Source organism: Hyperolius riggenbachi, chromosome 3, assembly GCF_040937935.1.
Source record: "Hyperolius riggenbachi isolate aHypRig1 chromosome 3, aHypRig1.pri, whole genome shotgun sequence".
Taxonomy (NCBI): Eukaryota; Metazoa; Chordata; class Amphibia; order Anura; family Hyperoliidae; genus Hyperolius; species Hyperolius riggenbachi.
The window spans coordinates 218,996,687-219,140,865 of NC_090648.1; the positions used below are offsets into that span (position 1 = coordinate 218,996,687).

Below are 144,179 nucleotides of genomic sequence, written 5' to 3' on the forward strand. Positions count from 1 at the left end.
GCAAAATGTTAATTCATAAAGAATACCGCCAGCGGTGTCAGGTCGGAAAGTCCCGCTCCCTCTGATGTGGCGATACCAATGTAAGTGAATGGAGACACACAGACCTCCCAGGCAGCTGCAGCAGAGCGGAACACGGAGAAATGTATCAACTCGGCAGCTTCCGTGTCTCCGCCTGCCTACCGCCAGCCTACCGCCTGCCTAGTTCGGGGAATCTCCGCACTGCCACCGCACCTACACACTTCTTTATGAATGCCTACGCAGAAGTCTTAATTACCGGTTGCGGAGAAGAACGGTGTTTTCCCGCACTACCGACAGCCTATTTATGAATGATACCCATTGTCTGGGTTTGGAAAGTGGGGCACATTTATATGATGGCTACATCATGTAACCTTTATGGCCCCCATTTCCACTGGAAGTTGAACAGTGTGCTCAGCAAGTAGCTTCCAGGCAGCAGCAAGCAGCGTTGAGAGTTTGAGAGACATTTCACTGCCTGTGCAAATTAGCCCTTAATCACACACTTTTAAGTTTTGACCAGCATACTTTATGCTCAGCACATATTTTCCCATGGCAGTCCATTTTCCCCCCATAGCATGATACAATAGGCCACACCCCTTTATGGAATACCTCCAAATCACTCCCACCATCTGATAGTAAGATTGAAACCTAAGACGACAGTTGCTCTTAACCCTCCTGACGGTCAATTAAAACCGCCAGGGGGCAGCGCAGCACTATTTTTAAAATGTATTTATTTATTTATTTATTTAATCATGTAGCTAGCCTAGCGCTAGCTATATGACAGCTGCTGTGCAGCGGCATCCCCTCACCCTCTTCAATCGCCTCCGGCGATCAAGCCAGTCCGGAAATCCCGTTCTGAACGGGATTTCCATTAGGGCTTCCCATGTCGCCATGGCAACGGGCGGGATGACGTCACCGACGTCGTGACGTCAAAGGGAGTCCCGATCCACCCCTCAACGCTGCCTGGCACTGATTGGCCAGGCAGCGCATGGGGTCTGGGGGGGGGGGGGGGACGCGGCAGGTAGCGGGGAATCGGAGCAGCGGCGATCGGGCAGTACACGCAGCTAGCAAAGTGCTAGCTGCGTGTACCAAAAAAAAAAAATTATGCACATCGCCAAGCAGGGCCTGAGAAATCCTCCTGCACGGCATAGCCCGAGCTCAGCTCGGGCTTACCGCCAGGAAGGTTGAAGGACAACTGACGTGAGAGGGATATGGAGGCTGATATATTTATTTCCTTTTAAGCAATACCAGTTGCCTGGCAGTCCTGCTGATCCTCTGCCTCTAATACTTTTAGCCATAGACCCTGATCAAGAATATGCAGATCAGGTGTTTTACAGGGCTGGATTTAAAGCTCAGGAGCCTATAGGCACAGAAATTATGGTGCCATAATCCCCACCCATCAGTACAGGCCACACCCCCACATCACACCCCCTTTTGCGCAAGGTAACATAGATATTACTAAAGACTGAGGGGGAGATTTATCAAAGCATTACCGACAGTTTTTTCTTCTAAAACTGTTCTAACCAGCAGAAGAGCAGTTCTGTTTGATAGTAAGAACCTTTAAAAAGCCTGTGTAATAGCAGCAGTTTAGCGTGGATTTCTAGAGCTGCACTACAGTTAAGAAAAGTGCAAGTCCATTCTTTAACTGCTGCAGATAAGAAGTGCTCATTAGCAGTTCTACAGATAGTGGAGGCTAGATGTGATTTGTGGAGGGCTCCTCCCCCCTCACTCAGAGCTTGCTGACAGCAGGTGTGTTGGTTACCTCAGCAACAGCAATTCCCCTCACACATTGCACTGCCTGAGAGACCTTCCTAACTCCTATTCCTTACAGTTTAAGAAAGAATCTGCACTAGCTAGTGATTTCTGAGACAGTTCTGGATGTTTGAGACAGTTCTGCACGGATTTCTAAAAACCTACAAATATTTTGTCTTAGACACTCTTGATAAATCTGGCCCAGATAGTAGAAATAGCTGCAGGTGCACTCAGATCTGACTCCATGAGGGGGGGGGGGGGGAGGGGTGCTGTCTAGCACCAGTACCGGTGCAGAAGAGCAGCTGACAGGCAGTCGTTTCACTGCCTATCCGCTGCCAGTCTGAAAGAGGCCTTATTGGAGGAAAGGTCACCATAAACCAAAGATCATTTCAGCTGAGAAAAATTAAAACCACATGTCACATACCTCCAGATAAAAGAATCAAGTAGTTACATGCCATCAGATAATTCATCAAGTAGTCATGTGTCGCCCAATAAAAATAAAGTTGTCACAATTATCCAGATAAAATAATTAAGTAGCCAGGTGCCTCACAATAAAACAAATTAAATAGGCAGGTGCATCAAGATAAAACGAAGTCCACCCTGCATAAAAAAATTAAGTAGCCATGTCCCCCAGATAAAAGAATTAAGTAGCCATGTGCACATATATGTGCAGTATAAGGTAGGAATTTGTAGCTCTTGATAAGAGGTATCCATAACTGTCCCCCAATTGCTGGCTGCAGGGTGCTTGCTGGGGGCTGTGTGCAGGGAGCTGCCTGGGGCATGGTGCAGGCTGGAATAGGGTGCTGCCTGAGGCAGAGTGTTGGCTGACTGGAACCGGGAACTGGTTTGCTGGGAAAGGGTGCTGGCTGGCTAGGGTGCTAGTTTGCTGGAGCAGGGTGCTTGTTTGCTGGGGCAGGCTGCTGCACTGCTGTGTGGCTTGGGCAGGGTGCTCGCTTGCTGGGGCAGGGTGCTCGCTTACTGAGGCACGGTGCTTGCTTGGTGGGGCAGGGTGCTGCACAGCTGTATGGCTTGAGCAGGGTGCTCGCTTACTGAGGCACGGTGCTTGCTTGGTGGGGCAGGGTGCTGCACTGCTGTGTGGCTTGGGCAGGGTGCTCGCTTGCTGGGGCAGGGTGCTGTGTGGCTTTGGACAGAGTGCTCGCTAGGTGCCATTACACAGACCTCGGATCATGGGCGATCAGCACCGCCTCCGCTCCCTTTTCAATGAAGTATCAGGCCTCCAATCAGCATGACAGCAGAGATAGAGGACGCATGCTACTTTCGCCCGTCGTACTCCTAATGCGGAAGTGACTGAGTACGCCAGGCTCGAGTAGCACGTGTACTTCTATGCCTCCGCTGTCCAACTGTTTGGAGAATAATGGCTGTGGTAACAGGCTAAGAGAATTGATTTTTCTGAAAATGCTCTAAAACTGATATAGCTTCTGCGTCTTTTTCTTCTTTCTTAAAAAAACCGCAGCATGTCCTGTCTGATGCTGGGAATACACGGTTCGTTTCTGCCGCAGATAGATGGCTTGATAGATAATTTCCTACATGTTCGATCGTCTTACCACTCGATTTCTCATAGAAGTGAATAGAAAAAGATAAGAGAAAAAAAAAAAGAGAATCGAGCGGCAGAAACGCATCATGTATTCCCAGCATAAGTCCAACCGCACCCAGATATGACTCCACAAGGAAGCTGCCTAAGGCGCTCGTTACCACTGTTGCACCATAGAAGTTCTGTCTTTACAATATTTTGTAGGTTCTCAATGAATGTTATTAAATACAAATTGGGACTGATTTATTCTATATCGGTGCAATGAAAATGGAGGCTACAGTAAAATAGTAAGCTTAAGTGACCCATTAACAATTTATTAAATAAACGATTTTCACAGATTGTTCTGAGAAATTAATTCACTTTTGCTTTTGACTTCTTTGCAGTTGAATTAACAAAGTGCTCATATTGGCCGTGAGTTTTCTCCGTAACAAACCATTTTTAATCTTCTCTGTAAAATAACTTTTCAGCACTTGAAAACTGAAAAGTACCAAAAAGTAGGTGAAGAATTACTATCAAAATGAGTTTTGGAGTCTATTGGAGGCTTACTGTGGCGGTTGTGGTTTGTCCGTGCTTAAAGTAAACCAGAGACGAAGTATCCTCATGTATTTTACCATATACATCAGTGGGAACATTAGAGAAAGCACCTAACCTGCTCTCTGTTTCTTCCTTCACTGCTCAGCCTGCTTGTTTATCAGCCCTGATAAAATCCCCGACTGAGCATTCTGTCTGGCTTTGCTCAGGAATCATTATAGCTGAGTCTGTCTTCTCTGATGGAATGGGGTAGGGGTGTTGCAGCACCCTATAAAGAAAAGCACAGGAGACAAAAAGACGGGAGCCCAGTAGTGCAGTATGTCAAAGAAGGATGTGGATAATAATAAGGTAAAGAATGCTACTCACAAAGGAGGGTTGCAAGGAGAAACCAACCACAGAAAGCAGGTGGATATTATGAACCCAACTCCACTCGGGGTGGTCAGATGTGGTTGCTCTCTTGAAAAAAAAAAAGGAGACAGATGCCCACCGTGGCGGCAACCACGGGAGTTCCGTCACCACCCCTCAGACAGGTTATGTAGGGGGGGGGGGGGTGTACTATGCACATTAGGAGGGAAAAGAGGCGCCCTGGGTGTATAAAAGCATCTAAATACAGGCTCCCTATGCTGACTGATTTATCATTTGGCACTGTTATTGGCCTGAGGAAACGCGTTGCCTGTGCTAAATAAAAATCTTTTGTAATTTACAAAGATTTTGTCATTGAGGTAAGACACCTCGTTATCCTTTACTTTTTCAAACTGTTTTCCCTCCTAATGTCTTTTCTGATGTCTTTTAAAGCCCAAGCCTGCCTCCTTCTGGCTCTGCTAAAATGACTCAGCTATAATGATTCCTGAGCAAAGCCAGACTGAATGCTCAGTCGGGGATTTTATCAGGGCTCATATGCAAGCTGAGTAGTGAAGAATGAAACAGAGAGCTGGGTAGGTGTTTTCTCTAATATTCCCACTGATTTATATGGTAAAATACATGAGGGTGTGTCGTCTCTGGTTCACTTTAAGTATGTACGGATGCACCTATGGTCATCAGCTTAGTGTGGGCAGCACAGTTGTGGGTGTGTGGCTTAGTATTGGAGGCGCTTACTGTAGCAGTTAAGCTGTGCGTGTGCATCTGCGTATACATAAGTATGCATGGATCTTTCCTGTGAGCGATGGTAAAGTGTGGGCCGTTGCTCAGTGCAGCAGAGATCCATTTGCAAATCCAAGGTTTTCCTGATTGTATATAAATAGAGGTTCATATTTGGCATGATTTTTTTTTTTTTTTTATAATCTGTAAACTGTGGTTTACCTTGAGCAAAACGTTACATGGATTTAAAATTAAAATGCGACTTTACCCCACTGTTGCATTGCAATCTTGTTTTTACAAAATGTGCAATGCAACACCCTAGTGTGAGGGCTCAAACCCACTAGCAGCCTTTTCTAAGCGCTAGTGACTTGAAAAAGCTCTTGCTAATGCAATGCTATGGGGGATTTTTATAAAATGACATCACTGTAGTGGGATCACACCCATAGCATTACATTAGCAAGAGCTTTTCAAATTACAAAGCGCTCAGAAAAGCACTCCAAGTGGGTTTCGGGCCTGAAACTAACACAATCTATTTCATTTGCAGGCTTGATATGAGTGAGATTCTTGCCTATGGAGGCTGCTCCTTTGGCGTATGTATTTGTCTGCGATTAAACGAAGGTTTTTTTTTTTCAGTTGGCAGAGAAACTTAATTAGGAATCGCATGAGTTGTGCAGAAAAGTAGTGCTGGCAGTATCTTTATTTAAACGCTATGAAAATGAATCGCAGATGTTTCTTAAAAATTCCCCATAGAAAAGCATTATTTGCATTTTCATATTGCAGCAAAAATACCAGCGATTTCATCAAGTGTGACCCCTGTCATCAGCTTCCCTCTGTGACAGGCTGCAGTTGGGAGGTTTGCGTTATTCCTTGGGAAATCTGGGGCATATTTCACATATATATGTAGACATTCAATAGTGCTTGCTAGCTTATTAGTTTGCAGAAAATACTTATCTGTATAAGCCAAAGGATTTCTGAATATGCATGCAGAGTACATAGTGGTTAATAACATCTAAGGGTACCCAAACAATCAACTTTTTTCATTTAATGGATTAATGTTAATTTCAATAAAAACATTAATTCAAACAATGTCAAGAACTATGCCCTTTTTCTATTGCACATTGAACAGAAAAGCTATTCCTTCCTCACTGGACAGGACCGGCAGAGACGGTACACAAGCAATATATGGAGGCTATTGACTGTGCTCAAGGATCTACCACAAATCTGACGGCTGGATCACACTGCATGAGCTTTTTAACCTCTTGAGGACCGCAGTGCTAAACCCCTCTAGTGACCAGGCCATTTTTAGTCAAATAGGCCACTGCAGCTTTAAGGCCAAGCTGCAGGGCCGCACAACACAGCACACAAGTGATTCCCCCCACCAACAGAGCTTTCGGTTGGTGGGGTCTGATCACCCCCAGTTTATTTTTTAATAAATATTTGTTATATTTTTTTCATTATTTTTGCCTATTTTCTTTTTAACAATCCCTCCCTCCTCCCAGCCGGCCAATCGTGGCGATCGGCTGTCATAGGCTTCTGCCTATGAGAGCCGATCGCTCTCTTGTCCCCCAGGGGGACAGCCGTGTCACAGCCGATCGCAGCGCTGTACATGTAAATAGACGGCGATCACGCCGTCTAACAGTCTCCTGAGTGGCAATTGCCGCTCGGAGACTGAAGGCGGGGCAGAGCTCCGCCCCCCAAGCAGGAGATGCGCGTGCAGCCTGCGTGCAATCTCCTGCATTAGCTGGCCCCAGGACTTTACGCCGATCGGTGCGGTCGGCAGGAGGTTAAGGCCCCGTTCACACTGCACGCGTTTCCAGCCGCGTTTTGGAAACGCGTGCAGGTGGCCGACACGCACGACAGACATTGCATAGAGTGCAATGCCGGATGTTCACACTGCATGCGTTCCCGACCTGTGCGGTCCGGGAACGCATGCTGCACGCATTTTTTGTAAAAACGCGTGGCTGTCCCATTCACTTTTCAGTGATGGGATCAGCCACGCAACGCACACAAACGCGGATGGCGTGCGTTCGCATGCGTTGCGTTCCGCATGCGTGGCCATCCGCGTTTGTGATGTGAACGGGGCCTAAGCACTAGTGATTTTAAAAGCTGTTGCTAATGCAATGCTATGGGGGATTTGTTCAAAATCACATTGCTCCAGTGAGAACACACGCACATAGGATAACATTAACAAGAGCTTTTAAAATCATAAAGTGCTCAGAAAAGCTCTTGCAGTGTGCAGCAGCCCTAATAGTGTACAGCCAAATTAAAACGTTTTGTGCTTTTGGAAGCCAGGGGCTACCAGCGTGCTACACGAAAGAAGCTATTATAGATATTTATGCTCTTCCCGTGTCTGTGTGGGTTTTCTCCCACATCCCAAAAGAATACAGATAAGTTCTTTGACTTCCCCTAAAAAATTGGCCCTAGACCAGGGTGGGCAAACTACAATCCCACACCTGGCCCGTTTGGCCTTTTCTTCAGCTTACTGATGCATTGCATATTTAGTGCCTCCTCTCCTCTTTGGTGGGAGGACCTTAACCCGGACATGTGATTGTGTGCATCTGCAGCCCACTGCTCTTATATGCTTGGTACACACTATACAGTTTCCCGTCAGATCGACAGGTCCAAGCGATTATTTCCGACAGGTCTGATCTTGATTTTGACTCAACGGAAAATTGCCAGGCATTAGCAGCATTGTATGGGCGTCCTGACTAGAGATGGCCCGAACTGTTCCTGGTGAATTTCGGTGGTTCGCGTTCGCGGAGAACTGCAAACTTTTCCGGAAGTTCGGTTCGCCCCCATAGTGCATCATTAGGCTCAACTTTGACCCTCTACACCACAGTCAGCAGGCACATTGTAGCCAATCAGGCTGCACTCCCTCCTGGAGCCCCACCCCCCCTGTAAAAGGCAGACAGCGTCAGGCATTGGACTCACTCGTGTGCCTGGAGTCTGACTCTGCAATGATTTGAGAAAGAAGGGTCGAAACGCCTGTGCGTCATCAACTTGCAGACCTGTTTTTATCATGTTTGTACTATGAGTTATAAAGAAATTTGAAGATTGGATGGTGATTGCTTAAGTTTCCTTGTGACTCCAGGGGTGATCCCTGCACATCAAAATCTGTTGGTGCAACAACATTGGTTAATCTGCAGTAATTAGAGAAGGAAGAGCTGCTGTGCAGAGACCTATAGGGAAAGCTTAGTTAGGCTCTTGTAGGCTTCTTAGCTTGCTCCTTGCTGATTCTTATTGCTAAAAAAGCACCCCTCAACAGCTCTTTTGAGAGCTAATCTTGTTCTTGTGATTTTTTTTTTGTGTGTCCCACAGACACTTGTGTTGCATAGACAGCCTTGGTAATTCCTACTGTGTGCCACTGCCAGGCCCTGCACATTCAGTGACTACCTGTGTGTGTGACAGGTGCACATTGTAATACCCATCACTGCATATACCTACCTGTTCACTTCAGTGCACCCACTGACCTACGTCAGCGCACGCAGTGTCACTGTGCCTGTCCGGTACCTGTCTGTGTGACAGGTGCACATTATAATACCCATCACTGCATATACCTACCTGTTGTTCACAGTGCACCCACTTACCTACGTGAGCGCACGCAGTGTCACTGTGCCTGTCTGGTACTTGTCTGTGTGTGACAGGTGCACTTTGTAACACCTATCACTACATATACCTACGTGTTGTGTTCAGTGCACCCACCTACCTACGTGAGTGCACGCAGTGTGATATACCACTCCGTGCATACCTGTTAACTTCACCTGTGTGACTGCATATTGTATTAGTAAAGTCAGTGCATACCTTTTACTTCATCCCCCGAAATATGGACAAAACAAAAAGGCAGAGGCAGGCCACCTGGCAGGTCTGTTCGAGGTCGCGCTGTCGTTATTTCGTGCGGCCCTTGACCAAAGTACAGTGTTCAGAAGAAGGCACGTGTCACCCCTAAATATTGTCTGTAACCTAAATTAATGTCCAGCGCTGCGTAATATTTTGGCGCTTTATAAATACAACAAATAAATAAATAAAATCAACCTCCAATATTATATATTACACAAATCTGATTCATTATAGTACACACACTTAATGAGACCTTAAAACAAGACCATATAAAATATAACTTTTATTCCATTAGATTAAAAATTTTTTTTATATATATTGCCGTTGTTCATGATCAAATTCAGACATTAACCTAGTTGGGAAGTCTACGTTTGACCCATATATATAGGAAAGGGCTCAACAATATTTTGTAGTAAGCTCTTATCTATCCCAATACTAGGCACTGACAGTATATGTGCTAAGTAACTTTCTAAATAGAAAAAACCTCCCTCCACCTAAACCGACATGTTTCGGCTCCTTAAAAAAGAGCCATCGTCAGGGTTATGAAGAATAAAGTGCTCAGGGTGCAAGATGCATAATAGAAAAGTATACAAAGCTATTTACAAAGATACAATCATGAAAAACAAAAAATAGGAGCTGTGCTCCCTAGCAAGGTCAGCAATCAACTGAGGCTGCCTCCCAGCCTTCCTTATATACCCATAGGAATGGGTGGGGTCCAATAAGTTAGACCTCCCATCGTAAAGTTGCCATCCTATTGGTTACTTTGATTGTCACTCAGTAAATCTCTATAGGTATTGGTCGGTTCAGCTTGTGGCATTACTTTCCATATAATTTCAAAGTGAGTCTTAAGTGGGTTTCTAAGTATTTAAAAACGAATAAATATGCATGTTTATACCTATCTATTCAACCATAGAGAAATAACTCACCCAAGATGCCTATAAAGGGTAGAACGCTTCAAGCGGCGATATTTCCCATAGACTAACATTGTAAGTCAGTGATTGGGCGAGAGGAGAGCATGTGACCTGACGTCACAGGCCCTCTCCGTATGGCCGTCTCTCAGAGTGTATCAGATCTTTTCTTATCAGTCTCCTCATTGGATCGATGGAGACATGTGACCACCTCATCGAACCAGCTCCTCTCTCATACGCGGCGTCATGCCGCTAGTATACGAGGACACATTAAGGGGGTGGGAGCGAGTGGTCTGCCGTAGAGGACGCTGTTGCCATGGCAACACTCCGTTTTGTGTTTACAAATAAAACTGAGATTCAAAGCGGACCAGATGCCCATATTTCTCCATAGTTACATCCCAAGAAACCCGGTACCATGAATTATCTCACAGAAAAAATTCTGCATATTGCGTATAGGGGTAAAGGAGGCCTTAGATATTAATACACAAGAGTTCTTAATTTAGAGGAAATTTGCCACTAAATATTGCTTATAATATAAAAAGATATGGACACTGGTAAGTATTCGGGGGTTATTGCATAGCCCAAAGCTTAGTTAGACAGAAGGTAGGAAGCAACACCCATCCGGAATAATGAAATAATCCACTTTCAGAGGGAAATATGTAAATTATATACACCTAAACCAACATACTATGGTAAATATCAGAAAGGCATTTCGTAGGTCCTACAGTGGCATATCTTAAAATGATTATATAAGGGAGAACTCTAAAGGAAGGGAGGCCAGACAGCTATACTCATCAATATTTAATATATACAATGAGGAGAAACCCCAACTATAAGCATATCAAAAGATATATAACCTGTATTAGGATGTTAAAACTATACAGAGATAGAAAATACATGGTTCAGGGTACCTTTGTTGTGGCCAATAAAATTGAAAAAATCCACATGACCATAGCAGACATAGGTTTATTTACACATATAGATATAAATACATGTCTAATAAGATAGGGTAAATAATGAATACATAAGATAGTACTTTTAAAGCACAAATCGCCAAAATACTGCAAACCTCACAGCTCAAATAAAGGGGGTGTATGTAAACCCCTCATTCAGACCCCTAGGGCTCATGGTTCCTAAGCGATAGATCCACTTTGCCTCCAGTTGACGCAACTTTAAATCCAAATTACCCCCTCTGGGGCCCAGTTTCCACTGTTGCAAGACGAAGAATTTTACACATCTCTCATCCCCACCATGTACCTCTCTAAAGTGTCTTGATACAGGAGTGTCTTTTGGGTTTCTAATATTACCCAGGTGTTCTAAGATTCTCTGCTTTACTTGTCTCGTAGTTTCACCCACATATAGGAGGGGGCATGGGCATTCAATCCCATATATCACCCCTTCAGTCTCACAGTTGAAGAAATCCAAGATCTGGTAAGATCTACCATCCTTAGGGGCTGTGAATTCCTTTTTAAGGAGCCGAAACATGTCGGTTTAGGTGGAGGGAGGTTTTTTCTATTTAGAAAGTTACTTAGCACATATACTGTCAGTGCCTAGTATTGGGATAGATAAGAGCTTACTACAAAATATTGTTGAGCCCTTTCCTATATGTATGGGTCAAACGTAGACTTCCCAACTAGGTTAATGTCTGAATTTGATCATGAACAACGGCAATATATAAAAAAATTTTTAATCTAATGGAATAAAAGTTATATTTTATATGGTCTTGTTTTAAGGTCTCATTAAGTGTGTGTACTAACCTCCAATATTGTCAGGACGTACTTGACTATTTAACACAGAACACCTCATCTTTTTCAGCTTCCACACGGAAGCGTGACATATCGTCCTCCTCCTGCTCTGATTCTGGCACCCCACTTAACACTCAGTCGGCTTCCACCACCAAAGTACCATCACCCCAGGGCTCAGCGGTGTGGAATTTTTTTTGTGTGTCTGCCTCAGATGAGAGCAATGCCATCTGTACTCTCTGCCACCGAAAATTGAGCCGTGGAAAGAACAAGACCCGCGTAGGGACAACTACCTTACGAAGGCACATGATTACAATGCACAAACTGCAATGGGATGACCACCTGAGGAAAAGCAGCACACAAAAGCAAAGTCACACACCGCAGTGGAAGATACCAGGCCACAATTTTTTCTCAAAAAAGGCGATACCTAAACTGTACCGTGATGTTGAAAGGCAAGTGGTGACATCTCTGGCACAGAGCGTTGTGTCAAGGGTCCATCTGACCACGGATGCCTGGTCTGCAAAGCACACTCAGGCCTGCCCGAAGACTAAGTCAGTCCCCACACACAGCATCTCTGCCTGCACGCCGTGTGACTGCCTGCCCCAAGACTAAGTCGCTCCCCACACAGCATCTCTGCCCGCAGGCCGGTTGACTGCCTTCTCTGACACCACCAACAGGGTCCAGGACTCTAGGTGGATTCCTGAATTGCTATAATAATTTTTCTGGTGCATGTACATGCCTGCCTAATTTTTCTGGCTGCACTGCAGCAAGAAAACAAAAGGCACGTACATGTGCCAATTCCCCTTCATGATCATTACCCTGCCGTGGTGAAGGGGCTTGCGTATCACAATGAAGCAATGACCGTTGGCTATTTGAGTCTCGGGGGGAGCCGCCATCACCTGCACTCTCGTCATGGTGCACACCAGGCCGTCACTACACAAACAGCTGTTTGCGGTGCGTTACACAGTGAGTTTGGTGTGTCAGTGTGAAGCAGTACTCTAATTACACTCCCTGATTGATGTATACACATGCAAGATGTTTTAAAGCACTTTAGGCCTGCAATTTAGCATTCAATGTGATTTCTGCCCTTAAAACGCTGCTTTGCAGATTTTTCCCCAGGACTTTTGGCGTCTATGCCACTCATCCATGCAAAAACTCAGATGTTAGCCCCCTTGAAACAACTTTTCCATCACTTTTGTGGCCAGCATAAGTGTTTCTAGTCAAAGTTCACCTCCCCATTGAAGTTTATTTGCTGAAGTTCGTCAACCTAAAATCGGAGATTCGGGCCATCTCTAGTCCTAACAGGCAACATGTGGGGTTTTCAGGAACTGGATTTGGTAGTACACCACATCTGCACTGGAGAGATGACAGTAGAAGAGGATGTTGCAAACTGCAGGGGGCAATCTGTGGCCAAATATGCAGAATGGGCAAAACACTATCAACTGAATTGGCTGCTTGCACTGCCACTTTGAAACTGACTGTACTTCTAGGCCCTGGCTGAAGTTCCAACCCCTGCATATGTGCTTTTTCTCTAAGTGCACTTGTCATATTCTTCCCTGCAGAGACTTTAGTTATTTATTATCCATACTGGATTCATCTTGTCCAGACTGCCTCTCGCGCTTTATAACATCAGCCATATGCTTATGTGGTACAAGGATTGCTATTTGCATTAGTTGCTGGTAGGAAGCAGTACAAATACAGCTTGTAAAAGGTGCTCAAAGTTGTGAAATTTAAAAAAGGGCACCGGACATTTAGACACCACCATAGACTGTAATGTGAATATTCAGAGGGTAATTTGGGCTCTGGCAACATTTATGAAAAAACCAGTGCACTTCAGCCACCAGCAGTAGCAGGCAGCCAAATTGCATCCATGGCGGCCTGAAGAAAAATAGTAATTAACATACCACGGAAATTTACAATAGCAGGGTGAGCAGATTTACAGCTTCACCCTGCACCCAAATTTCTCAGCACTCTTTTTGCATGGATGCTGTGGGATTACTCCCATCATGCTGCCTATGTCCCATGAAATGCCTATAAAACAGGCTGTGCTGTCTTTCAGTTTGCGACACAGCAGTGAAGTCCTGCTTGACAATTAGCTGGAAATATTGCTCTCTGTCTCATACAAGCTTTATTGTCATTGGCCTTTGTAGTAGTTCCTTTTGAATGCATTGGGCTACCTAAACCGGGAAGGGGGCTGTTATACTAGGGCACACCTATCTCTGTAAATTGGGTAGGGGGTTACCAAGTACTAGGGCACATCCAGCAACCTAAACTGAGGAGGGAGGGAAGCTCATTGGCTACCTGAACTGGGGGTAGAACTAAAGTTAGGGGCAGGTTTGGCTTCCAGGGAGGAGCACTTTGGTAACACACTAGTCCAGTCCTACTTATATTTAAGCCTCTGTGGCCCAAAAATCAAAAACGTTGCTTACCCCTGCCCTAGACTATGATGGACATAGGTTTATGGCAGGGATTAGATTTTGAGGCCCTTTGAGGAACACGTAGTGACATGATCATATACTCTGAAGTGCTGCGGAATATGCCAGCCATATATGAATATTAAATTAAAGGTGTCTCTGGATATGCCACCATCTGAAGACTTTTCAGGTGTGTCTGCTCAGTTCCACCAAGCAAGTTACATGGAAAGTAACCAAGTCTCTGGGAACTTTTGCTGTCTTATAATTTAGGGGAAACCAAAATGGACATACCTGCTTGTGTGAAACTAGCACATATTAAAATTGTACCATTACCCAAGATTTTGACTAGTTAGGCATTAACACATTCATAACAAGATTTACCAGAAGCCCGAACAGCAGCTGATTTTGAGTTGTAATCTGAATTATTTAAAAAAAAATATATGAACAGAGAGAACAAATCAGTCCCTAGCTAAACACTAAAATTGATAGAAGGCAATAGAAAATTAGTACCTAAAAGGTTCAAAAGTGTGCCAAATAGTAATTTAATTAGAAAAAGCTGTTTCAAACAACCCATAGCAAAAGTTCAGATTAAAGACCATCCCAACAATGCTCAACTTCCCCTACTCTTAACAAAACATGCAAGAATTTTTTATTAACCTATACCAGGGGTTCTCAACCTGGGTGCTGCGGCACCCTGGTGCACCTCGGCTTCTTCGGTTTTTGTTTTTGCCGAGGAGTGCCTTGAAAAAATTTCAAAGCCACCAAGGGTTCCCTTATCCCAAAAAGTTTGGTAACCACTGCCCTATACACTAAATGCCATTATTGTGCCTCTTCCTGCGGGAGGCAAAATGCTACATCATTCTGTAATTTCTTCTCAACCTTCTCCACAGAAGACCCAAGGTCCAGATTAGCGGAAGAGCATGACCTTCACTCAATTAACTGTACAAGGCCAATAGAAAGATTTGGTTTATTTTGTAACCAGACCATTATTTAAAATGTTTGAGGTGTGGGTGTTATTCTAGTTTAAATCCTACTATATAAAGTGATATGTGCAGAGTTAAACTTGGGATCCAATTATTTGCCAAGTGGAGTATGAATTTACTAAAATTTTAAAAAATACTTGTACAATTTAGTGCTTTTTCTTAATAGATGGAAATCAAAATCTCTTTATGTAACTAAAAAAAAGGAGATATCAGTTTGCACATTATCTTCAGATCTGTGCAAAACTGTACGGGTCATGTTACAACTATCCCCATGCCTGTGGTATCCATCATAGGAGATTTACAAAAGTAGATAGAAATGGGAATAAACTTACTTGGAGGCTGCCTCGTAATCTCCTTGGTACAGATGGACACCAGCCAAATGATGGCTGCTCCATGATCTCCTTACTCTTGTAAGATGGGTAAAGCCTGCAGCAGTCATTAGGCATGAATGAAGTCTACCTATCCATCAATTAGCAAGTCTGTTAAAGTCTGGCCTGAGACAGCCATCTCTCAGCTCCAAGATTGCTTTGAGCATACAGACTGGAATAGATTTATTCATCAAACAGAACTTGAGACATGAACTTCCTCTTTGTTAATTACTGCATGGATAACGTCACTGTCAACAAAAGAATTACCATTTACCCAAATGAGAAACCATGGATGACCAGCAACATTAAACAACTAATTAGGAAAAGAAATACAGCCTTTAAATTAGGAGACACCAGCTTATTTTGTAACAAGAAATAACCTCAAGAAAAGCATAAAATATGCGAAACTTAAGGGACTTACAAGGCGAAGATGGTAAAAAAAAGTTAAATACCTATTCAGTTTTATGACCCTTAGGGGACGCCATCCACATTCCCCCTTCCATTCTGCCGCGTTTGTAATTAATTCCCAGGCTCATGGGGTTCCCGACCCGATCCCTCGGGTCGTCCTCAGCTGCCCCACTGAAGATGGCCGCCAGGTCCGGCCGCTGCAGCACAGTTCACAGCCGCAAGTGCGGCTGCACAGCTCTAAGTCCCCCTCCAGCTCCGACCTTATTACGGCAGTCTCGTGTGCTTTATGTACTCAAGACTGCCGGTAATGAGGTCGGAGCTGAAGGACTTAGAGCTGCGCAACCGCACTTGCAGCTGTGAGAACTGCGCGGCCGGACCTGGCAGCCATCTTCAGTGGGGCAGCTGAGGACGACCCGAGGGATCGAGTCAGGACCTCCACGAGCCTGGGTATTGCTTGACAAGCGCGGCAGAATAAAAGGGGGGATGCGGATGGCGTCCCCTAATGGTCATAAAACTGAATAGGTATTTAACATTTAACTTTTTTTACCATCTTCGCCTCGTAAGTCCTTTAAGTACAATCAAAGGATTGAGGAGGACTTTAACAATGACTCAAACTCAAGGCGGATGTGGCAAAGCATTCAAATATTCACGGATTACAAAAAGAAGAATGGCACACAATACACACTGCCCAATAACAACCATATCCTAGGGGAGGAACTTAAGAACTTCTTTGCTAGATTTGACAAAGACATCAGCCAGCCTCCAGTCAAATTGGGCTCACTACAGACTCACAGCCTTTAGTCCTTCACATACATGAGGTGCCACAGGCACTCACGAATATCAACACCAGGAAAACTGCAGGTCCTGATGGTGTGCAAGGATGGGTGCTCCAGGCCTGCGCTGGTCAACTAGCATAAATAATTACACAAATATTCAATCTGTCTCCTTGGGTGTAGTCCCCTCATACACCTAAAGGAGAAGTAAAGAGACACCAGGGCCCATATGCTGTTTAACCTTTTGCCGACCGCGTCACGCCGGTGGGCGTGGCCGCGGCGGCAGCCCCAGGACCGCCTAACGCCAATTGGCGTTAAGTCCTGGGGCTCTGTTTTGAATGAGATCGCGCGCACGCATCTCATTCTCGGAGGGCGGAGCTCCGCCCCCTCTTCAGTCTCCGAGCGGCTATTGCCGCTCGGGAGACTGTTAGACGGCGTAATCGCCGTTTAATTACCCGTACAGCGCTGCGATCAGCAGCAGCGCTGTACTGGGGACAGCCGTGTGACACGGCTGTCCCCTCCTGAGCCACGAAGGTGATCGGCTGTCATAGGCTGAAGCCTATGACAGCTAATCACAGGGATTGGCCGGCGGGGGGAGGGAGGGGGCTATACAAGAGAGGGGAAAAAAACTGTTTTTGTTTAAAAAAAACAAATAAAAACCAAGCACAAATAAACAAACAAACACTGGGGTGGGCAATCAGACCCCACCAACAGAGAGCTCTGTTGGTGGGGAGAAAAGGGGGGAGGAATCACTTGTGTGCTGTGTTTTGCGGTCCTGCAGCTTGGCCTTAAAGCTGCAGTGGCCAATTTGATGAAAATGTGCCTGGTCTTTAGGGGGGTTTAACACAGCAGTCCTCAAGAGGTTAAGCCACCAGAAAGCAAGAAAATACTCCAAATAATTTTGACAGTACTTTTTCACCTACTTTTTGGTACTTTTTAAGTTAAGTGCTGGAAAGTAATTTTAAATTGAAGATGAAAAATTATCTCCTAGGAGAAAACGTGAATTGCATATGGCCCCAAGAGTCCAATGGTTCAGGTATAGGGGGACAAAAGTATATATGATTATATACTCACAAAGCTGGGTTGCAGTTCCTGCAACCACCGTATAAGCCTGCAGGGATTGCACTGTTCCTGCTTGATGCTCCAGGTCCTGCCAGATACTGGATGATTGCACTCCTGTAGTTCAAAACACTTCCCAGAAAAACTGTAAAGGTATTACCTCCAAAGAGGTCTGACAAATAGAAGGGTGGGGTGGAGGCACCCAAAATATATGGGTGTTAAAACAATGTGTAAATGAGAGGTAATCACTTACATCTCCAGAAGATACAGACACTAGTTCAACAGGGAAAATATTTATTTAAAAAACTGACAATGCGTTTTGCAGATCATGGCCTGCTTCCTCAGGTCAATACAAAAAAAATGCCTTAGCAGCATAAGGAGTGTAGGCGCCCTCAAGCTGTCAGGTTAGGAAAACACAACATCCACAGTTACCCTGAGCACTGGCTTAACACAGCACTGTGTATTAAAGGGAAGGTTCAGGGAGGGGAGTGAAAAAATAAAAATCAATTTCCACTTACCTGGGGCTTCCTCCAGCCCGTGGCAGGCAGGAGGTGCACTCGCCGCCGCTCCGCAGGCTCCCGGTGGCCGACCCGACCTGGCCGGCTGCCAGGTCGGGCTCTTCTGCGCTCCAAGGCCCGGCACTTCTGCGTCCCACGCAGCCGCGCTGACGTCATCGGACGTCCGCCGGGCTGTACTGCGCAGGCGCAGTAGTTCTGCGCCTGCGCAGTAGAGCCTGGCGGACGTCCGATGACGTCAGCGCGGCTGCGTGGGACGCAGAAGTGCCGGGCCTTGGAGCGCAGAAGAGCCCGAACTGGCAGCCGGCCTGGCCAGGTCGAGTCGGCCGCCGGGAGCCTGCGGAGCGGCGGCGAGGGCACCTCCTGCCTGCCACGGGCTGGAGGAAGCCCCAGGTAAGTGGAAATTGATTTTTATTTTTTCACTCCCCTCCCAGAACCTTCCCTTTAAGTCCTCTCCCCTACAGTCTTTTCAGCCATGACTGCCAACCTATCCATAAATCAAACAATTGTTAAATGCAGATGATATAACTAACTGTCATTGGGCTTATATCAGACAATGAGGACGCTGCATACAGGGAAGAAGTTAGAAATCTGATTGCCTGGTGTGACATTAACAACCTGTTATTAAATACAAAAAAAGATCAAAAAAGTTATTCTAGACTTTAGGACCACCAAAAAGACCCATTACATACCTATAATTATCAATGCAAAGGCTGCGGAAAGAGTTTCCAGCTTCAAAGAGAAACTCCGACCAAGAATTGAACTTTATCCCAATCAGTAGCTAATACCCCCTTTTACATGAGAAATTATTCCTTTTCACAAACAGACCATCAGGGGGCGCTGTATGACTGATATTGTGGTAAAACCCCTCCCACAAAGAAGAACGCTAAGGAGGGCTAACCTTCCACAGAAGCTGCTGGTTAATGTATACAGATGCAATATAGAAAGCGTCTTCTCCAACTCCATGATGGCCTGATACAACAGCTGCACCAAGGTAGAGAAGCCTTGCAGTACGTTGAAAAAAACAGCAGGGGTCATTATCAGCACTAAACTACCATCACTTGAGCATGTACCAGTGTTGACAACTCATCCCTTTAAATATGGACACTATGAATTATACGTGTCTTGTGGCTAGTAAGATGCAGTTTTACACTAATTATGTGTGAGTAGCCCCAGAACCTGCATAACTTAGATGTGTCAGTATTTAAAGGGATGATTTGGCAACCCTGGCGTGTACATGTAATTAAGGCGGCAGGAAATTTGGGCACAGGGTAAAGCCATCCGGTTCATACAAAAGTCCCTGCGGCATTAAATGTACACTTATCCAAAAGTAAAATCCTGTGACTAGCAGTAGGTAATGAAAATCTGACAGATTTTGAACTAGCCCATCTCCTCGTAGGGGGAGTTTCAGGTATTTCTTTAGTTACAAAAGACTTTATTTCATTGCAGTTTCTCAGTCCAACTGCCAAAATAGTGTGCAAACGAGTACAGAGGATTGCTAACATTTTTGTATAGATCCATTTCAGGTAGTGCTTTTGTAAACAAAGGTAATACTGAGAATACCCTGAGGAGATGGACTAGTCCAAAACTTCTCAGACATACAAGACATTTTACGACTTACTGTAAGTCACACCAACATAGGAAAAAGTAAAAGCATTTTACGCTGGGAGAAATGTACATTTCATATGTATTTTAAATTTTGCAACTCTATTTGACAGTTCTAGGTTTACTACTATATATCAACATCTAATACACACACTAGATGGTTGTTGGTCTAAGCGTCCATCCCAGGCAACAATCTAGCGTATGTACGGTGGCCTCGATCCACCCTGGTACATCCAGGTGCCAGAATCATCTCAGCTGAGTGCAAGCTAAGAGCATTGTTCTCTTACTTACCCTTCCCCCTCCATAGCAACAGAACGCACAACACTTGATCCCAAACTGTCTCCCCAGGGATAAAGTCTCGATCCCTGCACGCAACAGCAACTAAATGTGTGTAGGCACCTTTACTGTATACACTTTCACTGTAGAGAGCACAACTGCAGGTACAGAGCCAGCAGCTTCCCATATCTATAGATATATACAACTGATAGCGGGTTTAAATTAACTTATGGGTTCTTGCTGGAACAGAGCATTTCTCCTTATGCTGTACCTCGTTAATTGCCCACCCATCAAAAGACTAACTGGTTTGAGCAATCAGCTGCTTTGTTAGGGATGTAAATAGAATTTTTCTGAATACATTAATATGATGTCCAACCATCCCAAGGGATCACCTAACCTACTGGGTCACAAATATAAGAAATGCTTTTGACTGTGAGCTTCTTGTATAGCCAGGGTCATCTCTCTTATGCGCTCTTGGTATTGTTGTATTAGCAGGCAGACCCGTTTACTTACAACAAATGCAATGCTACGCCCCTTTGCTGTGATCCATTATAACCTTGATTGCCTATATAAATACAGTAATCTATATTGCACCACAGAATATGTTGGATTTATATCAATAATCATTGGTATCAAAACATTTAAAAACAATAAAAGTTCAATTATAGATATAGGTTTTGACATTTACTATATTCTGTGACCCCATTCGGTAAGTATATTTTTTCAATAGGTTATATTATGGTTAACCTCGAGGTATTCTATTACTGGTTAATATGTGGAATAACATACCCCAAAATTTAGATGTACATTAAAGAGACACTGTAACATCAAAAAGATCCCCTGGGGGGTACTCACCTCGGGTGGGGGAAGCCTCCGGATCCTAATGAGGCTTCCCACGCCGTCCTCTGTCCCACGGGGGTCTCGCCGCAGCCCTCCGAACAGCCGGCGACTGTGCCGACTGTCAGTTCAATATTTACCTTTGCTGGCTCCAGCGGGGGCGCTGTGGCGACTTTCGGCACGGAAATACCCGATCTCCGTCGGGTCCGCTCTACTGCGCAGGCGCCGGAAACTTGCGCCTGCGCAGTAGAGCAGACCCGACGGAGATCGGGTATTTCCGCCTACTTCGGCGCCGACAGCCGTCAGAGCGCCTGCGCAGGAGCCAGGAAGGTAAATATTACGTCACCGCTGCACGGAGGGCTACAGCGAGACCCCTGACGGATGGAGGACGGCGTGGGAAGCCTCATTAGGATCCAAGGGCTTCCCCCACCCGAGGTGAGTACCCCCCAGGGGCCGTTTTGTCGTTACAGTTCCTCTTTAAAGAGAATTAAAAAGTCCATGGTAAACGTGCTGTGAAGCTGTGTAAGGGGAGAGAGAGTGCACTGCATTCTGTGTATTCTACGCTTTGTGTAGAAGTGCTACTGATTATGTTCGGTTAGATCACATTATTTTCAGAATACTGTATCCCTGCTGTAATAATGTTCAGTATTGCTCTGACTACAATGAACCTAGAGTTCTCATTTTTGTAATTATAAGGATGATAAAGCATTCTTCACAGAATGCGTCAAAGTACCCTATGATCGTTAGTCAATATAGTTTGCATAATTACACCTTTTTAGCAATGTTCTCTGTCTGTTGGGAAATCTGTACCTGTACAAAGTTTCTGGAGTTGTTGGGTTTAGGTCAGACATCCACTATCTTTAAACCTGGTTTGCCTGTACCGGGATAACTTGTATTAAGTGCAAATAGCCCCTTAAAACTCAGCTGCTCCAGTTTCTACAAGGAGAGAACAGCTGCACTGTGAAAGGAGGAAACATGGGTTAGCCGGACTGCCTGTCTTAGCGCATTGGCAGAAAGACTGTGACGGCAGCTTAAATTAGGTCAGGTATATGTTAACCTCCCTGGCGGTTTATTTTTTTTGCCAAATTGGCAAAAATCCTTTTTTTTTTTGTTTCATGTAAAGCTACCAGAGTGGTAGCTACATGAAACACCACTAGAGGGCGCATGTGTCCCTCTAGTGCGATAGTCGCCAGCATCTATAGCAAACAGGGGAACGCGTATATAACGCGTTCCCGTTTGGCTTCTCCTGTCGCCATGGCGACGATCGGGATGATGTCATGGACGTCAGCCGACGTCCTGACGTCAGGCACACCCGATCCAGCCCATAGCGCTGCCCGGAACTCATTGGTCCGGGCAGCGCAGGGCTCTGGCGGGGGGGGCCCTCTTTCGCCGCTGCGTGCGGCCAATCGCCGCAGAGCGGCGGCCATCAAGCTGTGCGCGCGGCTAGCAAAGTGCTGGCTGCGCGCACAGCACTTTACAGCATGGAAATCGCCCCACCAGGGGCTGAGATCTCCCCCTGCGCGGCATAGCCCGAGCTCAGCTCGGGCTTACCGCCAGGGAGGTTAATAAATACCCCACCAGTACCCTGGGAAAACTCTCCAAAGGGGCAAAATAAATTATACAACCTACTAACAATGTTGATCTGGAATTGCTTTTATACAGTAAAATCCAGTGGATTGCTTTAACAGTAGACCTAAGGTACACTACATTTTTTTAAAATAAATTAGATGTCACACAACACACTTGGGTTGGTATGTGATTTTTGGAGCAGTGACACACTTTCTTTACTTCCTGTGCCTGCTATTTGCACTATAAATAATCCTTCATTCCTACCTCATCACCTCCCATTCTCCAACCTTTCAATGCCTAATGGGCACCAATTTGATTAATCATCAACTCAAAGGAAAAGCTATTAAACATTTGCACACTATTTATTGATAATATTGGCCCTGTACTGATAAGACATACCTCCTATTTTCCAGACTGATGTTAGCCAAAGGACTGGACTTTGTTGGGAAAAGAATGGTTCAAGGTAACAGACCAGGTAAACATTTGATATCAGAAAGATTCTAGCTGTTAATCTGATAAACCACTAAATGCACAGTGTATGCCTAGCTTTACACTAAAGCTACACACACAAAAACTAAACGAGTGTTGTCCTTTAGGATCAAGCCTGATGCTTTGAGAGACACTGCAGTGTAGATGTTGCCCCAGAGCTACAGCCAAGGTACACTTCTTTTTCTATGGAGAAGGGAGATGAGGCAACAGAACACAGAGGACTATGGATTGGCTTCTAGCGGGCGTGGTGAGAAAGGGAACAATCGGCTCGAGCGTTGCTGTCACTAAAGATCCAGCATATCTGACCTATAATAGACAATCCTGGGGGACAACTGTATACAATCTAGCTTCTCAACCAAGACCGTTCTGAGCAACGCTCTTGGCTATGTGTCACCTAGCATGTGTACCACAAAAAGCCCGTACACATGTGACTGATGTCACCCAAAGAGGATCAGGCTCCAATCCTTCAGGCAACATGGCTGTGCCAATGATGTACAGATATGTAGTCAGCTGCACAGCTGACAACGCATTCTGTTGCTATGCGGGGAGGCAGAGGATCGGCAGAGTAATGCAGATGTGACATCACAGAGCGGCAAGTAGAAAGGTATCGGCCGTCTCTTTAGCAAGTTGTTCCCAGTAAGTGGATCGCTGGCTGGGCAGTGGTCGTGGGCCATTGTACGCACACCAAATTATTGGCTAAGGGAATTGTTACTGGCCGCCTCAGCTGTCACAAGATGGCAATCTCGATTTTTTTTACATGACGTCACTCTAAGCGTACAATGTACGCTTAGAGGGACACAGCTTCAGAAAGAGCGAAGCTTCCGAGAGAAGCTGTCGCTTTTTCAGCGGGGGAGAGGAATCAATGATCGGGCTCCCTAGCCTGATACATTGATTCCGTGGCTACCGACTCCGCGGCCGGGAGTGCGCGTGCACGCGCGCGATCGGCCGCGGGGGCGCGCCTGTCCTCCTTGACGTTTTTATACGTCAAGGAGGACAAAGTGGTTAAAGAGGAGCCGTCAGCCATACTATCTCAGAAAAAAAACAAAACAAAAACCCATATATAAGTAGATCAGTGATCCGCAAACTTGGCTCTCCAGCTGTTAAGGAACTACAAGTCCCACAATGCATTGCAGGAGTCTGACAGCCACAGTCATGATTCATAAAGGCAAATGCATTGTGGGAATTGTAGTTCCTTAACAGCTGGAGAGCCAAGTTTGCAGATCACTAAAGTAGATAAATACTTGCTCTACTTACATAACCTATGTATTGCACTGTCCACAAGTGACTTTTCTACAGTAAAAAAAGAGAAAATCCTTCTTAGCATTTCCCATTTTAACTGTGGCCATTTTGAAGTCAATCCTGATGTCATTTCCTCCTATACTCTCCTCTGCCTGATTGTGTATGCATTGCCGGCCCTCCACTATAGAAAGTGCATTGTGTCAGCATGAGAAATACTGGCCAATCAGAGAGGAACAGCTGTGTGGAAGGGGAAACAGGAGGGAAAGAGGCTTCAGCCACTCAGGCTGCATAAGTTAAGTCTGAGAGGAAAGTAGAGAAGCAAAAAAGGACAACCCAGCATGCCCTGCAACTTCCTTTGTGCGTACCAAATAAGTTAGGTAAACTGGGGAATGATCATTTATCAACAAGAAAAGTAATAGTGATTTTAACTTTTGGATTGCCTGGTTAGCATCCAAAAAAGAATTGATTTTTGATTTTATGCTTGACAGCTACACTTTAACCTAGCTTGTTCACGGGGCTAAAGAGGTTTAAGATTAGTTACCTAGGTTGAAACAAATGCGTTTGACAAGTTCAACCTCTTCAGCTTCTCTGTACTTTGATATAGATGAAGGAAAAGCCACATCGATGTTTTTTCCCCAACTCAAACTAACACCACCCTACACCTGCCAGTTAAAGCAGTGGATAACCCAATTAAATACCGCTCTCACATTATAACCACTCTTACTGTAAAGAAACCTTACAAACCGGTAGCAGAGTCACCATCTAAGGATAGCTCATTTTATATCTCCCTGGGATGTATTTCTAAATGTAAATGAAAAACCTTCCCTCGTGGACAAAAACATTTCTTTTATATATGTAGTTTTTGAAGTGTGTGTTTGGGTATATAATATATATATATATATATATATATATATATATATATATATATTTATTATGTATACACATGTGTGTACATATATATTTTATACACACATACAGTACATACTGTATGATGAATTATGAGCAAAAATAAAAACAAAACAATTACTCATTGACCCAAAAGTTGGCTAAACAGGAGTGTTTTACCACTGATTTACTGAAAGATTTCACTCATTAATAAAATCCCAACCCAGGAGTGTGTCAGATGTACTGTATTGTCACCATTTTAATGAAATGATTCTCAAATAATTCTGAGTACAAACCTTATCTAAGTCACAGTGCCTCTTAGAGTAGAGCTGCAGGCACACCACAGCAACAAAAAATAAAAAAATACAGATGCAAACTGCAGATAATATATATCAAGGTGAAGCAGCATTCCCTCACACATACTTTTAGCATTCAAAATAGAAGTAAAAATGAACTCCTAATATAGGGTAGGCATCCATCCTCATGTACAGCACCTCCTTTGCGTAGGATTTTCTTTCTGAGTCAGCCTGGTCAGGTTCTTTGCAGCAGCTGCAGCTTGACTTTTCTCCTCAGTAGTTACCGTGGCAAACAGATAGATCGCATTGATAAGACACTTGCTGGGAATGCGAATTAAAGCCAAAAGCATGGGAAGCTCTAAAAGGCTCAGGTCTTCTATATGTGCAGACATGTAAAAATCAAAGTAAAACACCTGATCTTCCATGTAAATTGCACCAGACCACCTTGTAAAGCGCACAGTGGTTTTAGGGAGTAAATACCCATTTAAACCATGCTGTGCCCATCCTACATGAACTTAGGAATAAATACCACAACCAGGACCAGCAATCATCAAGAAAGAATAAATATTTTTTTTCTGTTTGTACTTAAACATGATGCAAACACCGTGCGTCCCACTTCCTCCCTGCTCATGCAGATGCATTATTTACAAGTTTGAAAAATACTGCTGTCTTCTGTTCACTTTAATCTTGTTTTGTTTTTAAAAGTCATGTACAAAGCTATTTTTTTTTTAATTTTTTTCTTCTATTTTTTTTTTCAACTTTTCAAAGCTGTTCAGCTCCAACCCAGGGTAAGAAAAGGTGCCAGGGATAGTCTGAAGACAAAAGGTAAAAGAATGATGGCTAAACACTGGCAAGACGAGAGACCTGTATAATGGAGGACAGAGGAAGGCGAAGGCAAAGAGGGGGAGAGCTGCAAGGGGGTGAGGAAGGGAGAATTGCCTTCCTAGAGGGCAGTGGCAGGGAAATCAGCCTGATTATGGCAAGCCAGTTTAGAGAAAGCATTAGCAAATAGCTGAGGGGCTGCACACACTTTAACACCTTGGGAGCCAGAGGGACCAGCATTATTTTGTCAGACATTTCCCATGGAGAGCAAGGTTTTGCCAGTCACTGTGTGCCAAGGCATTAAATACTGCCTACAATACTGTCAAACCATTGCCTCTGCTAACTGCTTTCCTTTTATTATTACAATATAATTTACTTAAACTTTCAAAAAACAAAGGAGGAATAAAAATAAACCAAAAAAAAAAGTCTGGCAGGATCGCAGGAGATAAGAGCAAGAGAGGGAAAGGAAGGATGGCAGAATGTGCAGGGGCTGGCCTTAGGGCACAGATTTGCATTTTAATGGTAGTTGAAATCTAGTGTCAAGTGGCAACAGAGGTTAATCTGTGGGGACGGCTCAGTCCTCAATATATTCCCACAAGTCCTTTTCATAACCTTCGTGCACATGAAGTAGCAGAACCCGCCTCCTGCTCTCACAGTATCTAAGAAAAGAAGCAGAACAGAGTCATTAATAATAATATAAATACTAACTACATTTTTTGTAGCAATATAATAGGAACTCCCACAATGTAACATTCCCTTATCCTACTGGTTATAGCACACTTAGGGCCGGTTTCCACTAGAGCGAATCTGCATGCGTTTCCTGCATGCAGATTTGCATAGACAATACAAGTGGATGGGCCTGTTCCCACTTGTCAGGATTTCCGAGTGATTTTCTGTGCAGAAAAAATCTGCACGGCAGAGCCATCAGAATTCGCATACCGCTATGCGATTCGCATACAATGTATGTAATAGGAAATTCGCATGCGGTTTTACTATGCAAATTTTCATGTGATGTAATCACAACTCGCGCTAATTCTGTATTCTATAGAATAAATTTTATTAAAATATAATGTATAAAATTCCAAAATTCCACACTCCACACTCATACACATCACAACCACTCAATATTGTTATAGGGCCCTTTAAATCAGCAGTGCTTTAATTGCCAACTAACTATAATAAGTTCGATAGGAATCACTTATCAATGCACAGAAGGGATCCAATTTGTGCTTAAACTTGTGAATAGATAGTTCTTATGTTTATAGATAACACATTTATTATGCAGAAGCGCTCATATCTGTGCATGAAGGGGATCCAATTTAAATTGTCCCGTTTTCATTGAGGAAAATTACAAACAGATCCTACTTATGTTGTCTCAGAGTGACAGGGTTCAGGTCTCTTATATAGGAGCTCTGTTAGTAATCACTTAGTATCCAGTCCTTCTGAGGAGGACCGACGTTAATCGGTCGAAACGCGTTAAGGTTAATTTGATTTACTATTACGATCAGTTAAGGGCAAGGATCTGGCTGACCTACAGCGCGCAGCAGCCGTTCTGAATAACAAAGATCCAATACGCTGCAGTGGTGACGTCACCCAACTAGCGCACACCGGTACCAGCTGGGCGAAAGTAGTACAGCGAGGGGACTCTGGACAACCAGAGCGGCCCCGCCTGAACACCGCCGACAGTGGAAGGCAGCGCGGAGATCGTAGAGGATAAACACTTGCATCAGAGAGGTTTTCAGAAAAGAATCCATGGTGAGTGCAGCTGGCTATGAGAGACTGACATATAAGAATTAAACATACAAGGAATCGTTGTACTGGATTCTAAGTGATTACTAACAGAGCTCCTATATAAGAGACCTGAACCCTGTCACTCTGAGACAACATAAGTAGGATCTGTTTGTAATTTTCCTCAATGAAAACAAGACAATTTAAATTGGATCCCCTTCATGCACAGATATGAGCGCTTCTGCATAATAAATGTGTTATCTATAAACATAAGAACTATCTATTCACAAGTTTAAGCACAAATTGGATCCCTTCTGTGCATTGATAAGTGATTCCTATCGAACTACTTATAGTTAGTTGGCAATTAAAGCACTGCTGATTAAAAGGGCCCTATAACAATATTGAGTGGTTGTGATGTGTAGGAGTGTGGAGTGTGGAATTTTGGAATTTTATACATTATATTTTAATAAAATTTATTCTATAGAATACAGAATTAGCGCGAGTTGTGATTACATTATATTTTGTGGTATTACATTGAGAGAGGGTTGAAGGTATCCCTCTACAACACGCAGCTTGTGTAGGGTTACTTACCAGCGCCATAAAAATTGTAAATTTTCATGTGAATTCGCATACGATTTCGCATAGAAACAATGGAAAAGCACACAGGCACTGCCATGGTTAAATTCGCATACATAGTCATTAATGCGAAATCGTATGCAAATTCGCATGAAAATTCGCATACAACTGCATGCAAATTTTTGGGAAACAGTGGAAACGGGCCCTTACAGTGGACCTGAACTCTTGCACAGGACAGAAGGAAAACAGAGAAATGCACTCTGTATGTATTTAGAAAGTTTAGCATGTCTAATTCACCCTCCTCACTGTAATTTGATCTCTCAGTTGTGTCAGCTCAGGAATCTCCTCTGCCATGGCAGAGCAGTAAATTTGTAAACACAGAATGTTAATATGTCTGCTTCCATGAATCAGGAAGTAGACACACTGCAAATTTATTGCAGGATTTGTATCAGCTGTAACAAAGAAATAGTTTTCTTTAACCGCTTCCAGACCTTGATGATGGAAATCTACGCCCTATTTTGAAGAAGCAGGTGGTTTTGGCACACATAGCTCATCGCCAGGCGCCTGAACCATGCACACCATAGCAGCAATGTTATGCTGCACGGAGTGCGTAATGGTAATTCGGGACTTTGGCGGCTGTCGGACCCGAATTACTTCTCCCTCCAAGTTGCAACACCTCAGTGGGGGAAAATAGTATTTACCGCCGCCGGGGAGTTTTGCGGCACCAGGGAGGACAGTCATTCGGCTCTCCTGGCGCCCGACTCACCAACGACGCAATGACACATACGATGTTATGATCCTCTTCTACGCCAGGGGGTAGATTTCAATCTCCTCGTCGCATGTTCCCACAGTTTGGGTCACTCTCTCCTCACCACAGATCACCTACACTGCCATCCATATGATGGCAGAGCTGCGTGAGCTGGTCAGGAGCTGATTTCATTGGCTCCTGAGCCTGTCATCACCGTGAGCCAATCCCATTGGCTTACATTAATGGACAGGGTCAGGAGCCAATGAAAGTGGTTCCTGACCTGCTCGCACAGCTCTACCGAGATAGCGATGGCAGAGAGAGGGACCTGCGCCGATGGGAAAGCTGCATGACCGGCGGGTATGTACGGTAATTTGTTGGGAGGTGCCGTTCTTTGGTACCAGCAGTCACTGGTCCTTAAAGGGCCAGAGACTGCTGGTACAGAAGTGGTTTAAAGAGAACCTGAACTGAAAATAAAAAGTCAAAGTAGTCTACACCTCAATCTCTTTCTCCTCTCCTGCATCCCATATGTCCACTGTGATCGATGGAATTCTCTGTCCTCCATTTTAAAAATGGCCATCACTCCATAATAGCTTCTTGGTCAGCACACTGTTAAACTGTAATATCACCCACTTGAGCCATAGGGAAACATGGACATGGACCTTGCACATTCAGTTGTAACTGACAGCTGCTGATGTATAACTGACAGCAACTGGTATATTTCAGTTCTGACAAAATATTGTCAGAATTGGAAGGGATCACTGTAAGAAGAAAATGGTGAGCTTCTGAGAGTAACTGATGGTGATGTTAGTATGTAATATTCATTTGCAGCTACGTCATGTGTTTATTTTAAATAATTTTAGTTGCTTCGGGTTCCCTTTAAGGTTATTATACTGTTGCGTATCATTTAGAGCAGAGAGGAAGTTCTGAGTTAAGGTCCTCTTTAATGCGGATCAACCTCTCCTACAAGTCATGCTAATGCGGATCAACCTCTCCTACAAGTCATGCTAATAATGATTAATATCAGTCCTCATCTTTGCATATTAATTACACATACCCACCTGTTCAGTCACAATTTATTAAATTTAATATCAGAAGCAACATTGTACCAACCAGGGCAGTGGAGTCGGTACAAAAATCATCCAACTCTGACTCCTTAATTTATGAAACCACCGACTCCAGGTACCCAAAATTGCTCCAACTCAGACTCCTTAGTCTAATACTTACCAGGGCTGTGGATTTGGTACAAAAATCATCTGACACCCGACTTCTCAGTTTATGAAACCACTGACTCCAACTCCGAGTCCAGGTTCACAAAATTTCTCTGACTCCTCAACTCCGACTTCAACTTTGACTCCACAGCCCTGGTACCAACCATGCAGCTCAAATCTTTAAAGCATTAGTGTGCTTATACTACTGAATATATATACCTACATTACTAATCTGAGACCCATTTTATAATTCTAGCATGCCACCTCCAGTGTGTATAGTATAAGTTGCTAATCTATGCTTATAATTATCACAATCTAGCTAGTGTGTTTATTCCAGTTTGGAAATACAGTATTGCATTTTCTGTTTGTTTGTACTGCTCATCATCCATGTGTAGAACTTATCACTAATATACGCTCTAATGTATCAACATTACGTGTTAAAGGGATACTGTAGGGAGGGTCGGGGGAAAAGGAGTTGAACTTACCAGGGGCTTCTAAAGGTCCCCCGCAGACATCCTGTGCCCACGCAGTCACTCACCGATGCTCTGGCCCCGCCTCCAGTTCACTTCTGGAATTCCAGACTTTAAAGTCTGAAAACCACTGCGCCTGCGTTGCCATGTCCTCACTCCCGCTGATGTCACCAGGAGTGTACTGCGCAGACACAGACCATACTGGGCCTGCGCTGTGCGCTCTTGGTGACATCAGCGGGATCGAGGACACTGCAACGCAGGCGCAGTGGTTTTCAGACTTAAAAGTCTGAAATTCCAAAAGTGAACCGGAGGCGGGGCCAGAGCTTCGGTGGGTGGCTGCACAGGCACAGGATGTCTGCAGGGGACCGTTAGAAGCCCCTGGTAAGTTCAACTCATTTTCCCCCGACCCCCCTACAGTATCCCTTTAAAGCTAAGTACACAAATTACACTGTAACAAAGGATAAAGGTAGCACATATCAATTCAATTTATTTGCATGCATACAGACACTCCTAGCAACAAGCAGCTATATAAGAATAAAAACTGAGAAGCATTATGCATGCTATGAAATATCTCCCCATCCAAACGTAATGCTTTGGTCAGAGGCAAAATCACTATCCCCCCAGAAGATGGCTACCTTTTTTCCAGGCAGGTACAAATGATCGCATACAGAGGAAATTATACTGCTGTAATAATGCATCAAAGCATCATGTTTTAAGTGTTTTTATAAACTGTTTAATGTAATGCTATATGACACATGGGAAAACATTACATTGGAAACAAGAATATAACCTGAATGAAAAACATACCTGTACTTATCTTGTACTTTCTGCTTAATGTCTTGTAGAGAATCCTGGGAAATATCCCTTTCCAGATATCCAGACAGAACTTCCGTCGCATTCTCTAAATCTGCCTGATTATTCTTTAAAAAAAAAAAAAAAAATCTTAAATCTTACAAAAATGCCAAAGCATCTTACTAACATGAAATGATAATGAGGTTAGGCCTGAACGATTTTAGGAAAGGATTGAATTGCACGATTTCTGCCAGAAATTGCGATTTCGATTCAATACACGATTTTCTACTCACAACGATGGATCAGATCGCTCTGACCATCCATGACACAAAACCTCAATGTTTGTGAACCCAGGCTTAACCCAGGTGTAGAATTTAGTAATAGGTTCCCCTTTTATGCAGCTTATTACTCCTGGAAGAAAAAAAAAAATATATATAAGGCAGCACAGTGGCGTAGTGGTTAGTGCTCTTGCCTTGCAGCACTGGGTCCCTGGTTCAAATTCTAGCCCGGTCCTAGCCCTGCGAGGAGTTTTTATGTTATCTCCATGTCTGTGTGGGTTTCCTCCGGACACTTTGGTTTCCCCCCACATCCAAAAAAACCTACAGATAAGTTAATTGGCTACTGAAAATTGGCCCTATACTATGGTACATATATAGACATATGACTATGGTAGGGATTAGATTGTGAGCTCCTCTGAGGGACAGTTAAGTGACAAGACCATATACTCTGTACAGCGCTGCGTAAGAGATAGTGATATCTATATCTATCCATCCATCCATCCATATATATATCTATATCTATCTATATATATCTATATATCTATATATATATCTATATATATATATATCTATATATATATATCTATATATATATATCTATATATATATATCTATATATATATCTATATATATATATATATATATATATATATATATATATATCTATATCTATATCTATACACACACATATATATATCTATATATTTGTATTATATATTACTATACATATCTCAGTACTGTGTGACATGACAGCAGTGACTCTCCATGTAGCCTATCAGGGTGACATTTTCAGTGTCAGTCACTGTCACCCAGGCACGCAGCAGCACACACCACAGGGCATGCAGAGAGGGGACCACAGTAATAGTAGTTTGCTGACTGTCCCCTGCCAGGTAGGGAGCAGACAGAAGTGAACGGCTCGCTCGGCTCCCCGGGCAGCGCGCATCTCTCAGGCTCTTCTCATTTTCTGGGCGAAGGGGGCGGGACAAGCCATCCTTCCTGTGTATGCCTGTCTGCCCCATTCACCAGCCTGGCTGTCACCCGGAGAGGGAGGGAGAATGATCCGACTCATTAACCCCTCACTGGCCTCCTCTCCAGCACCTACAGGGAACATTTCTGCTTTTGCTATACGCGACTGAGGAGGAGGGAGCTGGAAGCAGAGCAGGAATCAGCAGCTGCAAAAACCGCAGCTCTGACGATCTCAAGATCGTCACACTGCTGATCGCGATTTTCGGTTTAAAACCGAAAATTGTTCAGCCCTAAATGAGGTTATACAAAGGACAACAAAATCCTGCACTAACAACCCATGCTAGTAAGTGGACTACCTTACAGAACAGTAGCAAAACTAAATACAAAGTTTATTAAGAAGAAAATACATCAAATTAAGATTAAAGAGATACTGTAGGGGGGTCGGGGGGAAATGAGCTGAACTTACCCGGGGCTTCTAATGGTCCTCCGCAGACATCCTGTGTTGGCGCAGCCACTCACCGATGCTCCGGCCCCGCCTCCAGTTCACTTCTGGAATTTCTGACTTTAAAGTCAGAAAACCACTGCGCCTTCGTTGCCGTGTCCTCGCTCCCGCTGTCACCAGGAGTGTACTGCGCAGACACAGACCATACTGGGCCTGCGCTGTGCGCTCTTGATGACATCAGCGGGATCGAGGACACGGCAAAGCAGGCGCAGTGGTTTTCTGACTTTAAAGTCTGAAATTCCAGAAGTGAACCGGAGGCGGGGCCGGAGCATCGGTGAGTGGCTGTGCGGGCACAGGATGTCTGCGGGGGACCATTAGAAGCCTCGGGTAAGTTCATCTAATTTTCCCCCGACCCACCTACAGTATCCCTTTAAATAAAATTCTAAAATGTACACAAAATTATACGTGCATGACTCTGCTGATTATATGCAGTAAGGGCTGGTTCACACTATAAGCATTTTTTTTTTTTTTTTTAAATCGCTAGCAATTCTAAAATTGATGTAAAAGCGCTTGTGTAATGAAATCCTGTTTATTAAGAGGTTCAATATATAAACAGGTTTTACAGGAATTCAAAGAATATATCTTCTAAGAAAATGTAGCAGATAAATAAACATACCAAAGGTAACATATTATTCCATGAAACCTAAGAAGGAGGATAAAGAGGAGTGAACCTCTTTTCTTTTTCCTTATCTAGTGTAGAGTCATAAAAGACGCATGTAATAATTAAGGTAAGAGTGAGAACAATCACATGACTGATATAGAGCTATGTCATATCCTAGCATTCGTCTCAATCAAAGTAAATCAGGATTAAGGGGCAAACATCATATTCAGAGAAAAGGGAGGGGAATGGAGAGATTAGGGTTCAGAAGCTAAATCGAAGTTGATATCCCAGAAGTCCCAGGTTTTACAAAATTGTCCTGCGGATTCATTGACCAAGGAGGACAGATATTCCATTATCCTGATCCTGCGTATGCGGATGATAACCTCCTCTCAAGTGGGAGGATGATTGTTTTACCAATTGGCCGAAATCTGTAGTCTCGCGGCAGTAAGGATGTGATTTACCATTTTCCGAGCATGAGAACGGAGCCCTGGTGGGGATTTGCCCAAAACATAAACCCATGGATTCAGCTGAATCTTTTTCCTAATGACTTTAAAAATCAAGTCAGCTATAGACTGCCAGAACGCCAGGATTCTGGGGCAGGACCAAAATATATGGGCCAAAGTCCGTCTATTACCACATCCCCTCCAACACTGAACTGAGGTAGTTGGAAATAGTCTGTGTAAAAGTACAGGGGTATAATACCACTTAAACATTAATTTATAAATGTTTTCTTTTAGAGTAGTGCATATGGAGGATTTTCTGGCATTATCCCATATATTTTCCCAGTCAGTATAGTCTAAAGATTCGTTAAATTCCTCTTCCGAATATATCATGTAGTTATGGCTTGCGGGTTGTTGGGAGCCCTTCAGTGAGAGGATACCATACAATTTAGAAATAGATTGAGATGGCCTCTGGGTTTCTAAAGTCATTTTCTCAAATTCAGTAAGAGGAGGTAAGTTATTACTAGCTATCCTGGAGGCAGTGCAAGAACGGAGTTGTAAATATGGACCGATTTACGATTTTGGACGCAATTTTACATGCAAATCCGATTTGTGATTTTTAACCGGTACTGCATGCTGTATTTTTCTTCTCATTTTGATACCATCCAGGGAAAAATCGGAATCGCAAATCAGATTTGCAGTGGGCCTAAAAGCGCTTTGAACAGCGATTTTGTGAACATTTTTCAAGCAATTTTGTTTTAAAAGATCTTCAGTTACAGGTCGGAGTGCACTTCCTGTTTTTCTGCACACACAAAATTGCAAATCACAAAAAACGCTTACAAAATCGCTTGCAAAAACCCCCAAATCTCTAAAATTGCCAGCAAAAAGCTTAACAAAATCGTTCACAAAGGCAGTTAGCGCTTGCGATTTCTAGTGTGAACTTGGCCTAAAAGTGTAGGCATAAAAAAACCCACAGCACTATCTCTTTGGTACACTAGTACTCCATACATTGCCAAAGTGCCAGTGCTCGATGCAGTCAAGTGTTTGGGCAGAGGAGGGGTTTTCTTGGGCATTGGCATTTAGCTACAACCAGCGATACTTGGGCCTCAATTTTGGTAGCTACAGGGAGTGCAGAATTATTAGGCAAGTTGTATTTTTGAGGAATAATTTTATTATTGAACAACAACCATATTCTCAATGAACCCAAAAAACTCATTAATATCAAAGCTGAGTATCTTTGAAAGTAGTTTTTAGTTTGTTTTTAGTTTTAGCTATTTTAGGGAGATATCTGTGTGTGCAGGTGACTACTACTGTGCATAATTATTAGGCAACTTAACAAAAAACAAATATATACCCATTTCAATTATTTATTTTTACCAGTGAAACCAATAGAACATCTCAACATTCACAAATATACATTTCTGACATTCAAAAACAAAACAAAAACAAATCAGTGACCAATATAGCCACCTTTCTTTGCAAGGACACTCAAAAGCCTGCCATCCATGGATTCTGTCAGTGTTTTGATCTGTTCACCATAAACATTGCGTGCAGCAGCAACCACAGCCTCCCAGACACTGTTCAGAGAGGTGTACTGTTTTCCAACCTTGTAAATCTCACATTTTATGATGGACCACAGGTTCTCAATGGGGTTCAGATCAGGTGAACAAGGAGGCCATGTCATTAGTTTTTCTTCTTTTATACCCTTTCTTGCAAGCCACGCTGTGGAGTACTTGGACGCGTGTGATGGAGCATTGTCCTGCATGAAAATCATGTTTTTCTTGAAGGATGCAGACTTCTTCCTGTACCACTGCTTGAAGAAGGTGTCTTCCAGAAACTGGCAGTAGGACTGGGAGTTGAGCTTGACTCCATCCTCAACCCAAAAAGGCCCCACAAGCTCATCTTTGATAATACCAGCCCAAACCAGTACTCCACCTCCACCTTGCTGGCGTCTGAGTCGGACTGGAGCTCTCTGCCCTTTACCAATCCAGTCACGGGCCCATCAACACTCACTCTCATTTCATCAGTCCATAAAACCTTAGAAAAATCAGTCTTGAGATATTTCTTGGCCCAGTCTTGATGTTTCAGCTTGTGTGTCTTGTTCAGTGGTGGTCGACGTTTCAGCTTGTGTGTCTTGTTCAGTGGTGGTCGTCTTTCAGCCTTTCTTACCTTGGCCATGTCTCTGAGTATTGCACATCTTGTGCTTTTGGGCACTCCAGTGATGTTGCAGCTCTGAAATATGGCCAAACTGGTGGCAAGTGGCATCTTGGCAGCTGCACGCTTGACTTTTCTCAGTTCATGGGCAGTTATTTTGCGCCTTGGTTTTTCCACACGCTTCTTGTGACCCTGTTGACTATTTTGAATGAAACGCTTGATTGTTCGATGATCACGCTTCAGAAGCTATGCAAGATATCTCACTATTTTTGACTTTTCTAAGCCTGTCAAGTCCTTCTTTTGACCCATTTTGCCAAAGGAAAGGAAGTTGCCTAACAATTATGCACACCTGATATAGGGTGTTGATGTCATTAGACTACACCCCTTCTCATTACAGAGATGCACATCACGTAATGTGCTTAATTGGTAGTAGGCTTTCGAGCCTATACAGCTTGGAGTAAGACAACATGCATAAAGAGGATGATGTGGTCAAAATACTCATTTGCCTAATAATTCTGCACTCCCTGTATGTGAGGTAAATATTTTTTGTAGGTAAAATACCTCATGAAGTATTTTCCTTTTTTTCTTTTTCTTTTTTTTTTTTTTTTTTAGCAATTCTGAAAGATTTTTCTCCATTTCCGAACATGAGGTAAAACATGAGGGAAATGCATAAAGTGAGGTAAAACATGAGGTAGTTTTTGTTTGATAACCCTACCAGAATTAAGGTCTTGGTGTTTTATGCCACACTGCATAAGTGCACAAGTGTAGGATAGATGAGAAGTGGTTGGGAATCAGGAGTGGTGATGGGGAGGGGGACTAACAATATGCAGGTACAGATGAAGGTACAGAAAAGTCTCCAGGACAAGCACTTTTGTCCTATCAGCTTTTGGTCCCTCTCACAATGTGAATGGCTTGAAAGCTACACAAACCTACTAGATATTGCACTGTGTCCATACAGCTGAACTGTCCAATCTACCTATTCCATGTGCTGTGCCTGCTGCATGAGCTCCCAACCCTGGTTGGCAGTGGATGTTCATTACAGGGACAGTAAGCAAGGGGAGGAAACAGGTAGCAGTAGAAAAAAAAGAGCTGTGCCAACTGAATTGACCAGATCCTGTGGTTTACACTTCCAGTCTGTATACCAGATAGAAGTTGGGGCATGACGACATTACATATATTAAATAAGGCCACAGGGAAAAAAAAAAAAAAAAAAAAAAAAAAGAGCGCGGGGTGAAACCATAATAGTAAAATCGTATAGAACAATTTTTTTTTAAATCATTTCTGCAACTTAATCGGAGTTAGAATAATAAATATGTAAAAATAACAGTAATAAGGGCTCGGGTTGAAACCAAAATTGCAAAATATCATCAGACAATGAAAACGAAGAATTATTTACAGACATAATGAAGATAGTAAAACACTGGTAAATATTACTGATATTTTACTACAACAACTTAACCCCCCCCCCCCCTGTGGTGCCTAACCCTAAAATCCCCCCTTTCTGACGCCTAACCCCAAGACCCCACCCCCTTCCTGATGCCTAGCCCTAAAACCCTGCTTCCTGATGTCTAACCCTAAGACCCCCCCCCCCCCCCCTTCCTGATGCCTAGCCCTAAAACCCTTCTTTCCTGATGCCTAAACATAAAGTCCTCCCTCCTGACACAACCCTAAGACCCCCCCCCCCTTCCTCATGCCTAGCCCTAAAAACCCCCTTCCTGATGCCTAACCCTAAAACCCCCCTTCCTGATGCCTAACCCTAAAACCTCCCTTCCTGACACCCAACCTTAAAATTCCCTCTCTCCTTCGCAAATGATTCTCAAAACGAATTTCAAAATAATAATTCTCAAAAGGAAAAACTTCAGTTGGACGGGCCCCGCACCAGCTATTTATCGGGATCCCAAATTTCTGCTTTTGGCACCCAATAGCCAATATTTTGCATTAGCACCTATGGGGCGCCAAATAGTCCATTAGCCACAAGTGCCCACATTTCCTGCTTCTGACATCACACAGTGTTCTATTGTAACAGAATTGTTCAGAATAGTCACACTTGAAGGTTAAGGTACATTGTATTTGTATATAGTGCAGTTCTGTGTACACAGAGACTTTAGTTTGTTTACTACTTACTTCAAAGATAATTGACTGGTTGTTCTTCTTGAGGTAGAACGCGAAGACATAAGTGTACATGAGTGTGGAGCGGCACTGGCACAATACATCCACTGCCTTTTTTAGAAACTGTACTTCAATCCATGACATGTTGTGTTGCTGCATCTCCTCCATTTTCTGCTTGACTTGGGCATACAGCTTGTGCTCAAATCGTAGACTCTGCATGTGGTTCATATAGCGATTGCAGTAGAATAAGTATCTCTGTAAGGCTGCTCTGGATCGCTGCATTAAAAAATAAAAAAAGAAAGAAGAAAAGTAATCACTTCACAAGACAAGGAATCAGCACAGAAACTGAGCAATACAGTACAAACATGCCTCTATCCATATATCCACTACAGGACAAAGCACTAGGTACCTTCGTGTGAGCCCGAGGTGAGAGTTATATGGAGGCTGCCATATTTATTTCCTTTTAAGCAATACCAGTTGCCTGGCTATCCTAATACTTTCAGCCCTACACCCTGAACCAACATGCAGCAGATCAGGTGTTTCTGACAATATTGTCAGAACTGACAAGATTAGCTGCATGCTTTTTTTCTGGTGTACTTCAAACACTACTGCAGCCAAATAGATCAGCAGGGCTGCCATGCAACTGGCATGGTTTAAAAGGAAACCAATATGGCAGCCTCCATATCACTCACCTCGGGTTCACCTTTTTTCTTGGGCCGTGTTCCCACTTAAGCAAAGACTGGACATTTTTTTGCCTGTTCTCCGCTCATTGCCAAGCTGACAGTGAACGATTCCTATTTTATATATAAGAACCATTAACACACGTCAGCCTGCAACATATCCATTAGATCCTTTGCAGTAAGCAGACCGCACTTCTTTGCCGTCTGCAACAATACCAGAAGAGCAAATACGTTTCCACATATAGCATATGGGCTCCAGGCAGACCACAGTGGACCATCAGAGCGGACTGTCCGCTCCTGCTGGCCGCACGCGATACGGCACAAGTGGGAACCGAGCCTGAAGCTGCACTACTGCTGTATCCCAGCTATAAAATGACCCTAGGAAAGGTTAAAAACTCTGCAATAAGTATGCAAATTGTTAAAGTGGAATTACAGTCTAGAATGATAAAAACCATTTCCATACTGCATTACCTACTTTTATTCAGGTAATACCTTTAATGACTAAGGTTGTGTTCACACATAAAAGGTGTACATTTCTGGTCCAGTCCTGTCAGCTTTTTGTATGCGTTTCTAAGGCTGTGTTCACACATAAAAGGAGTACATGTGCAGATTTATGTGTGAACCAGGCCTAACTATCTAGCCAGTTATTAATGGTATTACTTGAATCATAGTTTGTTGGTTTGTCATCGGCATATCTGCTCCATGACAAAGGCTGGGTTCCTATTTGAGAGTTAAAACTGACTTTTTTTGTCCGTTTTACCTCACGGCAAAACTGACAGTGAACGGCTCCTATTTTATTTATAGAAATCGTTCACACTTGTTAGTCTGCAATGGATCTGTTGGATCAATTGCAGTAAGTGGACCACACTTCTGTGTAGTCCCCGATAATCCCGGACAGGTGGATGCGTTCCCCATATAGCCTATGGTGGTAACACATTTCCCCCAGGCTCCAGCCAGACCATCAGAGCGGACACTACACTGTCCGCTTCTGGTGGCCGCACCTAGTCCAGCAGCAGATGGGAACTGAGCCCAACACCAGCATACTACACTTGCTCCTCCCAGCTCACAGAACAGCATTGCTAGAAGCTATCATTGCATGAAAATTGTACATAATTATTTCATTTGTAATAGATTTTGGTAAAAAAAAAAAAAAAGTTCTTCTGTAGTTTTGAAGAGCTGTTATGGTACTAAACAGAGCAATTATAGAGGTCAATGAATATGCTGTTAAAGAGAAACCGTGACCAAGAATTGAACTTCATCCCAAACAGTAGCTAATACCCCTTTTACATGAGAAATCTTTTCCTTTTCACAAACCATCATCAGGGGGCTCTGTATTGCTGATATTGTGGTGAAACCCCTCCCACAAGAAACTCTGAGGACCATGGTTCTGGCAGTTTTCTGTCTGTGAACCTCATTGCATTGTGGGAAATAGCCGTTTACAGCAGTTTCCAACTTTTAAAAAAAGCAAGCAGCAGCTACATCACCAGCCAGCAGTAAAAATGTCACCATGTAATAAATGTCAGAATGTAAATCGGGGATTTAAAATATTTTACAATGGGCAAACACTGATTAAATCATTTATACATAATTATTGTAAAAATGAAGCACTTTATTACATCATTTTCACTTGAGTTCCTCTTTAAAGAACAAGTGAAACCTATGCTAACCTAAAAATAAAAAAACACGTGTATATAAGTAAATAAATACTAGTTCTACTTACATAACAGATGTATTGCACTGCCACATTATGATTCCTGTGAATTTAATAAAGGAAAAGCAAAGAATCCTATTCTAGATAGTTTCCATCTTGGTTACCTTTGACCTCCTGACATTTACATAGTTACATAGTTATTTTGGTTGAAAAAAGACATACGTCCATCGAGTTCAACCAGTATAAAGTACAACACCAGCCTGCTCCCTCACATATCCCTGTTGATCCAGAGGAAGGCGAAAAAACCCTTACAAGGCATGGTCCAATTAGCCCCTAAAGGGAAAAATTCCTTCCCGACTCCAGATGGCAATCAGATAAAATCCCTGGATCAACATCATTAGGCATTACCTAGCAATTGTAGCCATGGATGTCTTTCAAACGGAAGGAAAGCATCTAAGCCCCCTTTAAATGCAGGTATAGAGTTTGCCATAACGACTTCCTGTGGCAATGCATTCCACATCTTAATCACTCTAACTGTAAAGAACCCTTTCCTAAATAAATGGCTAAAACGTTTTTCCTCCATGCGCAGATCATGTCCTCTAGTCCTTTGAGAAGGCCTAGGGACAAAAAGCTCATCCACCAAGGTATTATATTGCCCTCTGATGTATTTATACATGTTAATTAGATCCCCTCTAAGGCGTCTTTTCTCTAGACTAAATAAACCCAGTTTATCTAACCTTTCTCGATAAGTGAGACCTTCCATCCCACGCATCAATTTTGTTGCTCGTCTCTGCACCTGCTCTTTTTCTCCTCTTGTTAACCTGCTCTTTTTCTCCTCTTGTTAATTGCTTATTCGTTACCAGCCCTCCTCCCAGTGTCTTCAGACACTCCCACTGAGGTCTATACTAGGAAGTGCACTGTCTTATTTCATTAGAAAGAGGGGGAACATGGGAAGAGGAGGAATATATTATAGATAAAAAGACCCCCCAGCATGCAACTGTTTGGCAATGGCAATTAAAGGGCCAGTGCTCCTAAGGTATGTGATAACTCCAAACCATAAAAGCAGAAAAAAAGTTTTGAATGCAGGATTAGCATCTTTATCACTGAAAATCACTGATTTTTATGGTGACAATTCCGCTTTAAGGTGCATACACTTGCTCTAAGATTGTTGCCCACAGGGAGACAGTTGGGGCTGATGGCTGTACAGATGTGTCACTGGGCTACAGCCTTGCAACATGATCTGTTGCTATGGAGGGGGTTGGAACGATAATGGCACCGCACATGACAAAGTGGGAGGGGTGATGCAATGAAGCAGCTATACACATGCATGATTATTGCCACAGATGGCTCCAGCCGTCTGCCTGGCCTTTAGGCCAGTTGCAGCAACCTGATAAGGCCCTGCATTGGAAAAAAAAACCTAAACAAAAAACAAACCCTGGCTTTTAACCCCTTAGTAACTTTTCAGGAATAAATATGACTAATTTTGAATATAGTTCCCCTTCAAATTATGTTCTAGTGAGCATTGCTTTTTATGGTGTATGAGTGGCCTTGAAGTGGAGAAAAAAAAAAAAAAGTGAATGGTTAGTATGTCAGTAAGTTTCATATAGTTACCTCTTGTGCATCTCTGGCAGCCTTTGCATCATCTTCATTGTAGCGATTACAATTATACCTGTAACAATAAGCAATACTTAGCATTTCAGTTTCAGCGTCAGGTAGGGTGGGGGACTGGCATACTTAGCATTTTGTAAATGCAGTTAATGTTTAATCAGTTAGTGGCACCAAACCACACCAATTACTGTCAGCTCCATGCTACTGCTGTACCTCCCCCTCTTATCAGGACTCAGTCCCTGAGGCAACATTGCATGCAGGGCCAACACTGTACAGATGTATTGCTAGCTTAAAGGTTAGACACGAGTCATGTAGCTACATGGAGAAGAGGGGAGGGGTTCGACGTCACACAGGAGCCGGGTGAGCGGGAAGAGCAATCCCCGCAGCCAACAATCAGCAAATGTGCTGTGTTTGGTTCAGTTCCGTGCTGCATATATTTGCATAAAATTTGCATCAACTCAGAATTAGCATCTCATTGACCATCCCTACTCTACCCTGACATTAAATTTAATAAAGTTTGGGGTAGATTTTTCACTTTAACTTTTTCTGGACTGTAGGGAAGAAAGTACACTGCATGTTTTAAAATCGTACAGCATCTTGATTTATACCGCATGCAAGTTGCCTGCGATTCCCATACAATGCTTTTCTATGGAGCATCAAATCTTAATGCATTATGTATGTGCTTTTATAATAAGAATAATTAAAAAAAAATAGGACTATTTTCCTTTTGTTGAAACGTCAGATTATTAAAAACAAGAAAAACATACAAAAACACAAATCCAAAAATCACAAACAGAGATAAATGCAGATATGCACATGGTTTTCTACACAGACAAGTGTGCTACCAGCCTAAGGTTTTGGCCCCTTAAAGAGAACCCGAGGTGTGTTTAAAGAATGTTATCTGCATACAGAGGCTGGATCTGCCTATACAGCCCAGCCTCTGTTGCTATCCCAAACCCCACTAAGGTCCCCCTGCACTCTGCAATCCCTCATAAATCACAGCCATGCTATTAGGCTGTGTTTACATCTGTAGTGTCAGTCTCAGCTGCTCCCCCGCCTCCTGCATAGCTTCGGTCCCTGCCCCCGTCCCTTCCCTCCAATCAGCAGGGAGGGAAGGGATGCAGGCGGGGACTGGAGTTCTGCAGGAGGCGGGGAGAGCAGCAGACTGACACTATAGAGATAAACACAGCCAGCTCTGACAAGCTGTTTGTCAGCAGCGTGGCTGTGATTTATGAGGGATTGCAGAGTGCAGGGGGACCTTAGGGGGGTTTGGGATAGCAACAGAGGCTGGGCTGTATAGGCAGATCCAGCCTCTGTATGCAGATAATATTCTTCAAACCCACCTCGGGTTCTCTTTAAGGACTAGAGACATTTTTTTTCTCTTTTCGATTGTGATCACTGTGATTGGCTCACTGTGTTCACAGGGTCAGGCACCAATACAATTGGTTCCTGACCAGCGCACAGAGATCAATTGTCATTACAATGCTGAGTGCAGCAGCTACAGAGGGGCGATATCGGTGGGAGAACGTGCAAATGGGAGACTGAAATCTACAGCCTGGCAGAAGTAAAAGGCTCCAAACGGTGAAGATTACGATCAGTTGCATCCAGAAGAGATCAATCAATGATGGCAGACACGAGTAAATGGCTGTTTAGGACTAACCAGGCACTTCAAAAATCTCTTCCCACAGTCCATGCATGCACACAGACTCCTGTAAACAGTGGAAGCGTGCTTCATTGACTTTTCCAGATCCAGGTCCTATATTTGCATACCTGAACAAAACTTTTTAATTTTAATCGTGAAACTATCTCGACGGCCTCAGTTACCATAAAACGCATGTAAAAATATGTCAGCTCTTCCTCACATCTGCTTCAGATTATATAACCATACTATGTAACTTGCCAAATATGCTTGTAAATGAACTATTTTGCACTCCAAGTTCTTTGAAAACGTTCTCTTACCCAACTACTCAAATAGCTAACATTTCTTTTTTCTGCCACCTACTTTGGTCGGGCATGCACTTGGCAGCACTAATTTTCATCCAATTCGATTATAATCGACCACTAAGCCACCTGAAGTATGGCCAACTTTAGTCAATCCGCAGGATTAAAGAATCCAGTTTACAATAAGAACTAAATAAGTTACAATCGAATCTATGAAAACATTCATCAGGCCTATCAGCCATTTATTTAAAGTGTAACTGTCGGGCATGAAATAAAAAATCAATTATTTCGTTTTATCTGGTAAACAAGTAATAAGGATGATAACCAGGCAATCCAAAAGTTAAAATCTCTATTACTTTTCTTGTTTATAAATGATCATTCCCCAGTTTACCTGACTCCTATTTGGCACTCACAAAATTTGGTACACAAAAAGGAAGTTGCAGGGCATGCTGGGTTGTCACGTTTTTGCTTCTGTACATTTAGTTAACTCTGATGGGAAATAAAGAAGCAAAAAAGACAACCCAGCATGCCTTGCAACTTCCTTTCTGTGTACCAAATTTTGTGTGTACCAAATAAGAGTCTCTCTCCCCTTGCCCTGGCTCCTTCTCTTCTCTCTTCCTTCCTCAGTCTTTTTAGCTATTCCTTCTCCTTTCTCTCTTTTCGCTGTCCACTTTTCTCTCTTTCGCTCCCTTCGCTGTCCACTTTTCTCCAGGACACACGGCGGGGCGTCTGGAGCTGCTGCGGAGCTGAGCGAGCGCCACCGGCAGACGGCCACCGGCTGCTCCCCTCACACAGCTCTCCAGACTTCCCCACTCGTCCGTCAGTATAGCTAGTGTGCTGTATATATAAGTGCTGTGTATATAAGTATATGCTACTTGTTCTACTGTACCTGACTGTATATGTTGGACTGCATGCACGTGTTTGTACCATCTCCGACCCTGTCTGTGCCAAAAATAATTCCGGGTACAACCCCCGTTGTACTTGCCGAAATAAACGTGATTCTGATTCTGATAAGAGTCAGGTAAACTGGGGAATGATCATTTATAAACAAGAAAAGTAATAGAGATTTTAACTTTTGGATTGCCTGGTTATCATCCTTATTACTTTGTTTACCAGATAAAACTAAATAATAGATTTTTGATTTTATGCCCGACAGTTACACTTTAAGGAAACAATCATTTCCACCAACTTCTCTGTTTTCATACAATGTGACCTTAATAATCTGATTGAAAATACAATTGTTCACTAAACACTGTGCCGTTTATAGGCACCTTAACCTCCCTGGCGGTTAATTTTTTTTGCCAAATTGGCAAAAAAAACTTTTTTTAAAATTTTTTTTTTTTTGTTTCATGTAAAGCTACCAGAGTGGTAGCTACATGAAACACCACTAGAGGGCGCATGTGTCCCTCTAGTGCGATCGTCGCCGGCATCTATAGCAAACAGGGGAACGCGTATACAACGCGTTCCCCTGTTTGGCTTCTCCTGTCGCCATGGCGACGATCGGGATGACGTCATGGACGTCAGCCGACGTCCTGACGTCAGACACCTCCGATCCAGCCCATAGCGCTGCCCGGAACTCATTGGTCCGGGCAGCGCAGGGCTCTGGCGGGGGGCCCTCTTTCGCCGCTGCGTGCGGCCGATCGCCGCAGAGCGGCGGCGATCAAGCTGTGCGCGCGGCTAGCAAAGTGCTGGCTGCGCGCACAGCAATTTACAGATTAAAAATCGCCCCACCAGGGGCTGAGATCTCCCCCTGCGCGGCATAGCCCGAGCTCAGCTCGGGCTTACCGCCAGGGAGGTTAAAGAGAACCCGAGGTGGGTTCTAAGAATCCTAATAGCAGACAGAGGCTAGGTCTGCATATCCTGCCCAGCCTCTGTTGCTATACAGCTTCCCCGCAGCCCCACTCTGCACTCTGCTATGCCCCCGTAAATCATCAGCCGAGCTAGCGATACATGGCGTGTCGACAGCCGGCTGTTTACCTTTGTAATGCCAGTCTCGCCGGTCCCCCGCCTCCTCCATAGCGCCGGTCCCCACCCGCGTCCCTTCCCTCCAATCAACAGGAAGGGACGCGGGTGGGGACAGGTGCTATGGAGGAGGCAAGGGAGCGGCGAGACTGGCATTTCAAAGGTAAACAGCTGGCTGTCGACACGCTGTCGCTTGCTCGGCTGATTTATGGGGGCATAGCAGAACGCAGAGGGGGGCTGCGGGGAAGCTGTATAGCAACAGAGGCTGGGCAGGATATGCAGACCCAGCCTCTGTCTGCTATTAGGATTCTTAGAACCCACCTCAGGTTCTCTTTAAAATGGGCTTGTAAGTGACAAGTGTGCCATATATTTTTTGTGCTCTTTGATCTTACCATGCTGAACCGTGAGGTTCCCAAGGACCCAGGCACACCCAACAGAATTCTGCCTTGCAGTTTTGGTTCCGGCATACCATGTGATTGCATCCTCCATCTTTCTCTATGGTTACATGACACTTGGGACATTCCTGAATGCATGTTGACCGAAGAGATGAAGAGAATAAAATGTAAATATTAAACATTTAAAATAATGTTTAAACATTTAATCTTAATTCCAGACTGAATGGGATGGGAATAAAATGTGAGAAGCCTACCTTTGTATTAGCTGCAATCCAGTTCGACGTCTCACTGTCATCATCACACTTTTTGATCCATTTTTTAAGCCACTGCAAGAAAAAAAATTGTTTTATTCAGGTAATTATATTTTACATTTATCAGCTCAAACTGTCCCAATAATATTATCTGCAGTGAATAGTTCAAACAAATAATTCCCCGTTCCTGTTCTGTACTCCCCGCCATTACTAATGGGAAAATAAAATATCTAAAAATCAAGTCAGTCTTTCTCAAAAAGTATATTTATGGTAATTGGTCATATGGTGCCATAACTAGGGCCCTGATAAAGCAGACTCACCACTGAAACATGTTGGCAACCATGGCTATATGTCTGTCACTGGAAGTGGACCTTGCATGAGAAATCTGAGACAACAGTGTTCTTTTACTACTACCTGCAAACCACCTTACACAGTCACTGGAGAATGCCCAATACAGTATATCAGTGTCAGTTGGATGCGCTTTTTAAATGGTACCTTTTTTTTTTTTTTTTTTTTTTTTTTTTTTTAGGGTGGAAAAAACTAAATTTACCAGAATGCGGAATTTTCTACATTGACTGACAGGACTACTACATTTCACGAGTCAATGGCCTCAATTCACTAAGATCATGCTAGAGATAATAAAGCAAGAGAAAACGTACCTCCACACGTGAGAGAGTTATCTTACCTCTTCATTCCTTAAGTTACCTCCTCTGTAGTTAATTTATCTCCTCTGTAGTTATTTTCACATGCAGTTAATTAACAGCCTGTCTTTAACGCTGGAGTTATTTTAAGGATTGGAGAGTTAATTTAAAGACAGAAGAGTTAACTTTAGGCTTGCCTGAGGTAAAATGTTTCCTGAATACTACATGCCTTATCACCATGGTAACAACTCTAGAAGAGTTATTAAAGACAGGAGATAAGCTTAGTGAATTGAGGCCAATATCTTTTCACATCTCCTGATCATATTCATCGCTCTCCTCACAGGATTGTCCCATTCCATCCGACTTGCACATGAATTTGATCACCAACTGCATTAAATGAGTATCCAATTAAGCCCTAAAATAAGCGCTCCCCAAAACGTCACTACTCAGATAGTCAAAGCGAGATATGGCTTGCTGCATGTAGATAATGGCCTCAATTCATAAAAAGCAGTGCGATGAAAAAATCTTGTCGGGAAAATACCGCACTCGGTATTTTCCCGGTCTCTGTGCTAATTCATAAAGATTTCCCCAGCTGCCCTTGGAGGTCGGTAAATTACCGCAGCCCATTGAGCGGTAGAGTAGAGCAGTGTCTCGAATCTCTCTTTGCCCTGCAGAAATGAATCACACAGACGGCTCTCTCCACTGATGACCCAGACAGATGAGTCACACAGTCTTTCCCTGCTTGCTCAAATGATTCACACAGAGGGCTCTCTGGCTCTCTCCACTGATGACTCAAACAGACTTCAGCTCTCTGCACTTTTGCATTCATCAGAGCTGTCCGTAACTTGTTATCGCCTCACTAGAGGTGTCGGTAACTACCGCCAGGCTTACCGCTTGCTTACTGCTTTATGAATTGGCATTTGCTGACAATTTACTGACGTGTTGTCGGTAACTGCAGCCAAGTCGGTAATTTATCTCCCTGGTCGGTAATGTCAGCTTTTCATGCGGTAACAGCCTTTATGAATTGACATTTTGCTAAGTGGTTGGTAAAGTCTGCGGTTTTCAGCATTACCGCATGAGGTAATGCTTTATGAATCGAGGCCAATGTCACATTAAACATCCATATTAATTAAATCCTTCAAAAGACATGCGCTTCCAATCCCACCATAAATACAGTTCAATATTGCACACAGTCCAAGTACGGTATATGCCTTCTATCAGTCACCAGATCCCAGAACCATACACGAGTCACTGTCCAACTGCTGTAAGGATGGCTTCCATCAATCAGTGCCTCACGGTGTAGATAGGATAAAAACAAAAACAAGATATCATAGCATAGTCTGCAGTAACAACTTTGTATCAGTGTTTAGATCCCCATCCACTAAGCAGAAGAGTCCATGCGAGTCACCCAGGGCACGCTCGGTGTGAACCCACCACCTCTTGGTAGTTCGCTCACCTGGAGTGGTAGCTGCCCAGACCCACAGACAGCACCACTGATAGAAGGCATATACTTGGACTGTGTGCAATATAGAACTGTATTTATGGTGGGATTGAAAGTGCATGTCTTTTGAAGGATTGAATAAGTATTGCCTGTGTCTGTCGCATTTCATCTGCCTTGCACATGAATTTGACCAGCAACTGCATCTGAATATTGCCGTTGTATGCAACATTCCATCTGTTGCAATCTGCCTTTGGCCCAGTGCACACCAAAAACCTCTATCAGATCCGCAAAACGCTAGAGGTTTTGAAGCAGATTTCAGAGCGATTTCAGAGCGATTCTAAGCAACATGCCTAGCGTATTTTCGAGCGTTTGTGTAGCAGATTTCAAATATTGGTACAGTACAGCTGTTACTGAACAACCTCATTTGTTTCACACCTATTAAGATGGCCACTTCCATAGCTTTCCACCCAACGTATGTTAATGTCATAGCTGTATGTTAATCCAAGTTTCATAGATTTGCACTTAATAGATATAAGGTGACACTAGTGTTTAAATTAGGACAATGTAATACAAATGAACAGAGTTACCCTTTAACATTGGCCTCAGATTCTTCTATTGCTGAAAATGAGTAGTCAAGAGCAAAATACTGTGTGTGAATTTTATCTTTCAGGAAATTCCACAGATATGCTGTGCCTGGCAGTGTGTAGGATGTCTCCTTTCTCACGAACTGAAATCTAAGGAGCATCCTTGAGAAATTGGACTACGTGCAAGAAATAACACCAGGTGCTAAGCCATGAGAAAACTCCTCCCTGCTGTGCAATAAAGAAAAAACTCTTGGTGTCATGCATTCATTATTGGACTACTAAAGCTCATCATGACTACGTAATTTGTAGTATAAGAATCAGTACACAGCGGAAGTGCCTTCAGAAGCCTTACCTGCCTGAATCTTTTTTTACTAGGCTAACCAGGTTTCTCCATGTATACATGTGAAGCTTCTGAATAAAGCCATACATTGCTTTCCTTATCTCCTGACGTATTTTTGAAATCTTGGTGTATTGATAAGTAAGTGATTTCCACACGTCCCAATCAATTCCTTTCTGAAAAGAATCAATTCAAAAGGAATCGATTCCTACCATACACTGCACATCAATTTCCAATCGATTCCAGCAGGGAATCTATTGAAAATTGATTAAACTACAGAGTTACACTGTTCGATGCAGTGCAAAGCTATAGGCCATCGATCTGCCAATGCTCTTGCCCCGCCCCCGACTGTGATAGGGATTACATTCTGAGCTCCTAGAGGAGCTACTGTACGTACACTGTGAAGCACTGCAGAAGATATTGGCGCTATACAAATCCTAAATACTAGTAATCTTACCTAAATCAACATTTCTTGGTTTAGAGTGGAAACTTATACATGGTTCACAATTTTTCACATGCCTTACAAGGAATTTATATAATCATTATGCTGGATCCACACGGTGCGTTCGCGCACTCGATTTCCCGCTCGATTCCCGTCGATTCGTTTATTTCCAACATGTCCGATTTGGATTTCGATGGATCGTTAGGTCGATTCGCATACAAAGTATGCCAAATCGACCTAAAGATCCATCGAAATCCAAATCTGACATGTTGGAAATAAACGAATCGACGGGAATCGAGCGGGAAATCGAGTGCGCGAACGCACCGTGTGGATCCAGCATAACACATTAACTGAGATCGAGTGCCCTTACTGAAAATGTGTTCACATTACATTCTGGGGACTCTCACACTATACAGTTATTGGTACATAAAGAGCATACGGTCAGATCATAAGATGTTCCCAGCCATAGAGAAGATTCATTTCCTGACGCCCACATTCACTCACCTTACATTTAACTGGATCGTGCCAATTTTCTCCACAATTGAAGCTGTAATAAAATAAAGATGAACATACTTGAAACTATATTAAAATACAAATAGAACCAAAGTAGTATGCTATAATGATAATTAGCTTAAAGTGGACCTGAACTCTTGCACAGGACAGAAGGAAAACGTAGAGAAATGCATCCTGAATGTATTTAGAGAGTTTAGCCTGTTTAATTCCCCCTCATTTGTGTCTAATCACTAGTTGTAATTTGATCCCTCCCCTGTTTCACATGACTGCCTATGGCAGATAAGCCCATTTGCAGGCACAGGCTGTAAACAATAGGTCTGCTTCCATGAATCAGGAAGTAGAAACTGTGCAAATTTATTTTAGGATGTGTATCAGCTGTAACAAATACATGTTTTTTGTTTAAAGATTATTATGCTGTTGTGTATCTTTTAGAATGGAGAGGAGTTTATTTATTTATTTAAGTATTTATATAGCGCCGACATATTACGCAGCGCTGTACAGAGTATATTGTCTTGTCACTAACTGTCCCTCAGAGGGGCTCACAATCTAGTCCCTACCATAGTCATATGTATGTATTGTGTGTAGTGCATGTATGGTCTAGGGCCAATTTTCTTGGGGGAGCCAATTAACTTATCTGTATGTTTTTGGGATGTGGGAGGAAACCGGAGTGCCCAGAGGAAACCCACACAGACACGGGGAGAACATACAAACTCCTTGCAGATGTTGACCTGGCTGGGATACGAACCGGGGACCCAGCGCTTGCAAGGCGAGAGCACTAACCACTACGCCACCGTGCTGCCCCCAGTTCTGAGTTCAGGTCCACTTTAAATACATGAATTCATTTTCTGGACCTTTAAATACTGTACAAGTGAAAATGTACTGTAAATGTCCTCCAAAAATGTACATTTTAATTTGTAGCCAGTGACATACTAAAACTACCTCAAGTTCAAATCTCACTTCATCTGTAACTAGACATGGACAATGAGATGCAAATAATTTTGAGTTATGCAAACTAAAGCAATTTGGAACTGGACCAAATTCTTCAGCTACTTCATTCCACTGATTCACTTCCAAGCTGCATACATTTGTACAAAATTATAAGAAAATTTGCATTATCTCAATATAAATGAGCTTTTCTGTATCCACAGCTACCAAGAATTTCAAGAAAGTGCGACATAGCTTTCACCCATCCAACCAAAATAATAGTAACAAGACACCAAAGCCATATCATTGAAAACTTTTTGCATTAACAGTTCCTGTGGTAACAACTGCGACGGGTGGAAGCTGCTGCATCTCATCGAAATCCCTTTCCAAAGACGTTTAAGGCAACATTTCACTCTAAAATGTGCACACTTGGCCTCTGAGGAAGCAGGTTAATGTTTCATGTCCGTTTCGGACATTAGGCCACGCACCCCTGGCACACACCACTATGCCAATTAAGCATCCTCTAATCCTGGTATGTCACATGTGCTTTGTTTGCCAATTGTCACTTTGTCTTAATACACTTATTAATTTTGTCTCTACCTATGAAACCAGCACATGATATTGTGGCGATAAATAAAGATTGCACTTTTCAGTGCCAGACATCCTCCTGATTTACTATGCATGCTTACTTTCTACTGGTCTAGAGCACTTCAAATGACAACTGCTCAAGAGGTCATCAGCTTGTCAAGACCCATTGAAACAGCTCCACTGCAAGTTTCTGAGTGCCTGTCCCATATACTATTTTGTTCACACTTATGCTAGCTGTAGATAACTGGGGAGGAAGCAATAATCAGGATATTGGGGTTTATTTTTGTTTCCCCTCCTAAACTAAAGATGCACTCCACATCCCCCCTTATCTTAATCTTTAAGGATCAAGTCTTTGTTAAATGGACTGTTGGGATCCTTATCCAAGTCACAAATACAAGCTGAACACTACCATCCCTTAGGGCCCGTTCTCACCTGAGCGGGAATCGCGCGATTCCCGCTCACGGCAAACCGCTAGCGGTTCTGCAAGAACCGCTACACAATGTAGCGAGTGGCAGTGTTGTCACTGCCGCGGTTGCGGTTAGCGATAACCGCAACCGCGCTGCATGCAGCGGTTTGCCGGCGACGAGCGTTCCGCGATCGTGATTAGCGTGCATAGCACGCTAATCGCGATCGCTCCAAAACCACCGCAGTGTCCAGTGATTTTTCCGCGCTAATCGCGGGAAAATCACTCCCGCAAAACACCGCCGGCGTTCTGCGATTTTAAGGGTGAACGGGCCCTTAGGGCTCTTTCACATCTGAGATGGCATTGGTGAAAGGTCAACCCATACGTTTTGATGAATGTGTTTTCGTGCATGTTTTGTGTGTACAGCAGGAGGATGATGAGGCGAGCCCATGACAGCCAGGTGCTCACCAAATTAGCCAGGTGAAGTACCTGGCTAAAAGAGCCTCAGGAAAACACTGGCATGACTTTGGGGACTCTCAAGCAATGCAGGCACTATATTTTTCCCTGTGCATGTGAATTGGACTATTGATTTCAATAGGCTTGAACTCCACTTCTAAATTTGCATGCGGGAAAACGCACATTTGCTCAAGTGGCAACATAAACCATGCTTCTCTGCCACAGTGACAAACTGGGGGAGGCAAGCCAAAGTCCTCTTCAATGTCTCGCTTGATGTACATCCACATCGATAAACGTGTGTGTAAACATAAACACACATTCTTTATTATCACAGCAGAGACTTCTTATCCCCACCCATATCTGGGGAGAAAACTGAAGGGGTGCCATCATTTCTGACCAACTCTATGTGGAAATGTGAAACCAAACCCAGCAAAAAGATTTTGGCATGGTAACGCATCATTTTTGATTAAATATTACATTTCAATGATTGCACCTACTCACCAAAATTGACGACCACATTTACAGCGCACAGGTTTGGCGTCAGGATACTGAACTTTAACAACGTGATGGCAGTCTGGAGCAGGACACCACTTCAGAAGTCTGTTACACTGCACAAGACAAATAATTAGTAGATGTTGAGCAATGATTAGGAACCACATTCACATAGCGCCATAGAACGCCAAAAATGTACCTACATGCTAAAACTGGAAACCAGGGGCCATATGCAATTCACTTTTACCAGAGTTTTCTACTAGGTGATATTTTTACAGCTTGTAAATAAAATGCCTTTTAAAACCACCAGCATGCAAATAAATCCTCCTAATAATTTTGACAGTACTTTTTCACTTACGTTTTGGTACTTTTCCATAGCAAAGTGCTAAAAAGTTATTTTAAATCGAAGATGAAAAATTATCTCCTAGGAGAAAACTGAGGAGAAAAAGTTAATTGCATATGGGCCCAGATGTGAACACTATTAGTAATTCATGATTATTGATAAGTTTAATGTACATTTGAAGTTCTGCATATTCATGTACTGAAAATTTACATGTTAATCAAAGTCTTTGGGCATCGTTTCCATTAATACAAATTTTGTCCGAATCGTGTCTAATGATTCTCGATGGTCCCACATGTGAAATGCAAAATTTGCATACGTTTTACAAAGGAAGCAAAGGAGGAAGAAGTTCTTGTATGTGCAATCCAAATTCAGAATTCTCACATGTAAAACGCAAGCCTAACATGGAAATAGGCCCTTAAGGTTTGGCATACTCACAATAAAGGCATCCCATCCAGATTTATTCTAGTTACCTTCACTTACACTACAAATTGGGCGTTTGTGAACCCTACCATTTTGTAGTTTCAAGGAAAATCTGAGGTGACTTGATTGTGGCTGAACTAATTCTGATGCAACAGCCTTAAAAGTAAAAAGTGAGTGTGAGAGTGTGTGTGAGAGAGTGTGAGAGAGTGTGAGAGAGTGTGTGAGAGTGTGTGAGAGTGTGTGTGAGAGTGTGTGTGAGAGTGTGTGTGAGAGTGTGTGTGAGAGTGTGTGTGAGAGTGTGTTATATGTACTCTCAATAACGTGGAGATGTCCATCCTAGCAGTAATTGCCACTAGCAGCAGCAAAACTCATTGGTATCACTGCATACCTGATAGCAAGAAAAAAAAAAAAAAGGTATATAGTTAAAAATGTTCTTCTTGGAGGTTACTTAAAATTGTTTTATCTACATAAGATAAACAGTTCTGGGGTAAAAGAAACAGTATGCAACTAACTAGTAACTGAGAAAAGGGTGGTTAAGTGCCCTTTCAGCATTGCATTTTATCCTGCTGAAACAGCCTTTGCTGTGGTACTTCTCAGTTTCCTATGACTGTCAGCTTTTTATCTTAGCTGTAGTGGAACTGCGAGGTTCTACATTGATGAGGAGGATGAACATCCCACTATACAGTACCGATATGTTGACAATCACATACAGTGCCTTGCAAAAGTTCTTACCCCCTTGGCATTTTTCAAATGTTGTTGCTTCACAACCTGCAAGTTAAACTGCAGTGTTCTCCCTAGGGCTAATTAGGTGGGCGGGCCGCCCGGCTGATTTGAAGCCCCGCCCGCCTGTTAAGTGCTTGCCTGGTGCTTCTAAAATCCAGCGCTGTAAACGTTATTAAACTTCACATAGGAGCGCTCCGTTGCCTGCTTTCAATCAGCGCCAGCCTCGCACAATAGCAAAGGCTGACGCTGTAAACTGCAGGAGCGCTCCTCTGCCTGTCAGCTCAAGTGTTCTGGTGAGACAGGGATTGGCTGGGCGGGTTGTAAGAGGCGGGAATCCTGCTCCGGTTCTCCCTCCTGCCCTCCAGTAATGATGGAGCCTCTCTTGTATCTTGTAATAAAAAGAGAGAGCAGGGAATGGGATGCTGGAGCCTAATCAAGCAAGGGACGGACTGGGAAGGGGGAGATTTCCCCTGTCCGCATCCCCTGGTATGTAAATGCCTTTCTACAGCTGCTCGTTTTTTGCCCGGCACCTCACTTAATAACCCCGCCCCCGGCACAGTACTAATTATGATGTGCGGGAAGATCTTGGGTGTAACTGCCCAATCATTATTAGCTTCTGCCGAAGGTGATTCTTCCCCTGCAGATATGCAGGCTAGACACAGCCAGGCAGTGAATCGAGCAGGGGGTGGAGAAGCAGCCAGCAGGACAGCACAGGCATCACTCAGTGAGTCCGTTCTCAATGACCTGTGCGCTTCCTGCTGGTTTATGGCCAGCCACAGTCCTCCCTCAACTTTCAGTCTCCCTTCTGGACAGGAGATCTGACAAAAGTCACTCTTTCCCCTGTAATAAAGGTGGCTGAGAAGAGCCAGGCTGAGGAGCTGTTGTTTAATTGCCTTCAGCCTAGTCAGGGATGAGATCAGGTTACATGTCTTTTACACAAACAGCTTGTGCAAATCTTGCAAGGAAGAAGCAGGATGGCTTCCAGATTTGTTTAGAACTCTTCATGTAAATGTCAGTGAATAAACTACCGGTATGTGCATTGGTGGTGTGAAATATCTGCTCATAATTATTGCAATTCACATGGCTGTAAATTCACCTGGGTGTTATGCCTGCAGCTGGTATTCTCATAATCATATCTATAGCCCCAGCACACTATCTGCAATACCCTAGGACAGGCCCCCTCCCCCTGCAGGAATAACATCCATGTGAGTTAGCAGCCATTAGAATTGCAATAATTATGAGTAGTGTTGTCCGGATCATGAACGATTCGGATCTTTGATCCGAATCTATTTTGTGAGTCGAATCATCCGAATCATCAAAATGAGTGATCGTGACAGAGGCGCTGAGCTACACTTGCACAACTTCTAAGCTACTCCTTTCTTGTATTTTGCCTGAGGAGGCGGGCTTGAGACCCGTGAAACGCGTTGCAATTGTGTATCTCTGAGTACAGATTAAATTTTTTTTGCATATTGACCACAGTGGTTGTGTCTGATAATTGGGGAGGTAAGTCCACCCTTACCCCCTTGTTTTATTGTTTTTAAACACGGTTCTTTTTTTATCCTGCTGGCGCCTCTGTTGTTATTATCCTCTATTGGATATAAGTCTGGACTTTGACTAGGCCCTTTTAACACATTCAAATAACCAATCGAGAGTCGATTTAGCAGTATATTTCGGGTCATTGTCCTGCTGGAAGGTGAACCTCTATTACAGTCTCAAACCTCTGGCAGACACAGATTTTGCTCAAGAATATATCCGTATTTAGCAACATCCATCTTTCCCTCGACTCATTACAGTTTCCCAGCCCCCTCTGCTGAAAAACATCCCCAACAGCATGATGATGCCAACACATCTCACTGTGGGGATGGTGTTCTTGAGGTGATGGGGTGTGCTGGGTTTGTGCCAAACAGCATTTTCCTTGGTGGCAGAAAAGTTAAATTTTAGCCTCCTCTGAACAGAACACATTTCCTCCACACATTTGGGGAGTCCCCAACATGCCTTTTGACAAACTCAAAACATGCTTTCTTATTTCTGGCCACTCTATAAAAAGACCAGCTCTAAGAAGCGTACAACTTATTGTGGTCCAATGGACAAATAGTCCAGTCTCCGGTGTGGAACTCTGCAACTCCTGCAGGGTTACCTTTGGTCTATGTGCTGCCTCTTTGATTAATGGCCTCCTTGCACAGTGAGTTTTGGTGGGCAGCCCTCTCTTGCAGGTTCAATTAGGCAACATGTTCCTTCAATTTGAAGATGACTGATTTGATGGAGTTGAGAGAGTGTGCACCCAGTTTTACAAACCACAAGGCATGAACTGCATCAGGCAAAACATCCAGATGTAGATGTAATAAAGAGCTTCAGTGTAACATCAAGCTTTCAAAAAACAAGATACAACATTCCTATTGTTTAGACTTCAAAAGAATTATCAATTTTTTTTTAAACCACACACCTACCTAGCTGAGGTAATGTGCACTGAACAGTGGAAAAACACTTACCTCTACAAAGCTATTCGTTATTAAATGCTGATACTTTAATTTCACTTTAGAATCTGTGATCAGGCGCCTGTTAAAGGGGAAAAAAAAGTCAGTAAGCCCATTAAAATCCTGTGCTTTATGTCTTCATGCCCATCTCCAGGCACAATTCTTAATATGTAATCTAAAAGCTCAGCAGTCAGAAAGCCCAAATTTACGGTACCTTTTTGTGTGAAAAGGTGTCTATAGCCAAAAATATGTCTTGAAAATTTGATCATATAACTGGAATCCACAAAGTACAGAGGACTGAATTTGAGTCACTAAGTGGAGCTGCTGTTCAGATTGTAAGAAGGATGGCACAGATTAAAGCTAATCACCCACTTGTAGATTGTTCAGCAAAAATTGATCAAAATATCGACTGAATATGCTGCAACATAGATTCTATGAGCATGATCGAATCTGCTGGTAATCTAACTGCAAAATCGTGCAACTTTTTGCCAGGTATTTTAAAAGTGATATAACAGCAGATTAAGGGGGTTTTACATAGACATAGACAAGTTCTGCAACTGACTGCTACAAATATTTAGGGAAAAAAATTGTGCCTGGAGTGGGGTGTAAATTGACGGAACAAACTGTTTAAGTATCAACACTAAATTTACCATATAAACCTTTGGCATATTGGCTGCTACTTTAATATGCACAGACAAGGATTGCATACTTGCTCAAATCCAGCCAAATTATTTTTAATATTTGATACTGTAAAAAAAAAAAGTTAATATCCGACTTGCTGTACCGACATGAAGTAGGACCATCTTACAATCAAGTTTTCATACCACTAGTTTATAGATAGATAGCGCTCCGCTTCTAGTTGTACATCACACTCCTCAATAGTAGATGAATAGAAGGAATCCCCTTACGGAATACACTCGCCCCTCAGGTGTGACCACTGCTAGATTGGTCAATTAGCGCCTGTTGTTCCCCTCGGCCGACTGCCCGATCTTTGGTTGTAGTATCCTCACTGCATGGAGTCCCCAGTTCCGCTGCTCTTTATGTCAATATTCCTCAGATAAAATAAAGCCTCACATAGCGTGACTCCGTAAATTAAAATCTTCAATTTATTATAAATGGGTACTCACAAACATGTAAATGGTACAGGGCTTAGAGTATTGACGGGCTCTCCCCCGTGCCTCTTCGGATAGGCTCGCCGGTGAGTTCCGTCAACGCCGCTGTGGTCCTTCCTGATCGTCCTGTTAGCTCCTTCCTACGCGTTTCGTCACATACGCGTGACTCATCAGGGGTGTGTCAAGCCCCCTGGACGTCAGGAGTATTTATATATTTCCAGGGGTTTTCCCCTTCTCCGTGCGCTGTTTGTGCGCAGTTCTCCGGTGACGCGCATTTCCTGATACACGGGAAGACGTCCTGCGTTCCATCCACAGTGGATGGAACGCAGGACGTCTTCCTGTGTATCAGGAAATGTGCGTCACTGGAGAACTGCGCACAAACAGCGCACGGAGAAGGGGAAAACCCCTGGAAATATATAAATACTCCTGACGTCCTGGGGGGTTGACACGCCCCTGATGAGTCACGCGTATGCGACGAAACGCATAGGGAAGAGCTAACAGGATGACGTCCTGCGTTCCATCCACAGGAAGTGGATGGAACGCAGGACGTCTTCCTGGGTATCAGGAAATGCGCGTCACCGGAGAACAGCGCACAGAGAAGGGGAAAACCCCTGGAAATATATAAATACTCCTGACGCCCTGGGGGCTTGACACGTCCCTGATAAGTCACGCGTATGTGACGAAACGCGTAGGGAGGAACAAACAGGACAATCAGGAAGGACCACAGCGGCGTTGACGGAACTCACCGGCGAGCCTATCCGGAGAGGCACGGGGAGAGCCCGTCAATACTCTAAGCCCTGTACCATTTACATGTTTGTGAGTACCCATTTATAATAAATTGAAGATTTTAATTTTCGGAGTCACGCTATGTGAGGCTTTATTTTATCTGAGGAATATTGACATAAAGAGCAGTGGAACTGGGGACTCCATGCAGTGAGGATACTACAACCAAAGATCGGGCAGTCGGCCGAGGGGAACAACAGGCGCTAATTGACCAATCTAGCAGTGGTCACACCTGAGGGGTGAGTGTATTCTCTAAGGGGATTCCTTCTATTCATCTACTATTGAGGAGTGTGATGTACAACTAGAAGCGGAGCGCTATCTATCTATAAACTAGAGACTGACTTTGGGTAACGCTGGACCCAGAATAGAGCGCATACTCACAAAAGGATTGCGTCATTTTGAGCGGTTAGATCCATTTGGACTTGTGAAGAGTCTGACTTTTTAACTGTATTTTAACATATTATAACTTATTAGTTTGCTCAAGTAGCTTACTTTTAAGTTGTAGCGCTGTACACTATACATAGAATTGTCCAACACCACTAAACTTCACATTAAAGGAATACTGTAGGGGGGGGGTCGGGGGAAAATGAGTTTCTAATGGTCCCCCGCAGACATCCTGTGCCCACGCAGCCACTCACCGATGCTCCGGCCCCACCTCCGGTTCACTTCTGGAATTTCAGACTTTAAAGTCCGAAAACCACTGCGCCTGCGTTGCCGTGTCCTCGCTCCCGCTGATGTCACCAGGAGCGTACTGCACAGGCCCAGTATGGTCTGTGTCTACGCAGTACGCTCCTGGTGACATCAGCGGGAGTGAGGACACAGCAACGCCGGTAGAGTGGTTTTCAGACTTTAAAGTCTGAAATTCCAGAAGTGAACCGGAGGCGGGGCTGGAACATTGGTGAGTGGCTGCATGGGCACAGGATGTCTGTGGGGGACCATTAGAAGCCATGGGTAAGTTCAACTCATTTTCCCCCGACCCCCCTACAGTATCCCTTTAAAGTAATGAGTGTGCAAGGTAGTAACTACACGTCATACAGAGATCAGTAGAGGAGAGAGAAGCCTGCTGCTGGAGGGGACATAGTGGAAAGCCAGCGATTGGGTGTGTTAATTACACACCGACCACTGCACTCCAGCCTTACAGGGGCGGCCCATGTAGAGGGAGGGTGATGTCAGCCCACTTCCACGCAGTGGCCCCTATACCTGCTATCTATACTGGGGGCTCTTATACCTACTACCTATGCTAGGGCAACTGTAACTGCTGCCTATACCCGCTACTAATATGGGGGCACCTATACCTACTACCTATGCTGGGGCACCTATACCTAATACCTATTTTGGAGCACTTATTCCTGGCTACCTATACTGGTTGCACCTATATGTGGCGGCACCAATACCTGGCTACCTATACTGGCTGCATCTATACCGGGCTACCTGTATTGGCTGCACCTATACCTGGCCACCTATACTGGCGCACCTATTCCGGGATTAGAAAAGTGGGATACCAATACATATCTGGTATCGTTGGATCCAGCAGAATCAGGACTTTTACAAACGGTAACATTTTTGTTAGTGAAAGTAATTCTTTGAAAAAAAAAAAAAAACAGAATAATTTTTTTATTTGACTTTAACACATTTCACTCCAAAATTTTGTTATTTCTCCAGAAAAAGTACAACATTTTGTTTCAGTGTTCAAGCCCAATTGATTACGGAAAAAAACCCAATATATAATGTCAATATTTCATGAAAGTTTTCTTGTCAAAAATCCTAAGTAAACCTTAAAGAGTGCAAAATGTCTAAAAACTGCTTGGAGGTAGATGTTTGGGTTAAGGACAAATCGGCAGGCAGCGAAAGGGTTAAGTGAACATCTGTGGTTACCCACAATGCACCGCTACTGAATATGCAATATTGCTTTTTAGTAGGTGGGCTTTTCAGTCTCTTTTAGTCCCCTATACTTTCCTTGAGGTTTTGGGTCACCCTGAGCTGCTTGGTTACTCCATTGTACTTGTCCAAGCCCTGTCCCAAAGAGCCATATCAACCCCTGCCATGCACAGAGGAAGACCAAATGTCCAAAACAGGCTGTCTGCATGTTGGGTTGATGTGGCTCTGTAAAATGTAAAGCTATATGTTTGCTATACACCAGCAGTTCTGGATGTAAGCCTGGCTTCAGGGGCATAAAGAGAATTTGCATATTCAGTAGCGGTGCATTGTGGGTAACCACAGATGTTCACTTAAAGCTGAATTATCACAAATACCTTCTGTTTTAGGAAGGCAAACCACACCATGCCACACACTAGGCATGGATTATTAAGATTTCAGCATGAAATCTACTGTATTAAAAATCTAACCACAGTGTTGCACTGCTTGATACAGAACGCTCCTACAGGCTAATGATCTACTGTCATTTCCAACCTGCCGCCGATTTCTTCCACCCCACGCGATCAATCATCATTTTCCAAAAATCGATCAAATGATCGATATGGCTGCCCTCAGCATCTAGCAGATTTAAGGTTTCCAATGTAAGTAGAGGAAACATTTTTCTTTTTTTTACAAAGGGGAATTATAGTTTAAGGTATCCAGTAGTAATCTTAAAATTTGCATTACAGCGAGAAAAACAAAACAAAAAATTTAGTTTCATCACATAATTCTGTGTATGGCACTTACATTACTGTATTGTCATCAACTAAAATGTCACAGCCGTGTGCCGGACAGGAAATGGTCTGAAATTGAAGAAAGGACACAAAAGTAAGAACTAGAAACATAATAAACATAAAAGTAAAGCCAAGATGTTGCTATACATTACAGAAATCCTAACAGAGACAGTGAGGCAAACCAGTTCTCCCAAACCATGATCTACCCTAGCACAGACATCTCTGTTGAGGACGGGTCTCTTTCTGTTATCTGTTCAGTTTGACTCTTAAGACAGACAGTGTTCTGATAATCTGGACTGATGGAATGTATGCATTTAAAGCAGGCCATACACTGGCTCGATTCACGGCCGTTTCGACAGCAGATCCGATCCTGGGATCGGATCTGCTGCCAATCGCTTGCGCTAAACGCACCCGCCGATCCGATTCCCTCCCGAAATCGGATCGGACCGTCGATCGCGCCGTGCGGGAAATTACCCTCGATCGCCCGGCGGTAGGAGCGCGTCGCTTGCGGCGTACGATTCGGGCCCGATCCGAGCATGTATACATTACCTGAAGCTGGCTCCGGGGTCCTCTTCTCCTCGCTGCACCGCATTTCCGCATGTCCCAGTGTACGCTTATACTTCCTGTGTCACTCCGGTGACCAGGAAGTTGAAATAGAGGGCGCTCTATTTGAACTTCCTGGTCACGGAGTAACACAGGAAGCGCCGGGATGGAGCATGAACAGCGGTGCGGTGCAATGCGGAGAAGATGCCCGGGAGCCAGCCTCAGGTAATGTATACGGGGGGGGACAGGCGGCAGGAGCAGCTGAACAGATTGTGATCGGTTTCAGGCTGAAATCGATTCACAATCTGTTTGCAGTAAAGGCAGCCATACGATCCCTATCTGATCAGATTCGATCAGATAGGGATCTGTCAGCTGGTCGATCTAATGGCACATCGACCAGTGTATGGCCACCTTAAGAGTTTGTTGGAAACCTTGGAATAGTTAAAACACATAAATTACAAATGCACTTGTCGTTTAAAGAAAGGACAAAGAAAAAAAACCAAAGTAAATGTACAAGAATGAAACATATACGGCCTGCTGAGTTGCATTCAGGACTAGTACACAAAGTATTACCTGTCCCATTCCCTCCTCAATGATTTTGGTGGTTAAATATTCACTCCAGCACTGCATGCAGAACTTGTGACCACACTCAAGGCCTGTGAAATACTGCAGGAAACAGAGAAATTACTGATTTGCATAACAAAATCAGAAAATGTAAATTGTAAGCACCAAGAAGGGTTACGGCTTGAAAAGTATCACTGTCTCCTTCAGCCTTTGAAGCAATCAAGTCTGAAATGGGGCAAAACGCAAGAGAGTCGTGAAACCATACTTGCCCGCTTTCAGACTTCCTCTATATTTGCACATTTTGACACTGAATAATTTCAAATGTTTAAGTGAAATATATCTGCCAATGATATAAAATGCAAAAGCAAGTCCACATCTGCATAGCTCTAGAGAAGCAAAATAAAGGAGAATTCCCTTAATTCTCACAGGATGGGGCATTCAACAGGATTCCCATTTGAATACAAAACCAAGTTGTCAACATTATAAAGAGTTAAGTACATGGTGTCCCATAAGTCAGTAGCAGGCAATTTTCCCCAACCCCCACTGCTTATGTCCATCTTGAAACTGTTCCTACCGACTCCCATTCTTATGATATATACAGGTAATACCCTGGTTAACAAATGAGGGAAGTCAGAATACTGTGCCATGTCTGTCAACTGTATCTGCTATGTGCCTCCAGTGTCCCCCTCTGTCACCTCTGTTCCACCGCACCTTCAGTTTCTCCCTTTGTGCCATCTCTGCCCCCACTGTGTCACCTCTGTATGACCAAGTCTCCCTTTGTACCTCCCTCTGTCCCCCTTTGCGCCTCATTCTGTCCTAGTGATGATCGTAATGTGCCAATTTCACTTACGGAAAATTTTAACATAAATTTCACAATTACGATTATGAAATTGGATTTCATGTATACCACCCAAACCTCCAGAGGGTCCCAGGATTGGATCACAGGTTTTCTGTAAAATGTATAAAATGCAAATGCAGAACTTGAAACTCGCTATATAGTACAGTGTACCACAGCAAAATGTAATTTACTGAGTTTAAAAAAAAATTGAATTTTTTAAAGTTGATTTTCTCAGAAATTACAAGGTCTATTTGATTTTTTTTCTTAATTGTTCTCTGGTCCTTTGTAGCCCCTTACACACTCCTATGGGTTCTGGTTCACCACAAGTTTGCTGGGTAGTCTGTAACTCTGTGTGTTTCAAGTTATACTCCATAGAGCCACGTTAATCCATGCCAAGCACTGATGAGGATCAACCAATCACAAACAGTCTGTATGCATGTTGGATTAATGTGGCTCGGTACAATTAACAAGCTGACACATAATTGCACTCCATCGGTTCTGGAGGTGTGGTTAGCTTACAGGGACAACAAAGGATGATTTGCACATTCAGCAGTAAAGCATCATGGGAGACATATGCTCACTCCAACCTGAATTATCGCAAATACCTTCTGATTTAAGAAGGCAAACTTTTGTTTTGCATAACATTTTAGTAAGAGGGCTTTTTAGTCCTTTGTAGCCCCTTAAACACTCCCAGGAGTTCTGGTTCACCATGAGCTTGCAGGGTTGTCTGTTCTCACCGAATTTGGCCTGCTCGTATTGGCGGGTCATTCGTAAGTCGATCTATCTATTGCCTAGTCCTAACTTATGGGACACCCTGTACTTTTTCTAGCTAGTAGATCAACTCAGCTAATTCAATGAGCCAGAAGGGAGTAGTGAAACAGATTTCCATCTTCAGGGATAATGGTGGCAGACTGATTGTACATTCTGGGCTGTGAAGACCATACTGACAGTTGTCATGTGTCCAAGATTGCTGTTACTGCTTTAAATCTTTAGGGCAAAATACAGTCATCATAATAAATCCCTCCTTATTATGCGCTGCCTTTTCTCTGCCTACAGAAGTGTTAAATAAATACACATATAGCTTATTCCAAAATTGCAAGATTATTCTGGTAAACAGAAGAATGGCAAAATCATTAATAAGACGTGAGGGGGGAAAAACAGAACTAACTAAAGATAGAAATGAAAAAACAAAAACAAAAAAAAAACAACCTTGCATTATCTATGACTATCTGAATATACTGTAATGAATATCTTCTGTTTGAAGAAGGCCAAGTCACATGTCTAATAATTGATGAAGAGGCTACAGCAGTGGTTCCCAACCTTTTTGGAGTCGTGACACATCACACCAAACGTTCAGATCCCCGTGACACGTACACTAGCGACTGCTGGTGAGTGGCCATTACTGCTGCTGGCATAGTGGTGGCTGCTGGTGAGTGGCCATTACCGCTGCTGGCATAGTGGTGGCTGCTGGTGAGTGGCCATTACCGCTGCTGGCATAGTGGTGGCTGCTGGTGAGTGGCCATTACCGCTGCTGGCATAGTGGTGGCTGCTGGTGAGTGGCCATTACCGCTGCTGGCATAGTGGTGGCTGCTGGTGAGTGGCCATTACTGCTGCTGGCATAGTGGCGGCTGCTGATGAGTGGCTTTTGCTGCTGCTGCTGGCATAGTGGGGGCTGCTGGTGAGTGGCTTTTGCTGCTGCAGGCATAGTGGGGGCTGCTGGTGGGTGGCTTTTGCTGCTGCTGGCATAATGGGGGCTGCTGGTGATGGGTGGCTTCTGGCATAGTGGCTTTTGCTGCTGGCATAGTGGGGGCTGCTGGTGTGTGGTGACTGCTGGCATAGTGGGGGCTGCTGGCATAGTGGCTTTTGCTGCTGCTGGCATAGTGGGGGCTGCTTGTGTGTGGTGGCTGCTGGCATAGTGGGGGCTGCTGGCATAGTGGCTTTTGCTGCTGCTGGCATAGTGGGGGCTGCTGGTGCATGGTGGCTGCTGGCATAGTGGGGACTGCTGGTGCGTGGTGGCTGCTGGCATAGTGGGGACTGCTGGCATAGTGGGGACTGCTGGTGCGTGGTGGCTGCTGGCATAGTGGGGACTGCTGGCATAGTGGCTTTTGCTGCTGCTGGCATAGTGGGAGCTGCCGGCACAGAGGCTGCTGCTATTTTGGTGGTGGTTGCTGCTGGCAGAGGGGCTGCTTCTCTCACAGCCAGGGGTTGCTGCTGGAACGGGAGCTGCTTAATTTTTTGCAGAGAGGTGGCATGAAAAAGTGCCTTACTCACGGTCCTCCTCACTGCAGATTGCCTCTCCATCCGCTCCTCCTCCTCAACCGGGACGCTATCCTCCGCGCTGTTCTGTTGCCCCGCTCTGCCAGTGCCTTCCCCTTTTGTTCCGTCCCATAGTAAATAAAGGACTACAAGAAAATGGCCACCGTTGTCCACAAATGTGGATGCTGGTGGCCATTGTCTTGTAGTCCTCTACTAACTACAATGGGACAGAACGAAAGGGGAAGGCATAGCAGGGCAACAGAGCAGCGCGGAGGGAGACAGAGCCCTGACACGGCGACACATACCGGAAGCTGCCACGACACATGTATGTGTTGCGGCACATGGGTTGGGAACCACTGGGCTACAGTATTATGTATCAGGTAGAATTGGTAGAGAATTGGCACTGAGGCTGGGATGTCGATCTGTGGCTGAGGTGTGAATCTGCCTGTCCGCTGAAAGCCCCCTGCACCCATCAGCCGACCAATTTGCCTGCAATTGTATGCATTTTCCCTTTTTTTGACTGCACAATAAAGAATTGTCTAAAAAGTGATGTTTGCACTATAACCAGGATCGCCAGCAGTGTTAACTCTCGTCCCTTTTTGTTTTCTTACATACAGAGGCTACAGTATGTTGTATAAGAAGTTTGTATGTATTTATGAATACGACAGCAAATATAAAAAATATGTAAAGGAACAATTTGACTGCCGTTTTTGAGAACCAAATTGACTGTTTCATATTCCAGAAGGCATCAAAGAATTCTAAATAGCCATCATATGTAAGTTGCTGTAATAAGGTTGACTCCATTGTGTTTCCTACATGAATTAACAGGTGATATGCAGCACTGACATAACTCATGAAAGACATGTGGGATGTCATCAATGTTTAATTACATTGATTTCCAGGGTTGTGAAATAAGATGACAAGAGTTCAATTTGTGCATTGCATGTCAGTTTCAAAAAGTGAAGGGATGACACTTTACATTTATTGGATTGGTGGACCACAGGAGCGAAGAGCACCAACAACCAGAAAAATAGGGACCTGGGAATACTGGTATGTAAATAGTTTTTGCTGTATACAAAGTTTTCAATCTAATGAAAAAACAATAACCACAACACCACTCACTGAGTTTGGGTAATTCAAGTAGCAGATTTGACAGGGCATATCCTGTGCAGAAGACCGCGTATTCATGGGCCGTGTTCGTGACTTCTTACTGGGGTTAATGACATGACATTCCGAGAAAAGCTTCTCCAAATTACCGTCAAAATACCTAGTGATAGAAAGTAGTTCAGGATGAGAAACCATCAGTGCTAAAGAAAACACAAAATATACCACATATAAACCAATTTTCAGAACAATTCAAAAGGTTTGAGGACAACTGAAGCAAGAGGGATATGGAGGCTGCCATATTTATTTCCTTTTAAGCAATACCAGTTGCTTGGCTATCCTGCTGATCCTCTGCCTCTAATACATTTAGCCATAGACCCTGAACAAGCATGCAGCAGGTCAGGTGTTTCTGACATTGGCTATCATTCATAAAGCGTTCTCGCATGCGGAAATGCTAAAACCAGCCGACTTTACCAAGAACTGAGCAAAATGTGTATTCATAAAGGCTGTTTCCACATGTGAAGCTGACTTTCCCGAGCAGATCGATAAATTACCACATTGTACAGTGATTCTATGCAGAAATGTAACAAAATGTTAATTCATAAAAATTAACGCAAGCAGTATGCGGACGGGGATTACCGCTCCCCTGGATGTAGCGATAGGCATGCAGAGTACATGTAGGTGAATGGGACAGACCTCCCAAGCAGCAGCAGAGAGAACACCGCATGGAGGGACTCGGCCAGCTTCTAATGTTTCCGAATGCCTACCGACAGCCTAACTCTAGCCTACAGCGGGATATCTCCGCACTCCTATCACAACTAGAAACATTTTTAGGAATGACCACCCAGAAGGATGAAATACTGACAGCTGTATTTTCCCGCAGGGATTTTTGTTACCGACAACACTTTTATGAATGAAAGCCATTGTCAGATCTGACAACATTAGTTGACAGCTTGTTTATGTTGTTATTCAGACATTACCAAATAGATCGATGCATTTTGGAGGTCATTGTCCTTTGCAGTATGCGCTGTATTGCTGAAATGTGCAAGGCATCAGTGTGGGTAGGCCCTAAGACCGTGGTAGGGATGCTAGGCTCTGACTATGCAAGATATTAGCAAGGAGAAAGGATGATCCGCACCACCTTCAGAGATAGCTTATTCTGTTTATTCGGATAGAAACATACAAAATTTAAAAAGAACTATAAGGCAGGACAGTCCACTGTTTCGGGCTCCTGCCCATCATCATGCTGCCTAGTTCTAAAATGACATACAACACATTCAAATATATATACAAATACAACCAATCACTGATCCTATACTAATTAGAGGACCTGATGAGAAACAGCCTATTTGCATATCTAGAAAAAAAATACATATATCCAGGCACATCGCCTCTAGTTAGGACATTAAATAAATTATTAAGGAAAGGGAGGTGCTGAAGGGGGTGTGGCTAGAAAACAGCAAAAATCTATTAACCTTCGCACTCTCGCATGCAAATGTTCAAACAAATGCATTCACAGATTCACTCATCCAGGCACAACTGTTATCCCTACAGCTAAGTTAAAAGCCGGGGTTTTAGTTCACAGAAGAATGCATTCTTATGCTTAGTCACCTATACTGCGCAGAAGAACCCAGGTAAACATAGGTGTCCTAACTCTGGCCCTGTAACATGCATAGTGCAGACATGCAAACACATTCATTGCATCAAACGTATCAATGGATTAGGAGCACACATCCTGACGTCCTCTCCTGGTGACAGACAGTGCATCTTACCAATCGCACAAGGGAGCTAACGTTATGTGTCCATGTGCACCATGCACATACACCAGCATAGGCTGTGTGTATGCTGACAAACACATACAGGGGAAGGAGGGAGTGCACTGAATTAGACCCTAGCCACAGGGGTCAGTAGCAAGAAAAAAATACATATATCCAGGCACATCGCCTCTAGTTAGGACATTAAATAAATTATTAAGGAAAGGGAGGTGCTGAAGGGGGTGTGGCTAGAAAACAGCAAAAATGCGAGAGTGCGAAGGTTAATAGATTTTTGCTGTTTTTTGTGCGATTGGTAAGATGCACTGTCTGTCCCAGGAGAGGACGTCAGGATGTGTGCTCCTAATCCATTGATAGGTTTGATGCAATGAATGTGTTTGCATGTCTGCACTATGCATGTTACAGGGCCAGAGTTAGGACACCTATGTTTACCTGGGTACTTCTGCGCAGTATAGGTGACTAAGCATAAGAATGCATTCTTCTGTGAACTAAAACCCCGGCTTTTAACTTAGCTGTAGGGATAACAGTTGTGCCTGGATGAGTGAATCTGTGAATGCATTTGTTTGAACATTTGCATGCGAGAGTGCGAAGGTTAATAGATATTTGCATATCTAGTCACAGATAATGTGGAAAAGAGACCGAAACCATCATATAATTTTGTCATATGCAGTTTGTAGGAACAATACAGCCAGGAACTCTTAGGGGCAAATCACACTAGTGCATTTTGCCGCAATGCAAAAAGGCATGTAACGATTTCCTATAGAACTGCTGCAATTTCAGAAGGCAAGAATTTAAAGATACATGCGATTCCTCATAAAAATCACTGACTGCTGTAAAAAAAACAAACCTGCATGTGTTAAGCATGTGTTGATTGCCCTCCTAAACTTGAACTGCAGATTAAAAAAAAATATTTTTTTGTTTGTTTGTTCAGTTACTATTTATTCTACTGAGATATCAGAACACTTTAATTACAATGTCCTAAGTCAAGAAGAAGATGCCAATAACTTCTGGATCATTTAACGGGAACCTCAACTGAGAGGGATATGGATGTTTCCTTTTAACCTTCCTGGCGGTAAGCCCGAGCCGAGCTCGGGATATGCCGCCGGAAGGCACCGCTCAGGCTACACACAGCTAGCACTTTGCTAGCTGCGTGTGCAATCCGATCGCCGCTGTTCCGAGCTCGGGATATGCCGCCGGAAGGCACCGCTCAGGCTACACACAGCTAGCACTTTGCTAGCTGCGTGTGCAATCCGATCGCCGCTGTTCCGCCGCCGCCCCCCCCCCCCCCCCGACCCCGTGCGCTGCCTGGCCAATCAGTGCCAGGCAGCGCTGAGGGGTGGATCGGAGTCCCCTTTGATGTCACGACGTCGGTGACGTCATCCCGCCCGTCGCCATGGCGACGGGGGAAGCCCTCCAGGAGATCCCGTTCTTTGAGTGGGATCTCCTGATCTCCGAGGGGCTGGGGGGATGCCGCTGAGTAGCGGCTATCATGTAGCGAGACCTAGTCTCGCTACATGAAAAAAAAAATTTTAAAACGGCTTTGCTGCCCCCTGGCGGATTTTAATAAACCGCCAGGAGGGTTAAACAATACCAGTTGCTTGTCAGTCCTGCTGATCTCTTTGGCTGCAGTAGTGGCTGAATCGCACACCTGAAACAAGCATGCAGCTAATCCAGTCTGACTTCAGTCAGAGCACCTGATCTGCATGCTTGTTGAGGGGCTGTGGCTAAAAGTATTACAATAGAGACACAGGATCAGCAGAAGAGTCAGGCAACTGGTATTATTTTAAAAGGAAAAATCCATATCCTTCTCAGTTTAGGTTCCCTTTAAACCAGCAAGTAGTCTTTCTGTGCATACTTTTAGTCACACAATCTCCACAGTATTTATCTCACTATTTGATATCTATATGTGCAGATTTTGTTTACCCTCTTAGATGTCAGTAAGGTTTTAACGTTTTATAGTACAAGATAGTTTTACTGATGCCCTTTCTGTTAATATTTATTTTCAGTAATTTCAAAAAGATTTTAAAATTCTGCTTCTGTAGTGCACCCTTGGCAATTTCAAATTGTAGCCTGGCTTAAATAAATGAATTCCCCTCATATATTGGAAAGAAACCAGTGACACAATAAGATTTTCTGGCAGATTTACTGTCAGACCGATTATTTCCAACATGTCCGATCTGAATAACGATTGATTTCCGACTGTTTTCTATTCACTTCTATCGGAAATCAATCAGAAATCAGATCAGACTAGTTGGAAATAATCGATCTAACAATAAATCTGCCAGAAAATCTCATAGTGTGTACCTAGCATCAGTGCTTCCTAAAATCTTATTCAAAACAGACTGCTAGTAGTCCAACATTGAAACTTCATCACACAAAACAGAACTGTCCAATGAATTGTCTAGTGCAGGCATGTGCAAACTTGGCCCCCCAGCTGTTAAGGAACTCAAAGTCCCACAATGCATTGCAGGAGTCTTACAGCCACAGTCATCACTCATAAAGGCAAATGCATTGTAGGACTTGTAGTTCCTTAACAGCTGGAGGGCCAAGTTTGCCCATGCCTGGTCTAGTGCAACAGCGCTTCTCAACATTATTACAGCATCTAAAGTACCCACTGGGATACACATACTATGTGTTAAAACCATTTAATTGCAGATTTCTTTCACCATGCAGAAAAGGTATTTAGATAGCCAGAATTAATTTGAATTAGATTTGAAAAACAGATGAAGTGCTGTGCACTTGCATCATACTATTAAAGGGTAACCTTAAAAAAAAAATGAGTTTTACTTACCTGGGGCATCTACCAGCCCCCTGCAGCCATCCTGTGCCCTCGCAGTCACTCATGGCTCCTCTGGTCCCCCGCTGCCAGATAGTTTCGTTTTTGCCGACTGGGAGTCGGTCGGCCACCATGCGTACGTTTTTACGCATCCCTGCTGGTGCAGGAAGCTATTGCAGACAAGTACATTTTTACGCGTTACGGGTGTAATGCTTAAAATTTTAAGCATTACACCCGTAACGCGTAAAAATGTACTTGTTGATGTCTGCAATAGCTTCCTGCACCAGCAGGGATGCGTAAAAACGTACGCATGGCGGCCGACCGACTCCCAGTCGGCAAAAACGAAACTATCTGGCAGCGGGGGACCAGAGGAGCCATGAGTGACTGCGAGGGCACAGGATGGCTGCAGGGGGCTGGTAGATGCCCCAGGTAAGTAAAACTCATTTTTTACAGTTAAGGTTCCCTTTAAGGTATTTCCTCACATGTTCATAGAAAGAAAATGGCACTTCACCTTTCCATTAGCTTCTCCTTGTCCCAGTTGAAATGACTCAAAAGTATTCTAGTGATAGTAGCAGGATTCTGAAAACATAAAAAAGTACATTGCTGTAATTGTACATGGAGGTAAATTTGTTTTCCCAACTAACATTACCTGCAATCCAGTTATTTATTCACTAGATATATTTAAACAATATTTATAAAACACAGCTAACAAAATCATAAATGTATGTATCTTTAGGATTAGTGGCATGTAATTCAGCATTTTAGCAGCAGAGATTTGTAGCAAGTTACTGCTAGTCCTTGGCAACTGTGCAGTAAAACAGCAGCAGAAGTGCAGATGAAGATTTGTAGCCGCTACAAAGCTCTGTTTCAGGTGACTAAAGTTGGAAGTCAGTCTGGACATTATGTGCTTTATTACAAACTGTGATCATTTCAGTCACACTTTAAGCGTTTTGTCACGTAGGTCAGTGGTTCTCAAACCTTTATGAGTGAGGGCTCCCTTGATGGCTTTGACTTTTTTTTCAAGGCACCCATCGGCAAATATATTTACCAAAATGCTGTTATGCCCCTTATTCAGAAGCGCCCCCAAATGGATGGGGATGAATGCCGAGGCACCCCTGGCAGGTGCTCAAGGCGCACCAGGGTGCCGTGGCACCCAGTTTGAGAACCCCTGACGTAGTTGATTGCAAGAGGCATTCAATAGGCTATCCTGCAGCTCAGAGTTTCTTCCAGCCACCAGTGTCATACAATGAACTGAGCTGGCAAGCTTTATTTTTACGGCAGCAGTTAAAAAACAACTGTAATGAGAGGGATATGGAGGCTGCCATATTTATTTCAATTTAAACAATACCAGTTGCCTGGTAGTCCCGCTGATCATCTGCATATAATACTTTAAGCTATACACCCTGAACAAGCATGTAGCAGATCAGGCATTTCTGACATTATTCGCTCTGACTTGAGCAGATACTGGGGAGCATTTCTGTTTGATGTGGTGGGGATTTTATGTGATATATTTATGTTGCACTTGATCTAGCTCCTGAGGAAATCTTTTAATTTAAACATGTCGAGGACTTTATGTAACACTGTAAATATGCACAAACTTTGCAATCCTTACGTCTGTTAGCACTTTGAACCCCCCTACCTTTCCAATTTGGAGGGGTCGTAATTGTGTGTATTTAGTACACTAGAAGATATGGTGGCAGCTCATCACTCAGTACTCTTGCTGAGAGGTATGCAAGTCCATATAAAAAGTAAGCAACCAGGCAATCTTCGCCCCCAAGCACCACTGTACTGTGGCTATATTGCAATGTAAACAAAAGGACGTGCAGCCGGATTCATAACCCAGAAACAGCCAGCAAAGATACAGTACATCAAGATAGACCGGGCAACTGTCACTTTAAGCGTTTTATTAGGTCTTCATGCCACATCGTACATCCATAAACAAGTAGAAAAATGTTCAAACCTGAAAACACTGGTGCTGGGGTGCACAGGGTTCGGTTGACCAGGGAAAGTAGAAGAAGGACGGCACTACAGCCGTTTCGCGCCCACCTGGCGCTTGTTCACGTGCTTGTCCTTGTCAAAAAGGACAAGCACGTGAACAAGCGCCAGGTGGGCGCGAAACGGCTGTTGTGCCGTCCTTCTACTTTCCCTGGTCACCCGAACCCTGTGCACTACAGCACCAGTGTTTTCAGGTTTGAACATTTTTCTACTTGTTTATGGATGTACGATGTGGCATGAAGACCTAATAAAACGCTTAAAGTGACAGTTGCCCGGTCTATCTTGATGCACTGTGTGATTGTGTGCAGGGCTGTGGAGTCGGTCCAAAAATCCACCGACTCCGACTCCTCAGTTTAGGATTCCACCGACTCCGACTCCACGACTCCGACTCCTCTAATTTGCATATTACAATTTTGTTGATTAAAAGTATGTAACATGAAATTCGTCTCTTAACTGCCAACGCTTAGGAATTTTACAAGACAACTGAAGTGAGAAGGATATGTAGACTACTATATTTATTCCCTTTAGACTAAAACTAGTCCTTGGTAAGAGTACTTGTAAAAAGTACAAACCGGAACAAAGAACATCTATCAGGCCCTAGGCAATGTAAGTGTGGTTGCATGTAAGAATGATGTGCAGGTACTCTGCAGGGGAATGAGGAGATTGTAAACAGACAACACCTCTGTGTTCAATGTGCACAGCATTCTCAGTGGATTCCCTGCAGCTCTGTGGGGAGTGCATATGTAGAGTATAGTACTACTGTGTAACAAAGTAAACCTGAGACAGATGAAATTAAAGTTTTATACAAACCTGGGGCTTCCTCCAGCCGCCTTCAGGATAATCAGTCCCTCGTTGTCCTCCTCCACCACCTGGATCTTCTGCTATGAGTCCAGGTACTTGAGCCAGTCAGGCGTAGTGCGCATGCACACACTCCGCCGCCAGGAGCATACTACACCTTTGCAGCACTATTGCGCAGGTGCAGAATGTTCCTGGCTGTGGGAGCGGCATGCGGCCGGACAGCGCTGACTGGCTGAATTACCAGGACTCATAGCAGAAGATCCGGGTGGTGGAGGACAGTGAGGGACTGATTAGCCTGAAGGGGGCTGGAGGAAGCCCCAGGTATGTATAAAAGTTTACTTTTCATCCGTCTCAGTTACCCTTTAATTTGTAGTCACCAAACCAAATTTTAATAACATATCAAATTATTTGATTTCATCAGCAAAGGGAGTGCATACATTTGCATAAATCAGCATCAATGCAGAATTATTTCCATCTCGTTGACCATCTCTATTAGTGACACGGCTACACATCAGGCTTTATTCTTACAGCATAGATGTTATTTAGTAAATATAAGAGATTCCTGTGTGCACATCATATATACAGTCACAATCAGATATGTATATCTGACCTTAAAAATACGGGGACTGCTTTATTGAAGCAGCACAAGTAACTAATTTTGATTGGTTTATTTCATTTTTGTGGACTAAGCACAGCTATTACTGTATATATACTGTATATATACATTATTTTTAATGACTATTATCTGAGAAATAGAACATTTTATCATATTTTCTATTTTAATTACAGTTACAAATTCATTAGGAGTCGGAGTCGGAGTCGGTGCATTTTTTCCCGACTCCGACTCCAGGCACCCAAAATTGCCCGACTCCACAGCCCTGATTGTGTGTATGTATAGGGCTGGCATATAGAGCAAGTGTGTGGGCTGACCTGTCATAAATCCTGACAATTGATGAGGCAGCCCTAGACACAATGCTACATATATTTACTGCCCCATGCACATAGACAAATCCTCCTGATAGAAATAATTGTGTACTGTGTTAGTTGTGTAGGGCTGGCTATACCTCTAAGTGACGACACGTATCTGACTAGTGTGTCATCCACCAGGGTTGGATCAGCATATATACTGATGTACACAGTAATTGACATTTTTGTTCCGCCCTTCGCTTTATTGTAATTAGCATTTAATAATGTTGCAAATAATAGCACGCTATTGGTACATAAAAGGGCAATTTGAGCCAGCCCTGACTCACGTGTTGCATAATATTCCCTGTACATTTGTCGGCTTCTGTTGCAAATGTTATTTCTGACATTACTGTCAGATCTGACAAGATTAGCTACATTTATTTCTGGTTTTATTCACACACTACTGCAGCCAAATAGATCAGCAGGGCTGGCAACTGGTGTTTTTTTGAGGAAATAAATATGGCAGCCTCCATTCTCTCCTCAATTCAGTTGTCCTTTAAGTAGTGGTGCAGATGCCTGAACACTGAATGCAATTAGCAAGGTTCAGTTAGGCTGCACCGGCACCGACTTCTGGTATTATATGCCAGGAAATGCCATGGGCGGTGGACGCATAGTTTATCCATCATCTTTATGCTTGTGGGCTCTAAGGTGGCCTGGCTGACTATGCAATTCTGCTGGGAAAGCACAAAATAAATGTCAATGACTAAGTTAACATCAACTTTCGATCTGCATGGCACAGACATTGCACACAACAGCTGAACAATACAGAAAGTTTCCCTTGCGAGAAATTACCATTTGTAACTTGGCGTGAGGAGTTCTTTGCAACAAGACAACAACAATATATCACTGGAGTGCCGGGGGAACAAGACCCTTAAGGCTACATTCACAGTGGGCGTTGCGTTCCCTGTGACAGCAGGGACACAACGGATCGGGGAAGCGGCACCACTTCTGTGCTACTATACTACCTAGAGGAAGCCAATCACACAGAAAATGCAGCAGGCACGATGATTGCAATTGGGGAAAATTGCATTACAAACACAGAGCACTCTTACAACATTCTCACACAGTTTCCATCAGTACAAAAGTTCCTAATGCTTTGCAATCCGAACCTCATCACAAAACGCTGCTAGTGGAAAATAGCCCTACAGCCTGGTAAAAACCAGGGCTGTGGAGTCGGTCCAAAAATCCACCGACTCCGACTCCTCAGTTTAGGATTCCACCGACTCCGACTCCACGACTCCGACTCCTCTAATTTGCATATTACAATTTTGTTGATTAAAAGTATGTAACATGAAATTTGTCTCTTAACTGCCAACGCTTAGGAATTTTACAAGACAACTGAAGTGAGAAGGATATGTAGACTACTATATTTATTCCCTTTAAACTAAAACTAGTCCTTGGTAAGAGTACTTGTAAAAGGTACAAACCGGAACAAAGAACATTTATCAGGCCCTAGGCAATGTAAGTGTGGGTACATGTAAGAATGATGTGCAGGTACTCTGCAGGGAAATGAGGAGATTCTGGGTGACAGACAACACCTCTGTGTTCAATGTGCACAGCATTCTCAGTGGATTCCCTGCAGCTCTGTGGGGAGTGCATATGCAGAGTATAGTACTACTGTGTAACAAAGTAAACCTGAGACAGATGAAATTAATGTTTTATACATACCTGGTGCTTCCTCCAGCCGCCTTCAGGATAATCAGTCCCTCGTTGTCCTCCTCCACCACCTGGATCTTCTGCTATGAGTCCAGGTACTTGAGCCAGTCGGGCGTAGTGCGCATGCACACACTCCGCCGCCAGGAGCATACTACACCTGTGCAGCACTATTGCGCAGGTACAGAATGTTACTGGCTGTGGGAGCGGCATGCAGCCGGACAGCGCTGACTGGCTGAATTACCAGTACTCATATCAGAAGATCCGGGTGGTGGAGGACAGCGAGAGACTGATTAGCCTGAAGGGGGCTGGAGGAAGCCCCAGGTATTTATAAAACTTTACTTTTCATCCGTCTCAGGTACCCTTTAATTTGTAGTCACCAAACCAAATTTTAACAACATATCAAATTATTTGATTTCATCAGCAAAGGGAGTGCATACATTTGCATAAATCAGCATCAGTGCAGAATTATTTCCATCTCATTGACAATCTGTATTAGTGACACAGCTACACATCAGGCTTTATTCTTACAACATAGATGTTATTTAGTATATATAAGAGATTCCTGTGTACACATCATATATACAGTCACAATCAGATATGTATATCTGACCTTAAAAATACAGGGACTGCTTTATTGAAGCAGCACAAGTAACTAATTTTGATTGGTTTATTTCATTTTTGTGGACTAAGCACAGCTTTTACTGTATATATACTGTATATATACATTATTTTTAATGACTATTATCTGAGAAATAGAACATTTTATCATATTTTCTATTTTAATTACAGTTACAAATTAATTAGGAGTCGGAGTCGATGCATTTTTTCCCGACTCAGACTCCGACTCCAGGCACCCAAAATTGCCCGACTCCACGACTCCGACTCCATGACTCCGACTCCACAGCCCTGGTAAAAACAACTTTGATTGGCCAATCACTGAGCTTATCTACACAATCTGTTCATAGTATTCAAAATCTGTTGGCCCTCAAGCTACATGGAAGTGGTAAAATTGCCCAGTGATTAACCAAAGTTGGATGCGTGTATGCACCTAAGGCATGATACATGCTTTCAACTCAGATTGTGAAATCATTGACCAATTTTACCACCTCCCTGTAGTATGGGTTTACCTACACAATCTGCTTATAGTATTTGTCGACCTACGTACTAAATGGAGGTGATAAAACTGATCAGCAATTGGACAATCATAATTGCAAGTGTGTACCAGGCTGAAAAAGCCCACAATCAGTAACATGTAGCAATCACATGAAACAAAGATTCAGCTGCCCTGACCAGAAGGGTGAGATTAAAGTGTATACTCTTAAACATATGTAATATTACAGAAGTATCTTTAGCTCAGGTTTGTTTGTTGACTTGTTAGAAACATATATGTTATTTGAGCTTAAAGGGAAGGTCCAAGCAAAAAAAAAAAAAATGAGTTTCACTTACCTGGGGCTTCTACCAGCCCCATGCAGCCATCCTGTGCCCTCGTAGTCACTCACTGCTGCTCCAGTCCCCCGCTGGGAGCTTTCTGACTTCGGAGGTCAGGGCCGAATTGCGTACATTTTTACACATTCCCGCTAGTGCAGGAACATTAACGCATACATTTTTACGTGTTAGTGGTGCAACGCGTAAATTTTTGTTCCTGCACTAGCTGGAATGCGTAAAAATGTATGCAATGTGGCCCTGACCTCTGAGGTCAGAAAGCTGCCAGCGGGGGACTGGAGCAGCAGTGAGTGACTACAAAGGCACAGGATGGCTACATGAGGCTGGTAGAAGCCCCAGGTAAGTAAAACTCATTTTTTTTTGCTTGAACCTTCCCTTTAAACAGGGCAGTAAATACTATAAGTGCTTTCAATGAACTCAAAGGAGGACAAATTCCAGCAGAAATATAACTGTACAGCTTACACCATTGGCACTGGCAAGGTTAACTCAGACAGACATTCAGTGACATGAGTGATTCTTGCCTCTCTGGTTTCAAGGACACTGTGCACAGCTCAGACACCTGACACAGCAGTAGGCATAACATTTGGCATCCACCTATTTCCAGGTAAAAAGAGCAGTGACTAACTGACCAGTGCTGGCACTGTGTGATAACAGCATTTTCTACATGTGTACGCCACGCCTGAATTCTTACGTCATGAAACAAAGATAGAAATAGGTTATGACTGCACTGCACTCTGGTTTACTTCCTTGTACTTTGCTAATGTTGAGCTTTTACATTATATAAGCTCCTTTTAGCCTACAAGACCTCAAGCTAAGCAAAACACTTCATTATGTACATGGGAATTGCATCACTTAGGGCCCTTTTCCACTAGCGGCGTTTGCGATGCTGAATCGCAAAATCGCAAACCGCTACGGTTTGCCTTTTAACATAGGAATCGCGGTAGGTAATTTCCACTACCGCGATTCGTTTTTGACTCAAACGCAATCGCACCGCGGAGCGATCTTTGCCGCGATTTTGCTATGCAGTGCATTGCATAGCAAAATCGTGAACGCAATCGCTGGGAAGTTTCCTGCACTTGCGATTCAGCAATCGCTAGCGTTTAGCGCGAACGCTAGCGATTGCTAGTGGAAAAGGGCCCTTAATGTCTATTCACTACAAAAAGACCAAAGCTTAAACCAGCATGCAGCACACGAGTATGGCTTGGTACTGGAAGGCTATAACTCAATGGATGTATGTTTTTTTTCAACCCATGTAACGATGTAATAAACCACTGCCACAATATTTTGTCAGAACTGAAATATACCAGTTGCTGAAAGTTATATATCAGCTGCTGGCAGTTACAACTGAATGTGCAAGGTAATGTCCATGTTTCCATATGGCTCAAGTGGGTGACATTACAGTTTAACAGTGTGCTGACCAGGAAGCTGTTATGGGGTAATGGCCATTTTCAAAATGGAGGACGAAGAATTCCATTGATCACAGTGGACAAACAGGACAGGATAAAGAGATTGAGGAGTAGACTACACAAGGGGTAAGTATGACCTGTATATAGTTATTTTGACTTTTTATTTTCAGTTCAGGTTCTCTTTAAAGCCCCATCTACACCATACGATTCTTTATACGATTCGATTACGATTCTATTTACGATCCGATTAAATCCAACATGTCCTATCGGGATTCGATTCAATTCGATTTGCCATTGTTTTGCAATGGCAAATCGAACTGAATCGAATCAAAACCCGATCGGACATGCTGGATTTAATCGGATCGTAAATAGAATTGTAATCGAATCGTATGGTGTAGATGGGGCTTAAGAATAAGTTGATATCCCGTAGATAATTTATCTTATAAAGCACTTCCACCCCATACCTCTGTACCAGTTGAGAGGGTGGAAGACAATCACAGGGGGAAGAGCAGGTTTGGAAAATGAATCAATGAGAGGGGTCTGAGTAGAGCCAAACTGGACACTTTCACAGCATTGGCACAACTACCATGGGGACAGAGATTAGAATGAAGAATTCTGACAGGTACTGTAAATATGCATTTATGTGAGCATTACCACCCAGTCCCTAGCGGCTGTGCCCAATTTGCAAATGTATACAATACATAACAATTCCCTTACAGGCCACCTTTAACTCATATTAAAATCACATAATGAATATACCTTTAGGTGAAGCTTCAAACAAAATGGGTCTTAATATAAGGAAAGCTTATGATCTTTGTTGTATTTTACCGCTATCCAGGGCTGTGGAGTCAGTAGAAAAAAAATCATCCAACTCAAACTCCTCAGTTTATGAAACCACTGACTGACTCCAGGTACCCAACATTTCTCAGACCTCTCGACTCCTTAGTCTAATAATTACCAGGGCTGTGGAGTTTGCACAAAAATCCTCTGACTCATACTCCTCAGTTTAACAAACCACCGACTGACTCCAGGTACTCAAAATTGCTTTGACTCCGACTCCACAGCCCTGCTGCTACCAGTGACCTTTCCCTTCCTGTGTTCTTCATGATATGGTTAGCAATAAAGAACCGAAAGACCTGCTAATGTTTCCCCACTGTATCCAAAATTAAATGTGTCCAGGACCACATAAATAAACATATGTTATTTAGTTCGACTATGTGCCCAGTTGACTCAAATATGAATATACTAGATTGGAGTCCAGCAGTTAAAGCAGATCCGAGATCGAAAAACTAACTATAACAAGTAACTTGTCTATATATCTTATCTAAAGTTTAGATAGTTTACACAGCAAATTTAGCTGCAAACAGCTTTAATAGAATATGATTGATTATTCCTGTGATACAATGACAGCAGCCATGTTGTTTGTAAACATTACACAGAAGCAGGCTTATCTGCATCTTGAGCAAAAAAACCTAATCCCCCTTCCTCCCCTCTGCCTCTGAAATCTCTGGCTAGTAATACCCCCCCCCCCCCCCCTCCTCCTCCTGCCCAGACTGAGCTCCCATAAGCCCTTGCTACTGTCTGAAAGTGCCTTGGCTCTCTGAAAACCTGTGGGCGTGGCTTCTTTAGTTTATAGGGAATTAGAGTATAAAAACAAAAACAAAAAAGTATTTGGCTTAAGGAATGCCCTAGAAACAATAGGAAAGGAACACAATTATGCAATGAGTAAAAGTTCATCTCGGATCCACTTTAAGTTACACATATAATGAGGTACTTGGCATCAATCTCTGAACTGTACCCTTACTCCACTGAACAGGTAGTTATACTCTTTCCGTGGCACTGCTGTTTGTTACAACTGTGCATTTGTAATGTTATCCTTTTTGTTGTGGCATTCAACACAACACACAAATTCCATTACTAATAAAGAAATGAATAATGCAATCGAAAGTAATTATACTTAAGATAATAATGGGTTTAATTAACAAAACCTACGATCAAAGGAAGAAACCAAGCTGATAAAATTAGCACATTATACTTAGTATACTATACAACCCTAACTACAAAGCACAGCCATCATTCTCATGCAATATAGAAGCTTGAGGTTTAAAAGCTGATTAAAAGAAGAGGACAGGATGAGCAAAAATCCTGACACATGAATGGGGCCTACACAGGAATGGAGAGAGGGCAGTGATTAGCCACTGCGTCACACATAAGAGGCTTGTGCTGTGGCCCAAGCATTAACCTGCTTGTTGAAAGTGGACAAGGAATTTGTTTATCATAAATTTAAATCAAATTCCTAAACATCAGGAAAATATATGGTTTATACAGATTTTTAAGTCCACGTAAATGTAAACTGTCGATTTTGTATAGCTATGAAAAACATTTTTATAAATTCCAGAAGCACAGCTTTTGGAACCATGGAAAATGTGGACCTGTTGCATACAAACTCCAAATTCCTATTAGTTAAATAACACCAATGACATTTTTCACCCACACTGCACTTCTCTGAAGGGAAGGAAAAAAAAAAAAAAAAAAACACACCCAAAACAAAACAGGAAATTCAATCAGATTTCTAATTTCTGGTGATATGCACTATTCAAAGACCTAAGCACCTTTTCTGCATGCATAGTTTACATGTCATAGATAGCATTACTATCCCACAATGTTCTCATAAGACAGATCGAGAGCTTTATTGTCAAGAGAAGGGTGGGGGGAAAATCACCCGATTAAAGCTCCATGGAGAACTTTTCTGGTTCTTGACAAAAAGTATGGCACATACTGTAGGGATTGAATTTACCAGACAATGGGTTCACCAGTGGCCCATAATGGCCAACATGACCTCTGACGTGAAGTCAGCTGCCCTGGAATGGGGTTAGTCACATGCCTTTCTCACTCGAACACGCAAGTTCATAAATGCCACTGGCCAGCTAATTTAAAAGGAACCTGAGGTGTGAGATGTATGGAAGCTGCCATATTTATTTGCTTTTAACCCTCCTGGCGGTTAATTTTTTTTTGCCACTTAGGCAAAAATCCTTTTTTTTTAATTTTTTTTTTTTGTTTCATGTAAAGCTACCAGAGTGGTAGCTACATGAAACACCACTAGAGGGCGCATGTGTCCCTCTAGTGCGATCGTCGCCGGCATCCAAAGCAAACAGGGGAACGCGTATATAACGCGCTCCCCTGTTTGGCTTCTCCTGTCGCCATGGCGACGATCGGAATGACGTCATGGACGTCAGCCGACGTCCTGACGTCAGACGTCTCCGATCCAGCCCATAGCGCTGCCCGGAACTCATTGGTCCGGGCAACGCAGGGCTCTGGTGGGGGGGGGCCTCTCTTGTGCCGCTGCGTGCGGGCGATCGCCGCAGAGCGGCGGCGATCGAGCTGTACGCGCGGCTAGCAAAGTGCTAGCTGCGCGTACAGCAGTTTAAAGTGTGCAAATCGCCCCACCAGGGGCTGAGATATCTTCCTGCGCGGCATAGCCCGAGCTCAGCTCGGGCTTACCGCCAGGAAGGTTAAACAATACCAGTTGCCTGGCAGTGCTGCTGATCTTTCTGGTCAGTAGGGTGTAAAGCATAATCTACACAGTAAAATTTTCCACCAGATCAACTATCTATTAAGGTGGCCATGCATTGGTCGATTTGTCATCAGATTCGACCAACAGATAGATCCCTCTCTGATCGAATCTGATCAGAGAGGGATCGTACGGCCACCTTTACTGCAAACAGATTGTGAATCGATTTCGGCCTGAAAAGCGATCACAATCTGTGGAGCTGCCGCTGCTGCCGCCCCCCCCCCCCCCCCTCTCATACATTACCTGTTCTGGCCGACGCGAGTCCTCGCTGTCACCGATTTCTTCTCCCCTCCGTGCTCCAGGCCGTTCCTGCAGCTACTGAACTTCCTGTCCAGGGGAAGTTAAACAGTAGAGGGCGCTCTATAAACTTCCTGCCGGGACAGGAAGTTCTGTGTAGCTGCAGCCCTGGAGCCCAGCGCGGAGAAGCAGCGGTGACAGCGGGGACTCGCGTCGGCCAGAACAGGTAATGTATACCCGTTGTATTGCGTCGGTCATTCGAACGCCACTATCGACGCACTCCCGACCCGCCGTTGAAAAATCTTCTGCACGGACGGATCGACGGGAATCGAAGGGAACGATCGATTTGGGACGGAAATCGATCGTTCTGTCAGCGGTGTGCGTGGCGATTTCACAGCCGATTCGATCACTGTGATCGAATCGGCCGTATATCGGCGGGAAAATCGTTAGGTGTATGGGCCCCTTTAGATAATTTACAACCGGTCCAATCGGGTTTTGATAGATTTTGCAATAGATTTTGGGCACTTATCAAAGCAAAATCTATCGCAAAATTGATCAGAAACAATCTGGACATCTACACACGATTCAATTTCTTATCAGATCACTGGTCAATGTGATAGAAAATTGTACCGTGTAGATGAGGCTTAAATCACACTATTAAAACAAGCATGCAGCTAATCTTGTCAGATTTGTCATAAGCTGCGTACCCAGCTGGCGATTTTCACGACGACCGGCAATTTCTACAACGTCGGCAGTTGGGTACAGAACCACGATGAACGTCGCTATCCAGAGAGGAGGGCTGAAGGAGCAGCTAGCGAGTTGCATCACGTAGAAGGTGGGGTGATTACAGAGAACAATGCTCTTGGCCAGTGCTGACTGCTTGCAGAGGCGTCGGTTGCCGCTGTACACTAATTAAGTACTTGGCAGAGGTGGTCATTATTGGCCACCTCAGCAGTCTTTCATCAAGCATGTCTAAATAAAACTAACAGCATTAAGCCTCAACCATTGAGGAATTACACAAATAATTGGGAAGTCACCAGAATGTAATCATAAAACACAACTTATGCCACATTGCATGAAACCCATACATTTAATTACTAAACATGGATAAATCATTTTGTCAAAGTCTTTAAAGATTTAGGCTGGCAAATATTTTCCATTACTGTTTTCTACAGCAGCTGATCTCACCACTAGAAACCCGTTGATAACAAGGATGGGCTGTTTATATAGTTCAATACAAAGCCTCTCTTTCTTCATCCAACACTGCCCTCTAGCGGTGACCAAGAATGTCAGCTGTGCTAAATACGTAACATTTCCACAAGCAGGCTGGGATCTGTGAAACGAATCTTATTTGCAGAATATAGAATACAGTATTTAACAGACCAATAGGATGGAAAACTGTAAATACATCAATCTATCTAATTTGTGATAGAGTAAAATGCACTGCAAACAACCTTTAACTTGTACACATGTACTAATTGTGGCGCCCATCAGGATCAAGCTCAATCCTACTGGTGACATTGTGGAAAATGAGTCCTGTACAGATGTGGACTCTACTACTACACAATAGGGACGCATACTGTTGCAGTGGGAAGTGAAGGAAGTATGACAGCACCATGCAGTATAGGGTGGCTTCCGGCAGATGGGGTAGAGAGGGGAACAATGCATTTAACTGTCAATATCACAAAGCAATATCCTGGATTTGTGGGAGACAGGAGAGACTGCAGAGTAGTGTAGCAGTGTGGTATTTTATGTTCTCCAGCCCAAGGTCCGATCAATCTTACTTTCCTGCACCCGCTCTGTCTCCCTTTCCTCAGTCCTGGACTTCTCATGTTACACGATGACTAAAGCTCAAGACTGTTGTGAGTGAAAGCTACCAGCTGCAGCAGAGGACAGATCGGACCTTGTACTGGAGTAGGTAAGACACTGACTGCTCTGCTGCAATACTCTGCATCAGGGGAGGGAGGGGATTATATGGTGATCAAAACTGTTATAGGGAGGAGAGAAAGTAGTGGCTGCATCAGTTATGTGGGGGTAATTGTGGTTGCACGTTATAAACTGGGAAAAGATGGGGGGGGGCATGGCGGTGGCTGGAAGAGAAGTTTTTTGTCTTGAAGCACGCTCTTGCAGTGCAGCCAAGGCCATGAACAAGTACTGTATTTTCCACCATATAAGACGCTCAGGAATATAAGACACACCTAGGTTTAGAGGGCAAAAAACAGAGAAAAAAAATACTTAACTTGGTACGTACATATTCCAGGAGTTATCCCTCAAATTGTATCCTCCTGTGTCCCCCATGTCTGCCCCATACCGCCTCCTGTTACCCCCATTCGTCGACCAGCACCCCTCATGTCTCCCCCACCATGCCTGTGTCTCCCCATGTCCCCTGCATGTCTGCGCTGTGTGCACAGCTCCTCCCCACGTGTTGTCTGCCACCCCCACCCTCCCGGGGTGTTTAGTGGCAGCTGCTTATCACTTCCATCATGCCCGCGAGGACTGCAAACCTGTCTTTTGTGTGCGGCTTCCTCTAGTGCCGGCTTTTAATAAGGCGTCAAATACAATTAGTGATGGTGAAGGACTAATTCTGGGTGCACACTGAGAATTTCGGGCTGATTTACTGTTAGATTATTTCCAACATCTCCGATTTGCTTTCTGATCGATTTCCATTAACTTCAATAGGAAATCGATCGGAAAATGCTTAAAAATCAATCGGAAAGCAAATCAGACATGTTGGAAATAATCAATCTGACAGAAAATCGGCCAGAAAATCTCAGTGTGTACCCAGCATAATAAATGCTCAAGGCATTAACTATATTGTTCTTTCTAATTTAGGGTGTCACAATCACACTTCATTAATTCACCCACAGGCTACATTCAAAAAAGAAGGCATGAGAATTGCAGTGACGTTTGGCAAGCATATTTGGCCCGCAAAACAAGTTTTCTGTCTACCACTTTGCTTTACACAATCTGTATTCATTATCAAATATATTGCTGCAAGGATATGCCTTATTTAGTTTTGGGTTCATTTGAGCTCTGCGTGCCTTCATACTGTTAGGCCTGGAACCCACTGCAAAACGCAATCGCTAGCGTTTTGTATGAGCAGTTTGTAAGTGATTTCATGAGCATTTTAGGGACAGTTTTTAAAAAGTGTATCAATTTGCCAGCAGTTGTGTAGTGCTTAGCGATTAGCGTTTTAAAGTCCAATTGGTCCGTTCAATTTCATTTTAATTTTGTTACAGTGTGCAGTAACTTTAAAACGCTAGCAAAATCGCTCCATACAGGTTTTGATGAGCGATTACGCCAGCGATGATATACTTACCATTGAAGCGCTAACGCTCTCAAAATGCTGCATGTCCTGCGCTTGCGATTTCAGGAAGCGCAATCGCTCCAGTGGAAGTTGCCCCATCCATTAACATTAGCTGAGCGTTTTGGCATAACGCTAGCGTTTTGAATCGCTCCAGAAATGCTCACAAAACCGCACTTGTGGGTTCCAGCCCTTACAGGCAGTACCCGCAAATTATGCTGTAAAAGAGCTAGTCCCTTTTTCCATGGCCGTCTGAACTGCTCATATGTCGAGCAGTTCAGTGTCCAGTCTGCTGCCCATGACTGCCGTTCAGGTGCAATTAAAATGCAGCCAAATTGCAGTGGTTGTAGCACCAAGCGTGCAAAGGGCTGACATGGTGGTGTAACCCCCATGGCGAGAAAATGTGTCATGATGCATCGGAGCACAGCAAGCCTTGCTCAGATGCAACTTCACTGGGGGGGGGGGGACCTGTCCACCGCCCATGCCAAGGGCTAGCAAACACCTGTCCGGTAGACGAGAGCAGCTGGTGAATTCACTGGGAGGTGATAGTGGGGGATTGTTGTTAAGAATGGAAGTGTAGTGGATTCTGCGAACAGACGAAATGGGACCACTTGGCTTGAATGACTATTTGGAATGCTTTCTAGATCCTTGACTTCCAGCCTCTTCTTGCCTGCCATTTTTCCAGATAAGTACTAGCTTTGGTCTCTTTGCCTACAAGATGCCATGTTCTTTTTCCCTCTCTAGCTTGCTACGTTTGTAGCTGGGAAGTTTGAGATGAGCCACTTTAAGATGCAACACACTGCACCATGTGATTTAATTAACCTCCCTGGCGTTCTATTAAGATCGCCAGGGAGGCTGCGGGAGGGTTTTTTTTTAATAAAAAAAAAACAATTTCATGCAGCCAACTGAAAGTTGGCTGCATGAAAGCCCACTAGAGGGCGCTCCGGATGCGTTCTTCTGATCGCCTCCGGCGGCCAGAAGTAACACGGAAGGCCGCAATGAGCGGCCTTCCGTGTTTCGCTTACCTCGTCGCCATGCGACGAGCGGAGTGACGTCATGGACGTCAGCCGCCTCCGATCCAGCCCTTAGCGCTGGCCGGAACTTTTTGTTCCGGCTACGCTGGGCTCAGGCGGCTGGGGGGACCCTCTTTCGCCGCTGCATGCGGCGGATCGCCGCTGCATGCGGCGGATCACCGCGCTGCAGCGGCGATCAGGTAGCACACGCGGCTGGCAAAGTGCCGGCTGCGTGTGCTGCTTTTTATTTGAGCCAAATCGGCCCAGCAGGGCCTGAGCGGCAGGCTCCGGCGGTACTGGACGAGCTGAGCTCGTCCAAACCGCTCAGCAGGTTAAAGAGCAGGAGCGCCTATTACTTTTGTTAACTTAGCCATGGCATTTTGTGCCTTTTCTGTTTTTTTCTTTTTCTCCCAAGCTCATTTGTAGGCATTTAACATCTCTTACCACTTTTGTCTCTATATTTAGAGCAATTAGGGTTACATTCCTGCATCTTTTTGCATGCCCCACCCTTTATTCTTTAATACTTCACACAGCCTACTCCTGACAGACATTTGTGTGTCCTTTACCCTTTTTTACACTCCCATCCCTGCACGGACACATCCCTTTTCCTGTTTTTCTTTTTCCTCTTTCCTTGGTCTCTTACTTCACCGACAAACCTTTAGGCTACTTACACACCAGGACGTTGCGTTTAGGGGACGTTATAGGGCACATAACATGCCCCTAACGCAACGCCTGGTGGTGTTGGAGCAGGACGCTACCACGAGCCGCGTTACAAGCAGCTCTTGGTGCGCCTGCTCTGTCGGAGGCGCTGCGGAGACCGCGTGAGCGCAGTGAATGCCAAGTAGCCATGTGCCTGGCTATGTAGCGGCCTCTCCCCGCCTCCTCTCCGCCCCTAAAGTAAAAAAAATGTACCCATACTGAGCATGTGCAAACAATCTAACGCGGCTTAGCCGCGTATAAAGTACTGCATGCAGTACGTTGTCTTGACGTGAAGCGTTACTGTGTAACGCAACGTGGGCACTGTGAACAGCCCATTGATTTTTCATTGCTGTGCGGTGGGGGTGCGTTACAGGCTGCTCTAACGTGCGCCTGTAACGTGCCACTGTGAAAGCAGCCTTAAACAATGCATTATTACTCCTTGCAGAATTTTCCATCTGCACGGCAGATACAATATTTATGGTACATTGTTGAGCTCAGTTATGATGTATAAAGAATCTCCGCCATGACCAGGCTTTATTAATACAGATTGAGCGCTACTGCCACATCATGTTACAGCGAGGAGTGGCCTTGCTTGCATCACCATGACAGTGTTATTGTGGCAGCGTAGCTGAGCCTCCTCCCTCCAAATCTGCACCAATGGAATTGCTTTAAAGGAACCATAACTGAGAGGGATATTGATGTTTCCTTTTAAAATATACCAGTTGCTTGGCAGTCCTGCTGATCTATTTGGCGGCCGTAGTGGCTGAATGACACACCTGAAACAAGCATGCAGCTAATCCAGTCTGACTTCAGTCAGAGCACCTGATCTGCATGCTTGTTGAGGGGCTGTGGCTAACAGTATTAGACACACAGAATGAGCAGGAGAGTCAGGCAACGTATTTTAAAAGTAAAAATGCATATCCTCCGCTTAGGATCCCTTTAAGGGGCGGGCTCAAATGCCAAACCAGAAGCGCATCTCTCTAGACACTAAATGGATGCTCCACCGTTCAATCATTGTACACTAGCCTCAGAAGAAGCAAGGATTACACAGAACAGAACATTTATATTGCGCTTTTCTCCTGGCGGACTCAAAGCGCCAGAGCTGCAGCCACTAGGACGCGCTCTATAGGCAGTAGCAGTGTTAGGGAAACTTACCCAAGGTCTCCTACTGAATAGGTGCTGGCTTACTGAACAGGCAGAGCCAAGATTCGAACTCAGGTCGCCTGTGTCAGAGGCAGAGCCCTTAACCACTACACCATCCAGCCACCACGTACGTGAAACGGTCGTAAGACAGGGCACCCCTGATGCCCACTGCCACCCTCCTGACCTCAGCACACCAGCTACGATAAATAGTTCGGTTTTTTAATTTGCACACTTTTTTTTTTTAACTTTATTAGGAATGGTGTCTCCAGTGGCGTAGCTAAGGAGCTGTGGGCCCCGATGCAAGTTTTACATTGGGGCCCCTAAGCACTCTATACATAACAATTGATATGATGCACCAAAACCTGCCAATGGCAACTACAGTGTCAGAGGTGCAAGAAGGGGATGGGGAACAGTTTGTTAAGGATTACACTATTCAAAGTATCTATAGAAGTGATTATTACCAGCACAGGACCAATATAGAGCTAATACTGCAGTTCAGGGAAGGCCCCTCGGGGCCCCTATGCGGTCGCAACCTCTGCACCCCCTATTGCTACGCTCCTGGGCGTCTCCAAGTCTTCATGCCGCTGCAGAGAACATGTTAGCTTGTGGGGCGCAGAAGGGCTTTTTTTCTTCCTATCTACTTCCATGTCCACCTGTTTCCCCCATACCGGAGGAGTGAGGTGGTTGTGCTGGCATTTTTTTTAAAGGGGAATATTAGCAATAAGGTAAAGAAAATAAATCAATACATTGCAAAGTGAGAAGTTAAAAAATAGAAGAGAGATCAAGAAATGATTGATATTCGGCATGTAATTTGTTCATGTTGTTTGATCCACAATCAGCCTGAACATAATCATCTTTACTACTGACAGACATAAAAATAAAAAGACAGCTCCAACTGCCATTATCTATAACCACACCCCCTAACAATGCGATAGAGGTTTTTTTTTTTTTTTTAAATAGATATACATATTCACAAAGGGAGATACTGGCTGCCTGGCAGTTGGAAATGGCCATTTTCCACAATGCAACAATGCAGCATCATACTGTGGGAGGGGTTTCACCACAATACCAGCCATACAGAGCCCCCTGATGATCCGTTTGAGAAAAGGAAAAGATTTGTCATGGGAAAGGGGGTATAAGCTACTGATTGGGATGAAGTTCAATCCTTGGTTTCAGTTCCTCTCTAATGCCATTTTGTGACAAAGGGACTCGGATCAGAGCAATCAGGAATCCATCTACCACGTTCGGCGGTACAAGATATGAGGAAGGTGTCACATCTGTTATTGCAGGGTAATGTGCCTGGAGTTTCTGGTGGCGACAATGCACTTTTGATAATTATCTATCGCAATGTTTACTTTTTAACTGCATACAGTGTTTACTTCAGCTAACATCTGGAAATATGCCTGAAGAAGGGGACTAGATCGTTGAAAGCTTGCATTATTAAACGTTATCAGTTAGCCATTAAAGGGATCTGGAACAGTGAAGAAATCTGGAATTACCTGGGGCTTCCTCCAGCCCTTTGTAGCCCGCGAGGTCCCTCGGCATCCTCTGGGTCCCCCTCCGTGGTCCCGCTGGTGATACCATTAGGCTGGCGACTTTAGGTGAAGTCGTGTGCAACTGCGCATGCGTGGCCCATCCACACACCCTAATCGTGCACATCATCGTAAGTGTCTAGCGCATGCGCAGGGGGCTTACGGCATTACGCGCATGTTTGAGCCGGTTGCGTGGACGGGCAGCACATGCACAGTATTTATAACGTTGCATCAGACTGCCATAATTGCAGTTTAGAATACATACTCTGCTTTTAAAACTGTAAAACAAGCAGAGCTAATGACTCTGCACTTCCCTGCCATAAAACCTTATCTCAAGCTGTCTCTAGGCTCTTTTAGGTCTCGAACCCACTAAAGCTTTTTTTTTTTTTTTTTTTTTTAGAGTTTAGGGAGCGCTTTCAATCGCTAGCGATTTTCCTGAACGCTCTGCCAATGTAAATGGATGAGACAGATACCACTAGAGCAATTGCGATTAAGGAAATCACAAATCGCGGTACATGCATCATTTTGGGCGCGTTTCCATTCTAATGAATTCTATAGGAGCAGGGAAATCGCTGCCAAAACGCTATCACAAATTGCTAGCGATTGCGATATCGCTTTTTAGTGGGTTCCAGGCCCCAAGGCTCGGACAAGAGCTTTTCTAAGAACTCTGTGATTTGGAAAGCTCTTGCTAATGTATTCTATGTGTGTGTTCTCACTGGAGCGATGTGATTTTGTAATTTTGAAAAATCCCCCATAGCATTGCATTTGCAAGAGCCTTTAAATCAGTGGCGCTTAAAAAGCTCCTGCAGTGTGAACCAGCCCTTACACTACAGGCAATTCAAATTTTAATGTGATTTTACATGTGAGTTGATATGAAAAAAAAAAAAAAGCCCTGCATGCTGTGTTCTTGTGTTGAAAATCGGAATTGCGATTTGAAGTTTACAAAAACCCTCTTTTAAACTTCAGAAAACTGGAATGACTTCCACTAATTAAGTAAAGCTCAGAGAAGCTCTTTTGCATAGATACCTCACGTATTTTTAGGGCTCGTTTCCGCTATTGTGGTGCGGAATCGCCTGGATTCCACCGCTGATGAAATCGCATGCGGATGCGATTCCCCATGCGATTTCGCATAGGTGAGGGTATATGCGATTTTAACCATGTCACTGCCTGTGTGAATTTACATTGGTACCTATGCGAATTCGCACAAAAACCGCATGGGGAAAACGCATGCGATTTCCCTATTAAATACATTGCATGCGATTCGCATGCATTCCACTCGCAGGCGAATTCTGCGGCACTTTTGTGCGTTTTTTCACCGCTGAAAAAAAAAACGCACCTCAACAACGCTACAGTGCAAACAGGCCCATCCACTTGCATTACATGTGCGAAGATTCGCGATAGTGGAAACGAGTCCTAGCTCTTCCAGTACTGGAAAACAGAGGAAGTTCACATAATTTCTTAGTAGGGCTAGTATCGTGTGTATAGGTTTATCTAATCATGTCGCTTCAAATCCACTTTAAAAACGTATGACATCAAGAAATCTAATTTAAAGAGGAACTCCAGTGAAAATAATGTAATAACAAAAGTGCTTCATTTTTACAATAATTATGTATAAATGATTTAGTCAGTGTTTGCCCATTGTAAAATATTTTAAATCCCCGATTTATATTCTGACATTTATCACATGGTGACATTTTTACTGCTGGCGGGTGATGTAGCTGCTGCTTGCTGTTTTGGCAGTTGTAAACAGCTTTTTTTCCACAATGTAACAGGGTCAGGCAACTGGTATTATTTTAAAAAGGAAAAATCCATATCCTTCTCCGTTTAGGTTCCCTTTAACACACATACCACTGGTGACTGAGAAATTTAGGGTAGACATATAAGTCACAAGAGTCTAACAGTCTAAGGAATGTAAGGACAAAGTTATTTTAATGAAAGAACACACATTCTTGTACCTTAAAAATGGAAAAAGAAGCCTTACTTAGGAAGAAAAGGAGTGTGACTAACAACTCAAAGCCTGTGGTCTCCTAGACCTTGCTTACTTTTAAAACAATATCCAATTTTCCCATCACTTATGGGAAGTACTGGATGGTACAAGATGGACAATTTATTTAACGTAACGTATTAGGCCTGAGAACCACTGGTAGCACAGGCCAATTGGCAGTGTTAGGCAAAACTCTACACCCGTGGATCGCAGCATTGTGATAGCAGAGCAATCGTAAATCGCTGCTTGCAGCATCTTGGGAGCAATTGCATCAGTGGCTGCATTAGCCAATCGGTCTGGGAATCACTTTGAAATTAGGGCACTTCCATAATTTGTCAAATTGTGGGCCCTTTGCTGCAAAGTGCCTGTAGCAGATCCCAGGCCTTAAAGCGGACATGAACTCAGAACTTCCTCTCTGCTCTAAAAGATAAGAAACAGCAAAATAAACATTTAAAAAAATAATTCTTGTTACAGCTTAAACAGAACTCCTGCAATAAATCTTCAGTGTGTCCACTTCTTGGTTTCATGGAAGCAGGGAAAGGGTTAACCTCCCGTGTTTACATATTAGCGGTGTCTGCTGAGACTATTGAATTACTGTGCTGACACAGCTGAGAGCTCAAATTACACTTGTGATTACTTGAAGATGAGGGGGGTTAGACAGGCTTTTCTCTCTAAATACAAACAATGTGGATTTTTCTGTGTTTTCTTTGTGTCCTGTGCATTAGTTCAGGTCCACTTTAAAGTGCATCCACACCTTCAATTAGTGTCTCCCTTCAGGTGACACTGTGGGGAATAAGTATAGCACAGATGCACAGTTCTGGTATACCAAAGCAACATGTTCTCTTTGGGAATGGGAGGATGTACTCTATAGGGATGGGAAGAAGGCAATGGCATGGCATGAGGGAGTGGCTTCTAGATCTTTCTGTGACAGGGAAAATGTGTTCACATTAGATTCCTGGCTGACACAGGCTATTTTTCACTAAAGAAACGCAATCGCATTCTTCCTAAAATCCACTACTGCAATTCCGCTGATGTTCCATTGGGTGTATGACGGTGTGTTTGCGACAAGAAAAAAGAAAGAAGTGGAAAAATATTTTCAACTGCCGAATCGTGGAGATGAAAATAAAATAAATAAATTGCATGCCATGCGATTTCCCTGTGCTTTTTTACTAAGCATAGAGAGCTCAAATGCATGTAAAACGTAACAGGATGATGATTGCGCTCGGAAGAAAATCGCATCTCAAATGAATCTCACTAATGGATACATTTCACGCAGTTTCAATTGCCTTTACTGTACCTAGCATTTTGCGATCCGCAAGTGATCATAATCAGATCACAGAACACCTTTAAAGGCCGCTTCAGCTGAGCTGCCTCTAGAGCGTGTACGAGGTTTGGCTCCTCTTACAACAAGACCATTGAGTGGTGGCTAGGAGTAGGACTGATACCCAAGCAGAAGAAACGAGGTTAATAGGCGATGGAAAGCTGCAGGCAATGAGTTGGGACATTGCACAATTCCCAAGGGAGTGTAAATTTGTTCTTAGCTGTAGATTTCTGTTATTTATACAGTGTCATTGAACATTTTGGGATACTTCAAAACATCTGATAATTCTCCCAAGAGGTTATATATATATATTTTTTTATGATTATTACCAGAGCTCTGTATTCCCAAATCTTCTTAAAGGGGAACTTCAGCCTAAACAAACATACTGTCATCAAGTTCCATTAGTTATGTTAATTAGAATAGATAGGTCATGTAATCTCTTACCCACCCTGTTTTAAAAGAACAGGCAAATGTTTGTGATTCATGGGGGCTGCCATCTTTGTCATGGGGGCAGCCATCTTTTTGGTTGAAAGGAGGTGACAAGGAGCAGGAGACACAGTTCCAACTATCCTGTGTCCTGATCACCCCTCCCAGCTGCATGCGCTAGGCTTCAAATGTCAAATTCAAAATGTAAAAAAAAAAATTGCACCAAAACAGCAGAACGAGAACAACAAAATCAGAAATCCCATCATGCTTTGCACAGCATCAGGGGAAAAAAGCCCGGGCAGTTTTTTTCTGTGCAGCTAAAAATGAGGCTTGTATAAGAGAAAAAGTTCTGATGCTGTGAAACTGTTAAAGAAACACAAAGCCTTTTCAGTGCTGCTGCGTCGATTTTTAGTCCGGAGGTTCACTTTAATAAAGTCTACTGTCTTTTGCTTAATACACATGGTATAGATGTAAATCTGCATCTAGAGCCAGTGACATGTTGGATATGTCCTATGAATGTGTTCCAAGCACATTTTTTTCCTACCCACATGCACAGGGTAAATTATCGGTATAGTGTAGGTTCTCCACTCATTGATATTTGACTGGAACACAAAGGGAAAAAGACAGTTGTAAAAATGCAGAGGTGATTTTTTTGTTGTTTTTTGTTACGTAGACAATTAAGATTTAGAATAAGAATTAACAAGACAGATATTTGACATTCACAAGGGTTTGACTCGGTTCCCATCTGCAGCAGCCGGACCATGTATGGCCAGCACAATCGGACAGTGTCGTGTCCACTCTGATGGTCCGCTGCAGTCTGGCTGAAGTCCGGGGCAGATGCATTATCACCATAGTCTATATGGGGAATGCATATGTCTGTCCAGGATAATCGCGGACTGTGCAGAAATGTGGCCAGCAAACAGACATGGATCCAATGTTCACATCTAGAATCGCAAGACGCCAGCGATTGATGCCGGCGTTTTGCGGGAGTGATTTTTCAGCGATTAACACAGAAAAATCACTGGACACTGCGGTGGTTTTGGAGCGATCGCGATTAGCGTGCTTTGCACGCTAATCACAATCGCTAATCGCGAAATGCAAATTGCCGCATGCAGTGCATTTGCGGTTATCGCTAACCGCAAACACGGCAGTGAGAACACTGCCACTTGCTACAATGTGTAGCGGTTTTTACAAAACCGCTAGCGGTTTGCCATGAGTGCGAATCGCGCGATTCCTGCTCAGGTGTGAATGGGCCCTAACAAGTGTGAATATAAAAATGGCCCACTCCACTCGCATCTGTCCATCCCCACTCAAAAAGGCTGTCGTGACACCACTACTTAAAAAAACCACAGCATCTCTAGATCCTACTGCACTCGTCAACTACTGCCCAGTGTCACTTCTCCCATTTGCATCCAAATTACTTGAATGCCATGTACAGTACAGAGCAAAGGTTTGGACACCTTCTCAATCAAAGAGTTTTCTTTATTTTCATGACTATGAACATTGTAGATTCACACTGAAGGCATCCAAACTATGAATTAACACATGTGGAAGTATAGTACATAACCAAAAAGTGTGAAACAACTGAAAATATGTTTTATTCTAGGTTCTTCAAAGTAGACACCTTATGCTTTGATTACTGCTTTGCACACTCTTGGCATTCTCTTGATGAGCTTCAAGAGGTAGTCACCTGAAATTGTCTTCCAACAGTCTTGAAGAAGTTCCCAGAGATGCTTAGCACTTGTTGGCCCTTTTGCCTTCACTCTGCAGTCCAGCTCATCCCAAACCATCTCAATTGGGTTCAGGTCTGGTGACTGTGGAGGCCAGGTCATCTGGCGCAGCACCCCATCACTCTGCTTCCTGGTCAAATAGCCCTTACACAGCCTGGAGGTGTGTTTGGGGTCATTGTCCTGTTGAAAAAAATGCAAAAGTAGTACAGAGGCGCCAACAGGGTAAAAACAATATTTCTTTAAAATGGATAAAATGAAGTAGGTAGCGGTGGACTTACCCCTCCAAAACAGACCCAAAAATTGCTGTTTTAAGCAAAAATCAGTTTATTTACATACTCCAAACAATGTGCAACGTGTTTCGCGGGTATATCCCACTTCCTCAGGCAATAAATAGGAGCATATCACCAATGCGGTCCGGTACATAGCCTGGCGCCAGGCTATGTACCGGACCGCATTGGTGATATGCTCCTATTTATTGCCTGAGGAAGTGGGATATACCCGCGAAACGCGTTGCACCTTGTTTGGAGTATGTAAATAAACTGATTTTTGCTTAAAACAGCAATTTTTGGGTCTGTTTTGGAGGGGTAAGTCCACCGCTACCTACTTAATTTTATCCATTTTAAAGAAATATTGTTTTTACCCTGTTGGCGCCTCTGTACTACTTTTGCAGTTGTTTCCACCCCTGGTGGAGGGGAATTCTTTTTTCCTGATCTACAGAGAGCGACTTCTTAATCCTGAGTGGGGACAGGTCTAATCTCCTCACCTGCCTTCATAGTGGTTACCTGGACGGTAACCCTTGTTTGTGAGTATAACCTACCTATACTTACCTTCCATACCCAATTTACAGTACATACTACACTATACTGGGCTTTCGGCGTCTTCCCTTATATCTGTTGAAAAAAATGATGGTCCAACTAAAATCAAACCAAATGGAATAGCATGCCGCTGCAAGATGCTGTGGTAGCCATGCTGGTTATGCCTTCAATTTTGAATAAATCCCCACTCATGTAACCAGCAAAGCACCCCCACACCATCAGACATCCTCCTCCTCCATGCTTCACGGTGGGAACAAGGCATGTAGAGTCCATCCGTTCATCTTTTCTGCGTCGCACAAAGACACGGTGGTTGGAACCAAAGGTCTTAAATTTGGACTCATCAGACCAAAGCACAGATTTCCACTGGTCTAATGTCCATTCCTTGTGTTCTTTAGCCCAAACAAGTCTCTTCTGCTTGTTGCCTGCCCCTAGCAGTGGTTTCCTAGCAGATATTCTACCATGAAGGCCTTATTTACACAGTCTCCTCTTAACAGTTGTTCTAGAGATGTGTCTGCTGCTAGAACACTGTGTGGCATTGACCTGGTCTCTAATCTGAGCTGCTGTTAACCAGCGATTTCTGAGGATGGTGACTCGGATGAACTTATTCCTCCACAGCAGAGGAGACTCTTGGTCTTCCTTTACTGGGGCGGTCTGCATGTGAGCCAGTTTTTGTAGCGTTTGATGGTTTTTGAGACTGCACTTGGGGACACTTTCAAAGTTTTCCCAATTTTTCGGACTGACTGACCGTAATTTTTTAAAGTAAAGTAATGATGGCCACTTGTTTTTCTTTACTTAGCTGCTTTTTTTCTTGCCATAATAAAAGTTCTAACAGTCTATTCAGTAGGACTATCAGCTGTGTATCCACCTAACTTCTCCACAATGCAACTGATGGTCCCAACCCCATTTATAAGGCAAGAAACCCCACTTATTAAACCTGACAGGACACACCTGTGAAGTGAAAACCATTTCAGGTGACTACCTCTTGAAGCTCATCAAGAGAATGCCAAGAGTGTGCAAAGCAGTAATCAAAGCAAAAGGTGGCTACTTTGAACAACCTAGAATGACATAGTTTCAGTTGTTTCACACTTTTTGGTTATGTATTATACTTCCACATGTGTTAATTCATAGTGTGGATGCCTTCAGTGTAAATCTACAATGTTCATAGTCATGAAAATAAAGAAAGCTCTTCGAATGAGAAGGTGTCCCCAAACTTTTGGTCTGTACTGTACATCCTGAACTAAGCCATTATTTATCTGCTAACTCCCTACTTGATCAGTTCCAGTCTGGCTTTCGCTCTAACCACTCCACAGAAACAGCTCTTACTGAAGTGGCCAATGATCTTCTTACCGCTAAATCCAAATGTTCCCATACTTATCCTTCTTGATCTGTCATCAGCATTTGATACTGTTAACCACACCTTCCTCCTACAGATACTTCCATCTGTAGGCATAAAGGGCCTAACTCTCTCCTGGTTATCTTCCTATCTCTCTGGAAGGTCCTTCCCAGTCTTACTCAGATCAGATTTTTCTCTTCATCCTTTATCTGCGGGGGTACCTCAAGGCTCTGCCCTTGGCCCTCTCCTCTTTTCCATCTACATGCATGGTCTTGGAAACTTAACTTATTTGGGTTTCAATACCACTTATATGCAGACGATACACAACTGTACCTATCGGCCCCAGACCTTAACTCCCTCCTCACACGTATTCCTGCCTGCTTGCCTGCTAAATCCTCTCATGTCCTCTCGCTTCTTAAAACGTAATATTGAGTAAAATGAATTCTGTTTTTACACCATCTCTGTCCACCACCACCTGAAATAACAAATGTTAAAAACACTCCCATAACTTCAGTTCCCAAAGCATGTTGCTTGGGGTAATATTTGAATCCTCTCTTATTCCTCACATTCACTCCCTAACCAGCTCCTGTCATCTCCAACTCAAAAACATATCTCGCATCAGACCTTTTCTCACTCAAGACACAAATAAAATGTTAATACTTGCTCTTATACTATCTTGTCTGGACTATTGTAACATACTACGTTGTGGACTACCAATTAACAGACTGACACCGCTCCAATCTGTACTGAACTCAGCTGCTCGTCTTATTCATCTTTCTTCCTCTACTGCCCCTCTCTGTCAAGCTCTTCATTGGCTACCAAACAACCAGAGGATCCCATTCAAACTCTTAACCTACAAAGCTATCTACATCTCTTCACTAGTTTCCAGATACCAACCCAATCACAATCTCAGATCTGCACATGACCTTCTGTTGTCCTCCTCTAGAACTACCTCATCGCATTCACGTATACAAGATTTTGCACATGCTTCACTCCTCCTCTGGAATGCCCTCCCTCAACACATCACTCTCCAACCTTTGTTACCGTTAAACGATATCTATAAAATTTCATAAAAACTAATTTGTTCCGTTAAGCATACCCTCTCTACCTTAGGCCACTTCCCCTTTATCCTCTGTCCTAAGGCCAAGTTGCACTCCTACTAGATATCCTAAAACACACTGCCTCTTGGTATGTTTATTGTATACTGCCCCACCTTTTGTACCCCCTATTCGTTTAGATTGTAAGCTCCCAAGGGCAGGGCTTTCTTCCCCTTGTGTCTTGGAATTCATCATGCACTTTTTTCATTGTGTTATTTTGTCACGGTCATTACCAATTCAGTATTTTGTAACCAATTCTGTATTTTGTATATTGGTGTATTCCGTTTGTCTGTATTATTATGTATCCCATATTCATTTCTTACTTTGTATGGGGCCACAGAATATGTTGGCGCTTTATGAATCAATAATAAGATTTGTTCACCGTAAGTTTTGAGATGCAGCAAAACAGGCAGCACGGTAGTGTAGTGGTTAGCGCTCTTGCCTTGCAGCGCTGGGTCCCCGGTTTGAATCCCAGCTAAGTCAACATCTGCAAGGAGTTTGTATGTTCTCCCCGTGTCTGTGTGGGTTTCCCCCGGGCACTCCAGTGTCCACCCACATCCCAAAAACATACAGATAAGTTAATTGGCTTACCCCTAAAAATTGGCCCTAGACTACAATACCAGGGCTGTGGAGTCGGTACAAAAATCTTCCGACTCCAACTCCTCAGTTTCTGAAACCACGACCGACTCCGGGTGCCCAAAATTGCTCCGACTCCACAGCCCTGTACAATACATACACTACATGATGCATACATAGACATATGACTGGGGTAGGGATTAGATGGTGAGCCCCTCTGAGGGACAGTTAGTGACAAGACTCTGTACAGCGCTGCGTAATATGCAGGCGCTATATAAATACTTAATAATAATAATAACAGACAAAAAAATTGTCGATTTTGGTGGCGACAGAGCCTAAAGGTGCACACAGAAGCCCATTGGTGTTACCCAAAGGAATCGTAACTTGATACCTCAGGCAAGAGTCCTGGGGCTGAGCGCTGTAGAGACACGCCGCTCTGCTGTTGCTATGGGGAACGGAGGAGGAGCAGCGGCACATTGAACAACAGAGCGGATTCTGACAGCAGGGGTAAGGATCAAAATGCACTTGGGGGTTGCTGTCATTTAGAGTGAACATGAATTGAAAACTGCTCCTAGGGGGAAATTCTCTTGTGAGGGAGAAGCCTCTGGATCCTAAAAAGGCTACCCTCATCCTCAGCAAAGGCGATCCAGCGATGGAACCCACCTGAAGTAGAGTGGACCCGATTGGAAAGTTATTGTTTTTGGTTGTTCTGGAGCCAACACTGCCATTCCAGCGCAGGAGACTTGGGCGCAGCAGTGAGTAACTTCAGTGCCGTAAGAAAACGGAGCGGAAGTTACTTATAAAACTATAATTTGGCCTCCAGCAATTGCTGGAAGCCAAATTATTTCATTCCCTACCATCCATGGCGGCCTAGAGGGGGAAATAGTATTTAATTAGTATATAGTTCCTCAATGCCAACTCACTGCAAGACCCACTGCAATCTAGATTTCGGGCCTGCCCACTCAACCGAAACTGCTCTCACCAAAGTGGTCAATGACCTTGCCTTAACTAAAGCTGAAGGTAAATACTCTATTCTCCTCTTCTTGACCTTTCAGCAGCTTTTGACATAGTAGATCATCCCCTACTCCTCCAGTCCATAGGCATTCATGATCTTGCCCTGTCCTGGCTTTCATCCTACCTCTCCAACCGCTCCTTCACGACTGCCTTCAATGAGTCCTCATCCACCCCCCAACCACCTCTCGGTGGGAGTCCCCCAAGGTTCAGTCCTTGGCCCCCTACTGTTCACCCTATACACATCCTCCATTGGCAAGGTTATCTCCTCCATGGGTTTTAACTATCATCTGTATGCAGATGACACCCAGATCTACCTCCACACCCCTGACATATCCACCACTACCATGGACAAGGTCTCCTCCTGTCTATCAGCCATCTCCTCCTGGATGTCCGCTAGGTTCCTGAAACTAAACCTAGACAAAACAGAATTTATGATCTTCCCACCCCAGACATCCATAAACCTCCCAGATGTGCATGTCACTGTTAACCACACTACCATTCACCCTACCTCTCAAGCCCGCTGTCTGGGTGTCACCCTGGACTCCGCACTCTCCTTCACTCCCCACATCCAAAACCTCACAAAGTCCTGCAACTTCCACGTTCGTAACATCTGTAAGATTCGCCCTTTCCTGACCTCTGCCACCACCAAACTCCTCATCCATGCCCTCATAATTTCCCGCATTGACTACTGCAATGCCCTGCTGTCTGGTCTCCCTATGACCCGAACAGCCCCACTGCAGTCCATCATGAATGCGGCAGCCAGAATTATTCACTGCTCCCATCGCTCCACCATGGCGGATCCCTTCCTTGAATCCCTCCACTGGCTTCCTATCCAGTCCAGAATCAGATTCAAGATACTGTGTCTGACCTACAAATCTGTCCACAAAACCTGTCCAACCTACATTTCCGATCTTACTCAGAGGTACACACCTAGCCTCTCACTCCGCTCTTCCAATGAACTTCGCCTAACCGCCCTCCCGCATCACCCAGTCCCATGCACGCCTCCAGGACTTCTCAAGAGCTGCTCCAACACTATGGAACTCCCTACCTCCACCCATTAGGGCAGCCCCCTCCTTCAACATCCAGGGCTGTGGAGTCGGAGTCAAGGAGTCGGGGCAATTTTGGGCACCCGGAGTCGGAGTCATGGTTTCATAAACTGAGGAGTCGGATGATTTTTGTGCAAAATCCACAGCCTTGTTAAATATTAGACTAAGGAGTCAGAGTCTGGGCCATTCTGGTTACCCGGAGTCGGAGTTGGAGTCGTGTTTTCATAAACCGAGGAGTTGGAGTCAGAAGATTTTTGTACCGACTCCACAGCCCTGTCAACATCTTCAAGAAAGCCCTCAAAACTCACCTTTTCACTCTGGCCTACTACCCCTCACAAGTGCTCTAAACCCACAGCTGAACTGTGGTCTCCTACCTCTCGTGTCCCTACCTCTCCCTAAGCATTACCTTGTACTCATACTGTGCTGCATGATCTGGTCTTTCTTGTATTCAGGTATTGTCATTTTGTTGTATGTCTCCCCTAAATATTGTATGTATCCCTATTTATTGTCCAGCGCTGCGTAATATGTTGGCGCTTTATAAATACAATAAATAAATAATAATATCAATGGGAATTTGTGCAAGAGCAGGATAAGCCATACAGGCTGTATCCTGCGCCGCTTCCGTTCGCGTTCTGGGGTGCCACGGCTGGATCGGGTTGACTGAGGAGGACAAGTGAAGCCTCATTAGGATCCAGAGGCTTCCCCATCTGAGATATCAGGTTTTTTACTTCTATAAAGTTACAGATTATCTTAAGTTCTGGCATCCCAGATCTGTAAGCTAGCATGGGGGGCACCTGTACTCACACTTGATTCTCAGTCAAATAGATGAGTTTCAAATAGTGTGTGTACACACCTGAAGGACTTGCTCTCACTAAATGTAATAGGAAAAACGCACACATTTTCATTGCGTTTCCTATGTGATTTATGGGACACTTGGAAAAGCTGATTTATTTGTACTAGATGAGGCAGAAAGAATGGCGCTAGTCTTGTTTAGGGAACTCAGCAGAAAACCTTATAGAGAAAATCTGCTAACTTGGTTTCAGATAGTTTGTATTTGACTATGCCCACACTAGTCAGCCAATCACAATGCTTTGTGCTGTAGAAGTATGCTGTGTTCGGAGAACTGTTCCCTATGAGGATTTCTGCTGGGTCCCCTAAACTAGACTGGCGCAGCATTTCACCCAAAAATACAGCCTGCAGTGCCTACTCTACTCACCAGGGCCATTGATCTCCTCCTACTCCTGCCCTGGGTCCATTGAACTGAGAATCCTCTAAAGGACAGTTAGTGACATTACTATGCATTACTCTTTTAAGTGCTGTGGAAGAGGTCAGCACCATATAAATACAAAATAATAAAATGCTTATATTAAAAAATATAGCCTCATAGCAAAGTAAATATTCAATGCCCTCTGCTGGACAGAACTATTCTTAACTTTGAGCAGATCATATGACTAACATTAACCAAACATACTTAGAAATTTACCATGACTCATACGGAATGTGCTTATTCACTCGACATAACTGCTAACTTAAACACTGTTTATGCATATTATATGTATACAAATCACTGCCCTAAAATTAAAACACTGAGTAACAATTTGTCTGATGAAGCTTCATACTCACCAAAAAAACTTGGCAACCCAAAGTAATCTTCTGTGATCATTTTGGTTACATTTAAGTAATTGTAAAGAGATACTTGTTCAGCTCTCTAGTGCTGCATGTAATGTCTCTTCTGGAGGGGTTCAAGCCTAAAATCCAAACACTTAAAATTTCTTAACACTTAAATCGATAAAGGGTTCAAACCTTATAACTTGTTATTGTTCAGTAAAGTGACAAAGTAAATTAATTTGGTGGAAAAATCAATCTGTATATGGTTACCATTAGGATCTGTATATGGTTACCATTAGGATGTGAACCACTTTAAGTGATAATGTATGATCTGACTGTCTTCAACATACACTTTAAATGCCACGTATACTGTATATAACAATTAACAATATGTGACTAACTGTGGTACCGAAGGAAAATAAATATGTTCAAAGATATATACCTCGATGACTTCATTAACTTCACGGATGCATTCAACCATGTGCTGTAGAATTTGCTCTGCTGTGAGGACTTCGTATCGATAATCCTCATCTTCGTCCCCACCAGGACCAGGCCCGAGGACACCTACACCACCTTCTCCACATATCCCAGATCTCTCCGATCCACCAATTCCAGCTTCAACCAGTTCTACTTCTCCAAGTTCCAATTCATCATGCTCTTCTTCTGCACTGTCTTCACTGCACTCATCATCAAATTCATAGTTGTATCCTTCGTCTGAGTCCATGATCCCAGTTTTAGGAACAAGAAAACACAACCACAAGCGGATACTGGGAATTAACTACAAAGACCTGGTGTTTCTCGGTGCTTTCCAAGCAACAATGCATACAATACAAGGCAAAGGTGTACTTGCTCCTTAACACCACCAATTTGTAATTTGTTATCTGTGTAGCTGACTGGAACTACACTACCAATTTGATTAGTAATGCAAACCCCTTAAAATTCCTATGTCCTTGGGCAGAGAGCTTGTACACAACAAAGGAACCTTTTTGTAGACCAGGCTGATTTGGTGCTTTAAAAAATTTAAAATGTCCTAAATCCAATCAATATGTTGGTGTAAAAAAGCTTTACACTTTTTGGTAAATAAGAGAGTATCTTGAAATCAACAGGTTTCAGGTGCCCAGCTTATTCACAAACCATGATCTACATACCATAGCATCAGTATATATAGATCGACCTTAAAACAGGATGATGGGCTTTTAAACCATAAAGGTCCCTCTGCCACTATCGCAATATACACTGAACTAGTAGTGTATCCAGGCAAACACAGATGCTTAGAAATCCTAACCACCAACGCATTCAAAGTGAATGTGGCCCGGTCTAAGGTTCACAGTGTTGTGTGAAGATATAACAGCCACTAGGAATTCCGTATAGTAGTAGGTATGAATGAGGCGCCCCTTCCCCAGAGAGGGAACAGCCGTTTAGAGGAGCTGCTGTAGAGGAGGAGGTTGTGTTGAACAGGTTATCTTCCTCCGCCGTGTACGGACCGTCTCTCAGGTGAGCTATGCGAGGGCACCTGGCTCACCGGACCGATACAGCTCAGCACAGGGGGTCTCCGGTGTGTCCGAGCCAGGCAGGCCTCAGGCCCCTCAATCAACGCCCCTTCCCAAAGCGCGTCCCCGCTCCGGTCAGCGCGCGCCCCAAAGTGAATGCTTTGCTCCTTTCCCACACGGCCGCTCCTCGCCGTTCCAGGGGTTGTCAGCCCCCAATTCACTGACGGACCCCCCCTCCCCCGGTACCGGTCTCTGGGAGACACCGTGCAGCTCCCGTCGCTCAGCCAACAAAGGGGCGGTAGCGTCACGCACGGGCACGTTAGCGCATCACCACCTGAGCGACGACGGTACGGAGTTTCCGGCGCAACCGGCTCGCCATGTTGGAGGAGGAAGCAGGTACAGACGCCTCTTGTTTCGGGGGAGGAGGATCTTGCAGTGCCATTTTGGAGGTGGCATTTCTGTAGAGTTAGTGCTCTATATTTTGCCAATGTTTACAGAAACGAATACAACGACGCGGAGTGTTCTAGGCTCCACTCAGTAGATTCATACTGCAGTGATAATTCACAGGGCCTGGGAGCAGGCGCCATGTTAAGGGTGGCAGTAACTAAGTTTATGTATCTCTGCTACTGCTTGCGCGAAAAATAGGGGGCAGGTTTTCTCAACAGTGGTTTATACCTTTGCAGAAGGCATACTCCACATGTATGTGTAGTTTGCATCATATTAGTCACAAGTATATTTTCCCTTGTTACTTTATTTTTTTTTTCTTTGATTATTTTTTTCCTTTGATATCCAGTTTCTTTCTGCAATGGAGATGCCATTTTAGTAGTGGTGTTGGTACTTATACTTGCTTTAGCCTGCTGGGTACATTGAGGCAGGGAACACACTTGACTATTTTCGTACTCCTTTTCTGCACAGACAGAAAAACTGAGAACTCATGTTAATCAACGTGCTAGTTTACCCTAATTGTGTTTTTCGTGCTCAGAAAAAAATGACATTCTGCATGATGATTCTGCGCATTTTGTCAGTTTTCTGTATCTATTACATTAGCTGCTGTGAAAAAACGCGCGCATTTTTCTTCATAGAAACACACTTGGTGTGCAGAGAATGTTCGCAGAAAAACTTGCACAGAAAACTGAAAAACAAGTGTGTTCCCTGCATTAAGGATTAAGATGAAATTGCGCCCTAGGCAAAATAGCAGTTTTTGACAACCGCTGATGATCACCTGGTTTTCTAATAAGATTTGGTGGGGGCTAGCAGCCACCAGGCCCCTAGACTCTTTCCAGGCCCTAGGCAACTGCCTCGGTTTGCCTTGTGGATGATCCGGTTACGACCTTAAGATATAAGTTTACTCATGCTTTAACTTTTTATTACTTTTAAAGCCTCTATGTAACAGTGTAAATGGCTTTCCAATCAAATAGGACTGTGATCAGAGATCACAATTATGCCTAATTGAGGCTCACATAGAAATGCCTGATTTTGAGAAGCAGATCTGTTTACTGAAATGATGCAACTCCACATGCAGCCTCAAAGAGGGGAGAAGACAGATCTAGGCAGCTGAGGATCTCTACTAAGAATTGTGGTCTTTCATATTGTTTTCCATTGTCTGCGCAGTCAACAGAAGTTATGATAGAGTGGTATGAAAAATGTTTAAAAACTGGCCTTCTGTTCCCCAAATTGCAGGTTTTGTTGATTAGCTTCCACCCCTGAAAAACTACCATGACAATTTTGTGTCCCTGCAAAGACTGCTGAGAGATTGTTTCATGTGTGGGCAGAATGTGTTTCTTAGAGCAGCCCACTAAGCATGACATGAGAAGCATTGTAAATCTGTCCATTCTACTGAACTATCCTGTCACAGAGAGGAGCAGTGCCAACATTAGTATTCACAGTGCCAGACATAGAATGGGCACTACAGAGCTTCCATTTTGCTTAATATAGAAATCATATGGTGCTGCGTTGGGTGGAAAAAAGGGAGAACCAGTCTCCATCCTATGCTTTGGCAGTGCACACGACAGGTTACCAGAAAAATATATACTGTACACAACGGCAGACATAAACTGGGCTTTCAATTTATTTTATTTTAAGAACAGTTGTGGCAACGTCCTCATTAGCATAAAAAAACATTGATTTATTATGTCTAATGTAAAAATTGAAACGTGAACACAAGCAATCAAGGGTAGGTGCTAGATTTACATTATCTGTATTGAATTGAACCCAGGCAAAGTTTTATAAATCAGCCTACAAGACAAATAGTCCCTTTATTCAATTTACCTTTTCTCCTATTTTTTAGTGGGTGACATTTTAACTCCTTATCAATAAAATTACTTTTAAGCCACCAACAAGCAAAAACATTCTCAGAATAATTTTGACAGCATTTTTTCAATTGCCAGAGTGCTGTAAAGTTAGTTTAAACAGAAGGTGGGAAATTATCTTTTAGGAGAAAACTTGAACTGAATAAGGGACATATGCAATTCACTTTTCATATTAGGAGATCATTTTTCATTTTTTTTGTTTAAAATCATTTTTAAGCACTCTTCACTTGAAAAAGTACTAAAAAGTAGGTGAAAAAGTACTGCCAAGATATCAAGCTGAGTATTTCAGGGGCAAACTCAAGATTTTTAAGGGGGGTGGATTCCTGAAAGGTCTGCCTCAGCCACGCACAATACAATATAATAAAATGGTAGGACATCATGCTTGGTACACATAATGCAATTTCCCGTCCAGCCAACGGACAATTGGATTGATCAGAAGCAGTTTGGATACAGATAATGAGCACAATGGCCTCTATTCATAAAACGTTCCCAGCAAGTTTTCCGCTCAAAACAGCTGGCTTTCCCGTTCATTTAGCAAAGTGGGCGTTCATAAAAGCTGTTTCCGCATGATAAGCTACAATTCCCCAGCAGAGCGAGAAATTTCCGCCTTGTGCGCTGTTTTTCTAGATTTATCTAGAAAAAGTTACAAAACGTCATTTCATAAATATTAGAGGAAGCGGTATATGAACGGAAAATACCGCTTCCTCTGATGTAGCGAGAAGAGTTCGGATTACATAAAAGTGAATGGGACAGACCTCCCAGAGAGAGCAGAGCAGAGGGACTCTGCCGGCTTCAGTGTTTCCGCATGCCTTCCGACAGCTTACCGCCAGCCTTCAGCGGGAGATCTCCGCACTTGCATCGCAGCTGGCAAGATTTTTATGAATGACCACCCAGAGGTCTAAAATACCGATGCAGTATTTTCCCTCCATGATTTTTTCCGCCCCAAATGTTTTATGAATAGAGCCCAATGAAAGGGAAAGTGAAGCATTCACACAGCAGGGCACAGGGTTGTGTTGTATACCTGATTCTGTTAAGTTCCCCAGAACTGGTCCATGCTCTGTACAGACACTACTGCTCCATGCTCTGGAGGGCTGTGGAGTCGGTACAAAAATCCTCCGACTCCTCAGGTTGGGATTCCTCCGACTCCTAGACTCCGACTCCTCTAATTTGCATATTATAATCTTGTTGATTGAAAGTATGTAACATGAAATGCATCTCGTAACTGCCAACGCTTAGGAATTTTAAAGGACAACTGAAGTGAGAGGGATATGGAGGCAGCCATATTTATTCCCTTTTAAACAATACCAGTTACCTGGATATCTGACGGATCTTCTGTCTCTAATACTTTTAGTCATAGACTAAAACTAGTCCATGGTAAGAGTACTTGTAGAAGGTACAGACAGGAACAAAGAACATCTATCAGGCCCTAGGCAATGTAACTGTGGCTACATGTAAGAGTGATGTGCAGGTACTCTGCAGGAGAATGAGGCGATTCTTCCTCTACTACACATTCTTCATGTACAATCTGGACCAGGTTTATGGGTGATAGACAACACCTCTGTGTTCAATGTGCACAGCATTCTCAGTGGATTCCCTGCAGCTCTGTGGGGAGTGCATATGTAGAGTATAGTACTACTGTGTAACAAAGTAAACCTGAGACAGATGAAATTAAAATTTTATACATACCTGGGGCTCCCTCCAGCCCCGTTCAGGCGAATCAGTCCCTTGCTGTCCTCCTCCGCCACCTGGATCTTTTGCTATGAGTCCAGGTACTTGAGCCAGTCGGGCGTAGTGTGCATGCACACACTCCATCGCCGGGAGCGTACTACACCTGCGCAGCACTATTGCGCAGGTGCAGAATGTTCCCACTGCAGAATGTTCCTGGCTGTGGGAGCGGCATGCGGGCCGGACTGCGCTGACTGTCTGAATTACCAGGACTCATAGTAGAAGATCCAGGTTGCGGAGGAGGACAGCGAGGGACTAATTAGCACATGCTGGCAATAAAAGTGGTACTCCTACGAGAAGAATGTGAAAATTGTGCCCAAAGTGTGAATATTTGTATCCCCATCATTATTTTCCTGTACTGCCTTTACTCTCTTAGGCATGAAGTTCACTAGAGCTGCACAGGTTGCCAGTGGAATTCTCTTCACTCCTCCATTACAAAGCTGGTGGATGTTTGAGACCTTGCGCTCCTCCACATTCTGTTTGAGGGTGTCCCACAGGTGCTCAGTACGGTTTAAATCTGGAGGCATGCCTGGCCAGTCCAGCTCATGTACCCTCATTTTCTTAAGCTAGACAGTGGTTGTCTTGGAGGTGTGTTTTGGGCCATTATCATGTTGGAACACTTCCCTGTGCGCCACTTCCCTGTGTGCCTGTGCACCATGCTCTGCTTCAGTATCTCACAGTACATGTTGGAATTCATGGTTTCCTCAATAAGCTATATTTCCCCAAGTGATAGCAGCACTCATGCAGCTCCAAACCATGACACTCCCATGACCATTGACTGTAGGTAAGACACACTTGTCTTTGTACTCCTCACCTGGTTTTCGCCACACACGCTTGACACCATCTGAACCAAATACGTTTACCTGGGTCTCATCAGACCACAGGACAAGGTTCCAGTAATCCATGTCCTTGGTCTGATTCAGCAAAATGTTTGTGAGCTTTCTTGTTTATTACCTTTAAAATAGCTACTGTAACAGCCGCCTCAGTTCCCTGCTCGGAGGTTTTTTCCGTTCCGCTGGCGTCTAGCACGCCGGGGACTGAATTGTCATTAGCATATAGGGTTGCTGTATCGCACGGCCGCACGCGTAGACAGGACCTTTATGCTGGGAGGAGGCGCATCAGCTGACCTGCTGGTCGGCTGATGTCAGAGGGGACTCACTCCGCTCAGGATTGGCTGATTGGTAGTGGGCGCGGCCGTGGGGTCTCCTCTGCTTCAAAAGCCTTCAGTCTTCAGTCGCAACCTGTCTGCTGTTGCGAATACATACGTGTTAGCGCTCAGACCTTAGACTAGTATCCGGTGTGTTTTAATCTGGGAGGAAACCAGGGATTTTACACAAGACTAGGACTATTGCTTTATTGTATATTATTGATATTCTGTGTATGACTCTGGCTTATCTCTGACTCTGCTATTGCTTTACGTTTCTGTACTTCTGCCCATCTGATCTAGTTGCTGGACCTCTGCCTGAATACCTACTACTCTTTTGCTTACTGATTCTGTACTGTATCTGCCTCTCAGTTGCCGAACCTAGCCTGTCTTACCTCTCTGCTCACCAGTGGGCCCTTGCCACTGGTGAGGTGCTCTTCTGATAGTACCCACCAGCTCCTCTGGTGAGGTTTAGTTAAAGCTACTCAGTTACTGTTTCTGATAGTACCCACCAGCTCCTCTGGTAAGGTCTCATTAAACTAATCCGTTACTGTTGCACCAAGCACTATACACCTTGCTATCCTGTCTGCTATATTTGCATTATTGGTGATACTGCAGATCGCCACATAATCAGGTATAGCGTCTGTATTATTGGTGATTCTGCAGATCACCACATAATCAGACGTCTGTGTTGCTACACCAATCGTTACAACTGCCTTCTGGGAAGACAGCCATGCAGACCAACTTAACCTCCCTGGCGGTACATTTCTGTCTGGAGTCAAAAGCGGTAAAAAAAAATTTTTATTTTAGGCCTCCAATTTTTAAATCATCACCAAAATATGTCAGAATAAAAGCCAGATACACATTCTGCATATAAATAAAAGACTAGAACACAAATTTGTTGATTTAATTAAATTTATGAATAAACTTTAAAAATTGTGAAACTGTACAAATAAGTCAGGTAGAGAGTAGTCAAAATCCAGGCAGACGTTGGTGCAGGCGGCAGGCAGAGAGTAGTCAAAATCCAGGCAGAGGTTGGTACAGGCGGCAGGCAGAGAGTAGTCAAAATCCAGGCATCTGAATGATCGCTTGAACAGTGCTCCGTGGGATGTTTAAGGCTTTGGAAATCTTTTTGTAGCCTAAGCCTGCTTTAAATTTCTCAATAACTTTATCCGTGACCTGTCTGGTGTGTTTTTTGGACTTCATGGTGTTGTTGCTCCCAAGATTCTCTTAGACAACCTCTGAGGCTGTCACAGAGCAGCTGTATTTGTATTGACATTAGATTACACACAGGTGCACTTTATTTAGTCATTAGCACTCATCAGGTAATGTCTATGGGCAACTGACTGCACTCAGACCAAAGGGGGCTGAATAATTATGCACACCCCACTTTACAGTTATTGATTTGCAAAAAATGTTTGGAATCGTATGATTTTTTTTCCACTTCTCACGTGTACACCACTTTGTATTGGTCTTTCATGTGGAATTCCAATAAAATTGATTCATGTTTGTGGCAGTAATGTGACAAAATGTGGAAAACTTCAAAGGGAAGATGTCAGGTGTTCTGCTTGAGATCTGGGGACATTGGTAAAGAGGACTTCTGTCTTACTGACATTAAGGCATAAGCCCGAGATTTTGCCAAATGCTTTCACCAGCGTTAATAGATTCGGTATAGAGGTATGCGGTGAGGTGAGTGTTAGTAACAGATCATTTGCAAAGAGATTAGCTTTATACGTTTTCCCCGCTATGATTACGCCCTGTATGTCAGGCGATCTTCTTATTTCCTCTGCCAAAGGCTCAATTACCAGGGCGAATAACGCAGGTGAAAGTGGGCACCCTTGTCTTGTCCCTCTTCCGATTGGTATATTAGTGGGGGAGATAGCAGGTAGTTTTAGTTGTGCTGTGGGCGATGAATATAGGCCGTTGATCGCCTGCAGGAAGTTGCCTCCAATGCCAACCCTCCGTAGGGCACCAATCATGAATTCCCAGTCAATGGTGTCGAAGGCCTTCTCCATGTCCAAAGCAACAAGTGCTAATGGGGTTTTATCCTTCCTTTCTACATGGAGAAGGCCCACAACTTTCCGGACACTGTCTGGTGCTTGTCTCATAGGTATGACACCCACCTGGTCCCTATGGACCAGTGGGGATAGAAATTTATTTAGCCTTGTGACAAGGATGGAAGTGAAGAGTTTGTAGTCTATATTAAGTAGTGATATGGGGCGATAATTTTTAACATCCAGGGGATCTCTATTAGGCTTAGGAATCACTGCAATCATGGACTGTAGGAACTCGGCAGGGGGTATGTTTCCTTGTAAAATCGTGTTGTAAAATTTTTGTAGGTGGGGGATGAGTTGCACCTTAAACTTTTTGTAATAGATGGCTGAGAAGCCATCAGGCCCTGGGGACTTACCATTTTTAAGGCGCTTAATAGCTTCCTTCAGTTCTTCACTAGTGATAGGTAGGTTTAGAGTGGAGGCTTTTTCAGGTTTAAGTGATGGTAGTGGGATTCGTCTCAGATAGGTATGTGGATGGATTGTGGAGGGTGTGGTTGGTTTAGGGGCATATAAATTGGTATAATAGTTGGCAAATTCCTGGTGGATTACTAAGGGATCTGAGGTAACACTACTCGATTTGGTGCGGATTTGTAGCACCTTATTTACATAGTGGGCTTCTCTTAATTTTTTAGCCAGCCAAGAATTTGGTTTGTTGTATTGTGCATATAATTTGAATCTTGTCCATCTCATTGCCTTCTCAGTTCGTGAGGACAAGATAACTTCCAGCTGAGCTAATGTAATCTCAATTTGTCTTTGCAGGTAAGGTGTGGGGTTTTGGGCATGTGCTATCTTTAGCTTAGTTAGTTTAAATTCTAAGTTAGATTGCTGCTCTGTCTTGCGTCGCTTGTGTTGCACAACTATGCGAATTAGCTGGCCTCTGATTGTTGCCTCGTGCGCAAACCTGAGAGTAGATGGTTTAGTGGACGGAGTTTCGTTTATTCTAAAGTAGTTTGTTAATTGTTCCTCTAATTCGAGCACTGTTTCATTATTGGTGAGTAGGCTTTCGTTTAATCTCCAGGGGGGTCTTGTCAGAGGTGTAGTGAGGGAAGTGCATGAGGTTAGAATGATGTCATGATCTGACCATGAGCTTATATGGATTCTAGAGTGGGGATTGTGTTCCCTCCAGGTGTCTATTAAATGATGTGTGGACATGCAGTTTTGGAGGGCTTTTGATTGCTGAATTTGCTTAGTTGTAGGGGTGGGAGATGATCTGTCTAGTTTAAGGTTAGGGGCAACGTTAAAGTCTCCGGCCCAAATGACTTGTGCCTTCGGGTAGTCTTCTAAAACTTTAAGGATCCTTTTGACAGTAGAGATGGGGGATTCAGGGGGGCAGTAGGAGTTGATTAGGCATATTTCCTTATTTTGGATAAACCCATAAAGGATTACATAGGTCCCCAAATCATCCATAATGGTCTTTTCTATTTTCTTTTTCTATTCGCAATGGAAGGGAGTTATGCAATAGGGTAATAACACCTCTATGTTTACTAGTAGCAGATGAAGCAAAATAGCGTTGAAAGTTTTTATGGAAGTAGCGAGGGGCCGATGTGGTGGTAAAGTGCGTCTCTTGGAGACAAATGATGTCAGGAGCGCATTTTTGATAGTCAATGAAGGCTTTCCTTCGTTTTGCAGGGGAATTAAGTCCCTTCACATTATGGGACAGAATGTTAAAAGAGGCCATTTAGGTAGGGAAAATTAGTTTTTTCAGTGTTGCGCTTTCTCAATAGTGTAGCTATTGTACTTCCTATGCTTTTATCATTGTCACATTTAACGATAGTTTTCTCAACCCTCCGCAGACCTGTTAAAAGGAAAAGGTTAGAGAAATGCATGTAGTGATAACAAACAGTAAAAACAAAACAAGGAGTTGAGATCGGAAGGATCTCGTTAGTAGGCAAATAGCCTTTGGTAATGGAGAGCATAGACAGAGATATTATAACTCTGAGTAGGCAATCCATTTGTTCTGAGGCAGCACTTACGATGCTACAAGCTGCCACTCTAGACTTAAAAAACACTAGGTAAAAATCACCCAAAAGATAAAGTAACAATAGTGGCGCAACAGCACCACTTAGTGGGCAAATGTAAACTGTTAACCAATTCTTAAAACAGAAGGATAGAGGAAGATCACACTGCATACTAGGCTCTGCAATATCAGGGCTATATATTGTTCAACTGTTTGTCCCTGTGAATAAGTAGGCAATGAAAGCGCTTTCTGTAATTGCAGGGGGGATGCATTGTTCCTTGTATTTCGGTGGGTAATCAGTCAAGTGCATCTCTAGGGGGTGTAGCATGAGAGTTTTGCCAGTTGATTACAGTGATGGGATGGATAGTTCCCTGCTGGATTGCTATGGGACCCTATTGAGGCTTTAATAGTGCAGGTATCCTAATTCCGACCGCGATGTCCAGTAGAGGTTTCTCACCCAGCTAGTAGTTCGCTTTCCATGAGAATTGTGTACGTGTCAGCATGTAGAAGGTAAATCATGATAGGTGGGAGTACTATCAATAGCAGGAATCATGGTAGCTGGCAGGTAGTTAGTTGTAGTGGTGTGTGTAGCGGAGCAGGTAGAGTATGCGGATATATAACAGGGAAGACATTAAACAGGGCTTTTTCCGTGTTCATTGTAAGGTAGTGCAGTGTGATTCCTCTAATATCAATATACTCACGCCAAGTGGCGCCCATGTCAGCGGTCCTCGATTGCTTTAAGGTTTTCAGGCCTCGGAGGTGCGAGGTTGTGAGGATCGAAGCCTAGTGGGCCGTGATGACCATACCCGGAATGGGCGCGTGGCTCTTTGTGGTGGGGGGGCTGATGCGATCTTCTCGAGCGGTATTCCCAGTCCCTCCGTGTGCCTGCGGCCTTCTTCTAGCGTGCGGGCAATGTAGATTTTCTCCCCCTTGGTGAAAGTGAGTGAGAAGGGGAACCCCCAACGGTATTTGATTGAGGCTTTCTGGAGCGCCAAGGTGACCGGTCGGAGGGCCCTGCGGCGTTGTATGGTGGTTGGGGCCAGGTCAGCATAGAGTTGGACCGAGTCGGGGACCCCCGGCAACGCGGTAAGATTGCGGGCTGCTTCTAGTACAATGTCACGTACCTCCTCAAATTGAAATTTCAGGATGACATCGCGGGGGAGATCGGCGTTGTGTGGCTTAGCAAGCGCTCTGTGGATTCTGACCATCCGAAAGGAGGCTGGATCCATCTGTGGAAGGAGGGTGCTGAAGAGGTTCAGAGCTGTGGGCTTGAGGTCTTCATTAGGCACATTTTCAGGTAGGCCCCGAATTCTTATGTTAGCCCTTCTGCTTCTGTTTTCCATGTCCTTTAGTTTTAATTCAAGCACGTCAATTTTGGAGGTCATCTATAGCCATCTTATCTTCTTCAAGTGCGTCAGCAACTGAGTCTGCTTGTTTCTCAAGGTCCTCTATGCGGCCTCCGAGTTCTCTGATTTGAATGGTGATATCTCGTACAGCCTCTCTTAGCTCCGCTCTGAAAATACTCGTAATGTCAGCAAGCAGGGTGTCTAGTGAAGAATTTTGGGAGATGTCCACCAGAGCCGAGCGATTTGGGGAAGCCTGGGGGAGGCTCGCAGATTTGGTAGAGGCCTGCTGCGGGGAAGCTGGTGGTTCGTCGGCCATCGCACGGCGCTGCTGTTTTTGTCTTAGGCGTTGCTGCCGATTTCTGAATTTTTTGCCCGTTGTTCTTGGCTCTTCTCTTCGGCGGCATAACAGGGATGCCCCGTGGTAATTTTAGCTCATGGATATGCGGTTCGGCGAGAGCAGTTTGGAGAACAGTGGCAGCCTGAGTGCGGAGCTGCGGGGATCACATCACGTCCCTTTCGCGCCGCGCATGCGCCTCTGTATTTATATATTTCTTATGGAGATAGTATTGCATAAAATTCGGTTTGTGCTGCCCATCCCCTGATATATATATATATATATACTGTATATGTGTGTGTGTATATATGTGTATATATATATATATATATATATATATATATGTGTATATATATATATATATATATATATATATATATATATATATATATATATACATACATATATATATAAATATATACATACATATATACATATATACACACACACACACACACCTTTAAAAATTTGTCCCGGCCCCGGTGACATACCGCCGCATTGATTGGCCGTCGGGTCCTCGGAACAAGAGTGGGGCTATGGGGATCCCGGCGGCCAGCGAAAGACACAGACAGGCCAGGGGGAGATGCTGGAGTCCTGCTGCGCAGCAATCGCGCACGGGGACTCCTAAACAGGAAGGCAAGCATGTAATTCCCTGCCTCGACCTGAGCTCGGGCTTACCGCTCGCAGCTCATTTTTCCTACCCCGAGCTCAGGTCGGGGTTACCGCCAGGGAGATTAATGCAGTGTGCAGTGTATGGCCTGAGCACTGACAGACTGACTCCTTAGTCCTTACCCCTTCAACCTCTGCAGCAATGCTGCCAGCATTTATACATCTGTTTGCAAAAGACAACCTCTCGATATGACACAAGAGCATGTGCGCACAACTTCTTTGGTCGATTATGGTGAGGCCTGTTCTGAGTGGAACCTGTCCTGTTAAACCACTGTATGGTATTGGCCCCCATGCTACAGCACATTTTCAGGGTTTTTGGCAATCTTCATACAGCCTAGGCCTTCTTTATGTAGAGTAAGAATTCTAAATGCCACCTCCAAGACACTGCTCCCTGCTGGGCTACCGCTGCTCCCAAAGCATTTTTGAACCTCTCGCCTGGGCTCCCCAATGGTCCATGATCTGCAACATTGAGAACCCTTCTTTACTGGTGAATTTCCTGGATAGACACTCAGATAGACACCCAGGAGATGCCTGGGTCCCGCTGGCAGCGCCGATCGCGCGCAGGACCCAGGAAAGTGCAGTGCACGGTGGATTTGGGCCAGCCCGATCTGAGCTCGGGATTACAGCTCTGGGTAAGTGAAACCTCAGCTCGGGAGTACCGCCAGGGGGGTTAAAAGACTTTTGTTGAGCATGTGTATGTGGCTTAACATACACAAGCTGCAATATTTCAGCACCGTACAGTAGCACTCTCCAAACTAAATGGGCGCAAATCTTTTTTTTTGTTTTTTTTTTTAAACAAAGAAACTTTTATTTAGTCTTCAAACAAGGCAAATTCAAGGGTGCGAATCATTTAATGTGCTACGCATGCACGTGCGTAAGAAAATGCACCTACACACATGCGTAATCACACATGCCACCACAACATGTACAAAGAGACACTGTTTATGCGCGTGCAAGTGTACAGTGTTCACAATGACACCTCGCAGCGCCATTGCTTACACAACGTGTGTAAGCAAATTGAGCCAGGTCCAGTTACCTGTCCGCTTCATCTGTACAGGTAACTGACCGTGACAGAGCCCCATGCTTCTGCCAGGGCTCTGATCTGTATACCAGCACTTCTCCCCTGCAGTGGTTCCAAGCTGCAGTGCCAGCAGCAGTAGTGGACCCAAGGTGATAGAAGACAGGTGAGTAAAATGCAGGGCTGTGGAGTCGGTACAAAAATCTTCCAACTCCGACTCCTCAGTTTATGAAACCATGACTCCGACTCCGGGTGCCCAAAATTGCCTCGACTCCAACTCCTTAGTCTAATACTTAACAGGACTGTGGATTTTGTACAAAAATCATCCGACTCCTCAGTTTATGAAATCAACGATTTCGACTCCGGGTGCCCAAAATTGCTCGACTCCGACTTCACAGCCTGGTAAAATGACGTAATGTATGTTGTGACCAGCCTAGTGACAACTGACACAGTCTGTTCTCATAGGCTTCCGTTGATTCTGTCGGCATCCACTTCTTCAGTGATAAGGATCAGCAAATAACATGAACCGCACAACACTGTTCCGCTCATCGGAACAGAATGAATGGATCTGTTACAAACAGACCGATGTGAATGGATTTTATTGCTTTGCATAGGATCCATTTGCATGTTGCATGTGAACAATGCCTTCTGAAAGCTTATGAGGAGGTTGTTTACCTTAATGATTTACCTTGTCACTGAATCTGTCCTAGTGTAAATGGGACAACCACACACAAAAAGTAGATATCTCAGTCTATTGTTTATGCTGTAGTACCTCCTTGTTTTTTGACCTTATGATATCTATAGGTCAACAGACAACTTAAAGTGTAACGCGGGGGGACAGATGGGACACTAATGCTGGGCATACACAGGTCGATCCGGCGGTGGATTAGCCGCCGTATCGACTCCCGCCGCGTCCCGCTCGTCCACGCGTGCGCGCGGATCGATTCCCGCTTGTCCCCGCCGGCGCTTCCTTATCAGCCGCTCGATTCCCTGCCATTGTCCGCCAGCAGGGATCAAGCGGGCGGGGATTGAGCAGCATCATCGGCCCTGCTGAATATTATCAGCTGGCCACATTAGCTGCTCGATACACGGTACAGAAACGTACCGTGTATCCCCAGCATAAAGGTAGCCATACACTTATAGATTTGCAGCAGATGTGACCATCAGATAGATTTCTGGCAGATGCCTGTCAAGTCCAATCTGACAGGAATCTATCTGATGTGTGCCACACACAAGGAACAGATTTCCAATAGATTTTAGAATTAAATCTACTGTAAAACGATCTAAATGCATTTTTGGACCATTAGATCCAATGCAACTCCATGGGCCATCGATCTGCTGCCAGCAGCAGATCGACCTACATTTTCCATCCTGTCAGATAGATCAAATCAATCAAAATTGATCAAAATCGTCCGCAAATCGATCGAATGGGGAATTTGATAGAATCTAATTCTGATCGATCGAAATAGATTCTAACTGACATGCAGCTTGGGGAAGGGGCGTCCCTAAAAATGCCCCTTCCCAAGCTCTCAGTGGCCTAGTTCTTATTCTCCCCCGCACCTTCGACGCCTCTCTCTCACCTCTCTGTGCTCTGTGATGAGAAGCACAGAGCCAGACCTGCAGTGTCAAGATCCTGGGCTTGCGGCTTTTTTTATGAACAAATTGAAACTTGGCCATTGCAGGAGTGGCGGGCAGCAGCGGTAATGTACACTAACTGATCCGGCTAGCCCCTCTGGTAACAATCTGAAACATTCTTTCCTGGTACCTCTATAGATTGTTTACCATATATATACAGAAGGAAGGAAACAGAGCAGAAAAAAATTCAAACATTCAGGAAAATAAGAAAGTTAATAATAAAAACATATTTCCCTTATTTCACAATATTATTATGTACTAATTAAAATGGTTAATGTGATAATAATGGTTTTGAGCCCTCCTCCCCGCAAAAAAAGATAGCATGAGGTCCCCTTGGTCCTTACTTGGCCTCCACCCACTAAGTGGGTCCCTGAAGTGAGTCATGTGATCGGGGGCCAGTGAATGGTAGCAGGGACTGTTTGGCTGTGAAGCATGGAAGGAGACCTGCAGCGCCTGGAAGCAGGTAAATGTTACAGCTGCTCTCTGCATGGTGGCAGGGCACATTTTTGGGCTAGAACGGGGCGTTTTTTTAACATGTACATTAACCACCCTGGCGTTCTATTAAGATCGCCAGGGCGGCTGCGGGAGGGTTTTTTTAAAATAAAAAAAAACCATTCCATGCAGCCAACTGAAAGTTGGCTGCATGAAAGCCCACTAGAGGGCGCTCCGAAAGCGTAACTCTGATCACCTCCGGCGATCAGAATTAACAAGGAAGGCCGCAATGAGCAGCCTTCCTTGTTTCGCTTACCTCATCGCCATAACGACGAGCGGAGTGACGTCAGCCGACGTCCTGACGTCAGCCGCCTCCGATCCAGCCCTTAGCGCTGGCCGGAACTGTTTGTTCCGGCTGGGCTGGGGGGACCCTCTTTCGCCGCTGCACGCGACGGATCGCCGCGCTGCGGCGGCGATCAGGTAGCACACGCGGCTGGCAAAGTGCCGGCTGCGTGTGCTGCTTTTTATTTCATTAAAATCGGCCCATCAGGGCCTGAGCGGCACCCTCTGGCGGTAATGGACGAGCTGGTAAAATGGTAGTGTTCACACTGTAGTGTTTGCCAGCAGTTAGTGATTGACTGAAATCTTAAACATGGTGCATCCAGCATTTTGTAGTAATTTTGGAGCAATTGCATTTCAATGTTATAGAATCACAAAACCTAATAGCTCCAAACTGCTTTCCTGTACTGTGAAAAATCATAGGAAAATCACTTTGCAAAACACTAGTGATTTTGATAGCATTTTGTGATTCCAAGTGTGAATGGGGCCTTAGAGAGGAATCCTCAACTTTAATGCTAGATACACACTATGGGCTTGATTTACAAAAGCGTGATAACTGCTGTCACGGCAGTTGCTGGAAATAATCGATCTGACAGTAAATCTGCCAGAAAATCTCATAGTGTGCTCCTAACATTAGTTTAGTAAGTAGCCCATCCAGTGTGAAGATTTTTGTTTATGTTTTGTTACCTGTTTTTTGTACAGTGTAAAAGCATGTAAATTGTTTGTAGTGAATCACAAAGTACCTCTACCTATTACCCTTTTGCTACAAAAGTTTGATTCCATTGTACTTGTCTGCATGGATATGTTTGTATGTACATGTTTTTTGTTAGAGGATAAGGTGTATGTGTATATATGCATATATGGTATTTGTCTGTGTGTAGCAGTTACGTGTGTTTGATTATGTGTGCATATTTGCTTGCAAATGTACCTAGATTTTAATACATTTTAGAATACTCTCTTTCAGACTGATTGCTGAACTGTGTTCTTGTGCAGTAGTTCAGCGGCCCGTCTGCTGGCCACAAGCACCATTCGGATGTAATTGAAATGCAGCGAAATGGCAGGGTTTGTAGACATGACACAGAACATTTACATCACGCTTTACTCCAAACACAATGCGCGTCAGTGCTTGACACATAACGTGGCGAATCGCAAATGCAGCGGTGGGGGACCCGTGGAGCCACTTCATTACTGGTAGGATTCTTCACCTGATTTGGTATATGTTTCACTCAATATGTCTATCACCACTCTATACTTGCTCTACATTCTCAGTGGAATTCTCTTTCACACTATCCTTATATTGGTTTGATATTGATCGGCTGTTGTTGTAATTCCACTGTATTACACTCAGTTATACAGTGATTACTCTAGTGGTTATATGTGTGTTTTTTTCATTATTGTATTTAACTATTTATTGATGTATGCACCTTGCACTTCGGTCCTTTGTTTATTGCTATTCCTGCTGTGGACTATGCAGCCCCACTGTTTACTCATTCAATCATTGGGTCACTAATTATGGTTCACACCCTGAGTGGTGTGTCATATACACTATTAGCATTTTATATTCCTGCCGGTTCTCCGACAATTTGGGTTAACATGCTATTCCCCACCTGTTTTTAAGTATGTTTTAATTGTGGATTGATAAATAAAGGATGTTACTTTTTTCTACATGATTCATGACTGATGTGGTGCGGTTCATTGAGGCCATAGCTGTGGCCTTTTTGTGTAACATAGATGTTGTTACTCTGTGGAAGAAAGCACAGCCGTGGTTGTGCTCAGATGTGACTCCATGGGAATGGGGGGGGGGGCACCTGTCCACCACCGGTACCAGGTGCTAACAAGCTAACAGTGAAATCACGGCCTTCAGCTTCCCATCTGAAAGAGGCCTAATGCCTAGTACACACCATGCAATTTCCCATTAAATGGGTTGATAGATAATTTCTGACAGATTGTTTTTCCGATCGTTTTTGAGATCGATTTTCTGATCACTTCTATGCATGACAAGAGGAAAAACTGGCAGGCAAACTGGATAAAAGTTAACACCACTTTACCTATGCCTATTTGGCAGACTTGTGACCACTTTTGTGTACAGTCTCAACATCACATAGCATCATATCTCAGCTTGAAGCAAAGCAAGGAAGCATGCGAGGAGCGACAGAGGAGCAGTGCAGGTATACTTGCATGACCAATTCTGGTGGCAGATTATGGTTTCTCTTCTATGCAAATAGATCAGAAAAATGATCAGGAAATCAGACCGGACCTGTCAGAAATTATATATTCAACCCATGTATCTGATGAGAAATTGCATGGTGTGTAACAGGCTTAACAAAGATCAAGTGGTGTCCTGCAGAAGGAGGATATCCCTATGTATTTTGACTGGATTCTGGTTCTCCGCATACAAATTTGATAAATACTGCACTGAGCATAGTGATAGGACTAGAGATGTCGGCGAACCCCTCACCCTGTACTACATCCGGGTCGCTATGACCCGTAGTAGTACGGCTGCGCTGGGCCGGCAGTGCGCGTCCTTGATCGCGCGCCTGTTGCCGGGCACTCTCTGCGCATGTGCATGCCGTCACGCTCATGTGCAGAGAGTACCCGGCAACAGACGCGTGATCAAAGACGCGCACCGCCGGCCCAGCGCAGCCATACAACTACGGGTCATAGCGACCCGGATGTCGTATCGGCCCATAGAGATTCGCTGGCGAACGGTTCGTCAACATCTCTAGATAGGACCTCAACTTTAAAATGACTGCTCAAATGATCATTTCTAATTGATCATTCAGATTGTAAGCTTGCAAGTGCAGGGACCTCCTCCTAGTGTTTATTATACTGCTGTAATTTACCATATGAACATGTACCAACTTTAGAGATATCTCAAACTACACATTAACTTTGTATGTATTTGTACTTCTATTATTGAATGTCATGACTGCACACTGTCTTGCATATCTCATGTGTATTTGTTCCCCAATATTTGTTCTGTACTATGTACAGCGCAACGGAAGATGTTGGCGCTTTATAAATAAAAAAATAATCATTTGAATAAGCTGAATGACAGACAACTGGCCACCTTTAGATAATACAATACATGCAGACATCAAATTGATTTATGCTTCACCAATGATGCTGCTGTAGTTTGGGTCTCTGATCCTATGAGTTTCCTCCACACCCTATAGCACAAGTTGAGTGTTTTGTTTTTTTTTAGTTCAGATCCTATTTTGAATCTGACTCTAGCAGGCAGAAGCTGGTCTGTCCTGAGACAGACACGTTGTCTCAAGCCTTTGCTACAGAGAGAGTAAGTTTAGCAATTGCTTGATAGGCTTAGGCAGAAAGTGCTTAGTGCAATATATAATAGGTCAAAGTCAGAAACTCTGAGAGGTAGACAAGTTGAAACCGTGTCAGTGCAGTAAATACTGGCAGATAGAAAAAGTGCATCAAGAATAGGATCCAAAAAATCACACGTCTTTGTAGAAAAGCAGACCCGATCCCCATAAACAGTAGGAAGTAAACCGCCACGTGAAATGCAGTGTAGGAGTGGAAAAACCACTAGGAATACAGTGTGCAATGAGGGCTTAACAGTAATGGAGGAAAGAGGGTGAGCGAGAGCCACCCACGTGTGACGCTGTCGTGATTCACCACTAAACGACGAATTGCACTTCCGGGCATGTGACCGCTATGCGGTGACGTGGTTAAATAGGAAAACATGATGGTAGGCAGGGTGGAACTCCCTAAGTAAATGCTACGCATGCGTGGCCATGCACGAGGGACTGGGCGCCGCGTACCATGTGACGTGGAAGCCCATCCCCATAAAGGAAGTATGTTTAGCCGCATCTCCCGCTGCCATAGGAACCAAGTCACAAAATGCCTGTCTGATAAATAGACCAATGCATGTCCAAATAGACAATTAAATTGATATCAAAGCACTGTGTTTTAAAGACACATGTAGACTATTGTTACATAATAATGAAATGTCAACAAAAATATAACAATAAAAATATATATATTGATTAACAACACAATTCATGCAATAATTTAGAAACCAGAGTGCTGCTGACATCCAGTGGTCATTTTAGATATAACAATCAAGGAACCATCCAATAACCAGAGAACCAAAAGTCCACATCTGCTAAAATAGATAAGCAATTCTGAATCCACTCGATCTAACAAGTGGTTCCCAAATCAAAAAGGAAGAAGCAGAATAAAACACAGGATCCTCACTTCATCCCCAAGATTCAGGCAGAGAAAGTTCAGTAATATAAGGTAATTCTCTACATAGGATCAATCATGAAAAAAAGAAAAAAACCAAAATGACTCCACAGTTCATACTAACACACAAGATCCTGAAGTACTGGATTTCACATGGGTAATACATGTGACCTAACCAGCATACCTAAAGGGGTCTGAGACAGCACATGTATAAAAAGAATAATCCAATGGTGGGGCAAACTCACCACAGCCACACCAATAAGGGAACAAACTACATGCTCATGCAAGAGAAAGTGCTACCAAGAGTACCTACTCACTAAGTGACTCAGGTTATACAAGAATCACACAGGAAAAATAGGATGGTGAGAAACCAGCTTAGAGATGTAAAAGTGGAGTGGTGAAAACAGATAACCCATCTGGCCCCTACTTACATGGGACCAAAAGGGCTAGATTGAGTGCGGATTCCCATATGGCACCTCTACTTACAGAAGACACCAATAGGATAAAGTGATATAACAACATATCAGTGCAGGAAGCCCAAAAAGGTAAACTACTCGTTGAGACCTACCGGTGCCAGAATACCCAGGTCATATATCCAACGAGTCTCGTATCTCAGTAGCATCTGTGTGATATCACCACCCTAGGAGATAAACCGACTTTAGACAAACCAAAGTTTCTTTTTGCCAGGCGAATAGTAGTATGTTTTTGTATTCTACTTTTTAGCATATTTTTGGTCATAGTGTTTGTTGCAAGGACACCATATAAGATAAACAACACCTGTCGACTGGCAGTTGATGAAGTCCTCCTTAAATTGGTAAGTGTGTCCTGTCTTATCACTGGTGATCAATTTTATAGGGACCATCATATCACATATATTGCATTTGCCACATGGGAAGCTTCCCCAAACAGATGGTTTCTTTTTCGGTACTCGCTGAAAGTGACTTCTACACAATCGAATAAGTTGGTAGCACGCTTAGCTGTAATTGAAGGCCTAGATGAGAGATATTTGTTAACAATTGGGTCAATTTGCAAGATTTACCAGTGCTTAGAGATGATGGTTTTAACCGAATTCCAACTACTGTTATATGGTATAAAGACTCTTACCAACTTGTCTCCCCTCTGTCTCTTGGAATATAGAAGTTTTCCCAGAACGTCATTGGACAGCACCCCTGGATGAGACCTGTCTCCCTCCCCACCGTGGACAGGAACTGCAAGAAAAGAGATTTGCATAACAAATAGGCAGCCGTATATATATGAGTAACTCACCCTAATGCCTCAGTTCAGTTTCCTGTCCCGGACGGGATGCGGAGGAGAGGTCTCCAGGGTGCTATCCACGGCAGGTGTTCGGGGGCAGCGGCTATCAGTACTCTAAGTAACGCTGTTCAGTGAACAGCCAGAGTCCTGCAGCGTGAAGGAGGCTTCTCCGATGGAGGCAGCAGCATTATACGCGCAGGCACGCTTGGAAGGAGGAACCTCCGGGTCAAACCGGAAGTTGTCACGCAAGGGCGTCCAGCGTGATTCGGAGCGCGCGGCAGGGGCCGCGGCGGTGATGGTGAATCAGCTGCAGCTGATTCACTCAGGTAAATTCATTGGGGCAATGCATTTTGGCGGCATGCGCCGCAGCGGGGCACCAATTAACATTGATTAGAACGGCAGGTGCCGCCCCTCATGTGGTATCAGTTCCTTATATATATGTTAACCCCTTTTTCACTCTGGTTGTTTGTGAGCATGGAGGACGCTTCTGGGTCAGCTCCTGCGCAGTCTGCCCCCCCCCCCCCCCCCCCCTCAGAACTTTGTCTTAACTCCTTGCCCAAAGGATCAATCATTAAGAATAGCTCTCCAAACGGAAGTGAAGTCACTCCTTCAAAAAAGAGTAATCCGAGAGGTTCCAAGCATTCAAAGGGAACAGGGGTTTTACTCCCCAGTCTTTCTGGTAAAAAAGCCTCAGGGGGATTATCGATTTATTCTAAATCTAAAGACACTAAATCTAGGAGTAAAATACAGGAAGTTCAGAATGGACAATATTCGATCTGTGATTCATCTCTTGCAGAACAACCAGTATTTAGCATCCATAGACTTGAAAGATGCATACCTACATCTACCGATCCATCTATCTTGTCAGCAGTACCTGAGGTTTGCCGTATGGATGGAAGGGAAGGTAAGACACTTTCAGTTTATTTCCTTACCTTTCGGATTATCATCAGCTCCATGGTTATTTACTAAGGTTATGGTCGAAGTTTTAGCCCTTCTCAGGTTAGAAGGGGTTAATATTGTTGGTTACCTAGATGATTTCCTATTATGGGGTTCTTCTGCCAGCTCGGTTAGTGCTCAACTTTCTAGAACTATGTGCCTCCTCCAGGACCTGGGTTGGCTAATTAACTGGGATAAGTCTTCCCTAGTCCCTTCCCAGCGATTAGAATTCCTGGGATTTAATATTTCCACCAGGGAAGAAAGATTGTTTTTACCTGATAGGAAGATCAATGCTATCCTTAATAATGTTTTGTCCTTTCAGAAATCAAGAAGCATATCCTTAAAGAGAACCAGAGATGAAGCACCCTCATGTATTTTATTACATTTATCAGTGGGAACATGACAGTAAACACCTACCCTGCTTTTAGTTTCATTGTTATCTGCTTAATTAGTCTATTAGCAACTGTGATAAGAATCCACCGACTATTCAGTCGAGGTTTGACCTGGAATCATTATAGCTGAGTCACTCTTCTGTGTAGTCTTTTCAAGCCCAAGCCTTCCCCTCTCCTGGCTTAGATTTCCTGCTTTGCATACTGAGAGCTGTGATGATATGGGAGAGGCTGCTGCTCCTGAGAGAGAAGCTCTGTGGTTGTAATATGATCCCTGTGTGCTCTGTGTGCACTAGGTACTGATAATAACGGCAGTTTCATTTCTATGAGAGAGACTTCCTACAGGCAGCTGTACATCATACCAAAATGAAAGCACATAGATGAAAGGCTGCATTTAGCCTAGATAGCAGCATAGTCTCATATAGCCTAGACAGCACATCCAGAACAACTGATAACCCAGAAGGAGAAGGGATATGAGCCGGCGGCCATATTTGATTTTTCCTGGAGCAATAATGGATAAAAAACACTAAAAAAGGCACACCAGAGCGGCAAAATTATCAGGTAGAGCATTTATTCTTTACAAGCTATCAACTGATATGTTTATTTTGTGTGAAACGTTCATCTCTGGTTCCCTTTAAGGAAAGCGATGGCAGTGCTAGGTCTTCTAACGTCCTCCTTTCCGGCAATCCAGTGGGGCCAGTTCCACTCAAGATTTCTCCAGTCATGGATCCTAAGGTCGTGGAACAGGTCTCTAGCATCACTAGACAGAAAACTCATCATTCCACACAGTATAAAGGCCTCTCTTCTATGGTGGCAAGACGCGACACACCTCTCCCCAGGTCGTCTGTGGAATTATCCACAACAAACTACAATTACAACCGATGCCAGTTTGTGGGGTTGGGGAGCCCACTTCAATTCTCAACCAGCACAGGGGAAATGGAGTGTTGCAGAGAGGTCACAATCCTCTAACAGCAGAGAACTAGAAGCAGTATGGCAAGCCTTGCGGCATTTCGACCGCCAAATCAGGGTGTAAGAAAGCGCGGAGGAGCCGCCGCCATGAGCCAGCGGCGGGCGGCTTCTTCCGCACACGGCAGCTATTTGCACGGAGAGGCAGCCGCCTCCTCACATCATGAGGCGGCTACCTCCGTGCATCAGCCGGCAGAGAGCGGCGAAACCGCCGCGCTGGATGCGGCGGTTAGCCGGCAGGTCCCCGCTGCGGAGACACCGCAGAGCGGGGCTGTGCTGGCTGGGACTCATAGTCCCTTAAGATTCAGAGTGACGCGCGCGCGCGCGCACTCAGACAAAACTTATGACACCAGGGGAGAGTCAGCTGACCATAGCTCCGCTTCCCATTGGTCCAGCAATCAGGGAGGTGCTGGGGGACACCTAATGTATATATACTGCTGGCTGTTCATTCATCTGGTGTCTGGCGTTGCGATCACATATGTGGGAGCACCCAGATCCGTAGTCAGATCCTTAAGTGTGCCGGGACCAGCTGGAGCTGTAATCCTACACTTAGATAGATTTTGATAGCTAAAGTACTAGTTTGATTGTGATTATTTGTTATGACTTTTGCCTGCCTCGACTATCCGCCTGAACTCTGACCTTGTACCTCGATATTTCTGATACTCTGTTGCCGAACCTCGGCTCGTTCCTAGACTCTGTTTCTGCCTCCCGATTTTGTACCCTGATATATCTGATACCCCGTTGCCGAATCCTGCCTGTACTTTGACTCCGCCTTTGCCTACCGTATTTGTACTTTGTCTGTCCGTGTGTTACGATCTGGCTTGTCCGACCTCGAGAACCGACCTCACGATTGGAGGCGGTTCCCAGTCCTCATAGTGATACTTCCTTCTGAGGGTCACTCGTGGACTTTCCTTCCTACTGTCAGTCTGACTCCTCCCGTCTTGGAGAGCTCAGGTCTGCGGAAGGAATCCGTGCAGTTCTCCTTGCTGCACCAAGGCCTCGGCCTCTTAGTGTTACTGTTACACCAAACACTACACTCTACTCAGGTGAACAGAGGTTAGCCAGTATATTGGATTATCGGTGATACTGCAGATCACATATAATCTGGTATACGTCTGTATTCTCCGTGACGCTGCAGGTCACCGGTAATCAGACCTCTCTGTACTTCACCGATCGTTACAGAACGCCAGACCAAAATACTGATGGAACGCACTGATCCTCTGACTGTGCTTGCCACTTCGGTGGATAGCATTCATCAATCACTAAGCCAGCACAAAGCCTTAATTGATGCCTTATCAGGCTCTGTGAGAACCCTCCAGACATCAGTTGATTCAGTGCGATCCCCTCATAGTGATGACATACGTATGCCTGTCCCAGATAAGTTTTCCGGCCACAAGTCTGACTTCCGGAATTTCAGGAGTAGAGTGTTGTCATATTTTGAGTTAAGGCCCCGATCCTCGGGGACTGAGACCCAACGGGTCATTTTCATTAAAACTTTGTTGACTGGAGATTCCCAGTCATGGGCATATAACCTGCCCGCTACCGATACTGCCTTGACCTCAGTGGAGGAATTCTTTAAGGCCATGGCCATAATCTACGACGACCCTGACCTTGCTGCATCCTCAGAGCGGAAGCTCAAACTCTTACGACAAGGCAGAGGGTCGGTCGAGGATTATGCGGCAGAGTTCCGTAGGTGGTCGGTCACCTCGAGATTTGATAATTTTGCCCTCATGGACTACTTCCTGTCTGGGTTGTCGGAAGAGGTTTCCGACCTAATGTTAACGGTACCCGAACCCAAGACAGTTGATGAGGCCATATCATCGGCCATTCGAGTGGATCGCAGGTTGCGCCATCAGAGGCAGGCTAGGGGCAGTCACCGTGTCAGGGTGACATCGTACGTGGCACCGTCTGCTACACCCCTAGTAACACCTTCTCCGCCTGTCTCACCCTCCCCGGCCTTACCACCGCCCGAGCCAATGCAGATTGGTCGGTCGAGACTGACCCAGGTGGAGCGAAGGCGGAGAATGACAGAACAGCTGTGCCTGTACTGTGCAGCAGCAGGGCATAGAGTGCGAAACTGTCCTAACAGGTCGGGAAACGAGTTTGCCTAGGAGTAGTGGGGGGTGACACCCTAGGCACACAAACTGCACCCTTTAAGGAAAAGAAATTACTGCTCCCTTGTACGGTTACATGGGAGAATAAGTTTATGGCCACTGAGGCATTTATTGATTCAGGCTCAGCGGCCAATTTTATGAATTTTGAGTTCGCGCAGGAGTTGGGTATTCCCCTCACTCCTGTGAGACCCCCCATTCAGGTCACGGCAGTAGACGATTCCCCTCTACAACGGAATCGTGCACTGTCTCAGACTCTGGAGGTGAGGATCACCAAAGGGGTACTCCACAGTAGTCGCCCCGCTCACTAACCTTACTAAAAAGGGGGCAGACACCACTCATTGGTCTCCCGAGGCAGTACAAGCGTTTTCTAAGTTAAAAGGGTTGTTCTGTTCAGCACCCATTCTCAGACACGTGGACACTTCTGTTCCATTTATTGTTGAGGTAGACGCCTCAGAGATCGGGGTGGGGGCTGTGCTGTCCCAACGTTCTGGTCTACAGGGTAGACTTCACCCATGTGCCTATTTTTCCCGAAGGTTCTCTCCGGCAGAGAGAAACTATGACATAGGCAACAGGGAGCTCCTAGCCATCAAATTGGCCTTTGAAGAGTGGCGTCATTGGCTAGAGGGAGCTGAGCACTCTATCACAGTTTATACCGACCACAAAAACCTAGAATACATCGAGGGGGCTAAAAGGTTAAGCCCAAGGCAGGCTCGATGGTCTCTATTTTTCTCGAGATTTTCATTCTTGATCACGTATACGCCAGGGAGTAAGAATACCAAGGCAGACGCACTTTCTAGGTGTTTTGAGCCAGAGACAGCACAGCCCCCTGTTCCTGAAACCATTGTCCCACGTAGTATGGTGTTGGCCGCCACCGAGACTTGGGAGGACTGGAAAGAGACTTTAAGTCCTTTTCAGCAGGATATCCCAGAAGGGAAACCGGACGGGGTATTATTTGTTCCGTTACCATTCCGTCTCCAGATCTTGGAGATGTTTCACTCCCATAAGAACGCGGGGCATCCGGGAGCGACTAGGACGCAGGATCTCGTGGCCAGATGTGCATGGTGGCCTTCGCTAGCCGCTGACTGTAGAGAGTTTGTCAGGGAATGTGCGGTGTGCGCTAAAAGCAAGCCCTCCCGGCTGGCATCTGTAGGTACTTTGCAGCCTTTACCCACCCCAAGTGAACCATGGACCCATTTGTCCATGGATTTTGTAGGAGAGCTTCCTAGATCTGAAGGCATGTCAGTTATTTGGGTGGTGGTTGACCGTTTTAGTAAAATGGCCCACTTCGTGCCTTTGAAAGGACTCCCTTCGGCCCAGGAACTGGCCGATTTATTTATTATCCATGTCTTCAGGTTGCATGGCATTCCAGAGGACATTGTATCTGATCGGGGAGTTCAGTTTATTTCGAAATTTTGGAGGGCATTTTGTCACCAAATGGGCATGAAATTGTCGTTTTCCTCGGGGTACCATCCACAGACTAATGGCCAGACAGAGAGGGTCAATCAGTCGTTAGAACAATTTCTGAGATGCTACGTTGCTGAGGCACAGAGTGATTGGGTTAAGTATTTACCTTATGCAGAATTTGCCCACAATAACTTAAAGAGTTCGTCCTCAGGTTTCTGCCCATTTCAGATTGTGACAGGTAAACTGCCCAAATTCTCCCCATTACCAGTTGCGGCCACTCCGTTCCCAGCCTTGGAGACGTGGCTAAGGTCATTTAAGGACATGTGGTGGATCATCAAGAATAATCTTGTAAAAGCATTCCAGAGCCAGAAAAGTCAGGCTGACAAGAGACGCTCGTTGGAGTGGAAATTCCAACCAGGAGATTTGGTTTGGGTGTCAACCCGTCACCTGACCCTGAAACAACCCTCTGACAAACTTGGTCCCAGGTTCGTGGGTCCATTTCCGGTTACTAGGAAGATTAACAATGTCACATACTCCGTTGATCTTCCCACCAGCATGCGTGGAGTAAGGTCTTTCCACGTATCACTTCTCAAACCCGCAGCCCAGGGGGGTCCCACCCCTCCTCCGCCTGTCTTAGTCGATGCCCAACCCGAGTATGAAGTGGAAAAGATCATAGATTCACGTATGGTACAGAACTCGGTGCAGTATCTCGTACATTGGAAGGGGTACGGCATTGAGGAGAGACAATGGGTACCTGGGAATCGCATGCATGCGGACGAGTTAGTGAAAGAATTTCATACTGTACATCCAGGAAAACCTGGAAGGAGCTGTCCGGAGTCCACTCCTCGGGGGGGGGGGGGTACTGTAAGAAAGCGCGGAGGAGCCGCCGCCATGAGCCAGCGGCGGGCGGCTCCTTCCGCACACGGCAGCTACCTCCGTGCATCAGCCGGCAGAGAGCGGCGAAACCGCCGCGCTGGATGCGGCGGTTAGCCGGCAGGTCCCGGCTGCGGAGACACCGCAGAGCGGGGCTGTGCTGGCTGGGACTCGTAGTCCCTTAAGATTCAGAGTGACGCGCGCGCGCGCACTCAGACAAAACTTATGACACCAGGGGAGAGTCAGCTGACCAGGCAGGTCAGCTGACCATAGCTCCGCTTCCCATTGGTCCAGCAATCAGGGAGGTGCTGGGGGACACCTAATGTATATATACTGCTGGCTGTTCATTCATCTGGTGTCTGGCGTTGCGATCACATATGTGGGAGCACCCAGATCCGTAGTCAGATCCTTAAGTGTGCCGGGACCAGCTGGAGCTGTAATCCTACACTTAGATAGATTTTGATAGCTAAAGTACTAGTTTGATTGTGATTATTTGTTATGACTTTTGCCTGCCTTGACTATCCGCCTGAACTCTGACCTTGTACCTCGATATTTCTGATACTCTGTTGCCGAACCTCGGCTCGTTCCTAGACTCTGTTTCTGCCTCCCGATTTTGTACCCCGATATATCTGATACCCCGTTGCCGAATCCTGCCTGTACTTTGACTCCGCCTTTGCCTACCGTATTTGTACTTTGTCTGTCCGTGTGTTACGATCTGGCTTGTCCGACCTCGAGAACCGACCTCACGATTGGAGGCGGTTCCCAGTCCTCATAGTGATACTTCCTTCTGAGGGTCACTCGTGGACTTTCCTTCCTACTGTCAGTCTGACTCCTCCCGTCTTGGAGAGCTCAGGTCTGCGGAAGGAATCCGTGCAGTTCTCCTTGCTGCACCAAGGCCTCGGCCTCTTAGTGTTACTGTTACACCAAACACTACACTCTACTCAGGTGAACAGAGGTTAGCCAGTATATTGGATTATCGGTGATACTGCAGATCACATATAATCTGGTATACGTCTGTATTCTCCGTGACGCTGCAGGTCACCGGTAATCAGACCTCTCTGTACTTCACCGATCGTTACACAGGGACACTCATGTCAAAATAGAGACAGACAACAGGAGTGTGGTAGCCTTCTTAAACAGGCAGGGGGGCACCAAGAGTCGGATCTTATGGAAAACGACAGCAAAAATCCTCTTTTGGGCAGAGAAGAATCTCAGATCTTTGACAGCAGTACACTTGAAGGGAACATCGAACCAGGTGGCAGACTACCTAAGCAGGAGGAAACTGGATCCAAACGAGTGGTCTCTGAATCAGGAAATATTCCAGCATGTGGCATTACAATGGGGGTACCCGGAAGTAGACCTCTTTGCAAGAAAGGGAAATGCAAAATGTCAACGGTTCTGTGCTCTGTTTCCAGAGGATCTTCCATGGAAAGTGGATGCCTTTACGGTGAATTGGGGGAGTGCAATGTATGCTTTTCCTCCAATACCACTATTATCAAAGGTAATAAAGAAGATTGTCCAGGATCAAGCCCAAGTAATCCTAATAGCCCCACTTTGGCCCGAGGAGGCCATGGTTCACATCTCTGAAGAGGTTAGCAGTTTCAGATCCAATTGTCTTTCCTCTTCTTCCACAACTAATATCACAGGGTCCAGTTCGGCATCCGGATCTGGCAAGACTACACCTTACAGCTTGGAACTTGAATGGGGCATCCTAAAAGCAAAAGGGTTCTCGGATGGCCTATCAGAAACTTTAATACAAAGTAGGAAGAAGGTGACGCGTATAATATACCAAAAAGCTTGGAGAGTATTTAGCGGGTGGTGTTCAGAAAGATCTTGTGACACAAATTCACTTACATCCGTATTGGAGTTTCTGCAATGCGGATATAAGAAGGGTCTAAGTGTCAGTACACTTAAGGTTCAAGTGTCCGCCATCAGTGTATTTTTGGAGAGACGACTTGCACAAGAAGAGTTAGTCATGTGGTTTTTTCAGGCCTTGAAAAGACTAAAACCTATAATAAGAGTCAAAGTTCCTGCATGGGACTTAAATACTGTGTTACAGGGATTATGTGAGTCCCCGTTTGAACCTTTAACGGAGATTTCAGACAAATTCCTTACTTTAAAGACGGCCTTCCTGTTGGCAATTACGTCAGCTAGAAGAATAGGTGAGCTACAGTCGTTATCTATTAAAGAGCCTTACTGTACCATCTCGGAAGATAGAGTTACACTACGCCCGGATGCGGCTTTTCTACCAAAGGTAGTCTCCTCTTTTCACAGGAATCAGGAAATCTTCTTACCCTCCTTTTGTGAAAATCCTACCAATGATAAGGAGAAGAAATTGCATTGTCTGGATGTCAGGAGATGCCTATTACATTACTTAAATAGGACAGCTCCCTGGAGGAAAACGGAGGCTATATTTGCTTTGTTTGCCGGAAAATTCAGAGGAAATAAGGCTTCAAAGACGACGTTAGCACGATGGATAAAGCAGGCAATTACATCGGCATATCAGACTCAGGGGAAACAGTTAAAAACTCCCATCACAGCACATTCCACAAGAGGAATATCAACTTCCTGGGCAGAGAGGGCAGGGGCATCTATAGATCAGATCTGCAGAGCTGCTACCTGGTCGAATCAGAACACTTTTGTAAAACACTATCGGCTGAATGTATCGGCTGGAACAGACCTTTCTTTTGGAAGGAAAGTGTTACAAGCAGTGGTCCCTCCCTAGGCTTAATATCTTGTATATCGTCTCATCCAGGGGTGCTGTCCAATGACGTTCTGGGAAAGACAACTTTACTTACGGTAACGTCTTTTCCAGTAGTCAGAAGGACAGCACCCCTGCAACCCGCCCTTTTTTTGGGTGGAGTAACTATCATGTAAGTAATTGGCTACGGTCCGTGTCATCTTTTGTATTAACTGAGGCATTAGGGTGAGTTACTCATATATATACGGCTGCCTATTTGTTATGCAAATCTCTTTTCTTGCAGTTCCTGTCCACGGTGGGGAGGGAGACAGGTCTCATCCAGAGGTGCTGTCCTTCTGACTACTGGAAAAGACGTTACCGTAAGTAAAGTTGTCTTTTCCCTGTCTGCATGTGCCTCCCGTTGAAAAGCCCACTGTACAACACGCTTGGAGTATCCACTCTGTAGAAACCTCATCTTGAGTGCTTCAGATTGATTCAAGAATTCCCTCTCATCAGAACAATTCCTTTTTAGTCTTAGTAATTGGCCAATCGGTGTATTGTTCCTCAAGGCTCTTGTATGAAAAGATTCATAATGTAACAAACCGTTGACTGATATTTCCTTTCTGTAGAGCATACATGTCAAACTCCGGTCCTCCGAGCCATTCATTTTGGCCCTTAAGTGGTTTACCCACTTTGCATTATGTTTGGCCCACTCTAGACCACCAGGAAAGGTATATTGGAGGGGAAGCCCTAGAACACCAAGGAAGCCATATTGGGGAAATAACTAAACACTAGGGAACTGTATAGGGGAGTGAGGACCACTAGACAACAGGGAACTATATAGGGGCTGAAGGGGGCCATTAGACACCTAGCAACTTTATAAGGGAGGAAGGTGGCCAGTAGACGTTGAGGTTGGCCCGCGACTTGGTCCCAGTGTACAATTTCGCCCCACTTTGTATTTGAGTTTGACACCCCTACTGTAGAGTGTATTCTCAGTCTGTCCTGTACCTGAAAGATAAAGATGTAGATCTAGGAAGTCCAAAGAATCATGAGAGATCTTAGAAGTGAGAACAATATTATGTCGATTTTTCCCCAATAAATCAACAAACTCAGTTGCCAGAGCCCCTGGTCCATCCCACAGTAACAAGATGTCATCAATAAAACAAAACCAACCAAGTATGTGGGGATCCCCATACAACCTCCCGTTCCCACCAGCCCAAGAACAAATTGGCCACCACCGGAGCACATTTAGCTCCCATTGAAATGCTGTGTACTTAGGTAGTACCTACCATCAAAGGCAAAGTGGTTGTGTGTTGGGATGAATTTCAGCATTGATAGCAAGAAGTCATTAAATTATGATCTGACCCTGGTGGTAGAGGCCAAAAAGTATCGGACCACATCAACAGCGTCTGTATGTCCAATGTTGGTATAGCGAGCCTCCACAGCCAAAGATATTAAAAGAGTACCTGGAGAAACAGAAACATGATTCAGTTTAATTATTAAATCCATTAAATTTTGGATGTAAGAGTCTAGGGCACACACGTTTCCATAAAAAGAAGTTTTCAATTGTGTTTTAAATACTGTTTTTTATGATGTACCAATAAAAGGCTAATTTTTGAATATATTTGACAGTTGTGGTGCGGCCTTTTAAGGCCTACCTTTTCCTCTTTTTGTGTCCAGCCTATGTAATATCAGAAGATTCTCCTGTGTTGTGGCTTGGATCACATGGTTGACAGCCACATTCTACAAGAGCTCTGCTGTTCTACCGCCCTAACTTCCTCCTAAACATATGGAGAGCCTGCCACTGAGCTTTTGTGAAATCCAGAAGCCTGTCATGAGCTCTGGTTGAGGGGGAGACTGCACATACAGGCACACAATAGGGCCTAATCAGACCTCTATCTTCCTTCCTCTTCTTGCCATTTTTTCTGCTTAGATCCCCTCTTCATATCCCTGCTGAGAACCACTTCCATTCTCAGGCCACTGCACCGACTCTACCTCACTTGTGGGCCACAGCATCTAATTTAGCCCCCAGCTTCACAGGCTTGCTAGACCTCAGAACCCGGAGTGGTGTCCAGCTGTCCCTACAGACCTAGATCTTAGACTGGAGGTGTGCAGTGGACTTAACAGCTACTTACCCCCCAAAAGCCTGGTCATTGCCCAATTATACACAAGGGGACTCCCTTGTTACTATATTCCCAGCCTGGTGGACTTTTGCACTAGCCACAGCATGAGGAGAGAAATCTCCATAAGATGCCCCTGCACCATGGATGCACCAGGTTTAGGGTATTTTATGGTTTGGTGTGTCTTATGGTCTATAAAGCTAAAGGCTTGTTGCTTCATAGAAGCTATCTGCAAAGCAGTCAACCAAGCACCTGGTCACACTTTCTTGCAGCGCTTTGTAGTCAGATGGGCTGTTCTGCTTACGGTACCTCAGTGGAATTTGAAAAGAACGTGATTTCTTCCACTAGTGATAATGTTGTGTAGACATGCAGTATATTATTTCATAGTTTATTTATTTTGCTGTTCAGCATTACACGTTTAGTTTTTCTAGATATTGCTCATTAGTATGTTGTCATGGATGTACTAGGGAAGCAGGAAAATTATAATGCTCACCTCAGTTGGTAATTTTTCTCACCTAGTGTATTTCTGTTGCAACACACTGGCTCACCCTACTGCTGGCCTGGTCTAGCAATATAAAAATGGATTAAAGGTAGTATTGGGGGCATGAGGCGAGGGAGATGGAGCATTTCCCATTCATATGCTGTCATGGCTTCACAAGAAAACAAAACATATATATATATATATATATATATATATATATATATATATATATATATATATTTTATAATATATATATATACTATTTATTATGTATTTTTCTTTTCAGTTATATACTTACTTTATTCATATTCAACTTCTATCAGTTGGATACCCTAACTTCCTCCTAAACATATGGAGAGCCTGCCACTGAGCTTTTGTGAAATCCAGAAGCCTGTCATGAGCTCTGGTTGAGGGGGAGACTGCACATACAGGCACACAATAGGGCCTAATCAGACCTCTATCTTCCTTCCTCTTCTTGCCATTTTTTAGATAGAGCTTGGACTATTCATACATTTCACCAAAAGATGCCCCCAGAGCACCATTATCTGAAACACTACTATCAGGCGCTTAAAGGGAACTAAGCAGCTCCTGGCTTCAAATAGCTGCAAGGGCTGCCATTGTTCAGAAGCTCAACCCCTGCTATTTTACAACTAGCATTGTCCAGGCTAGGTGTGAAATTCTTCAACTGTAACTGATGTTTTCTGTTTGAAGTACAATGGGGGTTTGTTTGTGGTCAATTAAGTCTAATGAGGTGATATCTTATCTGTGTTCCACCATCTCCTGCTCAGCAACCTCAGGTCCTTTAGGGACAGACAAAGTGGCTATTTTAACCCTTAGATGTAAAAAAATGAGGTAAAATGATAGTTTTTTTTAATAATAAACCACATTTTTAGAATGCATTTTTAATTTGCTATAGAGCTGTCCTGGGTGTTAAAAATGATGCTTGGTTCACTTTAACATCTAGTACTGTACTAGTTAGTTAATTATTAGCCACTTTTTGCAATACTCATCCTGAGGTGAGAGGGAACCTGAGGTGAGAGAGATATGGAGGCTGCTACATTTATTTCCTTTTAAACAAAATCAGTTACTTGGCAGTCCTGCTGATCTTTCTGGCAACAGAAGTGTCTGAATCACACAACTGAAACAAACATATGGCTTATCTAGTAGTTAGATTTCGATCAAAGCACCTGATCTGCATGCTTGTTTAGGGTTTATGGCTAAAAATATTAAAGGCAGAGGATCAGCAGTACAGGCAGGCAAGGAAATAAATATATCAGCCTCTACATTCCTCTCACCTCAGGTTCCCTTTAAAGGTCCTTACACTACTCTAACCTTAAACCTCTCACAATACAAGCAGTGGCGCCATGAGAGACTCACTATGTCCCAAGTGGCCTACATCTACGTTCCACTAGTCAAATACTTGTCCTCACGTGCACAGTGTTTGTGTTATTAAATTTCTTTTTTGCAGCTTCCAGCATACAGAATTGGGAAAGTAGTTAGGGAAGGGGGCATGAGAGGTATACATGCACGTGGTGCTCCCTGCTGGGGACATAGTCTATGTTTATGTCCGACCAACCCCTCTCACCAGAATTTTGCTGAACTTATGCAATTCTTGCTAGAATTAGTACTGCAGACACGGGTGTATACTATTACACTTCATTGGCTGACAGGCTGTCTGTAGGCCATATAAAATGGCAGATTCCTGGCTGGGCGTAAGCATTTACTTCTTGTGTGTTTTTTGCTCCAGTTACCCAGAACTCAGGTGAAAGATGAATAGAGGTTTCAGAGACAAGTAGATATCACATGACTGATAAGGATAGTGTTGGATAATCAGGCATGTTATGCTACAACAATCTGCCAATGCCAGGCCGGATGCTGCAAAGCTGTGAGAGTGTAGAGGAAACTACTAGGTAAAAAAACAAACGTAACTAAGGCACACCTGCTTTATGAAAAGTTCTGCTCTGCTGATTCTTGAAAAAGCTAAATATTTATTATAACTATGAAAATGAAATTATGGGCTTGATTCACAAAAGAGTGGTAACTGTTAGCACGGCAGTTTTCGCGCGAATTTTCGAATTTGCACACGATCGCAAATTTTTGTGTGCAATTAAAGGTTTTCATGCGCAAACGCAAATGTTTGCGTGAAATCGATATCGGTTTCGTGCGAAAATTCACGTTTGCGCGTGAAACCGTTTAATCACACGCGAAAATTTGCGATCGCGCACAAATGGGAAAATTCGCATTATTGATTCACAAAAGAGTTAGCACTCTTTTGTGAATCAAGCCCTATAAGTTCAGCAGCTGTGCAGAAACATATTTAGTATAGCCAGTAGATGGCAGTAATAAACAAAATTAGTGTTTGGGTCCCTTCACAATACTCATGTTGCATTGCAACACCTGTGATGAAAAATCGCATTGCATATTACAACTGTGATGTGACACATTCAGTACATTTGAAAGCATGCTTCCCTGCCACTGCAAGCACACTCACGTTGTCCAGAAAATGCACATCACACTGTGCGTTATTGCGACGGAACTGGTCACACCACACCGCCCCAATGTGAACTTACTATGGACATATAACTGCATCACGTTGGGATGTGATTATATTGTCCATTGCAACAGAATGCAATAGATTCAGTGTGACAGGATTCCTAATTCCAAACGCTTTTCAAACTTTCTCCTAGAGGATATTTTGAATAGGGCACTTATAATTAGCAATAATGTGTCTAGCACAGTGGGGAGCAATATATGTATTAAAAATACATACCAGACCAAATTGATATTTCTTCCATGCTCCCATCTTTTATTACCACTACTGTCGAAGAGTGTTAGAGATGGTGAATAAAATTCAAATAATTGGAGTGAATACAGCCTTATGCAAATTAAAACATCTACAGAAAAAGGAAAGGTGGCTGCATGTTAACTTAGCTGATATTTTGCAGTCCCTGCACCTCTTCTCTTCTGATGTCAAATTTACCCTCAAGACGAGGCTACACAAAGAAAAAAAGACTTTTTAGAACCCTGAAAGCATTTTATTATCGTCCATTCACACTGTGCATATACAATCCTTTTTAGGCAAGCCTGGAATCTGTAACCTCTGCGGAACTTGGACTTTTCAGTGCTTCCTATAGTGCTGCATAAGTGATTAGCTGTAAAAGCAAGTACCCTCCTTGCAGTAATAATTTTAAGCACATTCCAGAATCCAGTGATTAGCAGGTTTTGACAAACCCATATGATGGCTTCCGCTAGACACACTTTTATTTAATTTTTTATGAACAGTACAAACTACAAGCAAAGCAAGCTGAAGTATGTATTGGTATTAATACTATATTTTTGGGACCATAAGACTCACTTTTTCTCCGCCAAAAGTGGGGGAAAAAGTCACTGCGTCTTATAGTCCAAATGCAGGGAGTTCCTGATTTGTGAATGCCTGCCAATACAAAAGAACTGACTGCTCCCATGGCCCCCGTAGCTGACAGCTGAGCCTGATCTGCCTTGTAACAACACCCCTTTTCCAGCGGCGGCTCCTTTCCGATCTCAATCTTCAGCCACTCTGCCTGCGTCTTCTTCACCCGGCACATATTGGGCTTCATTCACAAAGCCGTGATAACTCATATCACGTTTGTGCTGGCGCTGTAAAGCGCGTAACGGTTTTCGCACGCAACTGCATATTTGCACGCTAAATCGCGGCTGTTTTCACGTGAAAATCCGCGTTTGCACTTGAAACAAGCTGCGATTTTGCGCTAAAAGGCAAATTTTCATGCAAAAACGGCCACGATTTTGCGTACAAATTCGCGTTTGCGCGCTAAAACCTTATGTGCGTTATAGCGGTAGTGATAGCGTGATAAGAGTTATCACGGCTTTGTGAATCAAGGCCAATATGTGTAAATAACATGCTTCGGGGATACAGAAGGCGCAGGCACGGGGGCCCCTGGAGTGGTCGGGGCCCTGCGTCAATTGTCCCCTTTGCCTCAATAGAAGCTATGACCCTGGGGAGCTGGTCTCACTATAGTAATACCTCTGGCTTCCAATGTGCTATGGTGCACAGTGCAGTCTATGGAAAGTGCTAGTAAACAATAGATAGCCAGAGTTATGTTATATTTTCTGGGGTGCAATATTAGGAATGGATTATAATTGTATTATTGGTTGAGGGATATTTTTATAATGATTTGGCATATGACAGATATATACTCAGACTTTAAAAACGTGTTTAAATGTGCTGATCCTCGCCGGGCGACATGCCTGGTAAGTGTGTACGAGACTTTAGATGGAGGATATATAGAACTTTAAATTGAGGATATATAAAAACAATCTTGCTTTTGCATGAAATATGATTGCAGATGATGAAGTGCAGTAGGATTTCTAAGCACCATTTATAAAGTTTTATATTGGATTAGGTACTTGTTACCCAAACTCCAAGTATATGGTGGAATCTTAAAGGGGCACTAGGGCAAAAACATTTAGAATGTATGTTTTTTCCAGAGTAAAATGAACCATAAAATACTTTTCTCCTATGTTGCTGTCACTTACAGTAGGTAGTAGAAATCTGACAGAAGCGACAGGTTTTGGACTAGCCCATCTCTTCATGGGGGATTCTCAGGGATTTATTTATTTTCAAAAGCACTTAGTGAATGGCAGTTGCCCTGTCCAACTACCAAAAAGCTGTGTAGCGAGCAAAGAAGCTGGCCGGCATCATTGTTTAAATCCTTTTTAGGGAATATCTTTATAAAGAATAAAAGCCTTGCTGAGAATCCCCTATGAAGAGATGGACTAGTCCAAAACCTGTCGCTCCTGTCAGATTTCTGCTACCTACTGTAAGTGACAACAACATAGGAGAAAAGTAGTTTATGGCTCATTTTACTCTGGAAAAAATGTACTTCTTATTTGTCTATGTTTGCACATATTTTAAATTTTACAATTTTTCAAGATAGTGCTCCTTTAAGGTGGCCCTACATCAGGTGACTTGGTGGTCGATCAACCATCCGATTCGATTATTATAATCAAATTGGATGAAAATCTGTGCCGTCAAGACCATGCCCGACCGACAATGCAACCAAGTTCGTGATGAAAATTGGTCACATTGTCAATCACGCATGCTGCATTATGTACGGCCGACTTGCTCGTTCGGGTGCGCAGTGGGAACCACATGCAATTGTGCGTCGATCGACGAACGGGACGAAACATCGAGGCGTTGTCCCCTCTAAGGAAAAACGTTGGTTTAGCCTGTCGAATTCCTCCTCATCTGTGACTAATCAAAGTGTAATTTGATCTCTCAGCTGTGTCAGCTGACTGCCTCGGCAGAGCAGCTAATTTGTAACACAGAATGTTAACACTATGGGCCTGATTCACAAAGCGGTGATAACCCAGTTATCACGCCTAAAGGACTTTAGGCGTGATAA

At 44.0% G+C, this 144,179-nt stretch overlaps 1 protein-coding gene across 1 annotated transcript; it reads right to left on the minus strand.

The window, feature by feature from the left end:
• Positions 1-25,068: 25,068 nt before the first annotated feature.
• Positions 25,069-106,726, minus strand: ARIH1 (ariadne RBR E3 ubiquitin protein ligase 1). Its single transcript, XM_068275756.1, has 14 exons — positions 105,345-106,726; positions 72,701-72,768; positions 67,660-67,804; positions 63,453-63,545; positions 62,350-62,405; positions 57,809-57,875; positions 53,843-53,949; positions 50,962-51,004; positions 47,016-47,087; positions 46,759-46,889; positions 42,467-42,524; positions 38,540-38,800; positions 31,490-31,602; positions 25,069-26,611 (listed from the first exon to the last, which is right to left on the minus strand). The coding sequence occupies exons 1-14, from the start codon at positions 105,624-105,626 to the stop codon at positions 26,527-26,529; spliced, it is 1,581 nt and encodes a 526-aa protein (XP_068131857.1). The 5' UTR covers positions 105,627-106,726; the 3' UTR covers positions 25,069-26,526.
• Between the last annotated feature and the right edge of the window lie 37,453 nt (positions 106,727-144,179).

Bases quoted from the DNA above. Each gene is read 5' to 3' on its own strand.
- ARIH1 (XM_068275756.1), bottom strand. From the start codon at position 105,626: ATGGACTCAGACGAAGGATACAACTATGAATTTGATGATGAGTGCAGT. The intron at 72,769-105,344 runs GTATATATCTTT...TTATGTTTTCAG, and splicing joins AAGTTAATGAAGTCATCGAG to AATCCTGCTACTATCACTAG. The intron at 46,890-47,015 runs GTAGGCTTCTCA...ACATGCATTCAG, and splicing joins GGATTGCAGCTAATACAAAG to GAATGTCCCAAGTGTCATGT.